At 45.0% G+C, this 110,000-nt stretch overlaps 8 protein-coding genes and 1 long non-coding RNA gene across 10 annotated transcripts; 3 read left to right on the top strand and 6 right to left on the bottom strand.

The window, feature by feature from the left end:
- Positions 1–4,798: 4,798 nt before the first annotated feature.
- LOC114043063 (integrin alpha-10-like) lies at positions 4,799–26,520 on the bottom strand. 2 transcript variants are annotated; one of them, XM_027861961.1, is made up of 30 exons: positions 26,469–26,520; positions 24,947–25,058; positions 24,483–24,592; positions 24,214–24,305; positions 23,845–23,959; positions 23,448–23,575; positions 23,207–23,355; positions 17,354–17,504; positions 16,993–17,158; positions 16,580–16,653; positions 16,176–16,320; positions 15,598–15,746; positions 15,269–15,412; positions 14,933–15,133; positions 14,304–14,434; positions 13,911–14,077; positions 13,668–13,810; positions 13,399–13,512; positions 13,002–13,087; positions 12,129–12,270; positions 11,741–11,833; positions 10,850–10,926; positions 10,615–10,704; positions 10,037–10,121; positions 9,753–9,866; positions 9,109–9,189; positions 8,855–8,968; positions 7,368–7,463; positions 6,978–7,091; positions 4,799–6,534 (listed from the first exon to the last, which is right to left on the bottom strand). In XM_027861961.1, exons 1-30 carry the CDS (start codon positions 26,518–26,520, stop codon positions 6,472–6,474), a joined length of 3,498 nt encoding a protein of 1,165 aa, XP_027717762.1. In that variant the 3' UTR covers positions 4,799–6,471. The 2 variants fall into 2 exon arrangements, with proteins under 2 accessions (XP_027717762.1, XP_027717761.1); XM_027861960.1 differs by lacking the exons at positions 23,845–23,959; positions 24,214–24,305; positions 24,483–24,592; positions 24,947–25,058; positions 26,469–26,520 and having other exon boundaries at positions 11,741–11,830; positions 23,448–23,710.
- On the top strand, positions 17,096–24,932 carry LOC114043064. Its single transcript, XR_003569056.1, has 4 exons — positions 17,096–17,188; positions 17,356–17,532; positions 23,263–23,561; positions 24,849–24,932. It is a non-coding gene; the product is annotated as an uncharacterized LOC114043064 (long non-coding RNA).
- A 736-nt stretch (positions 26,521–27,256) lies between the features above and the next one.
- LOC114042739 (peroxisomal membrane protein 11B) lies at positions 27,257–32,760 on the bottom strand. The gene is made up of 4 exons (XM_027861434.1): positions 32,683–32,760; positions 31,724–31,839; positions 29,952–30,153; positions 27,257–28,525 (listed from the first exon to the last, which is right to left on the bottom strand). The coding sequence occupies exons 1-4, from the start codon at positions 32,736–32,738 to the stop codon at positions 28,120–28,122; spliced, it is 780 nt and encodes a 259-aa protein (XP_027717235.1). The 5' UTR covers positions 32,739–32,760; the 3' UTR covers positions 27,257–28,119.
- Positions 32,761–33,249: 489 nt separating this feature from the next.
- On the top strand, positions 33,250–38,788 carry LOC114043134 (gonadotropin-releasing hormone II receptor-like). The gene is made up of 3 exons (XM_027862099.1): positions 33,250–33,996; positions 37,303–37,513; positions 38,083–38,788. Exons 1-3 carry the CDS (start codon positions 33,487–33,489, stop codon positions 38,493–38,495), a joined length of 1,134 nt encoding a protein of 377 aa, XP_027717900.1. The 5' UTR covers positions 33,250–33,486; the 3' UTR covers positions 38,496–38,788.
- A 91-nt stretch (positions 38,789–38,879) lies between these two features.
- Positions 38,880–40,707, bottom strand: LOC114043133 (RNA-binding protein 8A). Its single transcript, XM_027862098.1, has 6 exons — positions 40,413–40,707; positions 40,159–40,218; positions 39,987–40,064; positions 39,666–39,802; positions 39,193–39,329; positions 38,880–39,074 (listed from the first exon to the last, which is right to left on the bottom strand). Exons 1-6 carry the CDS (start codon positions 40,477–40,479, stop codon positions 39,029–39,031), a joined length of 525 nt encoding a protein of 174 aa, XP_027717899.1. The 5' UTR covers positions 40,480–40,707; the 3' UTR covers positions 38,880–39,028.
- Positions 40,708–49,789: 9,082 nt separating this feature from the next.
- Positions 49,790–66,078, bottom strand: LOC114043324 (LIX1-like protein). The gene is made up of 6 exons (XM_027862400.1): positions 65,671–66,078; positions 58,483–58,646; positions 55,454–55,594; positions 53,197–53,292; positions 52,527–52,604; positions 49,790–52,180 (listed from the first exon to the last, which is right to left on the bottom strand). The coding sequence occupies exons 1-6, from the start codon at positions 65,978–65,980 to the stop codon at positions 51,938–51,940; spliced, it is 1,032 nt and encodes a 343-aa protein (XP_027718201.1). The 5' UTR covers positions 65,981–66,078; the 3' UTR covers positions 49,790–51,937.
- An 800-nt stretch (positions 66,079–66,878) lies between these two features.
- LOC114042824 (ankyrin repeat domain-containing protein 34A) lies at positions 66,879–70,607 on the bottom strand. The gene is made up of 2 exons (XM_027861552.1): positions 70,529–70,607; positions 66,879–70,001 (listed from the first exon to the last, which is right to left on the bottom strand). The coding sequence occupies exon 2, from the start codon at positions 69,871–69,873 to the stop codon at positions 68,386–68,388; it is 1,488 nt and encodes a 495-aa protein (XP_027717353.1). The 5' UTR covers positions 69,874–70,001; positions 70,529–70,607; the 3' UTR covers positions 66,879–68,385.
- A 1,727-nt stretch (positions 70,608–72,334) lies between these two features.
- Positions 72,335–78,634, top strand: LOC114042788 (DNA-directed RNA polymerase III subunit RPC7-like). The gene is made up of 8 exons (XM_027861506.1): positions 72,335–72,640; positions 74,845–75,018; positions 75,503–75,632; positions 76,873–76,941; positions 77,202–77,258; positions 77,532–77,605; positions 77,734–77,841; positions 78,132–78,634. The coding sequence occupies exons 2-8, from the start codon at positions 74,887–74,889 to the stop codon at positions 78,216–78,218; spliced, it is 657 nt and encodes a 218-aa protein (XP_027717307.1). The 5' UTR covers positions 72,335–72,640; positions 74,845–74,886; the 3' UTR covers positions 78,219–78,634.
- Positions 78,635–96,732: 18,098 nt separating this feature from the next.
- Positions 96,733–101,010, bottom strand: LOC114042850 (thioredoxin-interacting protein). Its single transcript, XM_027861596.1, has 8 exons — positions 100,395–101,010; positions 99,885–99,957; positions 99,631–99,778; positions 99,133–99,235; positions 98,763–99,019; positions 98,494–98,650; positions 98,232–98,377; positions 96,733–98,105 (listed from the first exon to the last, which is right to left on the bottom strand). The coding sequence occupies exons 1-8, from the start codon at positions 100,642–100,644 to the stop codon at positions 98,070–98,072; spliced, it is 1,170 nt and encodes a 389-aa protein (XP_027717397.1). The 5' UTR covers positions 100,645–101,010; the 3' UTR covers positions 96,733–98,069.
- Between the last annotated feature and the right edge of the window lie 8,990 nt (positions 101,011–110,000).

Below are 110,000 nucleotides of genomic sequence, written 5' to 3'. Positions count from 1 at the left end.
ACTTAACTTAGAGACAATGAGTAATTTTCAGGAAAGCTGAATTTCTAAACTTAACTCAGAGACAATAAAATATGTCTTAGGCAGTTATAAAAATGTCAGTGGTAATACAGAATAAAAATACTAGCTATAAAATATGAAGTAGAATCAGTTTGATTTTTTTTCAGGTGCTTGGCTGAGATGCCTTCTCTTCTGTAATGTCAGACAAGACACTCAATCCCAAACTAGCTTTGTTGGGTTCATGTCAGGTTCACAAGGTATGATTAAGTCTCCTTAACCAATTCAAATAGACTTCCTGAGCACTTTCAATCCACTTTATCCAACGGCTTTCAAGACCTCCCAAATGACAAAAGACTTTGAGCCTAGTCTAAAGTCTTTGACGATTGATCTGGGTCTTGTTAATACCTAGTTCATACCTCTGATTCGACTGAGTTAGGTTCTTATAGAAGTATCAAGGTTTAGAGCTTATTAATTATTTCAGTTGGGTGGAGGGTTGATGGTTCATTTATTCAATAGAACTCCCCCCCACACACATGCACACACTGTTATACAAAGCTAATATACTAGAGTTTGGATGCTCTAATCTATTTTTTCTCAGTTTTGAAAATGGAGATATTTGCACTTTTTCCAATCCTGAACTACTTTTCTTCTTCCCCCATGATCTTTCAAAGATCGATTAGTAGCTCAGCCATGACATCTGCCAAGTTCTTCAGTACCATGGGCTGTAATTCCTCTGAGCCTGGTGACTTGAGCTCATTAAAGGCAGCTGACTGTTCTCATTATTTTCTTACTTGCCTTGGGTTCCAGCTACCTATCTGCCATTTTTGTTTCTTCTTTTCTAGTCCAAAGCTCATTCTCTTTGGCAGAGAAAACAAAAACAAAATAGCAAGAGAGTGTGACAATGTAGAAGGAGGTCTGGTTTTGGAATCAAGGACCTGGGTTAGAATTCCACCTCTGCCACTGCCACAGATGTGAACTTGGGCCTCGGTTTCCTCCTCTATAAAACAAAAAGGTTCAATTAAGTAACTTTTAAGGTCAGTTCTGATTTTATGATTTCCAAGAATCAAGCAATTGCCTTCTTTCCTTCCTCTGTTAACACTGTCTCATCCACCCAGAATAGTGTTTCCTTAGGTTTGCTTATTTTCTGAATGCCCAAATATTCAACTAGATCGATGATCTCATTGACGTCACTTGAACAATGCAGACTGAAACTCACTTGTTCCTGATCATCCTGTGGGATTCCTGTCCATGTCCACCCATAAGCACAATATAAGGAGTCAGCTCAAAGTAGCTCCAATTATAGCTTAAAACAAAAAACACAATATTGTAGGGTAAGCATTTCATACCAGTCTCTAGCCTTCTTGACATAATTCTTACATGAACACACCACTTTTTGGTATCTATCTGTCATCACCAACTTTACTTGAGTCTTTTTACACTCCTTAAAAAAAAGTTGGCCAACAAAAGATATCGATAATTTTTTTTAATGCACAACACACCCAAAACAAATTAAGAAAAAAATTATAAGCTGGTTATTGAGGTCCCTGTATGTCTACATTTATCTCTTTAAACAATTCCCCAGTCAAAATGGGTACATGATTTAGACATAAAGGATGATACCATAAGCAAATGAGGAGAGCAAGGAATAGTTTACTTGTCAGATCTATGGAGAAGGGAAGAATTTATGACCAAACAAGAGATAGAAAACATTATGAAATACAAAATGGATAATTTTGATTACTTAAATTAAAATGGCTTTGCACAAACAAAACCAATGCAACCAAGGTTAGAAGGGAAGCAGAAAGCTGGGAAATAATTTTTACAGCCAGTGTCTCTGATAAAGGCCTCATTTCTAAAATACATAGAAAACTGAGTCAAATTTATCAAAATACAAATCATTCTTCAATTGATAAATGGTCAAAGCATATGAACATGCAGTTTTCAAATGAAGAAATTAAAGCTTTCCATAGTCATATAAAAAATGCTCTAAATCACTATTGATTAGAGAAATGCAAATTAAAACAACTGAGGTACCACCTCACACCTGTGAGTTGGCTAATATGACAGAAAATGAAAACTATAAATGTTAGAGGGGATGTGGAAAACTGGGACACTAATGTACTGTTGGTGGAGTTGTGAACTGATCCAACCATTCTGGAGAACAATTTGGAATTATGCCTAGAGGGCTATAAAATTGTGCATTCCCTTTGATCCAGCAATATCACTACTAGGTCTGTATGTCTTATTATATTGAGAGATTTTTAAAAAAAGAGATATTAAAGAGATTTTAAAAGGCGGGGAGGGGAACCTATTTGTACAAAAATATTTATAACAGCTCTTTTTATAGTAGCTAAGAATTGGACATTGAGGGGATACCCATCATTTGAGGAATAGCTAAATAAGTTGTGGTATACTAATGTAATAGAATGCTATTGTGCTGTAAGAAATGACGAGCAGGGGGATTTCAGAAAAACCTGGACTTACATGAACTGATGCTGAATGAAGTGAGCAGAACCAGGAGAGCATTCAGTGACAGCAACATTGTGTGATGATCAACTATGATAGATTTAGCTCTTTTCAGCAATGCAATGATCTGAGACAATTCCAAAAGACTATCCACATCCAGAGAAAAAACTATGGAGTCTGAATGCAGATCGAAGCCTACTATTTTCACTTTTGTTTGTTTTTTGGTTTTTTCTTTCTTGTGGTTTTTCCTGTTTGTTTTGATTCTTCTTTCACAACATGACTAATGTAGAAATTTGTGTAGTATAATTGTATATGTATAACCTATATCAGGTTGCTTTCGATCTTGTGGAAGGGAGTTGTTGTTTCTCCTTCATTCTCGAAGAGGACCATGACATCAGGAAGGTGATGCCATGACTCGTAAATGAATTGGATTTAAGTGAGGGAAGGCTGTGCAAGGTTACCAGCCTCCCTTTCTCCTCCAGAGCCATCTGGATCCAGTGGCAAGATATAGATCAGAACAACTGGAGATGATTCCCAGGGAGGGGGGAGAGGATAGGAGGGAGGGAGAGAAAAAAAAATTGGAACTCAAAATCTTATAAAAAATGAATGTTGAAAATTATCTTTATGTAATTGGAAAATATAAAATACTATTAAGTGGGAAAAAACAATTCCCCATCATCAGAATTTTTTTCTATTTAGGTCTTCACAATGTTATTTTTAAGAGGTACTCCTATTTCTGGGGCTGATTTCCCATATAGACTTCCCATTAGGCCATGAATTACAAGCTCAACAGTGTGCCATAGCACCCGTCTCCCCCCCCCGCCCAAAAAAAGCTAATATGATCCTGGGCTGCTAAATTAATAAATGTAAAGTGTCTAGAGCAAAGGAAGTGATAATGTTTTTACACTCTTTCTTGGTCAAATCATAGTCAGAGTTGCATTCTGGTTGACCTGGTCAGGGTGTTGTATTTACTTTTGGATACCACATTTTGGGAAGGTCATTGACAAAATGGAACACATCCAGAAAAAGAGGCAAAAGACAGTCCCTGCCCTCAAGGAGTTTACAATCTAATGGAGGAGACAACAAGCAAACAAATATATACAAAGAAAGCTTATATACAGGATAAATAGGAAATGATTAACAGAAAAGGCCCTAGAGTCAAGTGGAAGGGGCGAGAATGACTTCTTGTGAAAGATAGGATTTTAGTTAGGACTAAAAGCCAGGAAATGTCCTTTCACAGACACTGCTACAGCTGAGTTTGGCCTTTTTCCTGTTTCTTAAAAGTAACACCCATTCTCTTTGCTGCATTGGCTGTACCCCCATGCCTGGAATACATGCTCTGCCTGCCCATCTCCGCCTCTTATATCCTGTTTCCTTTAAGGCTCAGCTCACAAAGCTGCTCCCCACTAATTATCTTCTATTTATTTTGTATCTGTTCACACAGGGTGTTGCAAAAGTCTTAGTGTAGGTTTAAGCTTACTAAAGCTTAAATAAGAGTTTTAGGACACCCTATAGGTGTAACAAGTCTCTCTAGATAGACTGTAAGCTCTTGAGGGCAGGGACAATCTCACTTTTGCCCTTTTATCCCCAGCTCCTAGCTCAGTGACTGGTACATGTCATGTGCTTGACAAACGTTAGTTGATTATTTGGCACCAAAGGGAAGAACTAGTATTAATGGGCATAAACTGCAAAAGGAAAGAGGACAAAATTCCTAACAATTACAAATTCCTAACCCTAATTCCTTCTCATCTGATCTTAAAGTCTCATTTTTAGAGTCACTTCTTTTGGGTAGAAAGTAGGTGCTTATTAATTAAACCATAATTAGAAAAGGCAGCAAAAGTAATGGTTTGTCTCTGGAAGGCTGCTATAAAAATGCTTATCTATTACATGGGAGAGGAAGAAGTGGAAGGGGTTATTGGGAGAGAGATCTCTTCTAGTCTTCTGCTATTATCATGAATTAATTTATCAGATGAGCTGTGACCTTGGAACAAGTGGAAAGGTTTTACAGAATGTCAGTGGATAGTGGGCAGAGAAATGTGACAAGCCTATCTCACGTCAGCTAGGCAAGGGTAGGATAAGGATACAGGACAGGAAGGTGAACTCTGGATGGTGCAATCTGTCTATGTGGAGAAGGTTACAGGGTGGCCCCTATAGCAAACCTTCTACTTCCCGAATACATTTTTCGAGGGCTTGCCCTGCCTGCCAGAGTCCATTTGCTATAGTTCCAGTCTGGGACCACCACCCAGTCCAAAAATCTCCACATCTTCTAATCCCTCCATACACACTGATTCAACCCACCAATAGCTTGTTCCAGAGAATGTGGACTGAACTGGTATTCTTTTAAACACAACTTTATTTGTTTCAATCAAATGATGCCCAGACACTGAGATGGATTGTTGGCCCAGATCAGTTGGAGAAGCAGAAGTATTAACCAAGATGATGGTCCTCTCCAGTACTACTATGGATGGTCAGAGGAAGCAGGAAGGAGGTGGCAGTGAGGGCAAGAGGTGTAGATAAAGATATTTCAAGATGTCTTAGACACCCAGGAGCCCCACTGCCCTCAAGGAAAGACTTTGGGATAAGTGCTATGGCTACTGACCATCTTATATTTTTCCCTTTAAATCTCTGACTGGTGTGGGAGTGTTCAAATGAGGTGGGACCTGCACTAATAGCTGATTTAGCTGGTCTCTGGAGTCCTGGCTCCGCAGCAAATGGTTACTCATTTATTAAGAGGAAGCCCACCCCCATGGCTGGCTAAGAGGAAACAATCTGAGGGGAATAGAGGGAATGAAAGATAAGCTTAGGAATCCCTCGTGGAGATCAGGAAATGGCCAGCAGACTACTTCTAACAAAGGAGCCCTCTGAGGTGCGGCTGGGGGACTAGGGGGAGGGTAGCCTGGTGCCCTGGAAACATTTCCCAAGGAGAAAACTAGGCTGCACAAACAACACTCCCAGAGCAAGTGAGGGCTTGCTTCCTAGTGACTTCACTCCACCCACTTCTACTTCTCCCTGGGGGGCGGACCCCACTCAGTCCAGTCCAGTGGTGCTCCCTGCCCTCTAGGGCTGAATGGCTGACCAGCACCAAGACCCTATCACCACCCTGGATTTCGGGAGAGGACCCCCCATAAGTGGCCAGGCAGGAATGTGACATTTGTGGTCTGCCTCCCACATTGCATCCTGGCCGGTAGGGAGCTTGGCGATCCCAGAAACAGCCACATGGAGGCTCCTGGCCCCCAGAAACAACGGAGGCAAGCCAGGCTTCACTCAGGGAAAGGGGGAAGTGGGCAAAGCAGGGGGCAGCCCGGCCCCCCCCCAGCACCTGAGGACTGGCGGCTCAAGGCTGGCTCGGGTTTCAGGGGGGTGCCAATCTGCCCATCTAAAGGCTCCTCTGTTCCTCGGCCTCGCACAGAACGTCTCTTGTGGCTTTTTCCCCTCCCTCCTTTCTTCCTGTTGACTCTCCATCGGGCTCTCTGAATCACCAGACTCCACAGGAAAGCAGCAGATGTTGACTTTACTTCGGTGAAGCCCACGTCAGCTCCTCCGCTGGGGTGTCAGGGAGGAAGGCATGAAGGTGAGGGGGTGGGGACGGGGACAACGCTAAGCCCTACCATTTCCAAATGGGCTGGGGATGAGGGGAGAAAAAGAAAAGAGAGAGAAGTCTCTCCCAGTCCGGAGGTCTGCGCACAAGTCTTTTGACTCCAGGGAACCCAGGCCCCTGGGAACGGTGGAGAAGAGGCTGCCAAGCAAAGGCCGAGGAGGGGGCCTCAGGAGCAGGATCACCAGGGAGAGACAGGGCACAGACGGGCTGGGAAGGACTGTGGTGCCAATTTTTCTTGGCTGAGGCCGGGCCTCACTTCTTGACAGAAGTATTCCCTAGGACATAGAAGTCAGACTAGGGTGCGCAGTCTGGAGGGGAGGGCCATGGGGCTCCTCTTGTCCCACCTGGGCTCTCATTCAAGTCTCTAGGGAGCACTGCAGAAGAGGCATTCATGGGGTCTTCTTCCAGCTTCACTGGTCCACTTTCTCATTTCCATCTTCTTCAGGTGCTTTCTTTCGGGCAAAGAATCCAAGCTACAAGGCAGAGGTGATGAGGAGCAGTTATATTTCCCAAAGTCTTCTTTTACTCACAGCCTTGGGGCATGACCACAGGCTACATTCTTATTTGAGGGAATGCTGCAAAATGCACAAGTCTACCCACCAGCTAACCCTCCCTTTCCCTCCGCTCCTACCCTATTCATTAAGCCTTAGACCCCTAGAGAGGCAGCAAGGTACGCAGGAAAGAAGGCTGGACTTAAGAGTATGAGAACTTGAATTGAAATCCTATTTCTGCCACCTGTGTGACCCTGGGCTAATCACTTAACTTTTAGGGGCCTCAGTTTCCTCACCTGTAAGGTGAAGGAGTTGGACTATTTGGCCTCAAAGGGCCCTGGCAGCTCTAAATGCGATTTTGTGATCCCCTACATACCCAGGAACAATCCTCCCACCCCTCCAATCTCCCACAGAACAGGACTCACCTTCCAAAGGCAGAAAACAATGAGGGCCAATAATAAGAGCCCTCCTAGGACACTGCCAATCAGAATCCACAATGAGACAGGAACATGGCGGGCCTGGATGACCTCCAGGAGGCTCTGGGGGAAAAGGACATCCTTCTTTTCTGAATCCCCCAGGTAGTCCTTCCTCCCCACCCACTATTCCTCATGAGCCACCCCAGGCAGACCCAACAGCAGGGGGATAAGAAGCCTCTCCAGAGAGGGATCCCTAAGGGACCAGCAAAAGAATCCCAGAGATCTGGTTCCTATGACTCATTTACTCACTAGATCACCAGGGTAATACACCGCGATGAAAAACCTCAGCCATGCCCTGCACTGTATTCAGAGCGCCAGGCACACAGACCCCTGACTCACCTCACTCCGCTGGGTGGCCTCTGTCAGCTGCAGGACACTGCCCTCCTCAACCTCCAGTTTAAAGGTGCTGACCACAGTCACAGATTTGAACTTGGCCTATGGGGACAGGAGGTGTGAAAAATATTAGAGGGAGGGGGTTATGGTCTGCAGGTGAGGCAGGGATGGTATGTGGCTCCCTGAGCAGCAAGAATTGGCTGAGAGGCCCCAGATCTACTGGATCCGTCAACGTCATAATGAAAGGAAGAAGAGGAGGGAGGAGAAGAGAAATGACATCATGGAGGGAAGGAGGAAGGGGGATGGGACAGCCAGCCTAATTCTCCTAAAACACTGCTTTTCATCATCTCATTCCTTTGCCTACTCAAGACCAATAATGACTTTCTCTGTTTCCTGTTATGAGGATCAAATAAGAAAATGTAAAGCATTTTTAAATCTTAAGGTACTATGTCAATGTCCACCATTATTATCATTAGAACAGTAAGTACTCAAAATGACAGAAGATGGAAATAGTCAACGTTGAAAGAGCTGTAAAAAGGCAGGCCCATTAATATACTGCAAATTGGTCAAACAATTCCAGAAAGCAATTTAAAGCTATGATCCATACGCAGAGGTCAATGATAAAAGTAAAGGTCACAGAGGTACCAACATGTTTATAATGGCACTTTTTGTAGTAGCAAAGAATTGGAAACAAAGTAGAGGCCCGCTGATTTTTAAATGGCTAAGCAAATTGTGATATATGAACACAATGTAATGTTAATTTGCTATGAGAATAAGTGACCATGAAGAGTACAGAGAAGCACAGGAAGACATATAAGTGATGCAAAATGAAGTAAGCAGAACCAGTTAAAAAAATACACACAATGACTACTGCAATGTAAGTGAAAAGGACAACAAAAAAATTGAAACTGAAGGTTGTGAAATGGTAATGACCAAGCTTGACCCCCAAAGAAGAGAGATGAGAAAGCATCTCCCTCCTTCTTTTCGGAGGTAGGGGATATGGTACACAAGGTAAAGTCAGACTCGGTCAATATGTTGGCTAGTTTTATTCAATTGGGTTTTTTCTTTCTTTTTTATTCTTTGTTAAAAGGGTTGGCTCCCTTGATAGGTGGGGAAGGGATATATTGAGAAATGAAGGCATTTAGAAGCAAGAGATGTGGGATAAGAACTGGATAGGGATTGGACTGGTGATCTCATTGGTGTGGGGAACTCCCAGGGAGGAACCTCCTTTTATCAATGCAGGTTGACATCTTCTCTGTAGCTAAGTTGTCTGGGGCACTGAGATGTTAACCGACCAAGGCCCAAAGTCAATAGCCACGTAGGTTAAAGGTGAAGTTCAATGCTTGGCTTCAAGGCCAGCTCTCTACTGACATCACTAAAAATGTAAACTAGAGAAACAGTAGGTACTCAAGATGAGCCAAGGAAATGGTTGCTGGGGAAAAGGAGCATCTCAAGAAGGATGGTGCAGTGGTGAAAGGCTGGCATTGGCTCACCCTTCGGAAGAATTCATCGTGGATGAGCCTCAGGAACTGCACAGAATGCTGGGACCCCCGCGGCAGGCGTCTGAGGTGGCACCGCACCACCTGGCACCAGGTGTTACTGCCATTCTACCAGGAGAAAGAGGTCAGCCCCCAGAAGATGAAGGATTTCCTCCCCCCTCCCTCCAGTCCCAATCCGAGGCTCCCCATCGCCTTCCCAGGATTTCTGTTTCTGGGGTCTCCCCTCCCCACTCGCCAGGGGCTCATACCAGGCGGCTGATGTATCGCAGGTCCTCGGAATGCACAGGAGCTATGGAGGGCTCGGTCAGGTTCTGCACCATACAGCTGGCCTGGGAGAGGCGGGGGTGTGGAAGGGGAGGCCTCACTCAGACCACACACCAATGCCACACTGTCTACCCCCAGATGACCCTTTCATTATCTCCCAATCACAGGATGAAGGGACAAGAGGAATCATCTAATCAAACTCCTTCATTTTACAAATGTGGAAACTGAGGCCCACAGAGGTGAAGGGATTAGTGGAAGGCCATACGGCAGGATATAAACTCCAAAGCCAGAGTCTTTTCCAGTGTTCATGCTGCCTCCTTTGCCTAGAAAGGGCCTGTGCTAAGCCCTAGGTCTGATATGAGCTACCTAAGATACCCTCATGAAAGTCACCCATTTCCTTCAAAATTCACTCCTTATTCTACCACGTTTAAGTGTCAACTTCAGCAGACACATGGGTGAGGGCAGCAGACACATGGGTGAGGGCAGCACCTGAGGTTTGTGACCTGGATAGAGAAAGTCTGGAGAGCAGGAGTGCCCTGGAACTAAGGACCAAGAGCAGGTCATACAGGCAAGAAGGGACCAGGGCTTCAAAGAGGAGGCCATCCAGATGCATACATCCCACACTTACATTGTCAGTGATAATCTGGGACAGGGACAGGAAGTAATTGCCCCCATGGGCCACAGCTGGAAAGAAGGCAGAAATCAAGAGGCCACTGATGGGATAGCAACCAAGGTTCTGTACCTGATGGGGTAAGTGAGAAGGAGTGAGATTGTGGAAAGGAAGAAAAGATGGACCACTCTACCCCTACCCACAACATATTTGTAGATGCCCAGAGAGAGAACCCCCTCTACCAACCCTCCTACCCTGTCCAGGGCTCCACCCCCTTTGCCCTGCACCCTCCTCTCTCTCACCCTGAGAGTGGTTTTGAACTCAGGGCCAGGACCCTCGGGGAGGGCCCCGTATGGGTGAACCTCATATCGGTGCAGAGTGGACTCACTGCAGGGTCACAGACACGGATACCAAATCAGGAAGCACGAGGTGTTGACCATGCCACAGACACAGGGAGCAGATGGTCAGCACAGAGACACTGGATCACGGGAGGAAGGGCCGGGAGGAAGGGACACAGAGATGGGGAGCGACCAAATACTACACAGAGAAACCAGCAGCACATGAAGCACGGATGGACACGTGTGATATGACATGGATACACTGCTAACTTCATAGCTGTGGCTGCAGGCCTCCTCCTCCTCCCACCCCCACCCCAACCATCTCTACTGTTTCTGACTGGAGCCTTACTCCTGAGAGAGCAAAAAGGATGGGAGAGAAGAGGGGACACAGAATGGGTTCAGTTCAGAGTCAAAGTTCTTGGGCGTAGGAGATTTTGGAAAAAGTAGACCATGGTAGAGGGAGTGACACGAAAGTCTGGAGGTCTGGGAGTCAGGGCTGCCTAGCCAGGGGACCAGAGGGTGGGCAGGGTATTGGGCCATACCTGGAGACCAGGAGCTCGGGCTCATACTGAATGTAGGCAGAGGCCTGGGCCATGTTGTCATGCAGGGTTTCATTGGACTCCAAGCTGTTGCTGCAGAGGTAAGGGGAGAGTCACAACATCTAGCTCCTGTCTGGAGACTTCTTCCTGAAGACTCCTCCAGTACTGACCCCCTCTTCCCCCCGCAGTGAAGGCTCCCCCAAGACAGCGCAGAGAAAAGAAGGGCCCAGGGTCTTACCTGGTCGTAGTCAGCCTCACAAGGGCTTGACTCAAGATCGAAGAGCAGCTGAATTCAAACTCCAAGAGGAAAATCACCTGAGTTGGGGGCAAAGTGATCAAAGGCCATGAGGTCCAGGGCCACACTGTCATCCTATTTCCAATTCTCAACTTTCAGAGTGCTAACTTCTGGGCTGTAAAGTCCAGAGTGTGGCCCAAAGATCCCCCGAGAGTCACAGGGGTCCCTCGAGACTAGGAGGCCTTAACTTTTTTCATGTCATCAATCTCTCAGGCAGGGTGGTGAGGCCTGTGGATCCCTTCTCACAATCATCTTTTCAAATGCATAAAATAAAGTGCACAGGATAACAAAGGAGGTTAGAGGTTAATTCAAGATGTATTTTTTTCCCCATACAAGTTCAAGGACCCCCAACCTCTATTCAGGGACCCCCTGTGGGATCTGTTTAAGAACCTGTGCTTTAGGTCCACCCCAGGTGTTCTTCCCTGGGTCCCCGGGGCCTACCTTCACCCCCTGTCCACTCCAAAGGACTTCATACCATGAACTCTCCCACCTTACACTCACCCAGGTCCCAACAAACATCCCCCATGTCCCCTCTTCCCAACAATTTCCTCATCCAAAATGGATAGCCATGCGGCAGCTGGAGGCCCAGAGCTCTATGCTCTGGGCCTGGAATTACATATATGTACACACACACACGTATATGTATATATACATACACACATGTATATACACATGCCATGTATATGTATATACATACATACACACATGTGTATACACATATATGTGTATGTAAAAGCTCTCAGTATGGTACCGAGCACATAGTGGGTGCTACAAATGTGTATCCCCTTCCCTTCCTCCAGAGTCCGTCAGCCTGCTCTCAGCACTCTGACTCACCTTGGCCCCGGTCTGGAAAACAGGGTGCCCTACACTACAGAGCCGGGCATGTGCGGAAGTGGCTGCACACTCCACTTTGACTGTGGTGTCCTTCTGGGGACAGAGAGTCGGTGTGTCAAGGAGACGGGTGTCAGGAAGGCCTCAACTCTAAATCATTCTCTCTTCCTCATATCTTTTATTTCCTCCTCCACCTCCGTAAATCCTCAGAGATCCAGGGGCCCAGAAGGGTGAGGCTGACCAGGCAGAGGCTGTTTCCTCCATTCTCCCCACCTCCACCCCAAGGGGCACCTGAAGGGCAGTGAGACTGGCCAAGTGGAATTTCTAGCTCCCCACTCTTCTCCCCTTCCTTTCAGGGCTCTGCTCCTACTTCTATCTCCACCCAGAGCACCTGAGGAGTGAGGCTGGCCAGGTGGAGGCTTTTGGAGAAACTGAGGCTCAGGTTAGTATTGTAGGCATTCTCCTTTCTGTTCTCAAGAGCTGCTGACACAAGCACCTTCTGCCGCCCACCTCGAACCACAAACGGCTTTTTCCTAAAAGTAGAGTAAGGGAACTAGTCAAGGAGCTGACAGGGGAGCTCCAGGAGTCCCAGAAATCCCACTAGATCATTTAATTCAATCTCACTTTAGAGAAATTGAGGCCCAGAGAAATGTAAAAGGCTTGGAAAGTTCATGAAATGATTTGGTACTGGAGTCATCCCTAGGACCGTCACCTCCTGATTTCTAATCCAGCCATTATCTAAAACCATCATATCCTTGAGAAGAGCAAGGGCTGCTCTGTGTCTTTGAATCTCCAAATCCTAGAGCAGCGTCTGGTGCATAGTACTTATTTGACAAAGAGGCATCCAGGTGGCCGCATGGGTGAGATGCTGCTCCTGGAGTCAGGAAGCCCTACATCCCAAGCACCTGAATGCTGCGTGACCTTGGGCAAGTCCCTTTACCTTGCCCAGTCTCAGTTTCCTCATCTGTAAAAGGAGGATAATAACAGCACCTACCTCCTCAGATATTTGCGAGGATAAAATGTTATATGTCTGTGTACGTACATACACCGACACAAACATATACATACATATATATATATACACACACACATATTTAAAGCACATTGGAAATCTTAAAGTGCCCCATAAATGCTGGCTATTATTATAATTGTTTGTTGATTGATTGACACGCCACCCCTCACCTTCTTTCCCCTGCCCCACTCTACCCTGTCCATCCATTTCCCTTCCATTTGGTCCCAGTGTCCCAGTTTGCTTCTATCACACCTGGAGCCCCGGATGTCCATGTCTACCCGGAGTACCAGGTCTGTATTGCATTCATTATCAGGCCCACAGTCCTTTGAGAAAGGTACCTAGGGAGAGGGAAAAGGGTATACAGAGGTTCAAGGGAGTATAAAAAGGGCTGGAAAACTAGGAGAAGCCAGGAATAGAGGAGCCAGGAGAGAGCAGGGGGGCAGGGATGACCAGGAAGGACTGGACACATTGTCCCAAGGTCAGATGTCACGTCACTCCGACGGCTCCCATCTCCTCTCTCTCTCCCCTGCCCCACGATGGGATGGATGGCATTGGGGCACAGGGGTGTGAACAAAGTCTGAACGGAAGACTGCGGCAGGCAGAGGAGTGTTAGAAGCCAAGGTCAGGGTGGGGATTAGCAGTGACTAACCAGCTTTCGAAGAGAAGTGGGTGAGTCTTCATCTAGCACCGGCCTTGGCTTTGTGGTGTTATCTAGCACAAATGTTACAGCTAGGGCCACTGGCCGGAGGTAGTCAGATGCATCCTGAAGGGAGTAAGACCGAGGGTCATAGCAAAACAGGGTCAAGGAACACATACGTAGTCCTGACTCCTTTCAGACCTCCAACCTTATTCTATCCCATTGGCCTCCTGGGCCTCCTTCCATTGCCTGTCATCTCTGAGCCTCAACCCCTTCCTCACCAGCACATGGAAATGCAGCTGCTGACAGCTGACATTCCCTACGCTGACCCTCAGCCGCCGGGTGGGCAGCCTCTGGCCAAAGCCATCAAATGCCGCACGGGCCCCAGCTGTCCACTCATCCAGGGAGGCAGTGAACCGGACGTCTAGAGAAGAGAGTTGGAAAGAAAAGGGTCGAGGGTTAGAAGAAGGCATTTGGGACACAGAAGGGATTGTGGGTTACTCATATGCCTAAAGGTTGCTTACATAAGTGGCGATTCCAGCGGCCTGGAGTTCGGGAGGTTACTTGGAAGCAGAGGTCGGCGGTCAAGCATGCAGCATCCTGGCCGTGTCGCTGACAATCCCGCCGGACTACACTGACTGCTGGCGGGGTCACAGTTAGTGATGGGGCCAGGTGGACGATGGGGCGGGAGCTGATAAAGTTGAGGGAAAGATCCCAGGGGTATGGGATAAGAAGTGTATGGGAGGAGAACCTACCAAGACTGCCTCCCCAAGATCTCCAAGACATTTGACCTCCAAAAACTGAGATTCTGTGATTCTATGTCCCATTGCTCCTCCTCAATTTGAATATTAAGGGAAGGACATCCAGGAGCCCCCTCTCCCCAAGAGAAACCTGGCACTTGACCTCTGGCCCCACACCTGAGCAGTACAGCTGCCCCCTGGGCCCCCACGGCAACATCCACTAGCTCATCCCCGTCAAGGTCCAGTCGTCCATCCACACTTCGGCCAAAGTAGCTGAGTGGCTGAGGCATGGAGGCAGCTGAGATGCGCTGGGAGGAGACAGGAGACAAGAGACTGGGGCAAGGTCTCTCAGACAATGAATGCCTCACCCCTTGCCTAGCATTCTTCCTTCTGGCTCTCCTCCAATCCTCTCAAGGACCACTACCAGGAATAGGGCAGGGGGGAGGGGGCCACAAAAACATCCCCCGTACTTCTCAAGGCACTGCTCTCCCTGGACCTCACCAACATATCCGTGCCATCTCCACCCAGGTTTGAAGAGGGTGTAGAGCCAGATAATCTCAGGGAAATGATAGAGATTCAGTGCTTTCAGGCATCTGAATGTAGGTTCTGGAAGAGTAGAGTTCTAGGCCTCAATCTGACCTTAGCTAGCTGTGTAACCTTGGTCAAGTCACTATCCTCTCAGTTTCTTCAACTGTAAAATGGCAGGGTTTGACTCAAGAATCCCCAGATTTTCTGAGCAGTACAAGTATGAGTACTACCAAAACACACCCCTCCTCCCGATATAGTGTTCCTCCGGCTCCTCTAACCTGTGCAGGATGGGGTCGGATGCCACCCTTGGTCCCATGATAGAGGTAGAGAGCTCCTCTGTGTCCATCTTCGAGGGGTGCTCCCACAGCCACATCTGCAAAGCCGTCCTGGTTGAGGTCAGGCAGGGCACCCATTGCAAAGCCAAAGCGGGAATCCTGGGGCGGGTCTGGCTGCAGCATTCTCCGGAGGATCAGCAAGGGCTGTAGGAAAGGATGACAGTCTAAATGTCCCAACCCCACAGACCAGCCTCATTGGTGTCTCTTCTCTCCTCCCTCCGACCTTTCCCAGGTATTAATGTCTCTACATTGTCTCCAATGCACGCTAACCCTACTCACTTGGCCCACGATGTAGACATACACTCGTCCTGTCTCCCGGTACTGGGGTCCCAGGTACATAGGGGCAGCCACAAGTAGAACGTCAGTCACCCCATCACCATCTGTGTCCAGGGGGCAGAGTTCACTGCCAAAGTAGGAGCCAATCTGGGACATGGGGAAGGAAAAAGAGTGACCCTGAAAAACTTCCAAGAGTGGGAGGGAATCTGAAACCCAACGGCTGAGGACCTCCCCACAATGGATGGATCTCAACCCTTGTAGACGCCATCACAGAGTTCTCCATTGGATGGCGACTCTCATCACCCCACACATGCCTCCTGCCATGTCCACACCTGTTCCCCCTGGAGGCTCTGGGCAATATTCATAGTCCCATCTTTCCTGAGCTGGAAAGCTATGACCTTTCCACGATGCTTAAACCGAGGGGCTCCAGAGAGAAGCAGCCGTCGTCCGCCCGGGAGGATCAAGGAGGAAACTGAGTAACCTAGAAGTGGGGTGACAGGGGTGAAGAGAAGGGAAGGAAGGCAGGGAGAGATCATGAAGTCAGGGTAGCCGGACATATTGGGGAATCAATAGAGGGGCAGAAAATCTTAATAATTTAGGAAGAGGATTCAAAAGGCAAATGGAGGGATCTTCAAGTGATATATTCCATGAGGTAATCAACCTAACACTCTTTTTAAAAACTCTATTTTATTTTCAGTTCTGAATTCTTTTCCTCTCTCCCTCTTCCTTTCATCTCACATTGAGAAGGAAAGAAAAACAAAACCCATTACAAATATGTATAATCATGCAAAATAAATTCCTACATTAGCCATGTCAGAGAGAGGGACAGAGACAGAGACAGAGAAAGAGACAGAGAAACAGAGAAACATACTTCAATCTGCTCCCTACCTGAGATGCACCTAACACTCACCCAGGTAGGCGGCATGATTCTGTAGAGCAGAAGGGAACTCATCCTCCAGCGCTGACCGGGGGGGAAAGAGGCGGTGGCCTTCCTTTAGCCATAGCACTGAGCCCCCCCAGTCATAGGCTCCCACCATTCCAAACAGGATCCCATCCTGTGGGAATGGGGAAATACTGAGGAGTCATCGGGATTACTGAGGAGGCAAAGGGAAACATAGGGAAAGGGTAGCTGAGGGGGCCTGGGAAATTCACCTAGAACCTTCACCCTTCAAAGAAGGATTCGTCTAGGAGGGATGAGGTCACTGAGGGCGGAGTCAGCAGGAAAGAGATTCACTGTGCAGGTGAGGTTAGTGGGGCTGAGGTCACCTGGACCAGAGGCTGGTGGGGGGATGCAGCAGCAACAGAATATCTGACCTTTAGCTGGTGAGTAGAGAAGCCGATCTGAGACATCTCTAGTCCAAAGGAGCTTTCATTCTCCCCATGGGAACCTGGGGTAAGAAAGAAAATCAGGAGAATAAAATGAGACAGAGGACCCGGGCCAGCATGCTGATGCATCCAATCTCTTAATTCTCTCAATCCCAGTTTCCCTGACCCAAATGTCCATTCCCATTAAGCTCATCTTTTTCCACGCTTTAAAGTTAAGGAAGTCAGCTCGGCATCGGGAACTTCCTAATTAGAGCTGTCCAAAAATGGGATGCTGCTCCTCACCAGGCACCCCCTTCATGGTAGAGGTTTCCACATCGGGGTTGTACAGGGATGCGGGGGAGAGGCTCGGGCTCGAGAGGAGGGGCCGAGCGGGAGGCAGACGCCCAGATTCCACGCCCTACCCTCCAGTCCAAAGATGCGGTCCCCGAGGGCGTCCACAATGTCAGTCAGCGCAGCCTCGTCTGTGACGTTGAAGAAGTATCTGTCGCCCTGATCGCTGGCAATGGCCCTGATTTCCTGAAGGAAGGAGCTAGGGTCGCGCCGCCTTCGGATGTAGTGACCCAGGACCTAGGCGGGATCGCAGATCTAGCTGGAGTGGTAAGGGGCAGCGGGGGCTTTGGGGGCCAGTGCAGGCGACGCAAAGCCAGTGTCTGCAGGCGCGGGAGGCGGTGTTAACGGTCAGTGTCCCCCTTTTTTTGGTAAGGAAGTCCCCCCTCCCTGACATCTCCGCCTTCCCAACCCCGCCTCCCCGCTGCTTCTTACAGCAATGCCATATCGGGTCACGCTGCCAGCTTCACAGGCCTTGAGTGCTGCTGGAAGCTCCTCCCCATCATGTGATTCCCCATCTGTGACAACAACCAGCAACCGGGCAGCCTCTGGCCGGCCCCCCCGGGAGGGACTGAATCCTTCTGTGCTGGGGCAGCAGGGAAGGAAAGAAAGAGGTGAGATACTGGAGTCTTCTGCCTCACACCTTCGACACACATACACACATGCCAACCTAGCGTTAACGGGGAAAAACAGACAGAAATGAAGAAGACAGGGGCCAAAGGAGTAGATGAGTCAGTGCCATTGACTTAACCCCTACTGTATGCGTAACTGTGCAGCAGGTACCATGGAGGGAGCCAAAGAAAGGAAGACACAATCCCTACCTTCAAGGGAGCCACAATCTAACTGAGGACACAGGAGTCATACCTGGGTACGGGTCTTCCTTCTGCCACATACAACTGCTTACCAAGCCCTGGAGACTTTCCCTCACCTACATCTCTCCAATCCACTCTCTACTTCTCATTCCCATTGTCCTATCCTACAACAGGCCTCGTGATCAACCTCTTGATGTCATCTCCTAATAGGCCTTCCCACCTCTGCTCTTTCCCCTCCATATCCATCCTTCATACCTCATCAGATTAATTTTCTTTATGCACAAGACTGGCCAAGTCAATGCACCCAAAGATTTTGGTGGCACCCTAATGGCTACTATAGAAGGCCTATTTTGTGGTTGTTGCTGCTGTGTGTTGAGCTAGATGGCAAAGTGGACAGAGCACCGGCTTGAAGTGAGGAAGACCTGAGTTCAAATCTGACCTCAGAAACTTACTAGCTGTGTGACCCATGGCAAGTCACTTAACCCTGGTTGCCTCAGTTTCATCTGTAGAATGAGTTGGAGAAGGAAATGGTTAACTACTCCAGTATCTTTGCCCCAAATGGGGTCATGAAGAGTCAGACACAACTGAAACAACTAATAACAACAACATGCACAAGACCGGCCATGTGGAACCCTAATGTCTACTGCAGAAGGCCCATTCTAGCCCCCAGTAATTGTCTGCTGGCCCATTGCAAAGATTCGGGATAGTCCAGTACAAGAAGTGATGATCAATTAGTGCAAAAAGTTATCCTGTTTACTCTGTCTACAGGCTGCTTTAGATTCTGGTGACTGGCTGAAGAATTAAATTGGGAATTCTGAGGATGAACAAACTTAAGAGCAGGTTTGGTCTTTGTTTATCCATGGAGTCCCACTTATGTGGAGACAGGAGCCCATGGGCTCAGAGAAAGCTACAAAGAAATGTTTTAGCATCCAGCCAAGGCCATGAGAATGGACTCCTGTCTCTATGAGCACAGGCCCCACATACTTACAAAGGAGCTGGAATGAGTCAAACTGTCTCCCTCTTCCTTCACACCCTCAACCAATTACAATGCTAAAAGATTTCAAAGTAAGATCTAGGAGCAAAGATAACACCTTGCTTCTCCACCAATCACTGCCCTAGAATGCCTGGGAAGTAAGGGAAATTGATGAGATGTTACAGATGCAAGTCAGAGATGAGACATCTATTTTTTATAAAGAAAATGCAAAGCCATCTTCATTGCTGCCCACCCATAAATTGACCTGACACTGTAGGCACTCTCTCTCTCTTTTTTTTAATAGACAATTGGGGTTAAGTGACTTGCCCAGGGTCACACAACTATTAAGTGTCAAGTGTTTGGTCTGAGGCCGGATTTGAACTCAGGTCCTCCTGACTTCAGGGCTGGTGCTCAATCCACTGGGCCACCTCACTGCCCCCAGGCACTCTCTCAGATAGCTAAGTGGGGGCCCATCTCAAGACAAAGACCTGAGAATTTACAGTACTTCCTGTCTTTAGCCTTCCTTGGTTGGCTGTAAAGAATATTTTTGAGTAATTTTATTTAGAGATGGAAGTTTTATGCACAGGTTCTCTTTTTATCCTTTCCTAGGAAGTATGCTGATTTACTAACAAAAATCTTCCATTTACAGTGGGTAGGAGAGGAGCTGAAGGAAGAGAATTTGGAACTCAAAATTTTAAAAAATTAATGTTAAAAGTAAATAAAATTTTAAAAAAACCAGCCATTTAGAGAGACATTTGCTGCTAAATGTAGGAAGCAAAGTGGTTAGAACTTGATCAATTTTCATTTTTGTTTCAATGAAAATCTTATGGACCTAGAAAATATCGATAATTATCCAACCTAGTTAGCTTCCAGCTGCTTTGCCTAGAGTTACCAGCCCTCCATGATGTGGGGTCACCCTATCTGCCCAGCCCAATCATACAGTACTCCCCTCTACATGTTCTCTGTGTCAGTCAAGGTGTGTCCCTAGAACATGCCTGGTACCATCCTATCTCAATGTTTTTGCTCGGGTTCTTTCCTACTTCTGGAATGTCTCCTCTCCCTACTCTGTTTTCCCTGTTCTGGGTTCTCTTCTCTTTCAATACTCTTTCTCATACCACTTAATAAATGCTTGTTAAGACTGACTGGTTGGTGATTTTATCATCTCCGTTGGGTTCAATAACCATCTTAATCAGATGATTCCCAAATGCACATATGGTATCACAGACTGAAAGCTGCAAAGGGTCACAGAGGTTGAGTCCAACTCTCTCCTTTTACAGATGAGAAAACTGAGGCTCAGAGAAGTGAAGCAATTTATCCAGATTAATGGTAGTTAAGGGCTCAAGGTGAGATTCAAACCCTGGTCTTCTTGACTGCAAATCAGAAGCTCTCTCCACTATGCCATATGAAGTCCTCCTCCTAATTTCTCTATTTTCATCTATGGCACCACCATCCTTCCAGTCACCTAGATACAAAACCTCAGATTCATCTTAACTCCTCACTCTCCCTCATCCACACGTCCAACAAATTGACAAATCCAGTCAATTAAACCTCCACAACATTTCTCCAATTCATCCCCGTGTCTTCATTCGAACAGCCTCGGGGGTCTCTGGGATAAAATATAACTCCTCTTTTTTTTTGTCCTTAAAGCCCTTCATAATCTGGCACCAACAGATCATTCCAACCTGAGATAGGCACTAGGTGTTCCTGGTAAATTGGCCTACTTGTTCCCCACACATGGCATCCCATCTTTTGTCTCCATGCCTCCACAGGGGCTGATTCCCATGACTGGAATGCTGTCTCCTCAATGAAACCTTTCCTGATCTCCCAAATTAGTAATGGCCTTTTACTTGAAGACTTCACATAGTATATTGTTGTATACCTCTCTAGTCCACTGGTCATCTATTAGATGGATTTATTTGTCTATGTATTTCATCTCCTTCCCAGATTGTGAGCTTTATCAGAACAGGGACCCACTGATTAAAGCTTTGCATTTCCCCTACCCCTGGAAGAGTGCTTTGCATACAGTAGATACTAAACATATGTTTGTTGAATCAAACGTTAGACAACTTACTAAAGAAACTTACACAATGTATTAAGAAGTAGAAATGCTATAGTATATTAGTACTGAAAGGATAACAAAGGGATGGGCTCAGGAGGTGATCAAGGAAGATTTTCTGGAAGAAATTAGTTTTGAGCCAAATTTTGAAGGAGAGAACCGAGAACACAGATTTTGGGAGAAATAAGGGTGTGGGATGAACATCTGTCTGACCAGTCTCTAGTTTATTAAATCCATCTTTTGTCCCCTTTAAAAACATAAGAACACTGACACATCTCCAGCCCTACAGCTCCTCTCCTGTTTGCCACTGATGACTTTTCAGCCACTTAGCAAACAGTTCAGCATCTCTCACCTCTCCTCCCAAAGTCTCACTTCTGTTGAGAGCATTGCCTTAGATCCTGGCACTCAGGTTTGTGGCCTCTGCTGCATCTCTGACTCTTCCTTCACCAATCCAATGTGAACTGACACATCGTGCCAGTACTTTGCTTTACACCTTCCCAGCTTCTTTCATATTAAGGCACCTCCTCTCAAATCACCCTCACCACATGAGTTCAGCATGTCATTGACACTCACCTGCACTAATTATTATTATTACAGCTTCCAAACTAGCCTACCCAATTCCCCCTTCAAATAACTTCCAGAACACTCATTCTAAGACACATACCTGACCATGCATGTCATCCCCTTGCTCAGAAACCTACTGTTTCAATGATCCCATAAAACTTCTTGGCCTGGCATTCAAGGCCCTCAGCAATCTGGTTCTGACCTACCTTTCCAGACTCATTTCACATTATTCCCCTTCAAGTTCTCTACCTTCCAGTCAAACTGGACTAATAGTTCTTGAACTCAGCATGACATTTCCAAGCTTTGTGCAGTCCCAAGAGCTAGAATGTTGTCTGGAATGTGCCATTCCCTCTTCCTTTTCCTTTTTCAGATTTTTTTGGGGGGCTAGGCAATGGGGTTAAGTGACTTGCCCAGGGTCACACTGCTATTGTTATGTGTCTGAGGCCAGATCTGAACTCAGATCCTCCTGAATCTGGGGCCGGTGCTCTATCCACTGCACCGCCTAGCTGTCCTTTCTCTTTCAGATTCTTTATCTCCCTCCGAGGCTCAGCTTCAGGTGTCATCTTTCCTGTGGAGTCTTCCTTGAAGCCACCAGCTACTAAAGCTAGGCCTTTGTCTGATTTCTCCTTTGTCCGATTCGCTGCCTAGCATATAGCATTCTTTTTACTTTTATCTGTGCACATGAATGGAAGCTCTTTAGAAACAGGGCTATTTCACTGTTGTCTTTGTATCTTTAGTACCTAGGACAGGGCCTGGCACACAGTTGGCTTAACCTGTATTTGTTGAATTGAATGTTCCTTGACAAAGGAAACAGAAATAAAATAAGATTTAGGAAGTTCTGCATTTTTTCTGTCACCCATTAACATCTTCTCATCCTCCCCAAACAATACATCTATCCCCTTCTGGTTGTTCTTGCCTCTAACCCACATATATATATTTTAAAGCCCTTCTTGTTTTTAGCATTTATCATGAGTTTCAGTTGAAATGGGAGGACAAGACCACCAGCCATATTCAACTATTCAAAGGGGCAGTAATATGGAGAATGTGGTGTCAATTTTGGAGAAGGAAGGGGCTTAGAAGTGATCTTGGTGAAGCTCTTGTTTTTTAGAGTCCAGACAACTGAGGTGACTTTCCCAAGGTCATACAAGTAGTAAGTCGCTAAGCCAGAATCTGAAACCAGGTCCTTTGCCTCCACATCCTATGCTCTTTCCTTTTTTTTTTTTTTTTCTTGGTGAGGCTGGGGTTAAGTGACTTGCCCAGGGTCACACAGTTAGTGCCAATGTCCTATGCTCTTTCCACCAGGTGGCCTTAGACTTGTTCTGCTTGGCCTGGGCAGGGAAAATGAAATTAAATGGGCAAAAGTTTGCAGAAGGTGAATTGCATCTCAATACACGGAAGAACTACCGAATACTTAGGAGTTTTTAAAAAATGGGATGGACTGCCTGGTTTGGTACAGAGTCCTCCATCACTGGAAACAGTCAATCAGAGACTGGAAACCACTTGTCAGTGAGATAACAGCAGGATTTACATTTTAGGAAGAATTTGGAGTAAATGATCTCTAAGGTGCCTTTCAAATCTATGACTATTGTGGAGGGATCAAACAGATTAAATTTGTCTAGGAGACAGAAACAGAAAAAACAGACACGAAATGGAAACCTAGAAAGGGGAAGCGTAGGGAAAAACTTATTATGATTCCCAATTTACCTTCAAATTGCTTCCATTTCCTTCCCACCCCCACCCCCCCCAACAAAACTCATGAGCAAAAGTGTGAGGACGTATACAGTCCATCTTATTCTCTCCCCGAATCCTTCCCAACACCCTACTCTTCCTCACAGCCCTAGGACCTCCCATACCCTCCCTCCACAACCCCTCCCCCACCTCACCAAGCCACCATTATTGCCTGCGCTGTATGGGTTTCTCGCCCTTCTCTTCGGCTCAGGTTTCTCGCAGCTCTCACGACCTCTTCCTTGGTCCGGAAATCTCCGAGTGACCATTCGTGTACGGCAGTCTCCCCATACTGAACCAGCCCGACCTGCGAGGGACAGACAGGTCTGATGATGCCTCTCGTGTCTACACTGGTCCTGCCACAGACTGACTCCCCCACATTCAGCCTCCTCTCCTCACCTGTATCTGTTCGGGGTCAATGAACAGCCTCCCCACCAGTCTACGCAGGAAAGTCTGAACCTCAGCCCAGGGGTAGATGCTGTTGGAGCCATCCAGGACAATGACCACATCCATGTAGGTGGGGCAGCCTAGATTTTTGAGGCAGGGGAAGGGTGAGGCTAAAGGACATCAGGGCAAGAGGGCTGGGGCAGTAGAAAGGGCTTGGGAATAATAGGATGTGGGCAAAAATCCTCACTTTTCCTCATCTGTAAAATGCAAGTAATAAAAACACCGACTTCACAGCGTTTTAGTGAGGATCAAATAGTATTTGCAAAGTGCTTAGCACAGTGCTGCACGCATCAGGGGCTTAATAAATGCTTGCTCTCTTCCCTTCCCCCATCCCCTCCCCCTGGCTCACGCTGTGCAGTAGGTGCTAAGCTCCCCCAGGGCCGGAATGAGGCATCCACTTGGGCACAGATCCCGGAGCTGTATACTGAGGTACCACAGACACGAGACCAGAGAGGGGCACAAGCCTGAGGAAGGGGAAACGGGGTAGAAATGTCATTCCTAGATCCCAGGGCAGCATCCCATCCCCCATTCTCAAGGCCCTCCTAGAAGGTACAAATGCCCCTTGCTCCCCATAGTGTCTAACACTGCTAAAACCCCATGCATTTGGTCCTTCCCTAGTCTCCATAATATTAACTTCCTGACCCCCTTCCCCGATGGTTCCCTCACCTTAGACTCCCCTGATCATTAACTCCCATGATCCCTCTCACTCCCACCTCACCATGAACCCCCCATCCACATCAGTTTTCAGCAATGACATCCCAAGGTGCATGTTCACAGCCGGACTCGATGAGTTTCCTAGTGGGTAGTCACCTGGAGGTGATAGTGAAGTTGGGGAACACAGGTTTGTGGGTCACGAGTTCAGAGGGAAGGAGTATTTAGGAAGTCATGGGAAGGGAGGCTTATTAGGGGGTGAAGAGGTTGAGGAATAGGAGGTCAGGAAAACTAGGGTCAGGGTCAGAGGGTAGAAAGGGAGGGGCATCTCCTTACCCAGGTGGCCCTTGGCACATGAGGCATTAGGCCGCTCCTCCACAGGGCAGAGATACACATCCCCCCTCCTGTCCCCAGAAGGTCCATCCCAAGGGGCACCCACCAACATCCTGTGGGACAGAGGTGGTGCATATGAATAGGAGCATGAAGAAAGGGCATAAGCCTAAAGCAAACTGAAGACGGGCCCCAAAGCCAGAACCCCTAGTTCGTGACCACCCCTTTTTAGTCCTCACTTTAAACAGGAACCCTGAGAAGCATCCCATTCCTTCTGCAAATAATTGGATGGAAATGACCCTCTTATTATCATTGGCTCGTGTGGGATAATCCTGGCCTAACCCAAGGTCTACCCTTCTGTTTCCCCACCAGCTCAATCAGCACCAACATAATCCCAGTCTCTTCTCCTTCCTTATTGCTGTGTTCCTTTCACCATCACAACACCCCATGTCCTCCCAGGCTTCCCTCACCATCGACGTCCTCCCCCCACATGCTGCAAGATACTGTATCCAAACTCGGACTCCGGTGGCCCTTGAAATAGTCGAGGATGATTATCGTCCAAGTTGAAGGAAGAGCAGAGACCTGGGAGAAGGAGGGAGCATCAGTCACAAGGTCAAGGGCTGGCAGGGAACCACAGAAGTGTCTGGCTAAGAGAAGAGACCGTGAGACATATACAACTTGGCCCTGTCCTCGTCTGTCTGATGAACATGGGTCTCTGTAACAACGCTTCCATCTGTGTGTCTGGTGGCCCAAGGGTATATCTTCTGCCTTGTGTTTATATCCAGATGTCCTGTTCATCCTGTCTGTGGCCCTTAGCCACAATAACATATGCAGCTGTGGATTCATTCCCGCCCCCGAAATCTCTTTCACAGAATCAATCAAAAGGGTCAGATTACTCCCCCCCCCCCCCACTTCTCCCTCCCCTCACATAACCTGTGAGGCTTAAACAATGGTAGGGGAATGGCAGCTTTCTGTAGCACCAGAAAAGTCCCCAGCCCCCATGGGGTCCAGGTTTTAGTTCTGAGCCTAAAGGGAAGAAGAAAGGACACTGAGGGACATCTGTCTCTCAAGAGTTCTCCATCTGTTTTTACATCTCTCCATCCACCAGCGTCAGTATGTCTTATACATGCACACACAGAGATTCCTATGTCTTAGGGCTCAGCCCCGGAAACCTCAGTAGCAATTACTCGGGTGGGGCAGCCTGCCCACACACAAATTTCTCTCTACCCCCACCACAGGGGTCCCAGATCATCACCACCCTTCTGCCTTCCCAACGCTTGAAGATCCCACCCCCTAACTAAATCCCTGTCCACCCTCTGAATAATTTAGTCCCCTCCCAGGCACCCTACATCATGTCCTAGCTGGTTTCCTCCTCCCTACCCCAACCTCTCTCCAGGTTCAGAGTGGGTATTTTGGGAAACATAGATTATAGGGGAAAGCCAAAATCCCCTTAAACCAAGGCTGAACCGACCTCCGCCTTTTAGGGTTCCCTCCCTACTTCCCAGACCATCGCTCCCCCCTACACCCCAACAGATGCCTATTCAGAACAAAGGAGGGTGTCTTCAATTCATTCTAGACACTAGGAAGTCAATAGATTGTGTGGAAACTGCATGTGGTCCATTGGTCAAGTATTCTTAGCCACTCTGGCCAGGGACCGTCAACTCCCTAAAAGTGCCTGGAGGGCAAGGGGCCACATGGAAGCACTCTGGGTGTATTCACTGCCCTACTTTCCAGGAGTATGGGCACCTATTCCAAATAACTAAGCAAAAGCTTTCACCAGCATCACAGGAAGTCTCTCCTAGGAGAAGGAATAATTGGAGTCCACAGATAACATGGATTCAAAGTCACTCTTTTCAAAGCCCTGTCCCTAGGGCTCTTACCACTAGGGTGTCACCTCCCCCGAAAAGGACATTTTTACCTTTAAGGTCCCAGTCCTAAGCCATCCCACAGACCTCCCTCCCCACCAAGTCCCAAATAGTTAACCTCCCTCACCTGCCAGGAGCAAGAGTGGTAGAGTGAGGTGAGGGGTGAGGGAGAGCTCCATTCCTGGCTGTTCCTCTGTCTCTCTGAGGAGTCCTCTGTGCTCCTGTCCCGTTTTGTTTTCTTTACTTACCCTCCCGTCCCGCCCCCTCCCATTGGCAGCTAAAAATAAAGTCAGACTGGCCAGGAGGAGGGATGCTGGGGAAGTTGGAGGGAGCCCCATGCCAAAGCAAGGGGCTGTCTCACTGAGCTTCTCACCCTCCCCTTCTGCCCCCTGGTGGCCTCACTGAGAAGGCCAGGCAGAGACATCTTTTGAAGTTCCCCATCTATCACCCCTCTCCCATTCTTTGTCATTCAGTTTGTCTCTCTCAGTGGCCGGGGTATTTAGGATTCCCTAGGCTGATTTTATTCATCTGGGATAAGGAAGGTACAAGTACTGACAGAGGCCGAGGTCCCTCCCTGCACCACAAAGCAGGATTCATTCCGTCACAAGTTGGGGTGTAGACCTCAAGCTTCTTCTATTCCTGATTCTGTAGATTAATAAGCTTGGAGTGTTTTAAGAGCAAGGCATGACTCTCACACGTGGCTTGTGGAAGCAGTCTCATCATTTTATAGTTATGCCAGCTGAGACCCCCGATGACAGGGGTCATGGCCTCCCGATGTCCCTTCTTTATCTCTAGTACTGAGCTTGGCACCCTGAGCCCATCAATAGTTGAGGATGATGACCAACACCACAGACAGCCTGCAAGGCTCGAGCAGAGGCCAAAAACGGCCAGACTATCCAAGTGACCAAACCGAAGGCCAATGAGCAAGACTCTTCTTTAATTCGCTGCCCTTCTGAGTCGGCAAGCCAGCGGGGGCTTTGGCCAAAGCTATTTACAGTTTCATTGTACAGTATTTACAACAGGATGCTGAACACAGACAGCATCACGGGGAGGGAGTGGACCTGGGGAGAAGGTACAAAGGGCTGAGAAACAGAAGCCATTACCAGAAATACAGGAGTGAAGACAGGAAGGGCCAATCAAGGGGAAGGTGGGAGATGAGATGAGAGGAGAAAACCCAAATGGCTCTGGAAAGGAAAACATGGCACCCAGGGAAAAGGAGCTGGGAGGAGACATTGCTGAGCCATTCTCCCACATAAGCCCCAAGACTCTCCATCTGCCCAATCATCCTCTGCACTGAACGGGAAACAGCTAAGGCATGATGGATCAAAATCTGGGGTCTCTCTTCTTCCATCAAGGGAAATGTGGCTAATAACTAAATAACTATGATGGAGAATGAGGAGGAATTTAAAGAGTCTCAGAAACAAATGTGAGAGAGACTAGGAAAAAAGTAAAATAACCATACATGTTCGGACTGGGGGTGTGTTTTTCTTTCTCAGTGGGAGGGAGAGAAGGAGGATTTTTGTTGACTGAAAAAAAATAAATTTTAATTTAAAAATAGCAAGAGGAGACTCAAGAGACAAAGAACCATTGCAGTAAGAGAGGAAGAGAATTCTCCCATTGAATCCAAGGGCTGCCCTTTACCCCCTAGTCACTCTTCATCTGTAATTCTTCAAGCTTGAGTTTTAACTAAAAGGAAGTCAGGGGGATGATGGAACAACAGAACCTGCCACCTCTCCCCATTCCCAGCTCAGACTCTCTTCCACCCTAGAATTTTGGTTTCAGGGCTTGAGTCGGAGCCAGGGACAGAGTAGGGTAAGGATAGACAGGATGGATGACACCAGACCACAGAACCCCACAACTCCAGGGCCACAACGCCATAGGCCCAGCTTGTCCAGTGGGATGAAGAGATCACAAGTATTTTTGACCACATCCAGCAGGAGGGGGGGATGGCCTTGGAGGACCCGGGTGAGGAGAAGAACTCGAAGCCGAAGCTGCAGGGCCAGATGGGGCAGACTCCCTCCTGGGGCACTGACCCACGCTGTACCCCCAGCTTCACCGCCTCCCAGGGTCCCTCCTGCTGACCCCTTTGGCCGGCGGCCACAAGCTGAAGACTCCTGTTCCATCAGCAGTCGTATCTCGTAGGCATCACGGCTCAAATTCATGATGAGAGAAAATAAGTAATACCTGGGACAGAGGCACAGGGTAAAAAGGATCAATAAGATGGAGGGAAATCTGAGCTCAGTGCCCCAGGGATCAGTCAGTAATCTTCTCTTTTAATTTGCTAAGAAAATCACATCAGATCACCCCCAAGCACATGCCTTTTCCCCATTCTGGAATGTCTTCCTACTTTTCCATTAATAATTCAACTTTCTCTCTACCTTCAAAACCTTGCTCGAAATTTAGGGAACTTTCCAGGCTAACTTCACCTAACTTGGCTCACTGCTATACTTAGAACTTAGACATTCAGTTTATACTGCATTAACATGCACCTTTTCCCTACAAAAATGAGCCTCACTTATTTCTGGTGTATGTTTAGTCTCCTTACCTATGGGAGATTCTAAGTTACTGTCTAATGTAAGCTCTCTAATGGAAAAGACTCTTTCCCGAAATCCTCAGGGCCTACAAAAGTGCTTGGCACACAGTAGACGCTTAATACTTATGTGACTGAATTTAAATCCTTGAGGCCAAGCACTTCACCTTTTTTGTATCTATTCAACAGCACCTGGTACAGAGCTCTAGGTACAGTGGACACTCAAAAATAAGGAAGTTTACTGGTACTTCCAGAGAACAGCCACGATCATGTCTACACTGGCAAATGACTAGGAGAGAAGGTTGAGATGAGAGGAGGAATAAGGAGAAAGGCAGACATATGGAAACAATAGAGACCAGAGATTGGGGACAGGGACAGTAAGGAATGAAAGGAAAGGCAAAGGAGGGTACCACAACCAGGCTACGGCTGCTCCCAATTTCCGATTTGATCTGGGATTTCATCAGGTTAGAAAGCTTCCAGTGAAGACCAATGCAGATCTGCACCTTCTCTACACCTTCTAGTCTTAGAGAGATGAGCACTGAGTGGTTATCTTTGGGGCCCAAGGTCACACTGCCAATGTGTCAGAGGCAACACTTGTACCCAGGTTTTCCTGACTCAAAGGTCACCTCAAAGTGCCACAAAACCTAATGTCTCATGTTCCATAAATTCTTGGCATCTTTTAATAATAACAATAGATATTTTATATAGTGCCTTAAAGACTGAAAAAGACTTTATACACACTATCATATTTCAACCTCATAAAAAACCCTTTAAAGTGGACAACAGTACTATTGTCCCTGTTTTTATAAACGGGGAAGCTGTGGTCCAAAGCGATCAGATGACTGTAGTCAAGAGCAGTCAGAGCAGGATTTGAATCCAAGTCTTCAGACTGAGAATCCAATGCTCTATCCATTACACATCCCCTCACCCCCATTTAGCACACAATGGCAGATTAGAATCCAGGGGAATCAAGATGTGCTGGTTTGGGGTGGCCAGCTCTCACCAAAGGCTCATTTCCCAAGGTCTTACTTAAAGGGTTCCCAAAGTGGGATGAAGTCCAACGGCAGAGAGGTCTCTAACCTGAATGAACGCTGGGCCCACTTCTCCTGGTCCACAAGGGGTGCCAACCCAGCCTTTCCAGCCCACAAGACATTGTCACAGGCAAAGTACAAGGCTCGATTGAGATGGCTGACAGTGATGCAGAATCGAAGGACGACATCTGACAGATGCACAGCCCGTTTGGCGGACTCGAGGGCATCTGCTGAGTTACCCAGGCGAAGAACTGGATGGGAAAAAGGGCAAGGGGACAGGTGAGACAGGAGAGGCACACGCAGCAAGTACGGAGAGAGATGAACAAGACAGCCACAGGCAGACAAAACAAGGCTGAGGACAGAGCGTGCCAGTGAATAAGCAACAGGACAAAAGCAAGAAGTAAGCTGAGGGTTGAGACAGACAAGTTTCATTTCTTCATCTTTGAAAACTTCAAACTCTATAATCACATTTTCTCCATTTCCCTTCGGTCCACAGTTTTAATCATCCCACCCCTTTCCAATCCCCTACTTGTACTCTGCCTTCCTGCCACCTCAACTGTGAAATAAGAGTGAGGGGTAAAGCTATGGCTGGAAGAGCATTTCATTCTTAATCAAACCAGGAAAAATGGTGATCATAAAAGATAAAATAGGTCATTTCAATTACATAAAACTGAAAAGCTTTTGCATGAATAATACTGCTAGAAGTGGAAGAGAAGCTGTTGACTGGAACAAAAAAATCTTTGCAGCAAAGATCTCTGATAAAAGTAACATACAGAAGATAAACAGGGAATTGATATAAATATATAAGAACAAGAGCTATTACCCAACAGATAAGTGACAAAAGGAAATGAACAGACAGTTATCAAAAGAAATTCAAGTTATCAACAAGAATATAAGTATTCCAAATCTCTAATAAGACAAAGACTAATTAAAAATACAAGGTTACCTCACAATCATCAAACCGGCAAAGATAACAAAAGACAAAAATGGTAAATGTTTCAGGGTTTGTGGAAAGAGAGGCACAAAAATCTTCTGTTGGTGGAGCTCCAATCTGGTCTGAGCATGTTAGAAAACAATTTGGTATTACAGTAGAAAAGTCACTAAATTGTATGTACCCTTTAATCCAGTGATACTATGACTAGGCACACACTCCAAAGAGGTCAAAGACAGTGGGAAAAGACTCCATATATACGAAAATATTTATAACAGCACTTTTTTGTAGCAGCAAAGAAATGGAAAGAAACACAACCCTGCTGATGGGAGAACAGCTGAACAAATTGTGGTATGTGAATGTAATAAAATATTACTGTATCATAAGAAACATCAAATATGAAGAATTTAGGGAAAGTTGGGAAGATCCCCATAAATTGAGACAGTGTGAAGTAAACAGCTTGGTGAACAACTGAAATGATGACCACAATATTGCAGATAAACAACAACTAATAACTTTAAAACTCTAATCAATGCTGTGACCAATCTTGACTGACAGGAGGCATGCCTGCTCCCTTATCCTGAGGGAGATGGAGCCTAGAAGTGTGCAATAAAGCCTGCATGGTCAGACACGGATAATGTGTGGATCTGCTTTGCTTAACTGTACTTACTTACAAGGAAAGATTGAGGAGGTAATGCAACAATCAGTGAGAAACGATAGAGACGTTTAAAAAAATAAAAGAGTATCCATAAAACATTTATTTAAAAAGAGATTTTTGGTACAATACAGGAAGGGAGAGAAAAGGTGGAGGGAGGGACTAAGAAAGGAAGTCAGAGGTAATTACAGAATGCCTTACCCTCATCTATTCAGAGGAGAAAAGAGTCACTTACGCTTTCGTCCAAGGCTCAGATGGCCCTCCAGCTGTCGTATTTGCTTCTGAAGTTCAGGACTTGCCCCATGTTTCTGCAGCGCGTGACCAAGGAGAGAGCAGGCATACTGGGCAGCCCTATGAGAAGGAGGAGAGGGGGTAGGGGCTGGAAGAGGGTGGTGTGGAAGTCAGACTGAAACACCTCCTCCCCCAGCAGACACCTTCCTTAAGACTCGCACACCCCCGATCCAAGGCAGCTTCCTTCCCGCACAAACCCACTCCCCAGGTTCCCCGTTCTGCCCTTCTGAGCAGCGGAGAAGAGCGGGGAGGGGGCAGCGGAACCAGTGAAGGTCATAGGGGAGGGAGGGTGAGGAAGGTGAGAGAGAAGAGAAGCTATGGGCTGGTCGGGGAGAAGGGAAGCATGGATTAAAGCAAAGAAAGAAGAAGGAAATGGACACTGGGAAGAAGAAGGGCTGTGCATCCAGGCGGCCTCGGAGAGATGGAGGGGTGAGCTGGAGCTCCTCGGAGGGCCTGGGGGCTCCCGGCCTTGGGGGCGGGGTCTGGGCACGTCCCGCTCCAAGGCAGAGTTCACAGACTCCACCCAGCGCCGCGGCCCAGCCGGCTCCCTCCCCGCCCCCAACACCGCCTGGGTCACTTGGACATGAGACCCTCGGAGGCCCCGCAGCGAGCAGCGGGGACCGGTGGCGGTCGGGCGGCTCCAAGTCCGTCTCCGCGGGAGCCTGGTCGTCGGGATCTCCACCCCTCCCCGTCCTGCCCCCAACCCATGCCTCAGTTTCCCCATCTGTCCTGCGGGCGGAAACGAGTCATTCCCTCACAACTCGCCCTGCGCATTCCCGCACACTCGCCCAGGGGTCGGTCTCTCCGGGCCTCCGTACCCGGGGCTGACCCTTTCCCACCGCGTAGCCCGACCTGACCGCAAAGGTGTGCGTCCCCGCTCGCGCCCCCCGGCCCCGGCCGCACCTGCACAGGCGCTCCCGGGCCTGGCTCTGGGCGCTGAAGCGGACCCAGGCATCCATGCCTGCGGCACCGAGGTCCACTAACCGGCTCTGCGGCCCAGTTCTGCCCAGTTGGGCCCGTCTCCTTTCCCCTTCCCACGCCCACCGCCGCAGAACCCGACGGCACCGCGCGAGGGACAAACTCGGGCGCCAAGCAAAGCGCGCGGAGGCCCCGCCCCTCGTAGCCGAGGCCGGGCGGGGGCCCGCCGGGGCCCGCCATCTCCGCCGGCGCTTCGGCTTCCTCTAGAGGCTCGGGCGCGCCGGGAGTCTCCGTCATCTCCACCGACTTCCCCGCGCCCCAGAGACCGGAGCGACTTCCAGCGCGGTGCTTGGGGACACTCGGCAGCCGCCGCCTTTAAATGCACTTGCCCGCGGAGGAAGGGGGAGGTGGGACCAGCGAGAGGCGGGGCCTGGGGAGGCGGGGGCGGGGCCGGCGGGAGGTTGGAGTGCTGAGCCGCAGCCGCAGTGACCTCCAGCTGCGGAGCGGGCGCCGGACCGCGGCGCACCCGGGACGCAGCACCGGAGAACTCGGCCAGCCGGGTCTGGGCACGGAGCAGGAGGGCCAGGGAAGCCCCCCGCGGGCTGGACAAGTGCATGGGACCTTGAGTTCCGGTCAACGGGGCGGAGCTGGACACGCAGCAGCCAAAGATGGGGAGGGTTCCTGAGGCTGGCGACCGATGCGGTCGGAGACCACGATGACCGGCACCAGCCCCTGGCCCGGCGGGGGAAGGGATGGGCTGCCCGAGCCGGCCGCTTCCCCCCTGCAGCTATGTCCATGGGCAATGACACAGTCTGGGGCTCTTCAGCCGGAGAGGAAGCTTGGGCGGGAGCGGGGGTCGAGGTGGAGGAGTCAGCGCTTCCCACCTTCTCAACCGCCGCCAAGGTCCGAGTAGGAGTGACCGCTGCCCTGTTCCTGTCGTCGGCTGCAGGGAATCTGGCTGTGCTGTGGTCAGTGACGCGGCCAAGATCCAGTAGACTCCGTCCCTCCCCTGTCCGCCGACTTTTTGGCCACTTGGCCGCTGCAGACTTACTGGTCACTTTCGTAGTCATGCCGCTGGATGCTGCGTGGAATGCCACAGTGCAGTGGCTCGCTGGAGATGTTGCTTGCCGGACACTCATGTTCCTGAAACTGCTGGCCATGTACGCGGCTGCTTTTCTGCCTGTGGTCATTGGACTTGACCGCCAGGCTGCCGTGCTCCATCCTCTTGGACCCCGAGGGGGTGGGCGAAAGCTGCTGGGAACGGCCTGGGGGCTTAGTTTTCTGCTTGCCCTGCCCCAGGTGAGTGACCGAAAGAGTGTAAGCCGGAGGAGTCAAGGTATTACCTACCTACCTACCCTACCCAGGGAACTCAAGGAAAAGATCTCTTTTACCTCTTCTTTGTCCTTCAACGTTTATTTACATACAATTTACGTAAAATTGAAATGCAGAGAGATAGCCCACCCACCCCTGGAAGGGCTATCTGCTCCGTCCCGCTTTCCGTTTTTCTGTAAGGCTTCTCTCTCACTTTCCAGTGGGTCCCCCAAACTTCAGTTTCTCTCTTCTCACTTTTCCTCCAACTCTACCGTAAACGAGGAGAGGCTATTGTAGCAGGAAATAAGAAAGGTTTGAAGTGAAGGAGTGAAGTAAATTGAAATCATAGTATGCAAATTTATGGTGCATGACAGAACTTGAATGCTTCAGGCAGTTCTGACGATCAAATCTTAAATCAATCAACCGGGAAGCTTCAAAAGGTTAGAGGAAAAAAAGCAACGAAAACAAACGTTTTTTTTTTTCTTTTACCAAAACAAACAAAACCCTAGCTACCTCGGTGACAGAGCAGCTGGGATTTTTCATTTTGGAAGGATCTAAGAAAAAAATGCTCATTTACAAGTACTGCACTTTAAGTACAGGTACAAAATGCTTAATGTACTTCTCCTTTGAGCTCACAACAGCACTATGAGTTAGGTAGTGCATGTAATGTTTAAAAATAAATGTTTATTGATTGAATATTCCCATTCTACAAGAGGGGAAACCAAGGCTCAGAAATATTAAGTGATTTCCCCTAGTTCACACAGCCAATGAACTGAAAAGCCTGAACTAGAATCCAAGTTTTCTGACTCTAAGCTAGTGCTGTTTTTACTGCAATAAGGGGATCTAAATCTACAAAATTATTAAAAATCACTAATTTCCACAAGACAGAAACTAGGTGGTACCGAGAGCTACAGCTAGAGAAGATATATGAGAATACTGAAAGCAATCCTAATTATGGTTTTAAGACAAACAAGTATTTTATCCAATGAGTAGTCAACGTTCCAAGTAACTCATCCTTAACTGTAAAGAAACCTATGGCTACAAGGGAAGGAGGAATTACCCTAATGATTTTCTTCTTTTATATAAAGCCAAAATTAGTTACGAACCCTGTATCAATACCAACAAACTAATAATGGTGGTTTGGAGGTAGGAGAAATATTTTGCAAAAGGGGATGTTTTGTCAGTTCCAAGATAACTGAGATGAATGTTAGTTTTTTGCTATCACTTTAATAGATGCAATTTTTTTCTTAATAAAATTTGACAATTTTAAAAATGTGTTGGTGTTTTAGAGTTCAATATATGTATAAGATGTTTAAAGTTATTAAATTGATTAGACTGCCTGCTTACATTTATTAAGTTTCCAGGTGCCAGAGACATTTAGAAGGGGAAGTTTCAGCAAAAGAAATTATGAACGTATTGAAAGATTTCTCCTAACTTGCTGTGACTTTGGATAAGTCACTTTACCTCTGGGCCTGAATTGCCTCCTCTATAAAGTGAAGGGGTTGGGGCACATAGTCTCTAAAGTCCCTTCTTGCTCTAAGGTTGTATTAATCTTTTATTGATCAAAGGAAAGAATAGGAAGACTGAGACTATTGTGGTAAATGTAAGTGCTATGGATTGCTTGGAGCCTTAATCTACTTTTAGAACATGGAGAAGGGTTAGACATCTGGTTATTTGAGTCCATTTAGATTTGCACCAAACACTGACTTTTCCACATACCCACCAGCAGCTACCGAAGGAGCTAATATAGTTTGTAAAACCCGTGGGCTTTCATTTTCAGTTTAGATAGAAGGATTAGATCCCTGGTCATTTATTTTTATCCATTGCCTTCTCCCTTCCCAAAATGGCAAGGTTGTTTCTGAGCATTAGAAGGCAAAATAAGAAAACAGTGAATACCCAGGGGAAAAAAAAAAATTATCCCTTTTATTTACAAGGAGGGTGGTTTAAAAAAAAATATTTTTTGCATTGATTATATCATTTGATCCCTAGAACTGTACTGTAAACAGCCCAGGTATTGCTTGATCACTTACTGGTCTGAGTCAGCGCTTGGTTTTCTTCTCAGCTCTGCCATTGAGACTATGGGCAAGTCAACTGTTATTAACTTGTGCTACTTACTGCACAGAGTTGTTTTGAGGGAAGTGATTTGGTGGTAAAAAGAGCTTACATATATCAATTAGCAATTTACTTAAAACCGTATGAGCTAGATAGTATAGGTCATTATTGTCATTTTATATTCAACAATCTGAGAGGTTCTGACCTGTCCAAAGGTTGATTTGGTCAACAAAGGAAAAAGGAAGGAAATAAGCATTTATATAGGGTCTGCTATGTGCCAGGCACTGTGCCAAGCACTTTACAAATATTATTTCATACTCTCACATCAACCATGCAAGGTAGATGCTATTATCCCTATTTTACATCTGAGGAAACTAAGGCAAAGGTTAAGTGACTTGGCCAGGGTCACGCACCCAATTATATCTGAAGCTGGTTTAGTATTTGATTACATTTGGTTACTAACTTGTAGAAATAGACTGGAACTCCTATCTTCAGATTCCTGGTCCAGTGTCCCCTCCTGACTACTTTACATCTTGCCACTTCCCTATCCCCAGTCAGCTCAGAGCAGATCAAAGTTCCAAGCAACTGGTTAACCCTTCAGCTATTGTCCTCCCATTTCTGTAACATTTCCTCCCCTTTCTGCTGAAACTCTAGAGGCCTCCAAGCATGATTTACCTATTCATTTAGATGCCAGGGTATTTCTGCTTCCATTGCTGGAATGAAAGCCAACAGCCCTGCAGTCTCCAAGCAAAAACAATATGCAAATGACCAACACATTTTTTTTAAAAATGTCAATTTTTATTAATACTTTCAATAGTTACAATACACGTTCTTACTCAAAGAACATTTTGTTAAATAGATTGACTGCTTAAGTAGGTTTCTGAACAGCATCCTTTATACAGTATTTTTTGTTTAAATAGAACTTATCTTGTCCACACACAGGCAAACTAGCACCATGAGTTATTGGCTAGGTGGCTAAAATGAAAAAAAAAACAAAACACCCTCCTCATACGGGTCAAGTTTTGCTAAAACAGAATACAGCTAAATTTGGGGACACACAAGCCTTTAAGTGGATGTTTATACTCAGTTTTGTTTTTTTTTTGTGGTTGGCATCATGGATATACTGTTGCCCTAACCAATACTGCCCTATTAACTTGCCTGTATGGTAGGGGTGAGGGGATGGTAGTGGGAATATTATGACATAAGGTGGAAGTCTTTGTTTTATACTGCACCCCACTCCAGCTGTTCCTGTTTCATACTGTCCGCCGTGCTGGCCCAGTCCCCTTCATTCAGTGTGTCACCAAAGGAAGCTTCAAGGCCCGATGGCAAGAAATCGCTTATAACCTCTTCACCTTCTGTGGGCTCTTCCTGATACCTCTGACAGCCATGGCAATCTGCTATGGTCGAATTGTATTCAGTGTGTCCAGACACCGAACTGGGAAGGGGGAGCATGGTGAGCCTCCAATCCCTAGATCCTGATGCTCATTGCCCAATCCATAGCTTCAGTTCCAATTTCCACCATGAAAATCTTCTAGTCTTTAGCCCATAGTGAGAGCCTAATCACAACAGTACTCCTTAACTCCAGCCCATTGATATGGGGGAAATCAGTAAGAATCCAAACAGTCCTAATGGTATCTGGTCATTCTTTAAAACCCAGGTTCACAGGGTGGTGGTACATGTCACCGACCACCATCTCCCTTGGCCATGGGTAAAGGTTAGAAAGGGTGATAGGGGGAAAGGAGCGGGGCTAGTCAATTTTATATTCTACAGCAGTACCCCATACGCTGGCCTGAAGTCCTTTCCCTAGCATGTCTCTCCTCCCTAAACCCTGTTTGGAAAGGTGATTTGTACCCTCAGTGAGGTGTGTTTGTGCATGTGTACAAGAATAATATAGTATTCATATGTGAGCTTCAAAAAGAACTGCAATCTACATCTATCCATCTCCCTCCTTCCATCAGCTTGCCTCATGCCCACCTAGTGCCTAGTAAGGGAATTGACAATTATTCATCTCTGACTCCCCAGCCCCTGCTGGTCAGTTCGCTCTTCGTCGTTCCTTTGACAATCGCCCCCGTGTGCGGCTTCGGGCCCTTCGACTATCCCTACTTGTCCTGCTGACCTTCGTTATCTGTTGGACACCCTACTACCTGCTGGGTCTGTGGTACTGGTTTTCTCCCAGCATGCTAAGCAATGTCCCCCCTAGTCTCAGCCACATTCTGTTCCTCTTTGGCCTCCTCAATGCTCCCCTGGACCCCTTACTCTACGGGGCCTTCACCCTTGGCTGTAGAAAAGGACACCAGGAACTTGGCTCAGATTCTTCCCGGGGGGCAAGGAGCTCTTGGAGAGTCCCTCAGCAAGTGGTTCAGGCACCTAGGCAGCTGGAAGCCAGCACAGATGATAGTGGAAAGACAGGAAAAATGGAGGAAACATCTCTGTAACTCTTGCTGAGATCCTTTTCTTAAATTCTAGCCCCAGCCTCTAACCACAAAGTAATAAAGAGTAACTATTTTTTTTAGAATCCCTACCTTGTCCCTGTAGCCACTCCTACTCCTTACCACCTACCCCGGTCAAACAGAAAATATGGATGGCACATGAGTCTCCTGGTGGAGAAGATTCTTCTTCCACCCCTAGTAAGGGAAAGAATAAGAACATTCTAGACTTCAGTAATTCAATACTTGGAAGAACATCCTTGATATTTCCCTTAATGTTATAGTACATTTCACTCTCTTAGCTGGAAGAGGAATGGGTTTTCACTACTTAGTCAGAAAAAGCCTGGGTTGCCTCTCTGGCTTTTTACCTGATATGTTTGATTCTCTCATGTGTAGAAAAGAAAACTAAACTGTTTATTCACAATGCAAAAGAAACACTTAAGGAGGCGGGAGATTAAGTCAAAGTCCCATCCCAGCCCCTTTCCTCCAAGGCTGGATGGAGGCACACTGATTCTCTGGAGAATGACATCTGAGCAATGCTGTCAGCGACGTCTCCGGTCCGGACTCCTACTCCGTCTTCGGCCACCTCTGAAAAGAGAAGGAAGAAGGATAGTCTGTCAGGGTGACTAGATGGTGAACCAAGTATTATTCTGTTTGTTTCATCTGTATACATCCAATTCACAACCACTTGCTCTTTCCTCCTCACCTCCTTTTGCCTTTGGGTGGCCCCCGAACAAAACACCAGTCCACACTTATGGGTTGCCCCATCATATCCTGGCCATTGAGTCCCTCCATGGCAGCCTGAGCCTCCTTGTATGTTTCATATTCAACTAGCGTATACCCCTTGGGGAAAGGACAAAAAAAGACATCAGACATTCCCTATCCATACAAAGCATGGTAACAAATCCATCTTGGTTATCAAACCTAAACTTACATTATTAAACAAACATCCAGCCCTGTAAGTTTTTGTTGAATGAATGTGCAGCATGAACTTACCACTTCTACTGTGTTCCTGTTGTCTGTTACAATGTTTGTCTTTGCCATGTATAACTAAATTAACTTTCAGTGTTACTTTAATCCAAATTTGCTCATCATTCCCCATTCTGTAAATACTCAAGCTCTGACTGCCCCCCTCCATCCTGTATTTAGAGAGCTGTAGGGCCCAAACTTCAAATTTACTTTGAGGTATCCCGTTCGCCGGTCCAGGTTGAGGTGAATATTCTTGATTTCCCCGTACTCTGCAAACTTGTCATGTATGTCTTCTTCGGTGGCCTCCTCATGGACCCCAGTCACAAAGAGAATCCAGCCCTCAACAGCTAGGGAGTCAGGGCACAGGAGGGGAAAGCGTCAGAACTTACACCTGTGGCTCCTAGAGACCCCAGGATTCAGCACGCAGGGGGTCTGGGGAAGACGACCAACAAGGAAGACCACCCGGGCTCCCTCCCACTATTTCCCCTCGGGACGAGGACCCCACTCGTCTCCCTGCCTCTGGGCACTCACATCGCTGCGGCCCGGGTTCATCTCCATCCTGCTCCACACTGTCATAATCCTCCCGCATTCGCGCCCGGGACCCTTCCTCTGTAAAGCACATGCAGCAAGTCTCAGAAAATAACGGCGGCCCACCCAGCGGCCCGAGGGCGGCCCCCCTCGCCCTCCTTTCCCCTGGTCTCACCTGAGCCGAAGCCGCGACCCTTGCGTTTCTTGGCCTTCTCCTTCAGTTTGTGAATACTCTCTGGAGGGAAGGGGAGAGCTGGGTCAGGGAGGGCGGCCCGGGGTCCCGCTGGGCCTCCCACCCCTAAGGCCGGCGGCGCGGCGCGGCCCGGCCCGGCCCGGTCTCCCCGGGTCTGCCAGGGGAAGAGGACCCGCCCCCCGCCCCTCCCCTTTCCGAGGTCCGGCCCCTCTGGCCCCAGCACACCCGCTCCGCACCGTCCCCATCCTCGTCCATGGCGAAGTCCTCGCCTCCGGCCTCATGAAGGTCCAGCACGTCTGCCATCTTGCCAGTTCACGGGCTCCTCGGAGCGGTTCTGCAGCAAGGCACGATGGGACAAATGGCGGGGGAAAGAAACGCCCCACGAGGTGTTGTTGACTGCTTGGGTAGCCAATCGGGCGACTCGACTCTAAGACTCTCTCTTCTCTTTGGCGGAGACGCTGCACGCTCGCGCACTCTGGCGGCTTCTGGGCTGGAGGAGTGTGCGAGGAGGAATCTTGAAGGCAGGGCTTCCTGGGAAGGCCCGGAAAGCAGATCACGTGATTGGGGGCGGGGATAGGTCTGGGCCGCGCCTGCGCCTCGCTTGCGTCCTGATCCCTGCGCGTTCCTCCCTCCCCCTCTCACGCCTGGCGGCTGCTTCCGGTCAGCGAAGCACAGCAACCCTCCGCCGCTTCTGGAGCCCGCGGCTTTCTTAGTCTTTCTAGCGATTCTTCGCTCGGTGGGCTTTTCTTTCTTCTCTCCTGAAAGGAAAGACCGAAGAAGGGGCGGGAGAGGGCGCCATCTTCATTTCGGAACCCACTTTCCCTGCCGAGCCGGGCGCCCGGTGGCCGGGCCAGAAACCTCAGGGCTGCGTCTCCTCCAGAAAAGAATTCTTGTAAATAAACAAAACCTGGGTCCAAGGAACTTCGTTGCGCCAGAGATTCCTTAGCCTCGCCTGGTCTAGATTACATGAGAATTGCCTCCGATAGCGTCTTCGGAAAGGGTTAGGTGGTGTTCCTAAACCAGTGGCCTGGAAGGGAGTCCAAGACTTCAGTTTCTTCCGCATTTACGCCGTAGGGATTCCTCCCAAGTCAGTCTCCCAAGCCCCGAACTTCATCCCCTTCGGTATGATCTCACCTCCACAGCTGCTGTGCACTCACACCTTCGCTCTAGTTTGGTTCGCACCTATTCTCTCCTTTCTTTCAGGATCACTCCGCGCAGTCGCATCTCATATCCCCAGCCTCTCTTAATCATCTTTGTCAACAAACTTACTCAAATCTCCTTTATCTGAAAACCCTTTCGTGTAACGACCACATTCAGGTTAAGTCTCTCCTCCCTCTAACTGAGAAAAACACCAATCTACAGGCTGCCTCAACTCTCTCTTCCTGGCTATCAAGACTGGGAGATACTTAGCACCCTCGTTTTGCAGATAAAGAAACTCAAGCTTGACTTTGTGCCATAATTGGCCCCCATCATACTACTGAAATAGCTCTCTCCACGATCACTGATGAGTTCCTTATGGATTTCTGTTCTCGACTTTGACACTGATTCAGCATTTGATACTTAATACTCTTCCTGCCTCTTCTCTTTCTTCATGTTCCTACCTCTTTGACATTCTCTCTTCCTGGGTCCTCATCCTTCACCGTGAATACCGTCGGCGTTCATTCTCTTCTGAATCTAGTATAGGTCGCCTTTTTACATTCTCTCCTTCAGAAATTTCATCTATGCCCACGACTTCAATGATCATATCCATGCAAATGACTCCCAGACTATTTCCAGCCTTTCTGCTATCTCCAGTCTTGTTTTCCCAAGTTCTTAGTTGATGTCTCCATTCGATTGACTCACTGTAGATCAAATTTAGTTATTTCCAAAGTTGAACTTCTCTTCGCTCCCCAAATCTAACTCTTCTCTTATTTCTTTTTAAAAAATATTTTCCCCAATTACATGTAAAGACAATTCTTAACGTTCATTTTTAAAAATTTTGAGTTCCAAATTCTCCCCCCACTCCCCGACTGTAAGCAGTTTGATATAGGTTATACGTGTGCAATCATGTAAAACATTCCCATATTAGTTATGCTGTGAAAGACAAGGACCAAAACAAAAAGCAAAACAAAACAAACAAACCGACACACAAAAAAAGTGAAAAATAGTATACTTGGATCTGCAGACTCCATTAGTTCTTTGTCTGGAGGTAGATGGCATTTTTCATCGTAAGTCCTTTGTAATTGTCTTGGGTTATTGTATTGCTGAATATAACTAAGTCATTTACAATTGACCATTGCTCAATATTGCTGTTACTGTGTACAATGTTCTCCTGTTTTTGTTTTCACTTCACTTATCACTTCATGTAAATATTTCCAGGTTTTTCTGAAATCAGCCTGCTCTTCATTTCTTATATCACAAACGTATTTCATTACAATCAAATACCACAATTTGTTCAGCCATTTTTCAATTGATAGGAATCCCCTGAATTTACAATTCTTTGCCACCACAAAAAAGATCTGCTATAAATATTTTTGCACAACTAGATCCTTCTCCCACCAACATCCCCCCTTTAAAAATTTCTTTGGGATACAGACCTAGTAATGGTATTGATGGATCAACGGGTAGGCACAGATTTATAGCCCTTTGGGCATAGTTCCAAATTGCTCTCTAGAAGGTTAGATTAGTTCACAACTCCACCAACAGTGTGTTAGTGTCCCAGTTTTTCCACATCCCCTCCAACATTGATCATTTTACTTTTCTGTCATATTAATCAATCTGCCAAATGTGAGGTGGTACCACAGTTGTTTTAATTTGCAGTTCACTAAATCAATAATGATTTAAGGCTTTTTTTTGCATATGACTGTATAAACAGCTTTGATTTCTTGGCCTAAAAACTGCTGTTCATATCCTTTGACCATTTATTAATTGGGTAATGACTTCTATTCTTATAAATTTGTATCAGTTCTCCATTTTGAGAAATGAGGCCTTTTTCAGAGACACTTGCTATAAAAATTGTTTCCCAGCTTTCTGCTTTCCTTCTATGTTGGTTGCATTGGTTTTAGGTAAAAACCAATTTAATTTAAAGTTTTTAAATTTAAATTTAATTTTTAAGTTTAATTTAATTATATATTTTAATTTAATTTGAATTAATCAAAATTATCTATTTTACATGTTGTAATGCTTTCTCTTTGTTTATTCATAAATTCTTCCCTTCTCTGTAGATCTGACAGGTAAACTATTCCTTGCTCTCCTAATTTGTTTATGGTATCACCCTTTATTTTGTATCTTGAAACTTTGCTGAAGTTGTTATTTCAACTAGTTTTTTAGCTGATTCTCTAGGATTCTACAAGTATACCATTACATATAATTATATATATATATATATATGCGCTGCAAAGAATGATAGTTTTGTTTCCTCGTTGACTTCCAATTCCTTCCACTTTTTTCTTCTTTTATTGCTATAGCTAACATTTCTAGTGCAATATTGAATAATAGTGGTTACAAATGACATCCTTGCTTCACCCCTAATCTTATTGGGAAATAAAGCTTACTGATGGTTTTAGATGCTACTTATTAGTTTTAAGGAAAGTTCCATTTATTCCTATGCTCTCTAGCACTTTTATTGGGATGTTGCATTTTGTCAAAAGCTTTTTCTGCATCTATTAAGATAACCATATGATTTCTGTTGGTTTTGTTATTGGTATGGTCAATTATGCTGATAGTTTTCCTAATATTGATTCAGCCTCCCATTTTTGGTATAAATCCTGCCTGGTCATGGTGTATGATTCTTGTGATATATTGCTATAATTTCCTTGCTAGTATTTAAAATTTTTGCATCAATATTCATTAGGAAAATTGGTCTATAGTTTTGTGTTTTTGCAATTCCTGGTTTTGGTATCAGCATCATATTTGTGTCATAAAAGGAATTTTGTAGAGCTCCTTCTTTGCTTATGTTTCCAAATAGTTTATATAATATTGGAATTGTTCTTTAAACATTTGGCAGAATTGACTTGTAAACTTATCTGACCCTAGGTATTTTTTCTTAGGAAATTAATTGATAGCTTGTGCAATTTCTTTTTCTCGGATGGAATTACATATTCTATTTCATCTTCTGTTAATCTGAGCAGATTATATTTTTGTAAATACACATTTCCATTAGATTGTCAGATTGGCAAATAATTGGGCAAAATAGCTCCTAAATAATTGCTACCTAGCTCCTTTGCCTTCCCATCTTTGGCACTAGTAATTTGGTTTTTGTTTTTGTTTTTTGTTTTTTTAAATAAAATCAGCTCCTAGTTTTATTTATTAGTTTAATGATTTTCTTTCAATTTTATTCACTTCACCCTTGATTTTCAGGAATTCCATTTTGGTGTTTAATTGAGGATTTTTAATTTGTTCCATTTCTAGTTTAATTGCATGCTCAATTCATTGATTTGCTCTTTATTTTATTGATGTAAGCATCGAGATATAAATTTTCCCCTAGGTACTGCTTTGGCTGCATCCCATAAATTTTAGTATGTTGTCTCATTGTTTTCATTTGTTTTTAATGAAATTGACTATTTCTATGATTTGGTTTTTGACCCACTTATTCTTTAGGATTAAATTATTAGTTTCCAATTAATTTTAAATCTTTCCATGGCCCTTTATTGAATGTAATTTTTATTGTGTTATGATCTGAAAAGGATGCATTTAATATTTTTGCCTTTCTGCATTTGTGAGGTTTTTATGCTCGAATACATGGTCAGCTTTTGTGTAGCTGCCATGTACCACTGAGGAAAAGGTATATTCCTTCCTATCTCTATTTTTCTTCAAAGGGCTATCATATCTAAGTTTTCTAAAATTCTATTCACCTCCTTAATGTTTTTCTTATTTTGTTAGATTTATCTAGTTGTGAGAGGTGAAAGTTGAGTACCCGACCAGTATAGTTTTACTATTCCCCCCTATAACTCATTTAACACCTTTAAAAATTTGGATGCTATATAATTTGGTGCATATATGTTTAAGTACTGATAGTACTTTATTATACCTTTTAGCAAGATATAGTTTCCTTTCTTATTTCTTTTAATTAGATCTATTTTTGCTTTTGCTTTGTCCGAGATCATGATTGCTATTCCTGTTTTATTTTAACTTCAGCTGAAGCATAATAGATTCTGCTCCAGCCCCTTATCTTTACTCTGTGTGTCTCTCTGCTTCATGTGTGTTTCTTGTAAACAATATATTGTAGGATTCTGGTTTTTAATCCACTCTGCTATCTGCTTCTGTTTTACGGGTGAGCTCATCCCATTCACATTCACAGTTATGATTACTATGTATTTCCCTCCATCTTTTTTTCCCATTTGTTCTTCTTTCTCTCTTGATTTTCACCCTGTCCTTCCTCACCAGTGTTTTGCTTCTGACCACCTCCCCCAATCTGCCCTGCCTTTTATCAGTCCCCCCATTCTCTGCTCTCCCTTCTCTCCTACTTCCTATAGGGTAAGATAGATTTCTGTATTTGATTCTGTATGTTATTCCCTCTTTGAGCCAATTCTGATGAAAGTAAAGTTCAAGTGTTACCCACTCTACCCCCACCCCCCAATCTTTCCCTCCATTATTAACAGGTCTTTTGCTTCTCTTCATGTGAGATAATTTACCCCATTCTACCTCTCCCTTCCCTGTTCTCCCAGTACAATCCTCTTTCTCACCTCTTAATTATATTTGTTATTTGGATATCATCCCAAGTCAATGTATATGCACACCCTCTGTCTATGTATACTCCTAACTGCCTTAATAGTGATAAAGTTCTTAAGAGTTATAAGTATCATCTCCCTGTATAGGGATGTTTACAGTTTACAGTTTATAGTTTAACTTTATTGAATCCCTTGTTTTTTCTCTTTCCTGTTTACCTTTTTATGCCTCTCTTGAGTCTTGTATTTGAAAATCATAGTTTCTGTTCAGCTGTGGTCTTTTTATCAGGAATGCTTGAAAAGTCCTCTATTTCATTGAATATTCATTTTTTTCCCCTGAAAAATTATGCTGTTTTGTTGTGTAGGTGATTCTTGGTTGTAAGCCTAATTCCTTTGCCTTCTGGCATATATTCTAAGCCCTATGATCCTTTAATGTAGAAGCTGCTAAAACCTGTGTAATTCTGACTGTGGCTCCATGATATTTGAACTGATTCTTTCTGGCTACCTGCAGTATTTTCTCCTTCACCTGGAATTCTGGAATTTGGCTATAATACTCCTGGGAGTTTTTATTTTGGGACCACTTTCAGGAGGTGATCAGTGGATTCTTTCAGTTTCTGTTTTACCCTCTGATTCTAGGATTATCAGGGCAGTTTTCCTTGATAATTTCTTGAAATATGATATCCATGTTCTTTTTTTGATCATGGCCTTCAGGAAGTCCAATAATTCTTAAATTATCTCTCTTGGATCTGTTTTCCAGGTTAGTTGTTTTTCCAATGAGATATTTCACATTTTCTTCTTTTTTTTTCATTCTTTTGATTTTGTTTGATTCTTGATGTCTCGTGGAATCATTAGCTTCCACTTGCCCAATTCTAATTTTTAAGGAATTATTTTCTTCAGTTAACTTTTGTACCTCCTTTTCCATTTGGCCAATTCTAGTATTTATGAGTTGTTTTCTTCAGTATATCCTTTTCCATTTTTTGTGCTTCCTTTACCAAGCTATTGACTGTTTTTTCGCGACTCTCTTGCATCACTCTCATTTCTTTTTCCAATTTTTATTCTGCCTCTCATTTGATTTTTTTTGGGGGGGCTAGGCAGTGGGGTTAAGTGACTTGCCCAGGGTCACACAGCTAGTAAGTGTTATGTGTCTGAGGCTGGATTTGAACTCAGGTCCTCCTGAGTCCTCTAGGGTCATTTAATTTTTCAAATCCATTTTGAACTATTCCAGGAGTTTTTTGGGGAGCCCAAGACCAATTCGCATTTTCTTTGAGGCCTCACATGTAGGCATTTTGACATTGTTGTCCTCTTCTGAATTTGTGTTTTGATCTTCCTAATCACCATGGTAACATTCTATAGTCGGGTTTTCTGGGGTTTTTTTGGTTGTTGTTGTTGTTTCTTGCTCATTTTTCCAGGCTATTTCATGACTATTAAAATTGGGCTGTGTCCCAAGCTTCTGTGCTAGGGGCCTGGAGTTTGGTCTGGCTTGCTGCACCGGGCCTCAAAGTTGACCTGCACTGGGGCTCAGGGCCAGCTGGCTTGCGTAAACTCCACTGCCTACACTGAACTGTGCTCCCCTTTGACCTAAGTGAGACAGACCTTTTCTGCTGACCTTTTAGGTTGTCTGGAGCTGGAAAATTGCTTTAACCTGTCTTTCTGTTGGTTCTGCTACTCCAGAATTTGTTTTGAGGAGCTATTTTATACTTGTTTGGAGGTGAATTTGGGAGAGTTCGGGTAAATTCCTGTTTTATTCTGCCATCTTGGCTCCGTCCTCTTTTCTCTTGAAGTCACTACCATACTCTCACAGTTACTGAAGCTGGTAACCTTGGAGTCATCTGAATTTTCCCTTTTCATCATCCTACACATCCAATAAAGTTTAAAAGTCTTGTCATGTTAACTCTGCAATAGCTCTTACAAAACCCGCTGCCCTTCAGTTCCTACAACAACTTCTCTCATTTGGGCCCTCATTTTGCCCCCCTTAGACTCCTATAATAGCTCCTATCTGGTCTTTCTTGTTTCCAGCCTATTCAGCTCTCTAGTCTAACCTTCACATAACTACCAGAGTTTCTAGTGCACTGTTATCATGACTCTAATAAAAAATCTTCAATGTCCCTTCATTGCCTACTGGATAAATACAAAACTACTACTCCTGGCATTGGTCTTTCCATAATTTGGCTCTAACACACCTTTCTACTCTTTTTTTTTGTGACGCAATTGTGGCTAAGTGACTTGCCCAGGGTCACACAGCTATATGTCTGAGGCTAGATTTGAACTCAGTTCCTCCTGACTCCATGGCCAGTGCTTTATACACTGCGTCACCTAGCTGCCCCTACACCTTTCTACTCATGTACTATTCTCCTCTAGGGACTCTGTGTACCAAAACAGAGTAGTCTTCATTGACTTTTCACATACTGTCCTCCATACCTGGAATGGTCTTTGTTCATCTAAGACACTGAAGTCCCTTACTTTGCTTTAATGTCCAACTCAAATGTTATTTCCTCTATGAATTCTTTCTTCCACAACGTGATTTAAATCTTGATTAGCACTTTGCCTGAACCTTTATATTTCTCATATTCTCTCCAATCACAGAGGTTCTTGTCTTTAACTTAATTAGATGATAAGCTCCTAGAGAGTCATCTTTGTATCTCCAGTGTCCAGGATGACAGTACTCACTAAATATTTTAAATTAATCAACTCAATTGTAATGCAGAGGTGGAAAGGGGTATGTATGGTCTCCATCTCTGTAATACAAAAGGAATAAAGTGCTAAACTAATCAATATTTACTAGACAATAGTGAACATCTACTACAACACTGACCTTTTCCTTTTGAGAAGCTAGCCTGCCTTTAGATTGCTAAAATCTGATTAGTTGGGACAGAAAAAAGTTGCTTCCACCAGGGATTAGAAGGTGAAAGACAGATAAGTTAGGTGATACCCTACAAATAAGGGTACTTTTTCTTTTTGTTAGTTTTAGAGCCATAGAATTTTAGGGTAAGAAGAAATCTTAGGGGTCATCGAAGTAATACTGATGTTTTACAATGAATAAAATACCAGCTGAGGGTTTAAGGAGCTAAAGTGACTTCTCCAGGATTACATATTTATGAAAACACATTTTTAATCATATCTTCCCTTCCTTCTTGCCTTCCCTTTCTGCTCATTCCCCCCCCCCCCCCCCCCCAAAAAAAAAAAAAACCAAAACCTTCAAAAGCTCTTCATTCCTTACTGAATAAAATTCAGACTCCTTGATTTGGCAATCAGGAGTGTTAATGATTTGACTGCAGTCTCCTTTTTCTAGTCCAGTCTCCCATTATTCCCCTTCAAATGCCTTATGTTACACCAAAATGGACCATTACATTTTTTGTTTGCCAAAGAGACCAATAAAGAGTTGAGGCATTGGGGCAGCTAGATGGCACAGAGGATAGAGCATGGTCCTGGAGTCAGGAGGACCTGAGTTCAGATTTGGTCTCAGACCAGACACTTGACACTTACTAGCTGTGTGGCCCTGGGCAAGTCACTTAACCCCAATTGCCTCTCCAAAAAAAAAAAAAAATCTGAAGCATCACTACATTACTTAAAATTCTGTAAGATAATTGCTTGTGTGAAACAACCCTAAGGATTAAAGATTCACTTGAGATCGTCCCCAAAGGGTGGGAGGCAAATATGGGGCTCCTTCTATTTCACTGATGAAACTTATTGCCACTCTCCAACCCATACCTACAAGAAAAAATAATTGAAAATTTTCATTTCATCCTGTCTACAGGGCAGTAGGTTACTTGGAAGGACCACTTGGTGGAGGGCTATAGGTGTGTTTTTTTTTTTTTTCTCTTATTTGTTCTAAGGGATGTGTATCTGTCTGGAATGGAGAAGGATATAGCTAGCAATATAAGTGATGAAAAAATAGAAGTTATCACTAAACATTTTTATAAGATATGTTAAGCTCCTCTGAAATGATTTCAATAAAGAATCAATCTGGCTGACTACAGAAAATGGATTTTTAATTGTATAAAAGTGTGCATACAAAATACATAGAAAGTAGTAAAAGTTATGACACATAAAACTGAAGATGGGCAGTATAAGCACTGTCTCAACCTCACTGGGATCTAACTAGTCAATGAAACAAAAACCACCAGTTTGTGGCAGATCCAGGGACCAGCTCCCTATTCTTTCCCAGGGAGAGAGGAACAAGGAGAAAAGAGGGACCCAGATAAGGGGACAAGTGATTTAGGGTTTCAAATACCAAATGAAACAACTAGAAGCAATCACACCTCTGCTTTAACCTGGAGTAGGAACTCTTTACATCTGTCTATATTGGGGGGGGTAGGACCTCAAGAGTGAGGGAGAGCCCATTCTAGGTGCTAGTGAAGATGTGACTATCACCTGTACCTCTGAGCCCATATGTAGCGGTTACCTAGACAGCTCCCAAATAAAAAGAGTTGCTTATCCCACCTGCAGGAGGAAGTTGGGTCACACTGCCTAATTTTCCTAGAAGTGAAGATTACGACTGAGCAAAGATTAAATGAGTATCAATCAATGACAGAAAACGGCTGCAAAACAAGATGATTCCCCAAGCCCAATTTAGAAAGTGCATTCAAAGTAATATATATTAGTGTAAAGGAGGCGGTAGAAGCAAATCAGAAATAGATCTTAGAGAAACCTCCAGGCCACAAGGATAATTCTTTAGTGCTGTTTCAGAAAATCTCTCTTATACTTCTTCAAGGGAGAATGAGGTAGGGGAACTCACTCCCTAGTGAAAAGAAACAAAATTAGAATTTTAGAGACAGGCAGCTGGCCCTGGATCTCTTCCCTAAACATTCCAGAAAGGAAATCCAACCAGATCAGTGTCCAGTCCAATTTACTGAACAACTCATTCATGGGCTAACTGAAAGGAGGAGAAAGAAATCTGAGTCCTAGTAAGAGACAATGTGATGTAGGCAACCGCCTTGGACTTCAGACATGGGTTCCATCCAGCCCCAACTCTGAGCCTCGGTTTTCTTCATTCAAAAAAATGGGGATAATACTACTTATACTACCTACCTTAAAGGGTTGTAAGGAAAATGCTTTATAAACTTTAAAGCATTATATAATGTGTGCAACTACTACTACTATAATAACTGGTCAGTAGCTTCTGTCAGTAGGTAAAACAGCAGCTATTTAGGGGAAGAAGAAAAATCCTCCACAGGTAAAAACATATCCTTTCTAAGGAGTAAAGTGATGGGAGGAATAGATATCATAGGTATGTGTTTCATTCAACATACAAGTCGTATTGTCTCCAGGGAGCAAAAAGGCCCTAAGCCAGCACTGGTTGTAAATCAAAAGGGAAGGGGGAGAGAGAGAAAGAGAAACAGAAATTTCAGAACCTACCACCCAGCTCTGTAGTGTGAACTGTATCAGAAAATCGGAGTTGTTGGAATAGTACAGATACATCCTGGTAGCATCTTGGATTGGTGAAGACCCCTAAGTTATACTTAGGATCATTCTTCATCTCCCTTGGCCTTTTTTCTCATCAGCTTCTCAGGGGCAGCTAAGTGTAAGATGTTAGGCATCCACGTCTTGGGCTAGAATATGAGGGGACCTTAGAATAAAGTGGCATGGCAAGCTGTAATAGGAATGACTTGGTCTTGAAGAGGTCCTAGTCAAGGCAATCCAAAGCCTACAGCTTCATATTTCATGTACCCTGTTTTATTCAAAAGGGAAGTAGGAATTGGAGCTGGGATAGGAGGACAGGAAGCTTGGGCTCAAAGCTCTTACTCAAGTTGGCTATGTTTTTCAAAGGCAGACAAAGGTCTCCGTACCAAACAAGCCAACCAGAAGCTCCAGAAACACTTTGTGCTCTTAGAGAACTTTTCAGTAAACTTGAGAATTTGGTAATATGAGAGTCCATAGATGTCCATAGGCAATCCCTAGATGCCTCCATGTAGAGTGGGAATATGTTTCAAATGAAACAATTGCAGAAAAGATCAGGAAGGAAGAAAACGGTTTTCCTAGACAGATAGGAAACCAGACCTAGATTTAGTGTTTTTTAAAGTGTAAAAAATGAGTAAGTCTGTACAGAAAACTTTCCAAGTCTTAGAAAACAGATGTGCAAACAGAGGCTTGGAGAGGTGTGGTAGGGATGGGAGTGTCTAGCAATTAGAAGAGTGCATGGTGCCCAGTTGCCCAGCAGCCAGCATGAGAATGTCCTTCTTCTCCTTATGGAAGCGTAGCTCTTTGCCAGCCAGCCGGGCCTCATCCAGCTCCCTCTCAGTGGATGCCAGCTCTCTGGAAAGTGCTCCTGGTACACCCTGTTCCCGGCTTACCCAGTCCAGTGCCATCTGGTGGCGAATATCATCATCCAGGGCTCTGTGTGAGTAGTGAGCCAACACCTCCTGGCGGAAAAGGGAATGGGAAGGTCATTTGGCCAAGACAGAAGTTCATGACACCTTGATTCAACTAGAACTTACGAATGTTTTTGTCATGGAGTCTTTGCTAGGATTAGAACAGACTTGAAATGTTAAATGGACCACAGAGAGAACTCCCCAAAGGGAGAAGCTGGGGAGAAAAAAGTCCAAGGTCAAGACTGAAGAAGGAGAGGTTAGGGGAGTAAGCAAAAAAGCTAGTATAGGCTTGGACATTCCTAGCCTGGCAAAGATAGACCCGCTCAGCTTCAGATCTACCACAACAATCTTAATAACAGCTCTGCTAGCCTTTTCTTTTCTTGTGATCTCTCCTTACCTGTCGAGAACACTGTCTCTCCCTCATGGCCTTCAGGCTACCATTCCAATGCAATAGTTGGAAAACTGTCATCAGCTCCTGGGGAAAAGAATGGGACGTAGTAGGGAAAAGCACTGGCTGTACTTTTTGAAATCCCTGGGAACACAGAGCCTAAAATCAAGGACACATGTAAGATCGAATAGAGCTACAATGCCCTTTAAGACCTAAACAAATTGTCATTAAGTAAAGACAACTTGTTCAGGTAGAACAATTTTTATGTGTGGAAAGTTTTAAAAGGGAAAAATAAAATCAACTCAAAAGTGTGATTGACGGAGAAGTGCGAGAAGAAGCCAAAATTTTTGCACAGCTCATTGTTCCAAGATGACCCATCCCTAGGATAGAACTGTGATCCCACCCTGTAAGGAGGAGAAAACAGGGCTGCAAAAGGAATTTTCCAGGAGACCATCTATAAGTATTCATGGCATGGGGCGCTGGGGGTGGGATAATAAGGGTACTCTAGCTCTGAGTTACAAGTGCCCCGCTATGAGCTGCGAAGCAGAAAGGAAACCAGAGGAGCAGGGACCCTCTACTAAAGAAAAGGAACAGACTAGTTGGATAAGCAGAACCCTTCAAATCACAGAGCAGAAGTATTCCAGCTGGAGAAAAGGAGGGTATCTGACAAAGATGGTACCTGGAATTCCAGCATAGACTTGCCCTTGTTGGACTCTAGCATGAATCGGAAGGCACCGATCCCTGTGCTAGGGTTGTCTGCCTCCTCTCGGTTGCCCTGATGAAAGAGACATGAAAAGAAGCTTGAGTTTCCAATTTACAGCAGGCCAAGGTACAGTACTTTGCCAAAGGGCTCAAACCTGTGTCTGATCTTGATTGAAGGTAAGGAAGGACTTTTTTTTTTTTTAAAACAAGCATTTATGAAGCGCTACTGTGTGCCAGGCACTGTGCTAAGTGCTTTACAAATGCTCTCATTTGATCCTTGTAACAACCCTGGGAAGTAGGTGATACTATTAGATTAAGGTTAAATGAGTTGCCCAGGGTCAAACAGCTAGTGAGTAGGTTGGATCTGAACTCAAGTCTTCCTGACTCCAGGCCTGATACTTTATCTACTGTGCCACCTAGCTGCCTCTGCCCCATAGGGTAGTTCTCTCTATCCAAGGGGGTAAACACAAATTTAGAGGTGCAGATTTAGGCTACCCCAAAGGCTAACAGCTTCTGAGCAGTGGTCTGTGAGGCGGCTAGCTCTTGATAGGGGAACAGCAATGACCTGAGCTCTGGAAGCTATCTACAGTGGACTGATATCAAGGGCATTTGCCTGGTACATTTTCTGGAGGTTACCCGAATCAAGACTCAATTACAGGAGTCTTAACTTTCAGCCTGATATGCTCTCCTTCTTTGGAGCTGGGGCCAGGTAAAGGGTCAAGGCTATATAAGGAGCAGCTGAGACACACTGTTCTATGAACTAGGAGAAACAATAACCCTGCTAGTGTTCAGTTTCTGGGAACAGCAAGGATGCTAAAATCCTAGAAATGTGGGAGAGTTCGAGCCCTTTCCATGGTCTTTGAAGTGGCAGGGATAAATACCACCATTTTTTCCAATTCCTCTCTACCTCTTCTAAGTAGGTGAAAAAATCTCCAGCACACCTCAGCTTTTCTTTCCCCTCACATCCAGACTAAAAAGCAGCTGGGAAGGGTAAAGGGATGGGTGATGAGTAGCTTGGTCAGGGCTGATGTGGGAGAAGAAGCAACCATTCCCACTGCTTCCCCCTGCCATTAGTCAGCCTACATTGCACCTCAACCTTTACTGTTGCAGTCACCCCAAAGTAATCAAATTACGCGTTTTTTAACCTGCAAGAGATTTTTAAGTTTATCAAGTTCACTGGCTTGACAGATAGGAGGAGAAGCACATAGAGTGACTTATCAAGGTCACACAGCTTCTTGTACTTATGGCAGAACCAGTGCCAAAGAGCAAAGGTAATATTATACCGGCATCTGAGGCAAGACTAAATTTTGGTTTTGCCTCTAGATTAAAAACAAATGGGGACTGTAGCATGAAGAGTGTAGTTGCTAACAAAGATAGTAATCTATCCAATTATTAGTTATTTGTGCTTATTGAAGGGAGTGGTAGGGATGAATAAATCCAAAGTGATTTCATCTTGACCTAAGATTTCCTATATAACTTATTTTCAGTGGGCTTCCTAATTATTTTTTCATTTCCTAAGTACACTGGGATTGAGGGAAAGATGCCACACTAGGTCACAGGGGAAAACATCCAGGAATTAAAAATGTGCCACAATTGATCCTTATCATATATAACAGCCATTACTAGAATCAATTTGGTGTATTTTTCTTCACCTTGATCACAAAACAGGGATGGGGACAAAAAAATGGATGTGCAGCTACTCAATCTTTGGGAGGGGGTGTAGGATGAGAAACAGCAGTATTTATAAAGGAGATATCTCTTGGACCAAAAAAGCTCATCTGAAGGATGGATCTTGTTCCTTTTAAAGGATAAAAATAGATTTTTGTCCCACCCCCATCCCCTAAAAAGGTCAGAGTCAACTCCTTGCTGGAGTTGGCAGCAAATTAAACAGGAAAGGTAGAGAGATGAGAGGGAGCAGGTATGTACAGAAGAGAAGGGAATGTTGCAAACAAAAAAAAAAAGAAGCAAACAGAAGTTAGACATGTTTTTATTTTGGAATTTCATGATTTGATAGTAAACTTCAGGGGTTCCAGATGCCAGACAATCAAAATAAAAGAAAAAAGAGCACACACACACAGAGCAAAAAAACAAAAAACCTAACAAACCAAAAACAGACGTAGATAATGAAAAACAAAAGAAACAGAATGAATGAGCAGGCAGGCAAAGAAAAGAAAGTTTCTGGACTCTCCCACACCCCAGCCTCACTCTCTTTCACTCCAATTCCAAGTGCTTACATTGAAAGATGCCAGGGCCTCCGACACACTCTTCTCAATGAAGTCATCTGTGATTCTTCGGGAGGGATGCTCGTTAAACACAGAGTTCATTAGTGCAATCTTTGCAGCACTCCGACGGGCCTCAGCTTTTGTTGGGCAAAACTAGGCAAGAAGAGAGACGGAGACAGGAAGGGAACTCATGAGTGTGTGTGTGTGTGTTTGAGAAGGGGAAAACAGGGAGAGAGAAAGGAAAAGAAAGCAAATGGATGGAATTAGTTGTGCTCAACACACTCAAGTTTTCCTTGCAAAATGGCTCCTGAGCTTGGAACCACACACAATTCTGCCTCAACATCCTGAAGTCATTAAGAGGGAGCTGGAGACTGCTGTAATCCACTCCATCCTGAATGCAAAATAAAGGAGGCAGCCGAAGTCAGCGTATAATCACTGCACATGGAAAATGCCCCTGTTCAAACTGTCAACAAAATTAATTACTCAAGACCAAACTCTGGCCCGCCTGTTAGGAATCTGTCTATTCCCTGGCTCTGAGGATGGAGATGGGGGTTGGGGGTTGAAAAATGTTTTTTCCCCCTCCTTTTTTTGGACCTATCTAAAGAACTGAAAACAAGGATAAAATCCTACCTTGGGCTAAGGCTATTATGCACTCACTACCCTCTGAGCTCCTTTCACCCCAATAACTTCAGGAAGCCCAAGGCTAAGTAAGGACTTCCAAACTAGAGTGCATGGCCCAAAATTAAACATAAGATGAGGTAAAGAGAAAAGAAGTGGTTTTTGTGTAGTCTACCCATGCACCTAACACCCAATCTGATTTTTAAAATCCAAACAAACCCCTCTACTTTTGTAGATGGCCCCTCTACTTCAGCTCCCAAAACTGATCACAATGACTATCCAAATACCCACTTAAAGAATCCAGATGCCATTTTTAAAAAAGCTCAAGATTAAGCCACAAGAAGAGGTAGTAAAGGGAAGAAGAAGGTACATTGCATTCTTGGACAGAGCCTGTAACCGGTTTGCACCAACATTAGAATACTTCATACTTTTTTTTTAACCAGTATTTTTATAAATGATTTGGATGAAGGCATGGATTATATGAACACAAAATTTGTGAATGACATGAATCATTTGAGTAAATAACAAACATTTGAGTAAAGAATTTGTATACAAATACATCTTTATAGACAGCAATAAGCAATATATATATTATATATTTATATATATATATATATCTCAAATGGAATTTAATAGGTATAAGTTTAGAGTCTTCCATTCAAACACCTAACTAGATGATTACAGATTGAGAGTCATGGAACCATAGACTTAAAATATTTCATACTTTTCTAAAGCTTCCTTCAACTGACAGCTCTGAGAGATCTGGCTCTACTCGGCTGACACTGCTTCCCTCTTTCTAATTCTCATAGATCTACCTTCTTTACCACTCACTCACTAGCCTGACGTCTGCTGGTCTGCCAGTCGACGGCATGTGGAAACGACCTTCAGCAACAAGTGACTGGTGTGGAAGCCACATTAGATTCTATGTATCAAAATGTAGGCATAAGAGGCGCAACTCAGTGGGGAGTCTGAGGAAGCTAATCACACCCTGCCCCTGAAAGGGCCTTTACTTCGGCTGAATGTCATCACAAAATGTTCAAATCCTCATGAAACTATGGGACGGGGTATGGGTGGGGAAGAGTTAACACCTTGTTTTCTGAAAGAGAATGCATAAAAGTTAAGTCTGCTACTTAGCACTCTAGAGTGTGTATGTTTGCTTCTCTGAAATAATGTAGGACTCAGAGGGGGAAAAAAGTACATTTAATAATCTAATATGAACTGACCTATTCCTCTGTGGTTGTTTATATTTGAAGCTGGAATTGAGCTTCTAATGGGGTTATGAAAATTGTGAAACATAGAACAAAGATGTCTATTTTCCTTTTTTTTTTTTCCTTTTTTGGTGAGGCAATTGGGATTAAGTGACTTGCCCAGGACCACACAGCTAGTAAGCCAAGTGTCTGAGGAGAGATTTGAACTCAGGTCCTCCTGACCCCTAGGCTGAAGCTCTATCCGCTGTACCACCTAGCTGGCCCAAGATGTCTGTTTTCTGAAACTTCTCCTCCAAACTCCTAATCTACAACAAAGGGCCACTTAGAGGACTCCTTCTTTGAAAGGGATAAGCGAGAGAATCTTAGAAAATCACTCCATTAGCAATATTTTCCCATTTTAAGCTTTAGCCAAATGCCACAGTATATAAATGAATGAATTTTTGAAAAATCATGTATTATGTGCTTGCCATGTGCCATGCACTTTGTAAACTGGGTGAAAGGATGGGGCTCATTACCTTTCTCACAGAGCAGTAACTGCCCTCATTTAATATTTTCCCCTAGAACTATGGAATTTTAGAATTGGCTCTAATCTAGTACAACCCCCTTTTTTGTTCCAGAGACAGTGATTTGCCTAAAGTCACAGCGCTAGTTAATGATCAAGCCAGGTCTCATAACTCTTAGACCAGTGTTTTTTCCATCATACCTCACTGCCTTCCTTTCATCCCTTAGGGTCCTCAACAAAGCCAAATTTAGCTGACTAACTTTCTCCAGCAGCTGCACAATAAGACCAGGCCAAGAAATGAAGAAAAATCCTGCGATTCTCCAGAAGTAGAGATGGCAAGGAGTTAGGATGTATTGATACACAACAGACTTGGCTGTGTGCTCGAGGACCAACAACCTAAGGCAAGGGACAAGCTAGCCACGATGGCCCAGGTTCAGGGGTGGGAACGTCATCTCCTTCGGACACAAGGAAAGTTCAGAGCCTCAGAAAATTCAGACAAAGCTTAGCGTGCCCCTTAGATTCTTTAGTGGTAAAAATAAGAAGAACCACAAAACCTCAAATGTTTGCCATAATAACTATTGGTATTAATCCCCAAATGTGTGTTTTTAGGCAGGAATTTAAGACAGCTTTCAAGTAGCTGAAGGACAGCAGGAGAGAAAGCTAAAAGTGTCTGAGCTTTCATTTTGGCTACTGCCAAATCTGTGAGCTCTTACCTGGAAACTACCAAAGCAACTTCCTCCAGGCAGAGTGACATAACAGACGTATGGGGGGCTATTGGAGGGCACCATCTCATAAACCACTAGAGCCCCATTCTTCAGGTCAGCTCCACGGGACTGCTTCATCTGCCAAAATTCCTGCAGAGCCTCCACCACATTCACTGCGGAAAAAGAGGAAGCCAGCTTCAGAAACATCTCCAAACGCTGAACATGTGCTATGATTCTGCTCCTTAGTTCACCACCCCACCTCTTAATTAGCTTAACCCGGTACACCTAACCTATGGCAAAGTCCATGCTTGCCACTGGCAATTCCATAACTTCATTCCAAGAAATCCAGGGAATAGCCATCATATCCCTTTGTCCTCGGCCACAAAGTATGGCAATCTAAACTCAACAGATCACATGCCAGGCAAAGCTTTCAAGAATAGTCAGCCCCTGCTATTCCCATCCTATCTGGCAGAGAAGAAAGACTGCATTACCCCACAAATAGACCACTGACTTTGGGGGAAATCTGAACCCTATTTGACCATACTCATCATGTTTCTGGAGAGCAGCTTGGTAACCTAATTGGACTCTTCCTTCACTCTGTCTGCCATCAATGTCTATATTATATGAATGAATATTTCTTAGGAACCTAGGATTTAGAAGTGGAAGACACGTTAGAGATCTAGCAGATCAGTCAATCAACAAGCATTTATTAAACATCAAACCCCTTACTTTAGAGATGAAGAACCAGAGGGTCAGAAAGATAGAGTACTTTGCCTAATGTCACACAAGGAGCAGAGCTAGAATCCAAACCGAAGTTCTCAGTCTCCAAATTCTCCACACTGACACTCCCACTATACTACTCTACCTTCTAATTCTTTCTCTAAATGTTTGCGAATCCACAGCAGAACTATATTCCTGAGCCAATCCTGCTGGCACTTAGCTCCCTTACCAATACCCTTGTTACCTAATTTACTTTCTCCTCTACTCAGAAGGATTCCTTACTTCTACTCCCTCTATTTTATTTCAAATGATGACCTGGAGATTTAGAATAAACAATCTCATACTTTAAGATCCCTGCATGCCCTGAACAGCACCCATCCCCTGATCCCCACCACGACATGCACATACAAATCCTATGGTCATAGCCATTAACCACTTTGCAAGGGTATATATTTTTTAATGACAAACATGTTTTCAAAACAGTTTATTTCAAAACTTGTTTCACAAACAAGTTAAAAAGCTTTGGTTTTAATTATAAATATGACTTAGAGAAGTTTTGTTCACCTACATTTTTCACAGCAACAATCTTCAGGAGTAAGTTAGAAATCATGAAACAATACTAACTGTATACTGGCTTGATTTTGATTCCTGGTGGCTTTCATTCTTACATAGAGGAACCTTGCAAAGGGGTGGGGGGAGGATTTGCTCATTTACCCGCCCCAGTTCCTGGCCATCAGATCTTTCATTCTGTCTCTTTCCCACCCTTAGTATTAGGAAGGGCTCTTCTAAGGTCACTCCGGCCCAAACTGCTTAGCCATCATTGTTGTTTCCTTCTGGTCTTTTCAGCCCCAGTTCCCTCTTTGAGAAGACCTGCACAATAGGCTGGGTGGCAGCTCTCCTGACAAGCAAACAACAGGGAGAAAGGGAAGGGGAAGGGACTATGGTGAGAACACAGTAAGAAAGACGGTCCCATTAAAAAGTTCACATCGAGGCTCAGCTTCCAACTATGTCCCCCTTGGCACAAAACTCACATCTACCCTACAAATATAGCTTTGTCTCTCTTGCCTGTAACGAACTACCTGCTAACTTCTGCTTTTGGAGAGATCACTCAAAACTGAGGGAAAGAAAAAGGCTTATTTAGGGATAGCTGATAAATGCTGACAAAATGCTAATAGGAAGGGGCAGTTAATGTTACTTTTTATTTTTAAATGCAACAGGGTTGAAAGAATGGATTAATTTTCAAAAAGGCACACACTTCTACCCATCAACAACTAACCTATTATAAGTTGGTGCAGGCCTCAGAAATAAGAGAAATGAGAACAACAGGACTAAGCATAAACATTCATCAAAAATGATTTGTTAAACAAATAATTGTGTGTGACACACCGTGATAAACAAAGAGAAATACACCAGTATAGTTTTGTCCTTTAGAAGTTTACAATCCAAGATAGACATTACTAATAGAGAAAGACGTGTGTAAGACTTACATACATAAATACAATAAAATAAAAACATGAAAAAGGCAGCGAATATATGTGTCAAATACAGGTATATAAATGGGGGGGCTAGAATGAGTGAGTAGATAATGTAATTGGGGAAAAGTGAAAGAAGGCAGAGATGGGAGTACCCTAGCTGTTGTTGCTCATCCTTCATTTTCAAAAAGTACCAATGATATCATGGAGTGACTTGGATTTAGGTGAGACAGAGCTGCACAAAGCCATCAGCCTCACTCTCTCTTCCAGATTCATCAAAGTCCAGTGGGAAGACGAAAGTCAAGACTGGCACTAAGAGACTGGTAAGAGAAGAGGAAGCTGGACCAAATCAAGTTTCATACAGGTTGCAGAAAGTTTTGGGGAGGGTGAGTGAGACCCCATTTCTTAATTCACCTTTCTAGGGTATAGATCTTATTCAATTAGCATGATGCAGAGGCAAAGAACACTCCAACTCTTTCCTACCAGCTGATGCCACTTAAAAGGGAAAGAGAATATGATTTCCGTAAAAGTCTCTCTCCTTGACCCACAAAGGCCACTTTTCAACCTTCAGAGACTTGTTGATTATAATAATGATCTACTGAGTTGGATAATATTTTGGTTGAGCATGGCACCACAAGGCAAGATTTTAGAGAGGAACCATAATACACATTAGATTCCTGGAAGCATAGACAAGAGCTTTAATACAAACACAAAGATTTACTCGTGGCACATGAATTTAAGTTAAGAATATTTCCTAGTGAACAAAGGGATAACAATTCACTCAGTAAAAAATGGCGTGGAGGATTTAGAGAGGCTCTTAGGAAGGGAAATACTGTAAAGAAACTGTGACTTTGGGGGGAGTGACAACTCCATAGAAAACTAATTCAGAATACAATTTCTAAACTATGGAAACCCCTGGATCAGCAAGTTTAATTCCATAGTATTTAATAAACCAGGAATCTGGCTGTAAGTCAGACAAGACAGAGAAACTGTATTAAAAAGGGGTAGATGGAAAAGAGATAAATTTATGTTGGTTTAGGGATTTTTAGATCAGGATGATGGGATATTTTGTTCATTCTAATTATGCAAAAGCTCCAAGCAGATTAGTACTACCATAATCTCAAGGGAGAAGAATCAGAGGAGGTAACTATGCAAAGTTATATAGCAAAGTAAAGAATTTGGCTAATAGACTCCCATACATCCAATTATACTTATTTTGAAGAGTCAGCCAAACAGAAACATAAATGGATGATATGCTTTGGTAAATTAGGGAACAAGGGGGGAATACTAAAACACTGTTTAATCCCTCATATTGTGCAGAGCTCACTTCTGAGTGTGAATCGTATGGGAGAAGACAGGAGGGAGAAAAAAGCTTAATGAGGGATTCAGGACACAAAGTAATTGAAGAGTACTTAATTTAAGTGTTCAAGTCAAAGACAGATAATGTTATAAGGTAGCATCTCCTAAAAGAGATGAAAGACTAGGAATAAGGTAAGGAACCTAGGTGAAGAATGACAAAGGCCAGGGGCAGCTAGGTGGCGCAGTGGATAGAGCACCCGCCCTGAAGTCAGGAGGATTCAGTTCAAATCTGACCTCAGACCAAACATTTAACACTTAATAGCTGTGTGATCTTGCACAAGTCACTTAACCCCGATTGCCTCACTTAAAAAAAAAACAAAACAAAGAATGGGAAAGGTCAACCATTGAAGAAATATGGGCAAATTATGTTCCAGGGACATCTATTCCAGAATCAATCAGGCCAGCTGCTAAAGGCCAAACCACCAGTCACTGGAAACAAGAGTACAAAGCAATTGGCAGCTTCAAGTATGAAACTAGTAGGAAGAATAAGTATTTCCATGTGGTCTGAAAGGACTTCCCACTTTAAAAAAGTAGACTTTTCTTGCTCGAGATAAAACTACCTGCCAAATCCTACAAAATCTACAAAATTCTACAAAATCTAGCAGATATTTGCTGGATAGCCAGCCAAAACTAGTTGGGGAATCCAGTTAGAAAGTCTTAAGACAGGACAGTGGGATGGGGTGGAAGGGGGATAATGAGTGGAAGAGGAATTGTAGAGAGTTCAAGAAGAGAAAACTGCATAATCTGAGGCCTGATTGATAATCTATCATCAGCCTCCTTTGATTCTTCCTGCCCTTTTTTTGCACGTTAAAATTAATATTTATTTTTTCCAATTAACAAACATTTATTTTCTCCACCTCCTACCTTCCCCCCCTCTCCCCAGGAAGAGCAAAACTCTTGCAATGAAAAAAAGAAAAAATAAAACTTAGTTTTGCTTAGTTAAGCAAAACAAACTGTCATATTGTCCTAATTGGAAAATGTGTCCCATTTACACCCAGAGTCTTTCATCACTCTGTTGGGAAGTGGGTAGCATTCCTTAGCATCAAAACTCTGGAATCATGCTTGGCCATTGCATTGATCTGAGTTGCCAAGTCTTTCAAAGTTGTTAATTTTTAAAATACTGTTAAAATTTAAATTTTTCTCCTGGTTCTGTTCACTTCCCTTGCATCAGTTCATATAAATCTTCATAGGTTTCTCTGAAACTGTCTCCATTTCTTATGGAACAACCATTACATCCACATACTCTCATTTGTTCATTTTCCAGTTCAGGGGAACTCCTTTAGTTTTCAGACATCTAGGTGGTGCAGTGGATCAAGTGCTGGGCCTGGAGTCAGGAAAACTCATCTATGTGAGTTCAAATCCTGCCTCAGGCACTTACTAGTTGTGTGATAAGCCATTTAACCCTGTTTGCCTCAGTTTCCTTATCTGTAAAAAGGGGGGGAGAAGGGAAATGGCAAACTACTCCAGTATCTCTGCCATGAAAACCCCAAATGGGGTCATAAACAGTAGAATAAGACTGAACCACTCTTGGTTTTCAGTTCTTTGCTACCACAAAAAGAGCTGTCATAAATATTTTTGTACCTGTGGATCCTTTCCCTCTATTTTTTAAAAAAAAATCATTATAATCATTTTATCATGTTGTTTTTTTTTTTGTCATTTAGTAGTTGTATTACCCCCCATGTTCTTCCTAGGAACACCAGAAAATTCATATAAGGGTCTTGGATTAGAGCTCAGGTAGGAGCTGTTGGAGCTCTATCATAGAATAGACTCCATTTTTCACAAACCACATGGAAATCCTGAAGAGAAAGCCTTCAGGTTTGGAAACTCGTAGAAAATCATTCTCAGTCATTAATGATCTTCCTCCCATTCCATCCTTAACTCTCTGCAACGTGGTTTCTGACCTCATCACTCCTCTAACACTGCTCTTTCAAATTTACCAATTGCCTCTTAATTGCCAAAGCTGACAGTCTTTTTTCTGTCTGTGCTGTGTCTGACATTATTGGCTTCTGTTTCTTCTCTGGGCTTTTGTGACACTTCTCTCTCCTGGTTCTCTACTGTCTGACTGGTCCTCTTCAGTCTCCTCTGCCAGTTCATCATTCATAACATGCCCTGTAACTGTGGGTGTTCCCTAAGGCTCAGTCCTAGGCCCATCATTCACCCTACATACCCTCCCGGTTAATTTATCAGCTCCATCGGCTTCCTTGTCATTTCTATACCCATAACTCTTAAACTTACGTGAACTGCTCCAGTCTTTCTTCTGAGGTTCAATCACTATTTTGTTGAAGGAACCTCATTCTTCCCATCTCTTGGATTCCTCACTCTCCCTAATCCTACATATCCAATTAGTTATCAAATCGTGACATTTCTACCTCTGCAACATTTCTTACATCTGAGCTTTTTTCTCTGGGGAGGCTTGGAGTTGCTAAATGCCCTACCCAACTGAGGTCAAACAGCTAATTAATGTTAAAGCTGGAGCTTTAACCCAAGTCTCCCAGGTCAAACTTCTTTCTACAACACCACAGAGCCTTTATGTTTGTTGAATGAATAAAGCAAAATCTGCTGGCTGCTTCTTTAACTGGTGGAAGTATACCTCTTCAAGGTGGAATGGTCAGTAACCTATAATGGTGTATATCAAGAAAACAGTAAGTAATGGCAGTTTCATCAGTTTACAATCCTTGCTCAATCAATAAATGAAGGTGGGTTAATTTCCACATTTCCAAACTAATAAAAAAAATGATCACTGGCTACATACAGCAAAAGGGGAAGACCAGTCCTGGACTTGAACAACTCTGCTGTGTTTATCTGAGAATTAAACTTTACACTGTTGTGATTTATGAAGACCAGAGGAAAATGAGACATGTTTCTTTAAGGGATTACAAAAATCACAGTTTAAACTAGTGAATTCTCTGGCCTCTCAAAAATGGTCTTTAAGTCTGAGAAAAGCCTGGCATCACTTTCCACTGTCTTTAAAAGAGAAAGTTAAAGAAACAGTCCCCTCCCCAGCAAAGAAAAGACTATCCCAATGTACAGAAGCAACCTTCCTGTCTTCAGAGCTGGGATTTCTTTTTCACAAATCACTAGACAAAGTCTGGAAATTGAGCATCCATTCAATTCAACGAGTGTTTCTTAAATGCCCATGACGTTGAGTACAAAATACCCCTACTTGAGGGTGTTGCCCAAGGCTCAGTCCTAGGCACACAACTCCCCCTCCACACTAGGCTAACTTATCAGCTCCCATGGGCTCAATTGTCATTTCTACACCGATAATTCTTAAGCCCCAGGCTTTTCTCGGAGAGTCTGCGCGGGTGACAAAGACAAAAAGGAAACGGCCCCTGCCCTCACGAAGCTTAGGATCCACAGGCCTTGGATAAGAATCTACCGTGGAAATGCGGCTCGGTCAGAACCCAATACCTGGGCCTCAAGGGGGAGGATTTAGCTGGGCCAGGCGACCAGGGCCGGACGGAGGGGAAGGCCCCGCCATGTCTCGAGGTTCCCCGCCGGGAAGGCCACGAAGGTCAGGAACTCGAGTGGCAGGCGGCTGGACGGGGCCTCAGAGGGTCCTAGGTAAGGGGCCACGACCTCTCCGCGGGTCTCGCGTGGGAGGCCAGAGTGCCCCGCGGGGACCCCGCTGGGCCCCCAGACTCACCTCGGCCGTAGCCCTGCGTGTGCTTGGCGAAGCTCCTCACTACGGCCTCCACGGCCTCGCGCAGCACGGCGGGGCTGCCCGCGGCGCCGGGGGGCAGGGGGAGCCCCGCGGCCCCGGACAGCAGCAGAGGCGGCGGCGGGGGGGCCGGCGGCGGTGGCGCCGGCTGGGGGCCCCCCGGGGGGCTGGCGGCGGCGGCGGCGGCGGCGGCGGCGGCCCCGGTCACTCCGGGCCGCAGAGCTCGCAGAGTGCCCATCCCGCCGCCGCCGCCGCCCACTCCGGGCTGCAGTCGCTGCGCTCGCATCGTCTCCATCCAGGCTGACTCCCACAGTGCCCAGCCGCAGCCCAGAAAACTCCTGAGCCGTCCTCTGGGCTCGAGCTAACGGTCTACGAGGTCTGGGACAGCTTGGGCCGCGCGCCTCGGGGCGGGGGCAGCCGTAAGGGCTCTACTGGCTGTCAGTCATGAAGGGGCGGGGACGAGCCGGCTCTGTGCCAATCACAGCCAGGGGGCGGGAGGAAAAAGCCTGCCTCCCCACGGCAGGCAGACTACCACAGTGGGTGGAGCTAGTGCGGTAGCCATTCGAAGAGAAGAAAAGCGGATTCTCACCAATAGGAATCCAGGCGTCTTCGAGGAAGGCGGGTCAAAATCTGGACGCCTCCAAAGAGGATCTGTGTTAGTGGGCGAAGGGAGGCGGGATCAGGCGGAAGCGAGCAGCTGTGAGACCGCTAGATTCTAAAGCATCCGCCCATTTTGACCCTTCTTGGGGGCTGGCGGCTGCTGACGGTCTTTGCTTCGCCGTCTCTTCCTTTGGTGGAGGTGGGGACAACATCTGGATGGATTTACAGTTAGGCCCCGAGATCCCAAGACTTGGCCCCTAGCGTCCGCTGGGCGTCCGGCCAGAAAGCGGGATTCTTCTGGGTGCCCGGACTCTAGCACCTCCCGGTTAATTGATGCAGTCTTACCCGGCTGGGTGACATCAAGTCCTGCTGGCCCCTCGGGGAGCCTTCTGGAGGCAGAGAGGCTCTCGGGAGCCGAGGGAAGCGCGGAGGTTGCAAGCAGGGACCACACAAGGACCAGGATGACCGTTTAAACTCCAGGCGGAACCCCCTGAGTACCTCGGGGGAGGGGGCGGGGGAGAGGGCGGGGGAGAGATGTAGGGGAGGGGGAATAGAACAGGTATCTCTGGAGGTTACCCGGTCGGACTTGCCTGCCTGGGTTTGTGTAGGAAGTGAAGTCCAGGCGGAGAGGCTGAGGACCCTTGCTGGGTGGGGAGGGGCGGTGTCCGTGAAAGTGGTTTGATATCCTCAGATCAGTGGATCATTAAGCGTGTTAAACAAAGTGGTGAAGTAGAAAGAGCCCGGGAGGCAACTAGATCTTGGACGAATTCATTCCTGTTTATTTACTGATGGAATCATAGGCCAGTTCTTCAGTCTCTCCAACTCAGTTTCCTCATCTATAAAATGGGTATAACAGTTGCCCTACGTTTCTCATTGCGTTGTTTTGATGTAAAAAGCACTTTGTTTACCTCTGAGCACTAAATCCATATGTTCTATCCTTATCTTTAGGTGAATCTGAGATAGCTAGATCCTAGGGATCCAAAGGAAAATAAGAGGAAAGAACTGAAATTTCAAGATGAGGAAATGAAAGTTGTTAGCGTTTCCTCTACCACCATTGCAGGGCTTTCACTAATCTTTATGTTATGATCTTTAAGTTATGATCAAGATTAGATTCAGTATTGCCCAGCCCTTTCCCTCCTCCCAAGTGAGTGGAAAGACGTGGTTGAAACTTCTGAACACCTTTATTTTGATATGTCCAGAGGGGGATTCAGATCACTGCCCTCCTCTGCCTTAGAGAGGACAGAAGCTCACATGAAAGAGCAGTCTGGACTGCATGCCCCACTCCTCCTGGGAAGACAAGACAACCTGATATAATGAATTGATTTGGGGTAAGGGAGTATCTGGTCTATTGGAGGCAAAGAGGGAAGAGTTGAGGGAACAATGAGGGGAGTGGCAGAGCTGGGTGCCTCAAGAGGTTCCCTCCCAGACGGAGAACTCAGGGGTGAGAAAGCAACATTTTCCCGAGTTGTGTGGGGTGTGGAAGTCGGGAAGGGAGAGCAGAGGATCAGAGAACCCAGAGAACCTAGTAAGTAGGTTAAAGGGGATCCCAAAAGAGTCAAGACATTTCCACTGGGATTGGGTGTGTAAATAATGCATTATAGGGCATGTGCCACTGTACTTAATAAATAGAAATAAATAATTGCAAGCACAAGAAGGTAAAGGATCGTGGAGGGTTTTCTTTTGGGGGGAGGGGTGTTAGGTTAGGCACTAGTCATTAGCAGGTAACGTCACTGCCAGTGAACAAGTGCAAATATGTTTGGGGGCCCTTGTGCCAATGAGCACCTTTGACCTTATGGTGCATGCAAGTGCATAGTGCCTGTGAGTTCCTGCTGATCCCACATGCAAGTGCATGGTTGCATCAGCCACACACACAACCCCTATATATGCGTGACTACCCAGTACATGTGAGAAGCCTGGTGACCTTTCAGGTAAAGTGCTCTGTGCCCGTGAACATGTGCATCTCTGCAAAGAGTGCACTATGCAGTGCCTAGGAGCAACATACAAGTGGCCTCTAGTGTGTGTGCATGGTGCATTTGAGCTGGTGGCCTCACCTGCCCTGCCATAGCCTTGTCCACACCATTCCAAGCTCCTCTTAACCCCTCAACGCCCTTGTTCTCCTGGTCCCCCTAGACTCTGGAACCCCCCTAGCTGTCTGATCTGCTCTGTCTGCATGGAGTGGCGTCTCACTAATTTCCGCTTGGCTCTGGGAGACCCAAGGCCCCCGGAATAATGGGGAGCAGGGAGGGATGGAGCCCGACACCCTGGCAGAGGTCGAATGTCTGGGATGGGAGGGTGGGGACTGACATTGAGTGGTGGCAGGAAGCCTGGCCGGGTATGGGAGATGTGGTCCAGGAGCAACGTCCCAGAGCCCCTCCGTTCCAGCAGCCCAGGACTCCGTCTCCGCCCACTCAGAGGAGACACCGCCCCCGGAAGGCTCTCTTGAGACTGCCCAGGTGAAGGAACTGAGCTGGCCTGAGGGAGGGTGAGTGGGGAAGCGCTGTACCGGCGGCGCTCATGAGACAAGCGACTAGAGTCCACAGAGTCAGTGCATAGGTGACTGGGGCCGTCTACCTCCACCGGCTCCATGCGGCTCAGCTTCTGCTTCAGCCCGGGCAGGGGAACCGATTCCTGGGCCTCTGGCGCCGTGTTGCGCCGGGAAAGGGCCCCTCCACCTATCACTTTTTCAGCCCACGGGGGTGTTTCCTCAGGCCCCTCGGTGCTGTGGCGCCGAGAGAGCCGAGGTCGACTAGTCAGCGCCAGGCCGTTAAATTCGGCAATCAATCGGTCAGTCGCTGGTCGCCCCTCGGCTGGCGGGAGCGGTTGAGGGGCGACTAGTCCCCAAGGCTCGGAGTTGAGCCTCTTGAGTGGTTTAGGTGGAGGGTGGCGGGGCGGTTTGGGGAGGGGTTCGGAAGAAGCGGGGTCGTCTGGGGGCTTAGGGAGGGGGAATTCGAACACGTCTCGCTTCTCCTCCTCCTCTTGCGCCCGGGGAGACAGCACTGCTTTTCCTCCCCCTCCAGTCTGCAGTTGGATTTCCGAAGGCGACATGCAAACCCCTGGGCTTGGGACTGGGGTGGGCGGGTCTTCGACCCCCGGCGAGGGAGGAGAATTGAGATACTGCCGGGTCTTCTTAGTGCCCGATGGCGAAGTGTCCGTAGTAATGATGATGACTTCTGTGCCCTTGGCTTTGCAGGCTTCCAGCAAGGCTGAGAGGGTCTCGCGATCACCGCGGTCCAACGCGTGGACTAGAGCTGAGGCGCCAGCGTGGTCGCGGGCCGACGGGTCCGCGCCGTGGGCTAGAAGAAGGGTGGCTACTGCAGCTCCTCCACCGCCGGCGCAGGCGTGCATGAGAGCCGTGCGCCCCAGCCGGTCGGCTATGTTGGGGTCAGCGCCCTGCTCCAGTAGGTAGCGTACCATGCGGGCCCGGTTCTCGGGGTCGTCGTAGCGGGCCCGACAGGCAGCCATCAGTGCAGTCTCCCCCTGCGCGTCGCCCTCATTCACGTAAGCACCTCCCTCTAAGAGCAACCGAGTCAAGCGCAGCTTCCCCTGCCCCACTGCCCGCAGGAGAGCGTGCCCCTCGGCGTGCAGCATGGCCAAGGTGGTGGATGGGAGAAAGGCAGCGGCTGAAACTACCAGAAGAAGAGGTGGAGAGGGAGATGCGGGACAAGGATGGGGACAGTGCCTAGAGGAGGACTGAGGCTCAGCAGCTACGGTGCTCCCTGTCAGAGAGATAGACCAACATTGACAGACACAAGCATAGAGACAAGACAAGGAATCATAGAGATACAGAGATTTGGAGTGGGTCACCGTGGCACACAGTTCCGTCCTCTGCCCCATGCCACTATGCCCCCCTAAATGCTTGTCTGAAAAAAGAGCTCGCGTGCACCCGCCTGCGATGAATGCTCGTGCAAGTGCGTGTGTGCACGCGCGGGAATGTCCGCACCCCAACCTTCACCCTCAGCCCCCGAGCCATTTCCAGCCACCGATTTTCCCCATCCTCTCTCCAAAATAGCTCTTGCCAGAGCGCAGACCTCCCCTCAGTAGCACCACTTCCCCCTTCCCACGCGCACACCCATACATTCCCAGTGCCTTCCCCCTTTCCTCGGAGCCACAGCTCTGGGAGGGGTCGCGGCTCGGGTCCAAGGGTCTTAAACTGGAAGAGGGAAGAGTCCAGAGTTCCCCTTTCTCCAGTTGTGTTCCCTATCTCCCGCTCCTTGTTCCCCTCCCAGGCGGTGTGCCCAGATACCTGTATGTCCGCAGAATCTCCTCCCGGCCAGGGCCTGGGTTGGGACCCGGACCAGGGTGCAGTCTGGGTGAAGAAGCCGGGTCCTTAAGCACCCACATGGTGAGGGTGGGCTTCTGTGGCCCCCACTGTATCTGTGCTCGAGCCTAGGTTCCACTGCTCCAGATCCCTCCTCCCGTGCGCCCCGGGCGCAGCGCCGGCTGGGGGGGGGGAGGCGGAGCTCGACAGAGCTATTTATAGACGTGTCTCTGCGGGTGGGGGTGGCAGGCACCAAATCTGCTCCTTTCCCAATCCCCCATAAAAACCCCAGAAAACAAAACCCACTGCCCCAGGTTTTCTAAGCCTGACTAACATATCTTAGCCATTTAAACCTAGCTATTTGTAGAATCCAGTCCTAAGTTGGGTATCTCTTCTCTCCCTAGCCCCATCAGGGCTGCCTGCACAAATTCTAGCTAGGCTTCCCCAGCTACCAATTTCCAGGACTTGACGTGTTGTGGCTGTGGGCTATACCTGACAAGTCACACGTGACACAATCACACTCTCAAAGGTTGTTGGACCCAGACATCGTAAATCCAAGTTCTATGAAAAAAGGAGACCAAGAGCTCTGCTTAATGTGTCCATATTTGGTCTATAAAAGACCCCAGCACAGAGCTCTGGTGTCTGGTGTATGCCCTTCCTTCCTAAAGGGAGCACAAAGTTACAGACATGTGGAACTCAGCCCTTCCGGGTTGGTCTCTTAGCCAGAACTAGGGAAGGTAGGTGTGGACGATGGTTGTTTTTTGGACACAATAGAGTAAATCTTTCATTCCTTTCCTCTTTTTCTATCTCGGGGTGGGGGGCGGGAAGGAGGAGACAATGAGGCAAACGGAGAGGCCGAAAGCAGTCTATGTATTAAAAGGTTTTTATCTCCCTTTGATTCTGTACTTCTTCCTCCTTTGTACTTTGTCAATCTTCCTGGCCATCTCCCTTTGCCTTTTTTTCTCCTATCTCTCCCTCTGTCTCTGTCTCTCTGTGTCAGTCTCTGTCACTGTCTGTCTCTTTCTCTCTGCCACCTGCCCTGTCTCCATGGTTACCATGACTCCCATCTGTGCTGTTTGGGAGTAAGTATGTGTCCAGCTGGGAGGTAGCATGGAAAGTGGGGGATTTGGGGAGGATCTATGGGACTTGGAGAGATTCACATGGTCCCTAGAGCAACTGGGGGAGGGGGCTGGTAGTGATATTAAAAAAAAAAAAAAAAAAACAACACCAGGACTGAATGTTAGAGAAGAGGAGTCATTCCCCAGCTCAATTTCACCCTTAGGAGTCCACTACTATTCTCACTCCCCAGACAAGTATTCTTGTGTCTAACTTCCAGTTTCAGTCTAAGCTCTCTATTCATCATTCATAGAGAAGGAGAATAGTAGGAACCCCCTTGGCCTTAGAATAGTCCTTTATGCATGTCCAGAAAAAGCAAGAGAGCAGTGGGAAACAGACTGGGAACCCGGGAGTCCTGGTTCCCTAATCTTCAATCCCTCTGTTCCCCCTCTCTGTTCCCAGCTCTCACCGACTCTGCAGCAACCCACAGAATGGTATTTTTAGTAAGGAAGTGAGGGGGGAGGATTCAGTACGTGCAGAATTTAGAGAAAGAAGGGTGGTATATAGGAAAGGAGTAGGGCGGGAGGCGGGACATTCTGCAGCAGCCCGCACAGCAAGACTTATCTCTGAAGGGCTGATTTCTAGGAGACTCCTTGGGGGAGGCCCACCCTGAGGGAGCTCTTTTAATTTTGTGATATTAGGGCAACTCTTGGAGCTCTTCGCTTTTTTCAGAGCTCTCACATTCTGGAGCTCCTCCACCACGGTCTCATACCGAAATAACTTGACCCCACTGTCTCAGTCCCCCAGTCTTTTCACCGTTCTCAGTATGCCTGGATTCCCAAAGCCCACACATATCTATTACTACTCACGGCCCTGCCTCCTTATCTGCATGTGTGCGGACGCCCCGCCCGGCTCCTCTTCCATTGGTTCTGAGAACTCACCAATAGGGATGGCAGAGAGGTGGGCCTAGAACCCAGCGGACTGGCTGACCGGACGCAGGCTTGGCGGCTGCGTGGGTACCGCGTGGGGGAGGGGTTCCAGGTAAGAACTGAACCGAGGCTCCACGGTACCTGGCCCGCTGCTCGGTCTGTTTCACCCCTGGCCGGCTCGCAGGCTCTGGGACAGAGGGAGGGCCGAAGCAACCACGGGTCAGCTTTCTCCAGCCGCCCGACTGCCCCCCCTCAACTTCCCCCCCCCCCCAGCTCCCTACCTCCCAATATGTGTGTGTGCGCGTATGCGCGCGCGGGTGGTCCGGGTGTTGGGGGTGGAGAAAGAATGTGTGCCGCCGTGTGCGTGTGTGTGCATGCGTGTGCGCGTTTTGTGAGAGGCACCCAGCAAAGACCTACTTCGTGTTGGGAGGTTTACCCTCTTTCCTTTGCCCAATAGAAGATTCACATAATATCATGAATTTAGAGTTGGAAGGGACATCAGACTTCAGTTAGTTTAACCACGTTTTACAGATGAGTAAACTGAGGCAGAGGTTAAATGACTTTACCAAGCCACCAGGGGAGGAGGTAGTAGAGTTATGATTTGAACTCCTGCTCCGTGACACCAAATCCAGCACTCTTCCCCTCCGACCAGAAGCTCTCCCTGGTTGCCCGAGCAACCTGGACCTCTCTTATCTTCTTCTTTTGAAAGACAATCGTCCTCGCCCTGGACCAATCCAATATCAGACCATGGAATAACAAGATCTAAAACTATCAGGATTTCACAGATGAGGACACTGAAAAGCAAGTTTGAATTCGAACTCAAGTCCTCTGACTCAAAGGCTCTTGCCATCTACATGCCTTACACTAAGCCAGTTGCAGGGATTCAGAAGAATCGTAAAATACAGCCTCCGACCTCTGGGACATTACAGTCTAATTGGAGGGACTCGATTGAAATGAATGAAACAATTAAAAGCCATTAGAGACATAAAATCTTTAGAAACAGCATATAATCAAGAACCATCTTTTGTGATTCAGACTAAATGCAGTAATGGGGCTGGAGGCAACAGTAAAGATTATTAGTATTAGGGAATAATGACAGACTAGTTTGGATAGGTAAAGTGGGTTGGGATTGTGGAGGTCCTTACCTGAATTAAGAATTAAACCTTTAGGGCAAAGGTGTCAAATGTGAGACCCAAGAGAACACTGCCTGGTGCTGCCTGAACTGAATTAAAATGTAATTAGGAAATATTTAACAAAAAATAAAAATGCAATAGAACATAGATAATGTTAATATATGGTTTCCTAAGTCAATTTGTGGCCTGTAAGGATCCTTATGTATATATGGTTTAGTGCCCCCATGTTTATTTGAGTTTACACTAAGATACTCTAAGACTATAAATTATGGAACAGTTACTGGTCTGCATAGGTAAAGGGAATTTCCTACCCTGCTGAAACTGAAAGAAGCCCTCTCCCCAAAACCAAGCAGCAGCACAATCATAATCACCAACGATAGCCGATATTTCTGTAGCCCTTGAAGGCTGTTTTGCAAAGGACTGTGATATACATTATCTCATTTGATTCTCACAGCCCTGTGAGAATATGTTCCAAAAACAGAGGCCTAGAGAGGAGGCATTGCTCCTTGGAAGGAGTACTCAATCTGAAGTCAGAAGACCTGGGTTCAAATTCTGACTCTGATACTATTTGTGTGGCCTTGAGCAAGTCACTTCATGAGACTCAGTTTCCTCATCTATAAAATGAAGGGAGGGAGGGTGAACTTGTTAGCTTCTCCAGTCACTTCCTGCTCTAAAGCATTTATTCTATGAAGGAAACTGTCTGGCTAGTAAATATAGTAAATAGTAAATATCAAAGCTAGAATCTTGAATACAGTGCTTTTTCCACCATTCGTGAATTGAAGATTGGAAGCAAAGAGGCCTAGTTAGAGGGCTATTGCAGTAATCCAGGCCTAAGTTGGTAAGGGCTTCAACTGAGGGGGCAGGAGGAGCAAGAGAGGTAGATGTGAGATATTACAAATAAAAATGTCAAGGACTTGGTAATAAACTGGATATAGAAGGCAAGGGGAAAGGGCGGGATTAAAGAGCGCAGGTAGCGATGTGATATGGAAATATAATTTTTTGCTGATTCTGGGATAAAGAAAAAAAAATTCAACATTCAGGAGGCAGGCAGATTTTAGATGAGTGGGTGGTAGGTCGAGGAAAAAGCCAATGGAGTACTTGGAACCAAAGGCCATTGGCTGTCAGCATAGTGGGGGACCTCATCAGTCTCACATTGTGTCTTCATTTTTCTCTTTTTTATCAGGCTTCGCCCATCTGATCTCTAAACGGCCAGGCCCCGCCTACGATGGCCAGCCGGGGTGGGGGCCGGGGCCGAGGCCGGGGTCGAGGTCAACTGACCTTCAACATGGAGGCTGTGGGCATTGGGAAGGGGGATGCTCTGCCCCCTCCCACCCTCAAGCCCTCCCCACTCTTCCCTGTGAGTGCTCATACTTCACTAAGACTAGTCATTCTATCCTGGCAGTAATCAGCTCTTCTCTCTCATGACTGCCCATAGAAAATCACAGAATCCTAGAAGTTGTCTGGGCCCTCCTGAAATCCTTTTCATCCTCCTTTCTCTATATATATATTCTCCAAGGAAGGAAATAACCATGTTTTATCTTGCTATGTCCCTAGACTCCCCATACTTTTTAGGGTATCCTTGTAGAGAACCAATCTCTCTCCTGCTGTAATCTTACCCCCATATCTTCCAACACTACAGACACATATAAACATACATACATGCCCACATTCCCCTCATCCTTTGTTTTACACTCTGTGGTGGTGAGGAAAGAAGATCCTCCTTTCTCCAGATAGTTCCTGCCATACCCCTCAAATCCAGCACCACCTTCCCACTCCAAAGAGCTATCCTGTCATCTCCAGCCCTAACCACGCTGACCCCTGCCCTTCCTGCTCTCACCTAGCCCCTGGAATTCCGTCCAGTGCCACTGCCCTCTGGAGAAGAAGGTGAGTATGTTCTTGCACTGAAACAGGAGCTACGGGGGGCCATGAGGCAGCTTCCCTACTTCATTCGTCCAGCCGCACCTAAGAGAGGTAAGTTGGAATTCCACTCTTTTGTCTTAAGTAGGTCCAGTGTATATAGCAGCCCTCCATCAGGCCATAGGTAGAGAGACAAAGGAAAGAGACAAATATAACAAAGAAAAGAAACAAATACATATAGCTATAGGTGTAAATATAGATATACACACATATGTGAAACAAATACATAGATCTATATATACATACACACATATGGACGTATTGTGTCTCCAGTGCCTATAGTTGTATGTGTATATATGTATATTTTTACATACACACTTTAATGAGAATGATACAATCCATAGCCTTGAAGACCTCATGATCCAAAGGAGAATAACACAGAGTCTTTGTCTTTGGAGTGCCCTCAGCCTAGTAAAGGAAAAGTCACATATACATAGGAAACAAGTTTAAGACTACAAAACGCCCTAGTTCAATACTTGGTTATCCATAGGCATGGAGGAGAGAAGAGGCATGTCTGAATCAAAATGGCAGCTAATCCCTAGTGTTCCCTTGGGCATTGGCACACATTATATTTTATAGAGTAGATTTCTTTCCTTAATTAAGCTGTAGACTGATAATAAATGTAGTTAGTGTTCTCTGAGCACACATGGAACGATAATGTAGAGAGGCGTCCCAGGCATGTGCTAGGTGGGGCAGGCTGAATCCTTCCTGAGTACCGAAATTGACTGTTCACATAAATCAGGAGTTGGTTATGTAGACTAGAAATTGAGATACAGTTCTTCTGAGTGAATGGGGGGAAAAGGGGCCACCAAAGAGTAGACAAAGAGTACTTAGAACTGAGTAGATTTGATTATTCTTGGAAGACTTGTGTTTTAAGCCAGGTTCCCTAAACAAGGAGGGAGGAATTTTGGCAAGCTTGAGTAGGACATTCCAGGAGATATTTAGGAATGAGTCAAGACATTAGGAGCATGTTAACCTAGTGGGAGTACAGACATACCCCTTCGTTTCCCCCCATAGTGCCTTGTACAATGTTCTGTAGAGTGTAGCTGATCAATAAATATTTAATGAATAAATGAATGAGCAGAATCTTTGTTGGGGGAGTAATGAAAAATGATACTGGTGACTTTGGAGAATTAGTAGAAGAGCCTTTAAGTCTATTTCTGAAGCTCTGAGTGTGATCAGGATAGAGGACAGAGTGCCTAGGTGCTATGGAAACGTTGTCCCCAGGCACCACCACTCTGTTCGGGGGCCTCGAAGGGAAGAAGCCTCTGATGCCTGCTATTTGATTCTTCAGATGTGGAGCGTTATTCAGACAAGTATCAGATGTCAGGGCCGATTGACAGTGCGATCGATTGGAACCCTGGTATGTGATGGACCCCCTCAAAAGTCCCCAGAAATCGCCCCCATTCTTCCAAACACTCTTTAGCTCTCCTCAAACCCTCCCAGATATTCAGACACTTCCCCACAAACTCATTAGCCAACTGAGTGCCTTATAAACCTATCCCCCTCATATTCCCAAATCCTTGTGGAACATACCTCCCCGTGCCCCCTGTCAGCCATTTAACAATAGAAGACCCAAGTCTGGGGCCTACTGACCTCTGTCTCCTTCCCACTTTCCCCTAGATTGGAGGCGTCTTCCCAGAGAGCTCAAGATACGTGTTCGAAAACTACAGAAGGAACGTGAGTGCTGCTACATGACACAGGATGGGGGTGGGGGAACAAATGTTCCCCCCTCCAGCCTCCTGCAGGCTTCTGGAGAGCACCGAAATAGCTGACTGCCCGGCCCTTTCCCTCCCTCTGCCCCCATACAGTCTGTTCTATCGGCCACTCAGGGGCAGCAGAGTTCCATTGTTGAAGTGGCTTCCTAGTCATGAGCTGGGAGGAGGGAGCGAAGGCAGAGCAGAAATCTCAACCTGATGTTCCATTTTCTCCTTCCTCCCCTTCCCCCACCAGGGACAACCATCCTGATCCCCAAGAGGGCCCCTAAGACCCCAGTAGAGAAGGAAGAAACCATTCAAAAACTGGAGGTGAAGAGTGTGTGTGTTTTTGTGTGTGATCTGTAGGGGTCTGTCCATACTCTGATTTTGCCCTCTGGGGGCTGGGGCTAAATCTTTCTCTTGTTCACTCCTTTTCTTCTTTTCTCTTCCCCCGAAAGACCTTAGAGAAGAAGGAAGAGGAAGTGACTTCAGAAGAGGAAGAGGAGAAAGAAGAGGAGGAGAAGGAAGATGAGGAGGAGGAGGAGTATGATGAAGAGCATGAGGAGGTGAGAGAACGTCCCTCTTCACCAGATCCCCTTTTCTTTCCCTGCCAAAGGGTCCCAGGGTGCCTCAGACGGTTGGGGAGACCGGGTTCTAGAGAAATTCAGTCACCTGGAAGGACTGAAGCTGAAATAATGCAAGCATTTCTAAAAATTACTGTTCTTCTATTCAGTTATCTCATGCTTTTTTTCTAAGAGGTAGCTGTGGGTGGCCTCAGTGAAGCCTGGAATGACAGATGAAAGTGGGGAGAGTACCCCCTCACTCTTCCCTTTCACCTTTTCTCTGCCCCTTTCAGGAGACAGATTACATCATGTCGTATTTTGACAATGGAGAAGACTTTGGGGGTGACAGTGATGATAACATGGATGAAGCAATTTACTGAGGAAAAGCATTGGGTATCTCCCACTGCCCCAGCCTTCTCAGCTCTAGGGATTGGGAGACTGTTCTAGCCATCTGTGGTCATGGGCACACCATCCTTCTAAACCCGGCCAGAGACAGGACATTGCCTCCTTGAGGGGAGGAGCAGGAGGGCCTAGTGGCTACGGATAGCTCTCTTCCCCCAATTATGGTGGCTGGACCTTACCTCTGTTGCTTTGGAGCAGAGGTAAAGGACTGAATTTTTTTTTATTAGTTTCTGCCTTGAGGGGAAGAATCTGTAGAAGTTACAACTGCCCCCCTTTCCCCTGCCTACCTGTTCCCACCCTGTATAATTTTCTCTTTTTTGGAGAAAATTGGGGGTTGGGAAAAAGTAGGGATGAGGCCAGTTTTATGGTTTTTAAATAAAGTTTTTGTTCTCTATATTTGCCTTTTGTATTCTAGAAAAAGGAGGTGGGAGGGAGGAGGCATATAACTGGAACCTTGTCCTAGCTGGGATGATCATTACTAAGGGTCCCCATTACTGTGTAACTATATTTTATGGTGAGATGGTTCATCTTATTAATCCTCCCTGTCCCTACTTCCTCCCTTCCACCAGAGTCAGATACATATCTCTACCCTATCCACCCACCCGTTGGAACATTATTTTGAACATACATGAAAAAACATGTGCAGTGGAAGAAAACTAGGCAATGATACTGACCCTTGGATCCTCCTTTCCCCAGGAGAATTGAGAATCGGCTTGTTGACTGTTTACAGGAAGAGGCAAAGCCAGCCTTCCCTTTCCCATGCTTGCCTTTGGTTGCGTTCTTGTTTAGAAGAAATAGCTGTTGTTCTTTGGGGGGAGGAGGGAAGGAAAGTGCAGGTGCTAATAATAGAGACCTTCGACCGTCTCATATCCCTGAGGAACCTCGATTCAAGGTTTTCCCCTGGCTTAAGTGTTTTTCTGTGTGTGTTGCTGTCTCGATGATGGAGGTGAGAGCTGAAGGAGAACAGCTTAGTTACTTCCTATCTTTCCATCCCTGCACCCCTTCCTTTTTCACCTGTCCCCTGTAAGTGCCTTTTGTGATGGGGGAGGGGGGTGCCTAGGGTTACTCAGAGAGACGGCAGATAGAGATGTTCTCGCCCACGCGGCTCTCTCCTCCACCCCACCCTGGGGTGAGTCATTTCCTCAAAGTCTTGATTGGCTAATGAGGGAGTCCCAGGTTATTTTATTGGTTGGGACAGCTGGACATGCAGCAGCCACGGGCTCGTAGCGTGACCAGCCTGGGAACTGCTACTGAAACAGATACGGAAATAGAGATAAAATAGACAGAAATCCCACTGAGCCTACAAATCCTGAAAAGGGAGTTTGGGGGAGAGTGACAGAGAGGAGGGAGACCCTTAGAGATTCCACCAGTCTTATTAGGACTGAGTCCTAACTCTGCTCTGGGCAACAGAGACAGGCAGATTTGTGCATTAAATAGTACACAATGATAATACACTTAAATGATAAGTAAAAATAAGCAAATAAATAAAACACAATAATAAATTTGGGGCTAGTAGGTGGGGTAGAGGAGGTGATTCTATGACTCGGGATCAGGAGGGTTGAGACTGGATGTGAGGGGTCCTTCTTGTGGGGTTCCCAAAAATCCCACAGGTCAGGCGAAAAGTGGGTGTGGAGTGGGAAGAGAGGGGAACCGAAGAACAAAACAGGAACCAAAACTGTACACTCAGGAGTCAGTGGGCAGTTGGGATTAGGACTCAGTTTTTGTGATTACCACATTTCTCTGGGTCTCTTTTGCACTTATTTCTCTTTCCTATAGGGGAAGGGAAGGGAATAGGCATTTATATAGCATCTACTGTGTGCCTAGCACAGTGCTAAGTGCTTTTGCAAATATGATTCATTTGATCCTCACAACCCCGTGAGGTAGGTGCTGTGGGATGGGGCAGGGGGCAAGTGAACAGGGATGTAGGGTGGGAGAGCAGCATCTCACTCGGATTTCCCACAGCTGTCCTCAGTGTATGACCTCATTCTTCCAGGCAACAAAGATTTTTTTGAGCTCCTGCTCTGGGCAAGGTGCTCAAGGAGAAATCAAGGAGCAGACAAAGGCTGTGAGTCTACTCTGGGCAACCTGGACTCTTTCCCTTTTCCCATCAACTGCAATATATCTAGATCTGCATTGGAGACATTCCCTTCCTACTCCTGTCTGATATGTAATTGGGCAACATAGAAGAGCCTGGGCTCCTCCCAGGGCTTTCTTGGGTTCCCCCTGAAGGTGTCCATCCTGGAAAAGAGAAGACTAAGGAGGTAGGAAGAGAGAACATGGTGTGAAGATAGGGGTCAGCTAGGTAATATTCCATTCTTTGGCTGTGATTCCGCAGGTCCTCCACCCCTACAGGCCTGAGGAAAGGAGAATAAAAGTAAGAGTGGTAGTTCTGGTCATATGTCCTGCCTTGCAGTCTGCTTCAGCAGCCTCCTAAATGGTCTCTGGGGTTCAAATCTCTTCCCTTTCCCATTGATCCCTCACAAAATACCAAAATGATATTTCTTGAGCACAGGTCTGATCAGATCCTCCTGCCCAGTAAACTGTTGGCTCACCATTCTCTCTAGAATCAAATGCAGACACTCCTCTATGGCAGGTCACTAATTGGCTCCAGCTGACCTTTCCAGGCTCATTACTCTCCTTTAAGCACCCTATGGTACAGTCACACACATTCATCTCCCATCTCCAAGCATTTGCATCAGCTGCTCCCCTTGCCGCCTTACCACTGTCACCTACAATTCTTTGTTTCTTTCAAAGCTTAGCTCTAATGCCACCTCCTCCATGAGGTCTTCCCTGATCCTGGAAGCTGCTCGTGCATCCTCCAGAAAATTACTTTGAATGAAGTTTTTTTGTTTGTTTGTTTGTTTTGGTGAAGCAATTGGGGTTAAGTGACTTGCCCAGAGTCACACAGCTAGTGAGTGTTATGTGTCTGAGGCCAGATTTGAACTCAGGTCCTCCTAACTTTGAATGAATTTTAAATACATTTGTGCATAGAGATAGCATGGGGTGTGGTAGACAAAAGAGACCTCTTTAGTCAAGAAGACTTGGGTTCAGGTCCTTCCTCTGGCTGTATGACTGTGGTCCCAGGCACCTCTCTAAGACTCTAAATTGTGGAGTATAAGCCAATCTTCATCTGTACAGGGGGTTTCCTCATTGGGGATTTCCAATGCCAATGTAATCACAGGTCTGGTTAAACAACAACTTTCTTGTATACTCTACTTTGCTTCACTTGTCCAGTCTGATCTCAACTCCCCTCCCAGTATAAATTCATCATCTCTAATCTCACCATCATGTGACTAATTTAAGCCTTAATTGCCACCACCTCCCACAGCCTCTTCCCCACTTCTGATTGGAGAGTAGAGTACCATACTCCTCCCAATGCCTTCCTCTAGAGAGGGGAGAAACTGAGCTCTCAGATAACTCCACTTTGCATCTGCTGCCCTTTCTAGTTTCAACTCAGTGAAACAAGTTACCTCCTGGTCTTCCCTGCCCCCACTCTCATTTCCTGCCTCCTTTTGTAATGTCTCTTTTTTTGGATTGTAAGTTTGTTGAGGGTAGAGATTTTCTTTTTATTAATTTGTATCCCTGTGCTTGGCAGAGTACCTGGCACATAGTAGGTGCTTAATAAATGTTTATTGGATTGGATTGGATTAGATGCATGTTGTCTCCGGATAGAATGTAAGCTTCTTGAGGGCAGGTAAGCCTTTATTCCCAGTGCCTAGCTTAGTGCGTACACTTGTATGTATGGTGGTGATGTAGTGTAATGGATAGATAGCTGGCCTTGAAGACAAAAGACCTAGATTTATGTTCAGCTTCTGACATTGTCAGTATGACTCTGTGCCAGTCACTTAGTCTCTCAATGTCCTAGGCAGTTCTAAGACCATAAATTGCTGAGAAAATGCCAACCTGCAGGGATAGAGGGAGTTCCATATGCTAGTGAAATCACAGGTCCAATTCCTGGCAGGTACTTACCAAATGTTGATGATCTCAATAACTAAGGGACAAATAATTATGCCATATAACTGCCCCAATGCCAACTGGCAGGTAATCCGGTTCGTCAGAGTCATACAAAACGCTGGCCAGCCTCCTAAAGTTTTCTAAGAAACTATAATCACTGACGTTAATCTGGTTGAAAATACTTTCAATGACATTTTCATCCATTTTCCTTCAGTTTCTGCAGAAAGAATCTAGAGTTGAGACAAAAGATCCAGTGATATGAGACCTTAGGATAATAAACACCTCACGAGTTGGAGGGGACTGCAGACCATCAAGCCCAGCCTTATGCCTGAACAGGAATCTCTGTGACTTCTCCAGCATCATCACTTGAGGTTCATAGGATCATGGATCCAGAGCTAGGAGGGACCTTACTGCCCCTCTAGTCCAGTCCCCTCACTCGACAAATGAGGAAGCTGATGCCCTGTGCGGTTAAGTGACTTCCCCAAGGTCACCCAGCCAGTAAGTGGCATAGTCAGGATTCAAACTCAGGTCTCATGACTCCAGCTTCAGTGATCTTCCACTGCAATCACCCTATCTCACAAGTAGCCTGCCATTTTTGGACAGCTCTTATTGTTAGGAAAGCTGTCCTTATGTGGAGCCAATGTTGGCCTCTCGGCAGCTTTTACCCACTGCTCCTGGTTCTGTTCTCTTCTGTTCAGCAAAGCAAATCTAATTTACCTTTTAAATCAATGGTGTCAAACTCAAATAGACAATCCCCATGGAAAGATCCCTGCAAGCTGCATATTGACTTAGTTTTAAAATGCAACATTATCTGTGTTTTATTGTATTTTTATTTATTTTGTTAAATATTTCCCACTTACGTTCTAATCTGGCACAACAGTGCAGATGCTGTCTTTGACACCTCTGTTCTCCATGACAACCATTCAAATGTTTGATAGCTTGACCTTCTCCCTGTACCTCACCTCCAGTATTCTTCAGGCTAAATATCCTTTTCTCCTTCCATGATTCTTCATGGTAAAATTTTTGAGTGGCCTTACCATGCTGCCTTTTTCTGGATGCTTCCTGGCTTGTCAATATCCTTCCTCAAATGTGACACCCCCAAATGGACCTAGTATTCCACATGTGGTATGACCAGGGCTGAGCACAATAGAACTATTACCTCTCATTCGGTATACTATACTTCTATTAATTAATGTTATTATATTATTACTCTATATAATAACTGTCTATTAGATAATGATATTATTAAGTATAGTATCACAATATTATTATATATACTGTTATTAATATTAGCCTGGGATCAAATAAGATGTGTTTTTGTTGGTTGCAGTATTGTTGTAGCCAAATCACCCACATTAAGTTTTCAATTCCCTGGTAACCCCCAGTTTGTTTATTTGTTTTTAAATGAATTGTTGCCTAACCATTTGGTGCTTGCACATTTGATATTTTGAAAATAGTTCACTTATTTTTATTAATTTATTAGTTATTATTTTTGTTAAGTTATTGTCAGTCCAACCTTCTAACCTCTCAAGATCTTTTTAGATCTTTGATGGACCTGCTATGTAGCGGGCACTATGCTAGGCACAGAGGAACACAAAGACAAATTATGCAGGGACAACATATACATGTACAACCACATATATGTACATGCACATACCTGCACATTCATATATGTGTACATGTACATATATGTATATGTATATGTACATAAGCAAGATAATTTGGGTGAGGAAGACCTTTGTCACTGGAGGGAATCATAAAAGGCTTCGTGTACCAGGTAGCACTTAAGCTGAGTTTGGAAGGAAATCAGTGATTCTTCGAGAGGAGGGAGTGGATTCCATTCATGGGGTTTAGCCAGTCAGTGCCAAAGCACAGACAGTGACATTCAGTGCCCTGAGTGAGGATCAGTAAGAAGGGCAATTTGGCTGGACAATAGTGTATGAAAGGAAGTAATTTATCATGAGATTAGAAAAAGAGTTTGGGGGCCATTTGAGAAGAGTTCTAAATGCCAACTTTTGGGGGCTGTTCAGTTGTGTCTAACTCTTTATGATCCCATTTGGGGGTTTTCTTGGCAAAAATGCTACAGTAGTTTGCCATTTCCTTCTCCAGCTCAATTTACAGATGAAGAAACTGAGGTAAACAAAGTTAAGTGACTTGCCTGGGTCCCCACAGCTGAGGCCGAATTTGAACTCTGATCTTCCTGACTCCAGGCCCAGCACTCTATCCATTTAGCCACCTAACAGCCTCATTTTAAGGCTTAGAAGGTACTTTACATATATTATCTCATTTGCTCCTCACAACAATTTTGTGAGGTAGATACTGAACGGATTATTTTTATAATACTCATTTTGTAGTTATTTGAGGCTATAGTTATTTATAGTTATATGAGGTTGGGAGAAATAAAGTGGTCACCCATTTAGTAAGAGTCAGAATTTGAACCCAAGTCTCTCCTCACTGCAAGACCAGCATTTTTCCCACTATGCTACACTGAATTTAGATGACTGGGGTGAGACAAGAGTTCAGGGATCAGGAAAATGAGGAATCAAGAGGTCTAGGACCTGGAGGGTCAGAGGCCAAATGGGAGGGGTTATTTGGTCACTCTCATGGAGTCATCAGAAGACATTTTAGGATATGGGTTCGGAATCTTTGGCCTCGAGCCCACATGTGGCCCTCTAGGTCCTCAAGTGAGGCTTTGTTCGTGAACAAATCCTTTTATTAAGGGGATTTGTTCTATGACGTTTGGATTCAGTCCAAGGGCCAGACTTGAGGACCTTGAGGGCCACATGTGGGCTTGAGGCCGAAGGTTCCCCACCCCTGTTTTAGGCAGTCTCTCCCCCTCTAAAGATCCATGACAGCTAAAGATAACCAGAGTCAGGCATCTTCTCCAAGAACTTGTAAGTTGACCATCTGAGGAAAGAGCAGGTATAGGTGGTTAGTAATTCTTTGCTCCTGAAAAGAGCAAAGGTATCCTTGGGAAGAGGCCATGTACCCCAAACTCCCTAGGACTTAGGGGTCAAGCAATTTATTCCCCAATTACTGAGAAATAGGTCAATGAGTGACCAGGATTTGATGCTATGGTTGGGAAGCAGTTGTTGGGGGTGGAGGGTAGGGGGAGAGGATGGAGAGGATGATGGAGTATTTTCCATTTCTCCTTACGTAACTTACTTGGCTAGAGGAAGGGGGGGATTGTGGAATATTTATAAATGAATTAGACAAGAATAGCCTAGCCAGTTAAATCTGGCCAGACTGGGCCTTACCTTTCCTCCACTAACCTCTTCCCTGCTAAGTGCTCTTCCTTCAGTACGTCTCTGAGACCCCAGAACTGGGAGTAGATCCCAAGCTTTCCAATAACACCCTCAAGGTGTCTCCCTTTAATTTCTGCTGTATCTGAGTTTACCTCTCTACATGGGAGAAAGAGTTTTTTTTTTTCTCCCGGGAGTGGGCATTAAATGGAGAGATATTGAAATGATCATTTTATCCTTCTCTTCAACCAACTGGATATCCAGAATCTGAAAAACTTAATTCAGAATCTTTTGAGGAACCTAGGCTTTGGGTGGGCATCTAGGCATTGTTAACATCACACCTAAAATTCGCTGCCCCTAGGAAGGTGATGAGTGAACAGAGGTCTTGGTCATGAACTTCTTTAGAGCAAGGACTGACTTTTGTCTTTCTTTATATCTCTAGCACTTAGCAGAGTGCCTGGTACAAAGGAAGAGTTTAATAAATATTTTTTTGACTGACTCAGTTGGTAGTGCCATGATTACTGCCTCTTCTTTGACCCAGAGGATGTTCCCTATTCTTAAACTTCATTCTCTCCTAATGGGGACCATACCTTCTCATGACTCTCTTTCCCCACCAAGAACCTACCCTTATGACTTGATTTCCCTTTCTGAATAATGGAGTTGGGGAAGAAAAAATATCTGGCTCTTCCTTCCATCACTTCCCCTTCCTACCTAGGGTACAATTGAATTGAAACAGAAAGCAAGGAGATTGGACTTTAGAGAAATTTTCCCAAAAGTGAGGGGAAACTCCTACCATAGAAAATACAGGAGAAAACATGTCTGGGTAGTGATAGTAAACAGAAGGGCCCAGATGACTCCACCTCTTTGTTCCTCACCCTCCTATTATGCTCTGAACATTGCTAGAGATTTAGTCACCTCTGGGAAAGAAGGTACTGCCCCAGGGTAGAGGGAGTCTTAAAATAATAGCATCATAAAAAACTAGAGCTAGAAGGGATTCTAACCACCATCTGATGCGGTTTTCTTATTTCGTCGAAGAGGAAATAGAAGGCAGAGAGGTGGGGAGTTGCCCTAGTAATTAAATGCTTCTTTTTCTCTGATTATCTCTGCCAGAGAGCACTGACTGATGGGTGGTTAAAGTGACAGAAACTTAATGGGAAAGATATAGGTGATGAATTAATTACCTTCCACGATGTCAAGAGGCAGCTTAGTTTAGTAGCTAGTGTAATAAGCTTGGAGTCAAGAAGCTTTGGGTTTAGTTGTACCTCTGCACAGATGATAAAAAATGAGGGAACACTGCCAGTTATTGGCCCAACCATTAATTTGGAATTATGTGAGAAAAGTGATTGAATTGTTTATATCCCAAGATGGCAGATTAACAAAAAATAAACGATACATACCAAAAATACTAGTAGCAACTCTTGTTATTGTGGCTAATAGCTGGAAACAGAGGAGGTACAGATCAATTTTGTAGAAACAAATTGTGGTATATGAATGTGATGGAATGTTATTAAGGAAGCATGAAGAATTCAGAGAAACATGAGATTCAGATGAATTTATGCAGAGAGAGGAAAGAGTCAGAATGGTATATGTACAATGGCTAAAATGTCATTGAAGAGTACATTAAAGCACAAAAGAAATTGAATCAAATGCAAAGATTAATATTCATGTCTGATGATGCTGGAATACGCTTCTTTCTTCTCAACAGTGATGATAGATTAATGGTTAAGAAATAGTGTGTGCTTTGTCAGTCTCTCTGGCTAAATTGGAAGGTTTCGCTGAATGGTGTATTATCATTGTTGTAGGTGAAGGTACCATTCAGGGAAACTATTCGTGCCTGACCTGTGGTAGAGCCTTCTGAGCTTCTATTGCTCTGATCAAGCCATAGTGGGACACACTGTACCTTGACTCCAACATAGTGCTGTCACTTTGGTCTTCTTCAGGAACGGAAGTACAACAAACACCATGAGAGGTGTTGGTTTATTAGGAATTAATATAAAATACTAGATATAGTAATAAAACATTGTGCTGGCAAATATTTAACAACAGGCTTTCCCCCCCAAAATGTAGATCCAACAAACTTTTTAAGTGTAATTTCTTAAGTTTAGACTCTAATAGACAATTAGGAAAACAATAAATTCAGCTCTGATTTGTAGCATTTGCCAATTTGCAAGGTATAAATACTTACATTGAAAATTTAATGATTGACTCTCTCTAACTAACCCTCCTTTCAAATGTTAAAAAAAAGTGGAATAATGTACATGAAAGTCATTATTAACTTTTGCTATATAAATTTCAACCTGCAGCCCTAGCCAATTGAAGTCCTAGTCTTAGCCCCCAAATGACCTGTACTTCCTGTGAAACTTGGCTAATTATAGACTCCTCACCTCTTCCCTACTTGGCTATGGACCCTAGTCTGGGTCTTCTCAATCTCATACTACTTGCCCAACACTTGTTCAAACTTATCAGGGAGGGTTTGACAGAGACTGAACTGAACTAGATTAGGAGAGAGGTAAATCCATCTCTGCCATAGTCTTGTTCTTTCTCAGTCTCTCTTTTCCATCTCTCTTCCTCTGGTTCTGTGGCACTCAGTCCTATTTCTTCGGGGGGATTTTTGGATCCACACTCTAGCCCACCAGCTAAAGTCAGAATACAGGAGGGAATTGTAGTGAAAATTTTCCTCTTTACTTCCTTTCCCCACTACTTAAAGAAATGGGGTGATAGGGGGAGACTAGAGTGGAAGAGGGTTCTTAGAGAATTGATGGGGGAGGACCTGGGAAATAAAGAAGAAGTAGGAAGTGGGGGAACTGGACTGTCAGAGGTCAGATGGACTCAGTCAACCATCAATCAGCAAATGTTTATCGATTACTACATGCCAGGCACTGTGCTAACTACAAAGATTATGGAGAGTTTTAGATGATAAATGAGTTTATGTTTGATTCTGGATGTAGTAGGGAGTCACTGGAGGTCATTGAGCAAAGGACTGCCATGGTCAGACCTATACTTTAGAAAAATCACCCTAGGCAACTGAGTTGAGGATGGATTGGAGGTGGGTAGAGATGTAACATACAGAGACCAGTTAGAAGGAAATTGTAATAGTCCAGGGGACAGTTGATGACGGCCTAAATTTGGGTAACCTGAATGAAAGTAGAAAAAAGAGGACATATATGAGAGATGCTATGAAGATAGAAACTGTGGCATTTGGTGTTGGGATGGACATTCAGGGGTAAGGGTAAGAAATTGAGGATGACACCGAACTTGGGAGCCTGGGTGACTGAGAATGATGGTGTCCTTTTCAGTAACAGGGGAGTTTCGTGGAGGGGAAATAAAATGAGGTCTGTATTGGATGTTTTGAATTTGAGATGTCTATAGGATATCCAGCTGGAGGTATCCAAAATGCAATTGGTGGTGACTTCAGTTGTTTGGTGAGGACAGTTGTTCTCGATATGCCTTTCCTTCATCCAGTGAAGCTAAATACACCCTGGCCAGATATCCAATTAGCTACTCCCAAGAACTTGTTTGTTTCCTGACCAATATCACTGAAAGGGAGATGATCTGGGAGAGGCAGAAGAAACAGGGGCTCCATCACCAAACAAGGAGTGGAAAATGTCATGTATCACACTTCAGGAGAGCAAAATGGAAAGACAGCTAGGTTGGAACTCAGGGGACTAAACCTAGGACAACTCATGTCTTCTCTCGTAGCTTTGGTTTCCTCATCTGGGCAGCTGAGTGGTACAGTGTAGCCTGGAATCAAGAAGACCTGAGTTCAAATCTGGCTTCAGACACTTACTAGCTAGCTGTGTTACTCTGGGCAAATTCTGTCTGTCTCAGTTTCTTCATCTGTAAAATGAGGATAATAACAGCACCTACCTCTCAGGGTTGTTGTGTGGATAAAATGAGATCATATTTGTAAAGCGTTCAGCATAATGTCTGGTACCTAGTAGTTTGTTTTTAAAAATCTGAAAGATGTAGGATCAAAATAGGTGATTTAGAGTTAGAAGTGGTTTGTAATCGTAAAACCAGCGATTGTATCTCTGGCTCCTTTCCTCCACTTGAAACCCTAGCAATCAATAGAGACAAAGTGTAGAAAAAGGACACAAATGAGAAGCCACAATGCTTGGTTTGGTGGGGGAAAGAGAATAAAACCCCAACTTGGAAATCAGTATAATCATATAGCTTCCATGCCCAGATTTTCTTCAAAGACAAAAGGACAAGTGATACTGGGAACCGCCTGCAATCCACTCCCACCACTTAGCAGGTGATCTTGTTTTTCTGAAAGCGAGGTCCCAGGCTTCGTCATTATTTCCAACCTTTTGTCCCTCCAGTGACCTTTCCTCTACTTCCACAGCTCAATGAAGAGCAGTGCATAGTGTCCACAACCTCTGCCCCAAGTATCCCCTCTCTCTTGCTCCATGCATACACTGGGATTTAGGGAGGCAGTGGGGTTCAGGAGAGGCTAGAGCCACTTGTCCAGAGCAGAGCAGGGAACAGAAACTGAAGAGACAAAGGCTCTCATCACCACTGATTAGGGATGTACTGACTCTAGAAGGACCAGATGGGGCTGTGGTCAGATTTATTCTCAACTCTTTCCCCTTAAGCTCACTGTATCTTCCCCTCACAATTGAGGGGTTGGATGTGGCCTAGAAAGCATGGATTGTGGGAACTGAGGATCAAGGGGCTAAAGAGTGATAGGATATTAAAGATCAGTGTGAATGGAATCAGATATAAGGAGAGGAGGACCAGGAGAAGGGAACATGGCTGTGTGAGTGATCAGAATTTAGATGGAATAGGGACATCAGAGTAGCTTTTTGGCTTCAACAACCAGGTGAGAGGAGCACAGTTCTCATGACCCCTAGGTCTCTCCCCCTCCCCCTGGAATCTTCCTTCCCTCCAGCTATCTAGGGGACTAAAGATATCATAGCTGGGCAGTCAGCCATACATTTCCAAGAACTTGCTTACTGGCCATTTGACTCATTGAGGGAGAGAATGATCAGTTGCAAAATCACCTAACAAGGAATTTGAGGACCAGTAGGAGGCGAAAGTGGTCATGACTTAACCAGAGGTGCGGGACCTGTGGCCTCAAGGCCACATGTAACCCTCTAGGTCCTCAAGTGCGGCCCTTTGACTGAATCCAAACTTCACAGAACAAATAAATGATTTGTTCTGTAAAACTTGGACTCAGTCAAATGGCCAAACCAGGGGACCTAGAAGGCCACATGTGGCCTGGAGGAGGCAGGGTCCCCACCCTGAAGGCTTAGAGATTAAACAACTTTCCCTGCAACTCTTCCCCCCCCACCCACCCTTACTTGGAGATGCTCAGGTAATAAGTTGGTCTGTGGAGTCCAAGTTGACAACAAGTTTCTATCTATTCCCTTCTCCTTACATAAAACGCCTAGCAAAGGACTGGACAGGAATAGCTCGGTAAGCTAAGGCCTCTTAGCTCTGGCTTCCAAGGCCTCTCCTTCACTCAGTCTAGTCTCTCCTGAGATGGAGTTCTGGAGTAATGCCATTGAGTAGATAGCTTTCCTTTTTGGTGTTACATTTTATTTCTTTAAATAGTGTGGATGACTTTGCCCTGGGATTTGGAATAGTAAGGGAATTTATCATCCCAGCTCCATTTCCAGGAGTGTATAGCATGCATTTATATTCTTGTGGGGTCCCCAGAAGTCTGAGGAGTGGGGCTAAGCCATGCTAGAGTCCAGCCCCAAATAACACCACTACTAGGGAAGTGGATTGTGGTGAGAGGTCCTAGTGAGACCACAAGTACTCCCTCTCTTTGGTTTCAGGAGAGTTCCCTATTCTTGATCCCCCTCCCCAGTACATACTCCTTCTTCTGGGGTCAGTGATCTGGGAAGCTGGGAGGTCTTGGTCCCTTTCCACACCATAATTCTGCCTCCTTGATTCTTGTTTTCTTCTTAAGTAAACGAAAAGAAGTACAAGTAATTTTGAGAGGAATTTAATCTATGTTGCCCCTTGAGAGCAAGGTAGATTAACCTTCGACAAGTAGGAGAAAGATTAAACTTTAGGAAAATCTCCCAGTACAGTGAGGGAGATTAAAGGGAAAGGTAGCACCTACAGGAGCTGACGTCTCCTGTTTGGAGGGCAAAAGTAAAACTTTTCCTGTGGGTGGTCCAGAATAAACCAATCAACAAGCATTTATTAAGCACCCACCACGAGCCAGGCCCTGTGCCTGCCTGGACACCTATCCTTCCCATGCCCCAGCCCTACCTCTCACCCTCTTTAGGGAGAAACTTTTCAGCTGGGGAAGCCAGGATGGAAGGACACAACTGAAGCCACAAGGAAATCAATTCAATACTTAATAATAACAGCATCTCACATTTCTACACCATTTACAATAAACAACCCTGTGAGGAGGTAGTGAAAACATTATTCTTCCTATTCTCCTTTTACAGATGAGGAAACTGGGAATTTAAGTCACTTGCCCGTGATCACAAGCAGGTTACTGGCAGAGCCAACATTTTACCCAGTCTTCTCTACCCCACCATAATGCTTCCCTTCCCTCCCTTCCCTTAGCCAGAGGTTGTTGGAGGAAATGACCATGACCTTCCACTCTCTGCTCCCTTTGCTGACAATATATTGGTCAACTCCATTCTCCTTTCTCTGCCATAGATTTTCCTTAGCCCAAGTTCTTAACCTCTTGCTACTCCCCTTCTTTTCTCTCTTCAATTTAGTTCAAGTCAGACCAAGTCAATTAAATTAATTTCAATTCAAAACATGTATTAAACCTACTCTATGCCAACAATTATCCAGGTGCTGTTAGGGATCCAAAGATGAATAATGTGGTCTCTGTGGTCAAGGGATTTACTAATTTAATCTAGTAAATATCTGAAGAAATATAATAGAAAGGAGAAGGTGAAAGGGGCAAGGCAGTGTTGGGGTAGTGAAAACCTGAGGTTTAGAGTCAGGGGATTTGGGTTGGAATCCTTGCTTGGCTTCAATAGATTTCCAGTTTACAATCCTATTATCCCAGAATAGGTACAAGCCAAGTTCCCTAGTGAGTAGGGGTTGTTTAATTCTTTTGTGCATCTCCTGCACCTCACACAGGGCCTGGCACAGAGTATGAGTTGAATAATGTTGTGTGATGTTAGTTAATTCATAGGAAGGAGAGATCACTTTTGGCTAGGGTAACAGAGATCTGCATGGAGGAGGTGGCTCCCCTATCACCTTCTGGATCACACTGGTCCAGAGTTATCCAGGAATTCAAGAAACCTAATAGAATCATCTGTTTCTCTTTCCTTCCAATTCAGAATTTCTCAGTCAGGTCTTTCTCCTCTTTCCTCACCCACTTCACCAAGACTATCTAGAAGTGATGAAAAGATATATTCTTTCAACTGAGTCTTCTTAACAGGCAGTGAACATTTTGCCAATGCCTTAAAATTGAAAAGGCTTGAGAAAATTTCAGGAGGACTTTAGGAAGGGGGAAAGGGATTCTCTTTCTTGAGTAACTTCTTGGGGAAAAAATGAAAGAGCAGCTGGAGTTAGTTTGTAATTGGAGTGAAGAGGTGGGAGAAACTTGTGCAAGGGGAAATCTTTTGGATTGTGGAGAGGAAGGGCTGTGAGTAGGAAAGGGAAGTTTATTTGAAAGTCTTTTATGATTTATGGGAAGGCTGAGCTTCCCCTGTGGAAACAGCTGAGTCTTCCCTTTTCCTTCCTCAGATAAGAGTCTTGGTTGAGAAGGGACCTGGCCATTCTAGTTCTTCCTCCTCAGGGTCTCATACATAACAGATCCATAGAGTTACATCATTCTCCCCTTTCTAGATCTGCACCATGGGACACCCCAGGAGTCTGTGAATACACACAGTCTCTGAGCTCACCTTCTAGGGCTATCATGGAGAAGGTGGTTCTCCCTTAAGTCCCTTTTCAGAGTTTCATAATCCTATCCCCAATCCCTTTGCAGAGACATCAGGGAATATGAGGCACTTCACTAAACTAAGTTTAAGAGATTAAAGTACTACAAATCTAGATCTGAAAGTGATCTTGGAGGTCATCCAAGCCCTTCATCTCAGGGAACATGAGGAGAAAGAAGGGGGAAACGATCTGATCTGGTTCTCTCCTCATTCCCCACCCACTTCACCAAGTTGGGTTTGAGAGATTAAAAATATTATAAATCTCGATCTGGAAGTTATCTTGGAGGTCATGTAAACCCTTCATTCTAAAGATGAGGTAACTAAGATGCAGAGAGGTTCATGGACTTTTCCAAGCTCACACAGGTGAGAGCCAGATTCAAACTTCAATCCTATGACTCTAAGCACAGTGCTCTTTGCACAGGATGAATCATTTCTCAGTGGAGTCCTCTCATAGGACCATGTTACTGGTGCTTTACAGTTCAAAATTCGTGGGAAGTGGCAAGAGGCAGTACTGGGAGGGAAAGAGGACCTCTCTTCTTTGAATACCTTCAACTTGAACTTGAACTTGAAATGAACTATCCCCATCAAGTGAAGGCAGCTGTAGTAGTATTGGGTAGCAGCAAAGTAGAGGAGTCTTCGAGGGAAAACACTTCTTTTTGAGGAGTAGGGGAAATGACCTCTGTGCAGGAGGGAAAAGGAAACGTCTTTGAAGGCCTTTGATATTTTTTGGGAGGGACCATCCTCCAGTGAAACAGCTGAATTTCTCTATTTCCTTCCACAGATAACAGGCATTGGCTGGGAGGGAATCCATAAATCATGGCTTTTCCTTCTCTCCATCTCCCATTTCCAATGGACAGAATCACAGAAGCATAGGCTCTCAGATTTGGAAAAGGACCTCAGAACCCATACAATCCAAGCTGTAACTTTACAGGAATCCCTGCTTATAGCATACCTGACAGGTGATGACTGAGCTTTCTGAAGACCGAGAGCAAGGGAAGAGCCCGTCATCTCCTGAGGCAGCCTGTCCTATTTTTGGATAGCCCTGTCTGGAGGTATCTTCTTGCACCCAATCTGAAATTTCCTCTTTGCAACTTCTGCTCATCATTTATAATTCTGACCTCTGGGGCTAAGCAGAGTGAGTCTGACACATGACAACCCTTTAAATTTTCTCAAAAAAACCCACTCTTGGAAGAGCAGCTATTGTCAGGGCCTAGGTTCTCTTATCCATAAAAACAAACTAGGGTACTTCTTAAGTATCACAGTGCTATTGAAAAATCACTGCACCAGAAGTCAGAGGCCCTTCAGATCCTCCATCTGCTACCTGTGAGACCTTGGACAAATCTTATTACCTCCCTAGGCCTTGGTTTCCTCATCTGTAAAATGAGTTGGTTGAACTAGGTGATTTCTAAGGTTTCTTGAGGCTGTTAATGAATGCTTCTGTGGCCTGTGTCTCTCGTAAGTCTTTTCTTTTCCAAGCTGATAATTGTTAGTTCCTTCAAGATGTCCTTCTCTTTGGCATTTTATCCATGTCCTTAACCTATTCAGGTTTCCCTTTTCTGGATGCTCTTTGGTTTATCGATGTCCTTCTTAAAATCGGGTGCCCAGAACTGGGAAAAAATGCTCTGGACATGATCCAGACCACCTCAGAACAGTGGAACACTTTGGTCTGGATTGGTGATTTTAACAATATAAGACACTCACCAAGTGGATCTCCTTCAAATGATGTAATAGCATTTATATAGCCTTTTAATGTTTGCAAATCTCTTTGCAAATACTTTATTCTATCCTGCAACCTATTGATTATTTACAGTCTTAGAGTTGGCTGGTGTAGAGAGATTATTTAACTTGTCCAGGGTCACACAGTCCTTGACAGAGGTGTTTTGAGCCCAGGTGCTCCTGACTCTAAGACCCTATGACCATCTCAGTGAACTCATTGGTCTGAATTTTTTCCATTCTCTAGCTATGCAAGGAGTCTGTATACGTAACACTTGGGCTCACATATTACATGTACTTCTTGTCCCAGGTCAGGTGCACACCCTATGTCCTGCTCTTGTCCTTGCCCCTCCCCTCTAGTCCCTGGAAAACAAATTACAGAAAAGATTTTTCCATCAACTCTCACCTAGTTCTATGGTCACAAATGAACGGGGAGGAGCCACTGGCTACCTGAGGGTGGAGATATGGAGGGACACTCTCAGGTAGCTCTGTGGTGACAGGAATCAATGGATACACAAGGAGAAAGGTTGAGACAGAGACAGAGAAGGAAATTGACCTATGAAGCTATCTATCTCCCCAGCTCATTTCTATTGTTATTTGCAGTTTATAGTTTTTAGATGGGATTAAGAAGGGTTAGCCTTAGAATAGGGGGTCCTTGACCAGGATTATCATGTGAAAATATAATTGGTCAAAACCAAAGTCTGGCAGAATCTAGTCTCCATTGACCTCAGCACATCCCCTCAGTTCCCACATCCTAAATCTTTCTTCCAGAAATAAGAGAAACAGTATACTAACACCCTGATGGGAAAAGATCAAAGGTAGCACAGGTGAAGAGGAAGAACACACCAAGGGGCTTGGGGTTGCAATCCACTCAAGACTTGTCTTCTGGTTCTTTAAAAGACCCAGCCCCCAAGTCCCCCTAATTTCTGAGGGAAGAAGCTTACTAAAGAATCAAAAAAGAAAAATCCAGACCTAATGACTCCTTTCTACCAGTCTGACAGAAGACCCACAATTCAGGTCTATTTTAAACCATTAAAATACATTTCATTTCACAAAATTGAGACCCAGGAATGGTCAAAGTTGTTACTATGGTGTAGAATCATGGTTCTAAGTTATTGTAAGAGGCCCATCTTATTATGAGCAAATGTTCGATACTGAATTGTCTTGCACACATTTGCATTAATGTCCTTATTGTGAACGCAAAAAGATTCAGTTTTTTTGTCATTATCTCAACCACCATAATTACATAAATATTATGTAGTGGTCTAAAATTGGAAACCTCATTCTGATTTCTCAGAAATCATTCTCATATTTAAAATGGTTCAGAACCATTGGCAAAGAGAATGGTTCAAAGTAGTACTAACAAAAACACTTGGCCCTTCCTTTTCGCAAACAATTATAAGGGTATTTGTTGATTTGTAGCTGAACAACATAGCTTTTAATTTTTAAAAAAGTTAGTACTGTATATAGATAGGGTCACCCATACTTTCAAACCCGCTACTCAATTATTCCAGTCAATAGCTGGGACAATCTCCAGAACAGTGTTTAAAGATTGGAGTATAGAAACCAAATACTCCAAATACTTTTTTTTTTAATTCCTCCAAAAAACTTCGACCCAAGGAAAACGGAAAACTTCTATGTTGAAAAATTTTTATTTTTATTTAAAAAAAAAAAGACCTCCTCCAAGGAGTAGAAAATATCTGATAAAAAGTACAAAATATAAATTTTAACATACAAAAAGATACATATTTTAAAAAACCAAACCAAAACCACTTTCAGTCCATTTTCTAGTTGTACAGTTCACAGATAAGAATGAGACTCAGTGCTTTGACACAAGACAGTAGAGAAAGTGCCGATTGCTTAGGTTGATTCATTAAGTGCCGAGGGCTAAGGGGAGAAAGAAGTTGTTCAAAACTCCTCAACACTGGGAGTGTGTTCAGAGGTGGGAAACCCGCCCGATTCTGATTTGCTTCCTAAGAGGTTATTTGGCAGTATGATCCCAGCTTTGGAGTGTTTTTGGTAGTCTCTTTTTTCAGTTTGCTGTGCTGGAACTGGAAGGACCCTCCCTAATAACTACCATTATCAGTATTATTCAGTCTGCCCTCAGGAAGCTACTGGTAATAACAAGAATCATCATTTTATTGTTATCATTAATTTTCCCTTACACACCCCAGCAGACCATTTTAGTTGAATGCTTAGGGACTAGGAGGAAAATTCCCAACAGAAAACAAGATAATAAAAGTGCTAAGAACAATACTTCAGAATGAACTCGAAGGGAGTTTTGAAGATATTTTGTGCTCTCCCCCTCTTACCAACACTGAATCCAAATTCTTAAGAAAACCTCATAAGAGGAAGAACAAAGTGCTTAGCCACAGGCTTTCACCAGCCTCCCTCCTCAAGGGGTCTGTTTGCCTTTGCATTGAAACAAGGATAATGTGTCATCTGAGAAGTATAGTGTAGATCACTTCCCTTTCTCATCAGGAAATATTTCTACCAGAACAGGGAGCACCTTTAAACATACATTACAGTGGATACGTGGGAAGGGCTACACTGATTTCAGGAAGACTCTTCCCACCAAAATTTTGGCCATTATTTCTATAAAATCTTTCCCAGATTATTCAATCGCTTTTGCCTGGCATGGCACAAAAGCAGGTTCCCAGAAGCCAACTTTTTGTGATTGTAATCAATACCCCACCCTCCCCAGAGTTCCTGGGAAGACCAATCTAGAGGCCATCCCAACCCTGATCCAAACTACTGAAAACCCCTCATAGTACAGGAGAATTCTGAGGAAACAGGTCACAACAGAGTCCAAACCTCCCACAAACCAGCAAACACCTTCTAGGACACAACAGCAAGACTGGCTGAGAGAGTGGATGCACTTTGGCATCCGTTTTAGGAGATGACTGCCTGCTGATCTCCTAACATAAGGGAGACAGAGGTTAAAGTGAACCCATCCCCAATGGTGGGCGGAGACTGGTCATGCCGCTGAAAAAGCAGTCCAGGAGAGACAGAAAGAAACAGGTAGATAAACAGCTGCTTCTCTTCTTTGGTACATTCATTGCACGTTGTTGTTGACAATACAGGGATCCACCTGGAAGGGGCAAAAGGAAAGGTGGTTTTAGATTTAGAAGGTGGGAGGGAAGTGGGGGAGTCAGAAGAATATTTAAGTTAGGAGCATCCCTCCCCACCCTCATTCAATAAGGGTAATAATTCTCACCTCAGTGTAAGTGGGTGGAGGCATAAACTTGAACTCGGATGCATACATAAAGATGGGGCTGTCCAGAGAGCTATCATCAAGGAGAGGAGTGGTAGGGCTCTCTAGCCTGTGATCTTCAGGAATAATATCCATGTAGCAAGGAGGTGCTGCAGAGAGAAAATGGACACAATCAACAACCCAGCCAACCTACTTCTGATTTCCAGGGAATCTTTAATGGGAAAAGGACAGGGTGGGGGTGAAGGGGAAGACTACTTTGGCTCACCTTCTGGGGTGTCAGGGATATTTAGATCCACCCAACTCATTTCAGAGCTGGTTCGGCTAGCCATGCTGGATGTCCGACTACTGAGTCCTGACTTGCTGCCAATGACTAGAGGCAGGTCAAGGATGACTTTCTTAGATCCAGGGACACTGACATAGATCTACAGGGAAAAGAAAAATTGTTTCTGTTATACCAGAGAGCCATGACAATGCAATACTGCTTGCTTCAAAGACTGATTCACCCTAATCCCAGAGAGAGCCTCACTCACTCACCAATAATGAGTATTCAACACGAAGGATGTTGCAGCCGAGGATGGAGGGTTTAATCTTCTGTACACGAAGGCTTTTGCCACGCCATGATTCGCAGGTGCCAGAAATGATATGGTTGCCTCGAACAGAAGACAGCTTTTGGGTCAACACCTTGGTCTGGCCATTGGCAAGGTAAGTGTGGCGGGCAACAATAGCAGCCTTGGGCACAACAATTCGGGAACACGTGTTCTCAAAGTCAGCATTGATGGAGATTTCATCACCTGACAAAATAAATGATTTTTGTTATTAAAGATTGTATAGTTGATGATTTATAGTCCACAACCCTTCTCCAACTCTATGATACCTGCCTCTCCCAAGCCCAGATTTCTCTTACCTTCGCAAAATCCTTTGCGGTCAATCCGGGCAGAGACAGATACCTTCCCATCAGGAATAAACAGGCAAGAAACTTTTTCCTCCTTCTTAGCAGACACAGGTGCCTGAATAGGATAAAATAAAAGAAATCTTTGTTAAAGTTCCTGAGAAGTGCCAAGTAAAGATGGCTCCTGCTTTTGATTATGAGGACCTCTATCTCCTGCAGGACTCTAGTCCAATATTATGTAATATAAGATAAGACTCGTCTTATCATTCCCTACTATAATTATATTCTCCTCTAAGCTCTGCTTGAACATTTCTTTGACAATGGTCATGATAACAAGGTTTTGTAGGATGTAGTGAGACTATTGCTCCCTGCTTTCCTTTAAGAGTTAACTTTTTATCCCCTTTCATTTTAAGGTAAAGACCAGATTCTTATTTTCAGTATAAACCTTGAGGTAGGGTCCTGCCTCTTAAGATCTCCCACAACCCAGAACTTAAGCCTATGGGGTAAGCTTACCATCAAATCAGGAGTGTTGACATCTACTAGGTCCATCACCTCAAAGTGCTTCTTGGTTTCTTGAGTTGGCTGTCTGGGGCGGTCTAGGAAAGCCTTTACCCAATAGTCTACGGAGCCATACTTCCCCTTGAATGAGGTTCCCAGAGGCCTATCGTGGAATAAAGGGAACAATTCCTTTTAGATTACTCATCAAGAAACAGGATGCTTAAGGGAAGGGAGGTTTTAAAGAAGAGAACGGTGTAGCTAACACCTACCCTTGAGGAAGTTCAAAGCCAAACTTGTACACATACTTGTTTCCAGGTCTCAGAATCACAGACTCATCATTAGCTTCAGGGAGAGAAGGAAAAAAAAAATCCACCATTAGAATTACTAAATCTTATTTTAAATGCAGAAATGACTAAACAGTGGCTACATTTTCTGAAACTAACCATGGCACTTCAATCTCCCAAAGGGAAAGAAGGTTAATAATTTTGGTCTGGGTCAAGAAGCCCAAAGCCTTGAGCTCCGACCCTCAAACCAAAGGGAACTATGACTATTTTCATCTCTAATATTTAAGTTTTAGTTAAGCACCCTCCCCCGTTCAAAGTATCACAGCACACAGCAGGCTGGGGATAATACCCATTTTGCCTGATGCAAGGACAAAGATTCAGCCCTCTCCCACCAAGCTAATGAATGGTCTCCCCCAAGGCTCCCTTTCTTAACAGCTGGGGCTCGGCTGCTTCCCCCGCCGCGCCCCAGCTCTGGAGGAGGGCGAGTCCCCTTACCTGGGGGCTGGTCTTCCAGGAGGAGCGTGTCCTCGTAACGCAGGTACTCCAACACCTGCTTGCACTGCTGGGAGCCCTGCAGCCACAGGACTTTGGCCACTCCGAAAGCCAGGATCCTCACGGCCTTGACCCGGGTCACCTCGCACACCTCCACCTCCACCCGGCCGGCCACCTTCTCCCCACTGCAGTAGACCTTGTCGGGGTCGCTGAAGACCACCTCGAAAGACTTGGTTTTCTTGAACATCACCATAGCTGGGGCTTGGTTTTCTCGGACAAGGGAGACAACGAATGGGTCTCTCTCGAGTGTCAAACCTTTTTGGTTAAGTGGAGAATATTTCGTTCTCCCTGGTCTGCGCGAGTTTGTTGGCTTACGGGCTTGCCAATTTTGTTCTAAGAAGTCTAAGAGCCCCTTCTCCAAAATCAGCCTTTACTAACTTTTAAAAAGTAGAAAAGATAGAAAATGTAAGGCTTCTCGCTAAAGCAAAGAGACTTCCCAAGAGAAAGAAAGCCTTTCTGTCTCGGGCCAAAAGTAGCTTTGAGGAAACCCCCTCCCCAAAATCTCGGAGACCGAGAAAACACAGGGCAGCCCGCAGAACTCTAAGAACTGACTCAACGAACAGGCGGAAACAGCCCTATATAGGGCTCTGGCTGTCTGGGCCACGCGAGGGCCTACGAGGTGGCTCGTGCTGTCCTCGTGCACAATCTTCCCATTGGCTGCCTTTCCCTTGTTTACCGGGGATACCGCCAATCAGAATGCGGCCTGGAGCGCGTGGACACAGTGTGCCTCTGGCGGGGAAACGGTTGTTGTGCTCGATTTCCTCCGAGGAAGGAGGGGGCGGAGGGGGTTCTTGAACGACGTCCCTTGAGACAAATGAAAGGAGGGCTAGGTTTTTGCCCTAAGCCTATCAGCGTTCTGATGGAAGTCGGAGGGCGGGTGTTGATGTCAGAGATTGGCGTTTTGGGGTGAAAGGGGAAAAGTGTCTCAGGGGGCATTGTATGCCTGACTTCAGTACTTGAGAATGATTTTGGGATAGCCAAACCTTTCTCAGGCTCCTCAAGTCCCAAGTTATTTGCTATTGTCTCCTGTCTCGAAATTTAAGTGACTTTCATGAAAGGCATTCCCATAGAAACTCTAGAAAGTTCTCAATTAAATAGAGAATTGAAGGTTGGGGATTAGGGATGGGAGGGGGGGAGAATTAATTTTTCAGTCAAACCCTCCCAAGAAAATTGCCTTTTTTTCTTAGAGGAAAAAAAAGAGGGGGTGTCACTGGTGTTTGTCAACCTTCTCTTCAATCTGGATCCCCAAATTGGAAGTTGTAGGAGTGAGTTTTCTCACTCCACTTTCCCTCACTGCCTTATTCACTCCTGGCTTCCAAGGAGTCTGAATTTCTGCCTCATACTGATCATTTCCCTTTCTCACCTTTTCTCTTTTCTTCCTGCCCACCTCCCCCTCCCCTCTTCAACCACCCTGTTCTTTTTGGAACGGAAATAAGAAGGGTGTGTTTACATCCTGCTCTGCTTATCCCCTTCATCTCTTCATCTTCTTTCCCTGTAGAGCAGGGGACACATTGTTTATGCACCCCATGTACCTCATCACCCCTTTGAGGAATACAGTGATTATATTGTGCATATCTTAAAGCATCTGCTTAACCAGTCCTTCATTTCCTGCTTTACACCTTACAAAACCATAGGATACTCCACCCTTCTTAGTGCTCCCCATCTATAATTCCTGACTGAGCTCTCTCTGAGCCAGCTGGCACTCTCTGTTCTCCACACCCTCTCCCGCAGCCCTAAAAAATACCCCTCAAAATCATGGAGAAAAGCTTGTTTTTGACCAGGTCAATGTCTCAGCTCATGGTCGGAAGATAAGCACAACAGAGTATTTTGTTTTTAAATATGTTTGAGTATTATTACTTTTTCCAAAAGTCTTTAGAAAATGAAGAAATGAAGAGAGGAGGAAGCAGGGTTTCGAAGTCTCCAGAAGGTCTAGCTAATATCCTATTGTGTACTATGCTTTCAGGAGCCTTAATTTGGATCCCTGTCAGATGGGTTTTTCCCTTTCCCTCCCTGAGTGAGTTGGCCATAAAATCTTAGGAGATGACTATTAAAAATTAGTCCTACTAAGGCCAAAAATCCTGTTATAATTAGAACTTTTATTTTTAGATGCTGTGCATCTTACCTTTCTTTCTTTGGCTCCCTGTCTTATCTATTTGTGGATATTTAAAAATTTGCTTCAGTCCTCCTAGTGAAAAAAGGATGGTGATATCCAAAAGCTTGAGAACATATACATGGGCAGTAGAATGAATGGAACCCCACTCCCTCCACTATTTTTTTCGGTGACATTAAGGACTTTCTTCCTCTCGCACCCCAACAATGATAACACCCTCAGGCTAGCAAATTACAATCCAACATGAGAAAGTTCCAGGATGAGGTTTGATGACTCAATTGGTAAGAAAGAACAGAATTAGCCCTGGGTACATCTCGATCTCAGTGGGTGTGTGGGTTAGAAGTAGCACTGTGTTGTACAGTTACCTAACAAAGTATGGGGTGTTTGTGTCAGTGAAGAGCATTGATTGAGCTCCCAGGCCATGTAGAATCTTAGAATGATGTTTCACAGTCCTTAACTCTGAGAGATTTGCTCTTTGATAGTAGAGAATGGACAAAAAGGGAGGGGGGAACAACATAAAAACTCATAAAATACACCAGATTTATGTTTAATTATTGTGCACACGAGTATTGAAGGTAAAGAAGGGATACAGAGTAATTGAAGCTGTGGTATTAATTATAGACTTCTTGGAGAAGGTTAAACACTGGTATTTACCTGGCCATAACCATGAAATGCCAAATCCAACTCTTTTTCCATGTCTTACAGTAAATCTCTCTTGTCCTGGGTATCTTTCTTACTGTGTTTTTCTCTTACTGCCTCTGTTTGCAGAACTGAGTGCTATGGACATGCTCCCTGTTATGCCAAGCTTCCCTAGAATGTTAAAAAACTATTTAGCTTTGGCAGTAATAGCTTGCCAGGGCCTTCGGCCAAGATATTTTCTGAAATGGTACCCTCAACAACAGGGTTGTTTACGACCTTTCTCCCGATAACCTGCTAAAAAAATAAAATCAGCCTCCAGAATCCCCCCCCCCCTTAGTTCCTGGGTTGGGGAAAGAGGAAGTTCTGTGAATTCCTTTTCCCCAAAAAGTGCATTAAGGGTACAGGGAAGGGGTAAAGTTGGGAGGGGCTGTACAGTAGCGGTAGGTACAAGAACTTTGCATATTAGGTCACTTTTCTCTTTTCACCCCTCCTCCTCCCTTTTATTTCTTCACTTGAGTCAGTGGGAAACTAAAAAGTGATTTTTGATTGTTTGCTTTTCTTTAGGTGAGGTGTTGAATACAAGCCAAATATTTTAAGGAATAAGGAATAAGGTGTCCTCACTGACTAGTCTGTTGTCAGACACAGACAATTTATAAGCTGCCCTGTTCAACCTAAGGCCTTGACCTTAAGGGTTTGAGAAATCTGGTATCCTCATCCTAAGAGCTCATTGCTCCAATTTGCACCCCACCACTCTAACCGTAACTGTGACTCCCAATGTCCATAACTTCCCTCTGTTGTTCCTCATTTAATTCCCCCTCCCTTTTATAGGGAATTTCAATGTAGGAGAAAATTGGAGGTCTGGATAAAAGAGAGGGCATCTCATAATCATGAAGATTGCCCTTGGTGGTAGTAGTAGAATTAAGGATACTTGTGAAACAGGATTGAATTTGGAAGAATTTTTTTTCTAGTTTAGACTTAATAAAAAAGTCCTCTATCAGTGCTTAGTGAGAGCAGTGAGTATATGACCATAGGATCGTACATTTAGAACAGGGAAATAATTCAAAAGACAGCATTCTTTTTGTTCACTATTCCGTACAGAGGGATATGCCACAAGTAGTTCAGGTCCTCATTATTTCTTAACTAGAATATTGTCATAGTCTCCTACTTGCTTGCCCCTTCTCTAATTTATCTTTGAAACTACTGTCAAAATAATCTCCCTTGTGTATAGATGCTATTCTTTTGCTCAAAAACCTTTAGATGATCCCATTGTTTATTGGATAAAATACAAGCTTCTCATCCTGGCATTGAAGACCCCAACAGCATCATCACATACTACACCCCCATGCACTTTATATTCTAGCCAAAGTGGATTACGCAGCGATTCTCAGCCTTGTCATGTCCTACCTTCCCCGCCTTTGTATATGATAGTCCTCCAAAAAAACCTCCCTTTTTTTTTTGAACCTAGCCTCTCTGAAGAGTGTCTCTATTATTAACACGTCCTTTGCTTGGTCTTGGCAACCCTGTGCTTTTCTGGAAATATATATGTGCTATGTTTATATAACCAACATCCTCTAGCCATTTTGTAACACCAGAGATGAGAAAACCACTTCGCCCAATAAAACTCATAACTTTCACCTGCACCGTTAAGGGGCCCTGGGTGTATTCCTTCCCCAGTTCTGGTTTGTCAGTGTCCTAGAGCTGCGCTGGTTGTATCCATCCCCTGTTGCTCTTGGCTGCCTCTAAGTGTCTCTTTACCCCTTTCTTTGTATGAGTCAAAATGTAGTGTAATAAAGTTCTATTGCTAAGTATTTACTGTCTTATTCTTTTGTGAAATCTTGAAGATCTCAAGCTACTATAGCACTAGGACAGTATATGCACCTGAGGCAGTGAAAAGAACATTGGATTTGACATTCAAAATCCTTCACAAGCTGGCCCCACCTATCTTTTCCAACCTCTTACACTTTATACCCCCACACCCTTCCATTCAGTGGTTTCTTTGCTGTTTCTCCTACAAGACACTCTATCTCTCCAGTTGAGCATTTTCACTGGCGATATCCCCCATGCCTGGAAATCTTTCCTTCCTCATCTCTGCCTCCTGGTTTCCTTCAAGTGTTAGTTGAAATCTTACCTTTTACAAGAAGCCGTTCCTCATTCTCTTTAGTCCAAATTTCCAAATTGTCTAGCCCAGTAGACTGCCAACTTGTTGAAAGCAGAGACTGTTTTTTTGCTTTTCTTTTTATCCCCAGAACTTAACTCAGTGCCTGGCACATAGTAAACACTTAATAAATGCTTGTTGACTGACTGACTGATTCTTCAAGCACTAAATAAAAGATCTTATAAAAAGGAAATCGGATCTGACTGGTTTCCTCACACCTGCAATGGTTTCCCCTCACAACTTTGTTTATTGAAATCCTTTCCTTCTTTCAAGGTGCTTAATAAATGATTGGTGATAGATTAGTTTCCGGTCAATTACCAAAGCCTGCTGACTCCATCTCTAAAATTCACAAACAGCTCTCTATTTTCACTGTCAAATGTTCTAGTTTTCAAAAAAGGAAAGAAAATGGTGCCTGCAAACTATAAGGGAGTAACCTCGACTTAATTTTGGGCAAAACTTCAGAGCAAAGTGAAGGGTTGGTCTGTGAACATCTAGAAAAAGAAGCATTGATCTCTAAGAGCATCAAAGACAAATCATACTGATGGGGTTGGGATCTGGGCCCCAGAAAGGAAAAACCCTGGACTTGCCCACTTGGCCAAATCTCTGGCGTTCCCCTGAGGCTATAATCCCATCAACTGGCCTTTCATTGTGGCGACACCCAATCTTCCCTCCATTGTCTTACCTCCCTATGTGTGGCCCTTGGCCATTTCCCACCCTTAATCCTAGCTAGGCTCCATTCTGCCTTGGCCACCTGGTCCAGGTCCCTGGAGTTCTATTACCTCATAGACTACTTGGCCATTCCTAGATCCCTCCATAGACTTTCTGTATATAAGGTCCATCTTGTCTCCATTAAGATGCTCTGATTCTTGTGATCTAGCCACTGTTTAGATTCTTAAAATCTAGTCATGGGCTCAGATTCTTATAATCTAGCCACTGCTTACCGATGTTAAGAGTCTGCCCAATATGACGGATGTTCTAATAAACCTTATCTTTGACTGAAAGAAGGCTTGGGTCGAATTCTTTCGGGCAGGACCCTCATGTTGTGATTTTGGGGTCCCAGGACCCCTGAGCCCCTGAGTATCATTACCTGTGTCTTAGAGTCCCTCTCTTCCTTTAAGTCTCAGCTCTATCACTATCTTCTGCATGAACACATACACACACTTATTAACTTTACATTTGTGCTGTATATATTTTTACATATACTTATCTTCTTCATTGGAATGTAATATCCTTGTGAGTAGGGATTGTTTGATTCTCTTTACTTATGTTCCCCAGTGATTATTAGTGTTTGATACATAGAAGATGCTTAATAAATACTTGTTGATTGATTGGTCTTTGTGGACAAATAGATATAGGTTGGCTGATAGCACAGTTGGATAGATTCAATGATGACCTAAATAATGGTCATTGCTGATACAATGTCAATTTGGAGAAGATTTCTATTTGTGTATTCAAAGGATCTAGACCTGGCTCTATAACGGTGAACATTTTTTAAAGTATTTTAAGGTTTGTGAAGTACTTTATAAATATTAACTCATTTTATCCTTACAACAATCCTGGGAAGCAGGATTATTATTCCCATGACAAGGGAATAGGGGATATAGAGGTTTTAAGTGACTTGTCCATATTCAAGAAGCTAGAAGGTGTCTGAGTCCAAATTTGAACTCAAGTGTTCTTAACTCCAAGTTTAGCATTCTGTTCACTGGGCCACCTCACTGCCTATAATGACCCCAATATTTAAATACCAAATAGCAGAGGCTATTTTTTTTTTAACCTGAGGGTAATAGAGAGTCACAGGAGGTCATTGGGGAATGGAGTAACATAGTTAGACTTGTGCTTTAGAAAAATCATCAGGGATAGAGCACTGCCTGAAGTCAGGAGGACCTGAGTTCAAATCTGGCCTCAGGCCAAACACTTGATACTTACTAGCTGTGTGACCCTGGGCAAGTTACTTAACCCCAATTGCCTAAAAAAAAAAAAAAAGAGAAAGAGAAAGAAAAAAGAAAAGTCATCTTGGCAGCTGAGTAGAAGATGAGATAAGGTAGAAAGACCAATCAGAAGGCTATTACAATAGTTTAGGTAAGTAGTCATGAGGACCTGAACTAGAATGGTAGCAGTGTTAGTAGAAAGAAGGGAAATATATGAGAGATGTTGTGTAGAAACAATGATTTGGCAATGAATTGGATATATGGGGTGAATGAGAGTTAGGAATTGAGGATAACATTGAAATTGCAAGCATGTATGACTGGAGACATGGTAGTACTCAACTAGAACAGGGATTTCCAGCCCAGATGGCTGCCTAAACTGAGGCAAACTACCCAACTCCCATATACTTATTCCAGCAAAAAACTGACATTCAAACCAGATTATTGATCAAGAAGTGCTATAAGAAAATACATCAAATTTACTTCTGTCTCAGAACTGCACAGAAAATCAGTCCAAAGCCTACAGGCAATAGGAAAAGGAGTTGCCAGCAAATCCACAATCAGTCCAAGTAAACAAGCCTGATCTTTCATTATAACCAATGACAGTTCTGATGTTCCTAGGACCGTGTTCTGAGATTCCATAGTAGACCCTGAAGATGCAGCTCTCTGAACTTGAAAGATTCAGGGGAATCTAACACTGGGTGGTGGAGGTCAGTGCAGAAGCTCAGGGCAAGATCAAGCAGGACCTACTACTCCAACCAAAAGTTCATCAAAAAACAGAACCTAATACAGTGCCTCAATTTAGGAACTAGAGCTGGAAAGATGAGTAATACAGTGACAGAGAAATTCAGGAAAGGGGAGGATGGGGGGCAGGGTGTGGGACAGAGCAAGTTCTGTTTGGGATCTGTTGAATTTGATATAGCTATGGGACAATCTAGTTTGAGATGTCCAAAAGTTGGTGATGAGGAACTCTAGCTCAGGAGACAGGATAGAGTTGGGTATGTAGATCTGGGAATCGTCTGTATAAAGATTATAACCAAGAGAGATAGATGATATACAGAATAAAAAAATTAAAATATTGCCTTTGTACTCCCAATGCCTAGCAGTGCTTTGTATATTGTTCTTGTTCTATCATGTAGAATTCTTTGTGACACACTTTGGGGTTTTCTTGGCAGAGATCCTGGAGTGGTTTGCTATTTCCTTCTCCTGCTCATTTTACAGATGAGGAAACTGAGGCAAAGAGGGTGAAGTGACTTACCCAGGCTCACACAGCTAGTAAGTGTCTGAGGTCAAATTTGAACTCAGGTTGTTCTGACTCCAGGCCTGGTGTTCTATCCATTGTGCTACGTAGCTTTGTATATAGGAACACAGATTTAAATCTGGAATCGATCTTAAAAATTATCTAATGCAACTTTTTTTTTTTTTAACAGATGAAGACTCAGAAAAGTTAATTAGGAGAGTCAGCATTTGAATCTATGTCTTCTAACTCCAAATCCAGTGTGCTTTTCAATACGCCAATTTGCCTCTGGTCAGGTTAGGAGTGTTTTAGCATCTGAGGAATAAAAAAGTTCACTCCATTCCTTAGACAACTTAATTTTAATGAATAAATTAAAGTGTGGCATATTAGAAATTGAATTTGCCTCCATATAGCAAACCAGCACACATCACTCTAGGGACTAGCATACTGATAGAGTACCTCTGACAGTGTCTCCTCCCATAGAAGAAATTGGGAACCTGCCTTGGAAAAAATTGTAATGACGTGTAATGGAAATAAATGCCTTGATTTCGGTCAACTAGTCACATGGAAAATAAGAAGCTCTTTGGCTACAGAAGCTTTCAAAAAGGACTAGGGACCTCTGCTTTGACCATTTTTCTTTTGGACTGTGTTCTTGGGGGATCTCTTGGACTCCTCTGATGGCAGTGTCTATTGAGAGGCAATGCTGCAGGGGGAGAGGCCTTGGGGTCTTCTCACTGAGGCCCTGACACATAGCTTGTAGTTTCAGGTCTGGGTCCTTTACCTGCCTCAGCATTTGTTTGTTTGTTTTTACTTTAGGTGAAAGATTTGGACACCTTGACTTTGTGAGTATTAAAAAGGCAGGAGAGCAATAGCTCACTGTTCCAGCATTCATGTCCAAGGGGCAAGGAGTGACCTTCTGGATCCAGCCCAGGAGTAGTAGTTCAGACAAGGATCCATCCGGCAGACACCTCGTATGTGGACATGAACAACTTGGTAGGACAAATACTACACAGTAACTGTGCTAATAGTTTGCCCACTTTCCCTGGAGCTTGAGGTGGGATAGGGGAGAAGGGACCTTGGAGGGTTTTTTTGGGGGGGGAGTCGTTTGGTGTCAATACTTTACCATATCCTTGGAGTAAATTCCCTTTGTAAAAGGTAATTGACGTCAATTGGCTAAATGGCACTGGAGTGCTATTCACTGACACCTAACCCTGGGGGTTAGACATAACAGGGCTTGGATCAATGGCAGTAGAGGAGACACCTCCAAGCCCTCAGGGTATCCCTAGAACTCAATGGGGCAAATATAGCCAGCATGGTTCTGGGAGAGTAAGCCAGAACATAGTTAACATAGCTGTATCTCTCACAGTAAGGAACATGATGATTTACATACATTGGACTCTTATCGTTTGTAAGGGACCACAGGCCCAGTATGACCTCTGGAAAATTACTAGGTTGCAGTTGTCAAGGCCTCCTTGTGATAAGA

Source organism: Vombatus ursinus, unplaced genomic scaffold, assembly GCF_900497805.2.
Source record: "Vombatus ursinus unplaced genomic scaffold, bare-nosed wombat genome assembly UNPS02014768.1, whole genome shotgun sequence".
NCBI classification, from domain to species: domain Eukaryota; kingdom Metazoa; phylum Chordata; class Mammalia; order Diprotodontia; family Vombatidae; genus Vombatus; species Vombatus ursinus.
The sequence above is the reverse complement of the archived record's forward strand: the minus strand, read 5'-3'. Positions and strand labels throughout refer to the sequence as shown.

Coding starts and splice junctions, on each gene's coding strand:
- LOC114043063 (XM_027861961.1), bottom strand. CDS start 26,520: ATGGAGCTCTCCCTCACCCCTCACCTCACTCTACCACTCTTGCTCCTG. Junction 24,306..24,482: donor ATGTGCCAAGGGCCACCTGG/GTAAGGAGATGC, acceptor TATCACCTCCAG/GTGACTACCCACTAGGAAAC. Junction 17,159..17,353: donor TGACCCGATATGGCATTGCT/GTAAGAAGCAGC, acceptor GATCCCGCCTAG/GTCCTGGGTCACTACATCCG.
- LOC114042739 (XM_027861434.1), bottom strand. CDS start 32,738: ATGGATGCCTGGGTCCGCTTCAGCGCCCAGAGCCAGGCCCGGGAGCGC. Junction 30,154..31,723: donor TCTGAGCCTTGGACGAAAGC/GTAAGTGACTCT, acceptor TTTCCCATCCAG/TTCTTCGCCTGGGTAACTCA. Junction 28,526..29,951: donor TGGGCCCAGCGTTCATTCAG/GTTAGAGACCTC, acceptor CCTCTGTCCCAG/GTATTACTTATTTTCTCTCA.
- LOC114043134 (XM_027862099.1), top strand. CDS start 33,487: ATGTCCATGGGCAATGACACAGTCTGGGGCTCTTCAGCCGGAGAGGAA. Junction 33,997..37,302: donor TTCTGCTTGCCCTGCCCCAG/GTGAGTGACCGA, acceptor ACCCCACTCCAG/CTGTTCCTGTTTCATACTGT. Junction 37,514..38,082: donor AACTGGGAAGGGGGAGCATG/GTGAGCCTCCAA, acceptor CTGACTCCCCAG/CCCCTGCTGGTCAGTTCGCT.
- LOC114043133 (XM_027862098.1), bottom strand. CDS start 40,479: ATGGCAGACGTGCTGGACCTTCATGAGGCCGGAGGCGAGGACTTCGCC. Junction 40,065..40,158: donor GGGTCGCGGCTTCGGCTCAG/GTGAGACCAGGG, acceptor TGTGCTTTACAG/AGGAAGGGTCCCGGGCGCGA. Junction 39,330..39,665: donor GGCGAACGGGATACCTCAAA/GTAAATTTGAAG, acceptor CCTTTCCCCAAG/GGGTATACGCTAGTTGAATA.
- LOC114043324 (XM_027862400.1), bottom strand. CDS start 65,980: ATGGAGACGATGCGAGCGCAGCGACTGCAGCCCGGAGTGGGCGGCGGC. Junction 58,647..65,670: donor CACGCAGGGCTACGGCCGAG/GTGAGTCTGGGG, acceptor CTTTTTCCGCAG/TGAATGTGGTGGAGGCTCTG. Junction 53,293..55,453: donor AGGCCCTGGCATCTTTCAAT/GTAAGCACTTGG, acceptor CTCTTTCATCAG/GGCAACCGAGAGGAGGCAGA.
- LOC114042824 (XM_027861552.1), bottom strand. CDS start 69,873: ATGCTGCACGCCGAGGGGCACGCTCTCCTGCGGGCAGTGGGGCAGGGG.
- LOC114042788 (XM_027861506.1), top strand. CDS start 74,887: ATGGCCAGCCGGGGTGGGGGCCGGGGCCGAGGCCGGGGTCGAGGTCAA. Junction 75,633..76,872: donor TCCAGCCGCACCTAAGAGAG/GTAAGTTGGAAT, acceptor TTGATTCTTCAG/ATGTGGAGCGTTATTCAGAC. Junction 77,606..77,733: donor AAACCATTCAAAAACTGGAG/GTGAAGAGTGTG, acceptor TTCCCCCGAAAG/ACCTTAGAGAAGAAGGAAGA.
- LOC114042850 (XM_027861596.1), bottom strand. CDS start 100,644: ATGGTGATGTTCAAGAAAACCAAGTCTTTCGAGGTGGTCTTCAGCGAC. Junction 99,020..99,132: donor CCGCAAAGGATTTTGCGAAG/GTAAGAGAAATC, acceptor TTATTTTGTCAG/GTGATGAAATCTCCATCAAT. Junction 98,651..98,762: donor GTGTTGAATACTCATTATTG/GTGAGTGAGTGA, acceptor TTTTCCCTGTAG/ATCTATGTCAGTGTCCCTGG.